The following is a 144,179-nucleotide window of genomic DNA, read 5'->3' on the forward strand; positions in this document are numbered from 1 at the left end:
ATGGGTATGGGTGTGAGCTTGTTAGTAAGCCTCATTGGGTTCGAAACAGTGCGAAAATAACGAGGACGCAGAAAGAAGCAGATGGGACCAAGCGCTGATGCTCGTTGTTCAAGAAATGAACTTTAAAATGGGTATGGGTGTGAGCTTGTTAGTAAGCCTCATTGGGTTCGAAACAGTGCGAAAATAACGAGGACGCAGAAAGAAGCAGATGGGACCAAGCGCTGATGCTCGTTGTTCAAGAAATGAACTTTAAAATGGGTATGGGTGTGAGCTTGTTAGTAAGCCTCATTGGGTTCGAAACAGTGCGAAAATAACGAGGACGCAGAAAGAAGCAGATGGGACCAAGCGCTGATGCTCGTTGTTCAAGAAATGAACTTTAAAATGGGTATGGGTGTGAGCTTGTTAGTAAGCCTCATTGGGTTCGAAACAGTGCGAAAATAACGAGGACGCAGAAAGAAGCAGATGGGACCAAGCGCTGATGCTCGTTGTTCAAGAAATGAACTTTAAAATGGGTATGGGTGTGAGCTTGTTAGTAAGCCTCATTGGGTTCGAAACAGTGCGAAAATAACGAGGACGCAGAAAGAAGCAGATGGGACCAAGCGCTGATGCTCGTTGTTCAAGAAATGAACTTTAAAATGGGTATGGGTGTGAGCTTGTTAGTAAGCCTCATTGGGTTTCGAAACAGTGCGAAAATAACGAGGACGCAGAAAGAAGCAGATGGGACCAAGCGCTGATGCTCGTTGTTCAAGAAATGAACTTTAAAATGGGTATGGGTGTGAGCTTGTTAGTAAGCCTCATTGGGTTCGAAACAGTGCGAAAATAACGAGGACGCAGAAAGAAGCAGATGGGACCAAGCGCTTGATGCTCGTTGTTCAAGAAATGAACTTTAAAATGGGTATGGGTGTGAGCTTGTTAGTAAGCCTCATTGGGTTCGAAACAGTGCGAAAATAACGAGGACGCAGAAAGAAGCAGATGGGACCAAGCGCTGATGCTCGTTGTTCAAGAAATGAACTTTAAAATGGGTATGGGTGTGAGCTTGTTAGTAAGCCTCATTGGGTTCGAAACAGTGCGAAAATAACGAGGACGCAGAAAGAAGCAGATGGGACCAAGCGCTGATGCTCGTTGTTCAAGAAATGAACTTTAAAATGGGTATGGGTGTGAGCTTGTTAGTAAGCCTCATTGGGTTCGAAACAGTGCGAAAATAACGAGGACGCAGAAAGAAGCAGACGGGACCAAGCGCTGATGCTCGTTGTTCAAGAAATGAACTTTAAAATGGGTATGGGTGTGAGCTTGTTAGTAAGCCTCATTGGGTTCGAAACAGTGCGAAAATAACGAGGACGCAGAAAGAAGCAGACGGGACCAAGCGCTGATGCTCGTTGTTCAAGAAATGAACTTTAAAATGGGTATGGGTGTGAGCTTGTTAGTAGCCTCATTGGGTTCGAAACAGTGCGAAAATAACGAGGACGCAGAAAGAAGCAGACGGGACCAAGCGCTGATGCTCGTTGTTCAAGAAATGAACTTTAAAATGGGTATGGGTGTGAGCTTGTTAGTAAGCCTCATTGGGTTCGAAACAGTGCGAAAATAACGAGGACGCAGAAAGAAGCAGATGGGACCAAGCGCTGATGCTCGTTGTTCAAGAAATGAACTTTAAAATGGGTATGGGTGTGAGCTTGTTAGTAAGCCTCATTGGGTTCGAAACAGTGCGAAAATAACGAGGACGCAGAAAGAAGCAGATGGGACCAAGCGCTGATGCTCGTTGTTCAAGAAATGAACTTTAAAATGGGTATGGGTGTGAGCTTGTTAGTAAGCCTCATTGGGTTCGAAACAGTGCGAAAATAACGAGGACGCAGAAAGAAGCAGACGGGACCAAGCGCTGATGCTCGTTGTTCAAGAAATGAACTTTAAAATGGGTATGGGTGTGAGCTTGTTAGTAGCCTCATTGGGTTCGAAACAGTGCGAAAATAACGAGGACGCAGAAAGAAGCAGACGGGACCAAGCGCTGATGCTCGTTGTTCAAGAAATGAACTTTAAAATGGGTATGGGTGTGAGCTTGTTAGTAGCCTCATTGGGTTCGAAACAGTGCGAAAATAACGAGGACGCAGAAAGAAGCAGACGGGACCAAGCGCTGATGCTCGTTGTTCAAGAAATGAACGTTAAAATGGGTATGGGTGTGAGCTTGTTAGTAAGCCTCATTGGGTTCGAAACAGTGCGAAATAACGAGGACGCAGAAAGAAGCAGATGGGACCAAGCGCTGATGCTCGTTGTTCAAGAAATGAACTTTAAAATGGGTATGGGTGTGAGCTTGTTAGTAAGCCTCATTGGGTTCGAAACAGTGCGAAAATAACGAGGACGCAGAAAGAAGCAGATGGGACCAAGCGCTGATGCTCGTTGTTCAAGAAATGAACTTTAAAATGGGTATGGGTGTGAGCTTGTTAGTAAGCCTCATTGGGTTCGAAACAGTGCGAAAATAACGAGGACGCAGAAAGAAGCAGATCGGGACCAAGCGCTGATGCTCGTTGTTCAAGAAATGAACTTTAAAATGGGTATGGGTGTGAGCTTGTTAGTAGCCTCATTGGGTTCGAAACAGTGCGAAAATAACGAGGACGCAGAAAGAAGCAGACGGGACCAAGCGCTGATGCTCGTTGTTCAAGAAATGAACTTTAAAATGGGTATGGGTGTGAGCTTGTTTGTAAGCCTCATTGGGTTCGAAACAGTGCGAAAATAACGAGGACGCAGAAAGAAGCAGACGGGACCATGCGCTGATGCTCGTTGTTCAAGAAATGAACTTTAAAATGGGTATGGGTGTGAGCTTGTTTGTAAGCCTCATTGGGTTCGAAACAGTGCGAAAATAACGAGGACGCAGAAAGAAGCAGATGGGACCAAGCGCTGATGCTCGTTGTTCAAGAAATGAACTTTAAAATGGGTATGGGTGTGAGCTTGTTAGTAAGCCTCATTGGGTTCGAAACAGTGCGAAAATAACGAGGACGCAGAAAGAAGCAGATGGGACCAAGCGCTGATGCTCGTTGTTCAAGAAATGAACTTTAAAATGGGTATGGGTGTGAGCTTGTTAGTAAGCCTCATTGGGTTCGAAACAGTGCGAAAATAACGAGGACGCAGAAAGAAGCAGATGGGACCAAGCGCTGATGCTCGTTGTTCAAGAAATGAACTTTAAAATGGGTATGGGTGTGAGCTTGTTAGTAAGCCTCATTGGGTTCGAAACAGTGCGAAAATAACGAGGACGCAGAAAGAAGCAGATGGGACCAAGCGCTGATGCTCGTTGTTCAAGAAATGAACTTTAAAATGGGTATGGGTGTGAGCTTGTTAGTAAGCCTCATTGGGTTCGAAACAGTGCGAAAATAACGAGGACGCAGAAAGAAGCAGACGGGACCAAGCGCTGATGCTCGTTGTTCAAGAAATGAACTTTAAAATGGGTATGGGTGTGAGCTTGTTAGTAAGCCTCATTGGGTTCGAAACAGTGCGAAAATAACGAGGACGCAGAAAGAAGCAGATGGGACCAAGCGCTGATGCTCGTTGTTCAAGAAATGAACTTTAAAATGGGTATGGGTGTGAGCTTGTTAGTAAGCCTCATTGGGTTCGAAACAGTGCGAAAATAACGAGGACGCAGAAAGAAGCAGACGGGACCAAGCGCTGATGCTCGTTGTTCAAGAAATGAACTTTAAAATGGGTATGGGTGTGAGCTTGTTAGTAAGCCTCATTGGGTTCGAAACAGTGCGAAAATAACGAGGACGCAGAAAGAAGCAGACGGGACCAAGCGCTGATGCTCGTTGTTCAAGAAATGAACTTTAAAATGGGTATGGGTGTGAGCTTGTTAGTAGCCTCATTGGGTTCGAAACAGTGCGAAAATAACGAGGACGCAGAAAGAAGCAGACGGGACCAAGCGCTGATGCTCGTTGTTCAAGAAATAAACTTTAAAATGGGTATGGGTGTGAGCTTGTTAGTAGCCTCATTGGGTTCGAAACAGTGCGAAAATAACGAGGACGCAGAAAGAAGCAGATGGGACCAAGCGCTGATGCTCGTTGTTCAAGAAATGAACTTTAAAATGGGTATGGGTGTGAGCTTGTTAGTAAGCCTCATTGGGTTCGAAACAGTGCGAAAATAACGAGGACGCAGAAAGAAGCAGATGGGACCAAGCGCTGATGCTCGTTGTTCAAGAAATGAACTTTAAAATGGGTATGGGTGTGAGCTTGTTAGTAAGCCTCATTGGGTTCGAAACAGTGCGAAAATAACGAGGACGCAGACAGAAGCAGACGGGACCAAGCGCTGATGCTCGTTGTTCAAGAAATGAACTTTAAATGGGTATGGGTGTGAGCTTGTTAGTAGCCTCATTGGGTTCGAAACAGTGCGAAAATAACGAGGACGCAGAAAGAAGCAGACGGGACCAAGCGCTGATGCTCGTTGTTCAAGAAATGAACTTTAAAATGGGTATGGGTGTGAGCTTGTTAGTAGCCTCATTGGGTTCGAAACAGTGCGAAAATAACGAGGACGCAGAAAGAAGCAGACGGGACCAAGCGCTGATGCTCGTTGTTCAAGAAATGAACGTTAAAATGGGTATGGGTGTGAGCTTGTTAGTAAGCCTCATTGGGTTCGAAACAGTGCGAAAATAACGAGGACGCAGAAAGAAGCAGACGGGACCAAGCGCTGATGCTCGTTGTTCAAGAAATGAACTTTAAAATGGGTATGGGTGTGAGCTTGTTAGTAAGCCTCATTGGGTTCGAAACAGTGCGAAAATAACGAGGACGCAGAAAGAAGCAGATGGGACCAAGCGCTGATGCTCGTTGTTCAAGAAATGAACTTTAAAATGGGTATGGGTGTGAGCTTGTTTGTAAGCCTCATTGGGTTCGAAACAGTGCGAAAATAACGAGGACGCAGAAAGAAGCAGACGGGACCATGCGCTGATGCTCGTTGTTCAAGAAATGAACTTTAAAATGGGTATGGGTGTGAGCTTGTTTGTAAACCTCATTGGGTTCGAAACAGTGCGAAAATAACGAGGACGCAGAAAGAAGCAGACGGGACCAAGCGCTGATGCTCGTTGTTCAAGAAATGAGCTTTAAAATGGGTATGGGTGTGAGCTTGTTAGTAGCCTCATTGGGTTCGAAACAGTGCGAAAATAACGAGGACGCAGAAAGAAGCAGACGGCACGAAGCGCTGAGGCTCGTTGTTGATGAATGAACTTTAAAAGGGTACGGGTCTGAGCTTGTTTGCAGGGCTTCATGGGTTCGAAACAGCGCGAACGTAACGAGGACACAGAAGGAAACGGACGAGACCAAGCGCTGAAGCTCGATGTAGATTAAATGAACTTTAAGATACTATGGGTTTGAGCTTGCTTGTAATCCTTTATGGGTTCGAAACTGTGCGAAAATTGCGAGGACACAGAAGGAAACGGATGGGACCAAGCGCTGAAGCTCTTTGTAGAAAAAATGAACATTAAATGGTATGGGTCTCAGCTTGTTGGTAAGGCTTCGTGGGTTCTATAAGCGCGAAAATATTGAGGGCACAGAAAGAAACAGATGGGCTCTGTGGTAGAATGCCTCACTGCCATGCAGAATGCTTGGGTTCGAATCCTGCTGATATTGTCACGTGGTCGTGACGTCGACGAAGACAGCAGTCGGCGTTTGCAGGCTGAAACTGTTTATTTGGCCGAACTTGTGGCCGGAAAATCAGAATAGAACTACAGCAATACACGCTGTATAATGATAGCGGCGAACAGGGCGTCGTTCGTCGATCAACTGACAAGCGGTCACGCGTGTCTGCTTTTATACAGGCGCTATCGAACTTTCCAGCAATATCGCTGGTGGCGGCGTAATCTCTAGACAAAGCTGGAACATTCGCGTGCGGGGCGCAATCTTAACAAACTGATCTACTACGATCGCGACGCTTCTAGAACATTACTTCGCGGACAGCGTCGAGCGTTGATAACCGTTCCTGCCGGTCAAACCTGAATACATCAAAACAAGACAAGAAGTGGGCGTGGCATTGCCCCCCTCTGAAAAAAGCATCGTCCCGATGCTTGTGAAAGAACAAAGAAGAGAGAAAAAAACAAGTGCATACATAAATACATTACAATAACAAAGGAAAAGTAGAGTCCCCAGGTTCGCTAACGCGCAAAAAACGGCTTAAGGCGCACGACATGGACGACTTCAGGTCGTGCGCGGCGTCGCTGAGAGTTCGTAATGCCGTCCGGGATGACCTCGTAGTCAAGAGCGCCGAGGCGTCGAAGAACCTTGTATGGCCCGAAATATCGCCGAAGGAGTTTTTCGCTGAGCCCACGTCGGCGTATCGGCGTCCAGACCCAAACACGGTCGCCGGGCTGGTATTCCACGAAGCGTCGTCGAAGATTGTAGCGACGGCTGTCGGTGTACTGCTGGGACTTGATGCGCAGGCGGGCGAGCTGTCGAGCTTCTTCGGCACGTTGTAAGTAGGTGGTCACGTCTATGTTTTCCTCGTCGGTCACGTTTGGTAACATGGCGTCGAGCGTCGTTGTCGGGCTCCGTCCGTAGACCAACTTGTACGGCGTCATCTGCGTCGTTTCTTGCACAGCGGTGTTATATGCGAAGGTCACGTACGGAAGGATGGCATCCCACGTCTTGTGCTCGACGTCAACGTACATGGCCAGCATGTCGGCGATGGTCTTATTTAGCCGCTCGGTGAGGCCATTGGTTTGAGGGTGGTAGGCAGTGGTCCGGCGGTGGCTTGTCTGGCTGTACCTCAAGATCGCCTGAGTTAGCTCCGCTGTAAACGCCGTACCTCTGTCAGTGATGAGGACCTCTGGGGCGCCATGACGCAGAACGATGTCTTCAACAAAGAACTTCGCTACCTCGGCAGCACTGCCTCTAGGTAGGGCCCTTGTTTCGGCGTAGCGGGTCAGGTAGTCGGTAGCTACGACGATCCACTTATTACCGCTAGTCGACGTTGGGAACGGCCCCAGGAGGTCCATCCCGATCTGCTGGAACGGTCGCCGAGGTGGCTCGATCGGCTGAAGAAAGCCCGCTGGTCTTGTTGGCGGTGTCTTGCGTCGCTGACACTCTCGGCATGTCCTTACGTAGCGAGTGACGTCGGCGGCAAGGCGCGGCCAGTAGTACTTTTCCTGTACTCTTGCCAGCGTTCGGGAAACACCGAGGTGTCCTGATGTCGGGTCGTCGTGCAGGGCCTCGAGGACTTCTGGCCGCAATTCTGGAGGCACCACGAGAAGGTATTTGGCTCGATGTGGCGAGAAGTTCTTCTTTTGGAGAACGCCGTTGCGTAAGAAAAACGACGCCAGTGCTCGCTTGAACACTTTCGGAACGACGGCGTTCTTGCCCTCGAGGTATTCCATAAGGCCTCTGAGTTCCGGGTCGGATCGCTGTTGTTCAGCGAAATCGTCGGCACTTATGGTTCCCAAGAAGTAGTCATCATCCTGGTCGTCTTGAGGCGGCGGGTCCACGGGGGCACGAGACAGGCAGTCGGCGTCAGAGTGTTTTCTTCCGGACTTGTAAACGACGTGAATGTCGAATTCTTGCAGTCGTAGGCTCCACCGTGCGAGGCGACCGGAAGGGTCCTTCAAGCTAGCTAGCCAACACAAGGCGTGGTGGTCGCTCACAACTTTGAAGGGCCGGCCGTAGAGGTAGGGGCGAAACTTCGATGTAGCCCAGATGATGGCCAAGCACTCCTTTTCCGTTGTCGAATAGTTGATTTCTGCCTTTGATAGCGACCGGCTAGCATAACTGATGACCCTCTCCAGCCCGTCAGTCTTCTGCACGAGGACGGCGCCGAGTCCTAGGCTGCTTGCGTCGGTGTGGATTTCCGTATCGGCGTCTTCGTCGAAATGTGCTAGTATTGGAGGCATCTGAAGGCGTCGTTTAAGTTCTTGAAATGCCTCGATTTGCGCCGTTTCCCACTTCAATGGCACGTCGGTATTCGTCAGGTGCGTTAGTGGCTGGGCTATTCGTGAAAATTCCTTGACGAAGCGTCTGTAGTAGGCGCACAAGCCGAGAAAACGGCGTACGGCCTTCTTATCGGTGGGTGGCGGGAAGGCAGCGATGGCAGCTGTTTTCCGCGGGTCCGGGCGAACACCATTCTTGCTGATCACGTGACCCAAAAACAAGAGCTCCTCGTACGCGAAGCGGCACTTTTCAGGCTTCAGGGTGAGTCCGGAGGTCTTGATCGCTTGAAGTACAGCTTCAAGGCGTCGAAGGTGTTCGTCGAAGTTTGAGGAAAACACAACGACGTCGTCCAAGTACACAAGGCACGTCTGCCACTTCAAGCCGGCCAGTACTGTATCCATAACGCGTTGGAAAGTCGCGGGCGCCGAGCAAAGACCAAAGGGCATGACCTTGAACTCGAACAGGCCGTCTGGTGTTATGAAGGCAGTCTTTTCTCGGTCTCTCTCGTCGACTTCGATTTGCCAGTAGCCGGTCTTGAGGTCCATCGACGAAAAGTACTTGGCGTTGTGGAGTCGATCTAGGGCGTCGTCTATTCGTTGGAGAGGGTACACGTCCTTCTTTGTGACCTTGTTCAGGCGACGATAGTCGACGCAAAAACGTAGGGTTCCATCCTTCTTCCTCACTAACACCACAGGTGACGCCCACGGACTCTTGGACGGCTGGATGATGTCGCCGCGTAGCATTTCGTCGACCTGTTTCTTGACGGCCTCGCGTTCTCGCGTCGAAACTCGGTACGGGCTCTGACGTATTGGTCGGGCACTTTCTTCTGTTATGATGCGATGTTTCGCGACTGGGGTCTGTCGAATTCGTGACGACGACGAGAAGCAGTCCTTGAATTGTAGGAGCAGGGTTTTTAGCTGGTCTTGCTCGTGCTTCGGGAGGCTCGGGTTAACGTCGAAATCTGGTTGGTTTCGTCGATTCGTCGAAGCAGGTTCGGTAGCATCGAAGAGGGCGAGAGCATTGCTGGATTCCACGAATTCGTGAATGTAGGCGACCGTCGTACCAATGTTGAGGTGCCTATATTCGTGGCTGAAATTTGTCAGCACTACCTTTGCTTTGCCATCACGCAGCTCGGCTATGCCTCTTGCGACGCAAATCTGACGGTTGAGAAGTAGGTGCTGATCGCCCTCGATGACACCTTCATGGCTCGTTCACACTGAGCATTCCGGCGACCGGAGAGCCGCAGAATCCGGTTCGGCGGCGGCGAGATTCGCCGAATCGACCCTCTCCGCGCCGATCGCTCCCGGACCGATTTTTGCGGCAACTGCTGCCGATCCGCTCGCCGCGGAACTTGAAAAAATGGCGGCCAAGTCCGACACGCTCGTGACGTCGCAGTCGAAAAACATCCACATAGCGGAATTGCTCATCGAAATGGTGCGGAACGACCTCGTCCTTTACGACAAACGCCACCCGAAGCACAATGACAGTTTACTGAAGGACGATTTGTGGAATAAAATTGACAACGAGCTTGGATTGACTGGTATGTACGAGTACTGCTGTCTATGTTGCTTTGTTTCTGATGTAGCGAGCACCAGTTTGAGCGTTGCGATGTAGCTGCCTTGCACGGCCAAGTTGAAAAAAGCGTTGAAACGAGCATGGTCGTTTTAGCAGCGCGGAAGACCCGCGAAACTGCATGGCGTAGTTGCGAGCCGCGACAACATCCGGGCAACTGCGAATCCATCCCGCGCTCACCCGTGGTTGATGGTTTACTCGACAGATGACGCAATATGGCTATCCGGCGGCGCGGTGCGCGTGCAGTGCGAACGATACTATGTTTCGGCGACAGGAGAATTCCGGTCGCTGTGGCCGGCGGATTTCCCAGTGTGAACGAGCCATCAAGCTCTGCGTGTTCTTCGATGCCGACGGAAATGATGATGCTGGAGAGAGGCGGAATGGTGACGTGCTCTTCTATCACATTCAATACGGGCTTTCCTGGCGTCGTGTGTGGCGACAGCGCTTTTTCTGAGGTTAGTGTTATTGACTCAGATCTGAGGTCTATTACGGCACCGTGTTCACTTAGGAAGTCCATCCCAAGTATCACGTCCCTGGAACAGTGCTGCAGGATAAGAAAGCTCGCAGGATAGGTTCGGTCACTGATGCTGACTCTTGCTGTGCAGACTCCAGCCGGCGTTATCAAATGACCTCCAGCGGTGCGGATTTCAGGACCTTCCCAAGCAGTCCTAACTTTCTTCAACTTCGCGGCGAATGACCCACTGACGACGGAATAGTCGGCCCCAGTGTCGACGAGAGCGGTAACGTTGTGTCCGTCGAATAGTACGTCGAGGTCGCTAGTCCGCCGTCTTGCGTTGCGTGTACGTCGCGGCGTCGGGTCACGGCTACGTCGGTTTGTACCGCTGCCTCCGCGTTGCGTCGTCAGGTCTGCTTCCACGGGTCGCAAAGTTTCATCTTCAGGACGTCGTTCGGCGTGCGGCGGGTGCTCGGAACTTCGTCGCGGCGGCGTCGTCGACGGCGGAGGATCTTCAAAGTTTCGTCGTTCAGCAACCGCACCTCCATCGGTTGCTGCCCTTAGTTTTCCGGATACGGGCTAGGTGACCGGCCTCGCGTTGGGCCAGTGTATGGTCGGCGTTGGGGGGAGACGTAGCGGCCTGGCGACGGCGAACGGGAAGGTTGTCGGGGCGTCCATTGCGTTCCCGCGAGGTAGTCGGCGATGTCGCGTGGTCTTTCCCCTCGTTGTGGACGCGGCGCGTCGATGGCGAACCCACGCAGTCCCATCTGTCGGTACTGGCAGCGGCGGTAAGTGTGGCCAGCTTCCCCGCAATGGTAGCATAGTGGACGATGGTCGGGGGTGCGCCAAACGTCGGTCTTCCTCGGCGCGTATCGCTGACCGGCTGGCGGGCGGTATGACGTCGGTGGTGGCGGCGGTGGCGCCTGGCGGCGGAACTGCTGGGGCGGCGCGGCGTCTTGACGTGGGCGAGGACGGGGGGCGTTGCGTCGGGCTGCAGCAGCATAGCTCATTGCTTGCAGCTGCGGCGGTGCCGGTTGAGGAACACCCAGTGATTGTTGGATTTCCTCGCGTACAACGTCCGCAATCGACGTCACTTCGGGCTGTTTAAAAGGTGCGAGCTTTCGCAGCTCCTCTCGCACGATGGCTCGTATCGTTTCGCGCAAGTCGTCGGAGCCGAGGGCGTGAACTGCTGCGCTGTCCTGGAATGCGCGGCGATTGTACTGCCGAGTGCGCATCTCGAGCGTCTTCTCGATTGTTGTTGCCTCCGCGAGGAATTCTTGGATGGTCTTGGGTGGGTTTCTGATTAGTCCCGCGAACAGCTCCTGCTTGATTCCTCGCATGAGAAAGCGAACTTTCTTCTCCTCGGGCATCTCAGGGTCTGCGTGGCGGAACAGTCTCGTCATTTCTTCTGTGAAGAGTGCCACGTTTTCGTTTGGCAGCTGCACGCGGGTTTCGAGCAGAGCCTCGGCCCTCTCCTTGCGGACAACGCTGGTGAATGTTGCCAGGAACCTGCTGCGAAAAACGTCCCATGTTGTCAGGGTTCGCTCTTGGTTCTCGAACCATGTTCTAGCTGCGTCCTCCAAGGCGAAGAAGACATGCTGTAGCTTGTCTTCACTGGTCCAGGAATTGAAAAGGGCGACTCGGTCGTAGGCTTCCAGCCAGCTTTCCGGGTCTTCGAACGACGATCCGCGGAAGGTGGGCGGCTCCTTGGGCTGGCGAAAAAGGATTGGCGCAGGCTGCACGTGGTCGGTCATCGTTGCTGTGGTCGATGTTGAGATCTGCGGCTGCCTGGGTTTTTCGGGAAGGAGCCCGTGCTCTGGCTGCAGTCCCTTCTGCCTGCGGCTTGCTCGACAATCCGGGATTTCTTTGCCGTCGTCCTCGTCGCGGCTTGGGCTTGGGTCAGCGCTCCGCGGTGGCGTCCGGATCATGAAGCAGCACCTCCACCAGATGTCACGTGGTCGTGACGTCGACGAAGACAGCAGTCGGCGTTTGCAGGCTGAAACTGTTTATTTGGCCGAACTTGTGGCCGGAAAATCAGAATAGAACTACAGCAATACACGCTGTATAATGATAGCGGCGAACAGGGCGTCGTCCGTCGATCAACTGACAAGCGGTCACGCGTGTCTGCTTTTATACAGGCGCTATCGAACTTTCCAGCAATATCGCTGGTGGCGGCGTAATCTCTAGACAAAGCTGGAACATTCGCGTGCGGGGCGCAATCTTAACAAACTGATCTACTACGATCGCGACGCTTCTAGAACATTACTTCGCGGACAGCGTCGAGCGTTGATAACCGTTCCTGCCGGTCAAACCTGAATACATCAAAACAAGACAAGAAGTGGGCGTGGCAATATCCTATTTTTATGCTTTGCATTCGTCGGGTCAACGTTGCAGGTGTCTGTTTTTTTCCAATGTCTGTTGTCGCCGTTCTATGGTAGATGTAAGCTTTCAATCACCTGTGGCGTATACCCATATCATAGTCCGTGGTAAACGGGTATGTGCCTCACGTGTCTGTAGGAAAGGGTTTGACGATGTACGCGACAGGAGTTTCACGTTATTCATGTCATGGCCAGACACTATTATTCGTCAAGCCCTCTTACCCTCCCAGGCTAACTTTGGTCTACACCAAGTTAATGATGCCATCACGAGAGCACCCAGACGTAGGCGGCTAGACAGACAGACAGACAGACAGACAGACAGACAGACAGACAGACAGACAGATAGATAGATAGATAGATAGATAGATAGATAGATAGATAGATAGATAGATAGATAGATAGATAGATAGATAGATAGATAGATAGATAGATAGATAGATAGATAGATAGATAGAAACGCTGATAGTGTCAAAGGTTCGCTAAGAAATGCTTCGCACTTAATCAGTCATATGTTGGAAGTTAGCGCTGTGTTCGCGTCGCTTTTCGTCCTTGTTCGTTTGTGCGCTAGAAAAGTGAAACTTGAGTTACCAAGATGTCCAAGCGTACGCCCTTTCTCATTTCAACGAGTGTTGTTGACTTTCGTTGTTTCTGCAGCATCGTTTCGTTTAGTATTTCTCTAATAAGGAATCATTGATGTGGATTTAATATAGATGTACACGCGTGTGAATGTGGAAACAAGGCTGAACAGCAGGCTCCGCAGCCCCAGCCTTAACCCTGTGACCGCGAGTGTAAGTGGTTGTTGTTTAGGGGAAATATTTACAAAAAAGGGGAAGGAAAGAGAGAAGGCAGTAAGGGTGGCCGCTGTCTCGCTCGAGCAGCGGACATCTCAACGGCGCTCATCAGAGGATGATGGAAGAGTAGAGGTTGGGGTGACTAGACTCACTGTATATGCTACCTTTAGGTAGCAGAGTAGCGCATAGGTCCGGCTAGCAACCACAGCTATGCGGTGAAGTCGCACTCCATTTTTGCAGGCGACATGCCTACCGCGTCGCCGATCAACATGTCCGGCGTGTCGAAGGCCGGCGATAAACATTGGCTGTCGATTACTAGTGTTAATTGAGTGAGCTGCAGTGGCGGCGTCGAGAAATACAAAAATTGGCCCGAGCGTCAGCTTCTCCGCCATGCATGGTTGCTAGCGGCGTTGGAAAACAGATGCGCAACTTTGCTACCTAAAGGTAGCATATACAGTAACTTTAGGGGTGACGTACGCAGAATGCCTCCTAGTAGTGAGCTTGTGAAAGTGGCCTCCTTGAAATAGTTTGTCACCAGGCCCCGCACACCAGGTAACTATTGTTGACCAGCCGAACGGCGACTAAGCTTTTGAGTCAGTATTGTTGAAACGCTGCTGTAGGGAGGACCGACGTTTTGATCATGAAGGGATTATATGTTTCGAGCCAGGAAGTACTAAACGGGGTGTTCTACTCGGAACGCCTCGTTATTTGTGCCTGCACTGGCGGCGAGGAGATGTCGTTCAAGATCGGGACGGTGTACTTCTAACCAGGCATAAACAGCTCGGCGCACTGGCTAAAAACCATGGGGAACGGCGTTTCTCATGGGAAAAGCGGCAGGTGGGCGAGCCATATGAGATAACCGGAGCGGGTGATCACTCTCGCTCCATGGGGACCACGGTAATCCGCATGCAAACTTTTCTTTATATTTTGGACTTTCCGTTTTGCTTGGCGCTGTTGAGATTACGTTTGCAGAATGTCAACGAGGTCGCGATTCGCGCGCTGTCGTAACATCTGAACTCATAATTAATTCCTCTCTACTCGCATTGTGTCGTAGCCACTGAAAAATCGTAAATACATGCGTGCTAATTGTCTTTCTTTTATCATTGTTTGTGTTAACGCGATACCTTTAAAGACCTCGTTCCGCAGAAATTACGGTGCTTCGAAAAATCGCTATACGAATGTCGTGTAATGCGAGGCGCCCCCTTAACGCATGTAATGTAGTACTGAAGAAACGCAGAATCGCTTAGGATTATATTCGTAGCGCAAAAAACAATACGCAGACACAAGTAAAGAACACACACACAGGACGGGCGTTAGACATCAACCACTTGTGTTCATTACTTGTGTCTGCGTCTTGTTTTAGGGGCGAAGCTCCGTAAGGCGGCACCCGTTCGTCCCTCGTAGTCGTCGTCGTCGTAGTAGTAGTAGTAGTCGTAGTCCGTAACAAGTCTTACGCTTTGACCTCCAAGGTGCTGCCGGTGGGAGATTTTTCCTGTGCGTTGTTGAACAATAAAAAATTCGCAGCGTGCGCGTTAACTAAAAGCCGAATTCTTCTGTCTCTCATTCCCCATTAGCAGCCATTGGCATGTTCCAGTAGGAAACGTTAGTAGAAGTAGAAGTGTAAGTGTTAGCTAAAAGCCGACTTCTTCTGTCTCTCATTCCCATTAGCAGCCATTGTTTACCTGCAAGGTAGTGCCTGGTGAGATTTCTCCTGTGCGTGAGAAAACAATAAAAATTTTGTTCAAAACGCCGTTGATTGATGAAATAAACCAAAGAAAGACGCCAGATGTTTTGTAAAAGCAAAACGAAAGAACGCCAGATGTTTCTAAAGCAAAACGAAAAGACGCCAGCTGCCTAACGAAAGACGCCAGATTTTTCTAAAGCAATGGTTTTCTAAACAATGAAAATTCACAGCGTACATGCAAAATTAAAGTGAGCGGCAAGTCGTCATAACTCATCGAACCTTTAGTATAAACGCGCCCGATCTCACGTCGGTGATGATGTACTGGGCAGAATTCACGGAAGATTCACGGTTTACCGATGAACCTCCGCAGCTTCGCCCACTCATCATCATTCACTCCGTGGATATGCTGTTGTTTTTTTTGCGCTACGAATATGATCATGAGTGATTAAAACCAACTAGCCCGCATCACCGCCTTGACGTAGAATCGCGCCAGGCATGAAGACGTGTGAATTGCACAACGAGTGAGGGGCCTACCCCATTAGGGTAAGGCGGGGCAAAATGAGACGCGGGGCAAAACGCGACATTTTGACTTTAATACACAAAGTACCTTTTCTTTGTTTCTCTATTTCAGCGATAGGTGCCGGTAGTTTTCGACATTTTATGTGTAAAAGTTGGTGATTGCTCACAGCGTTCGCGCGGGAAAAATTGCGCGGCTGATGTCAGTGTGTTCGTGACCCGCCAAAAAAGGGCGAAAGTCTGCTCGGCCAAATTTTCGGATCCGTGCGTGAAGGTACTCCGGCATCAGTACAACAATTTAAGTATTTATGTTGTTACTTTATACTACTAGCTACATGCCACCAAAAGTTCAGTTCATTTGATGCCGTGGGCCAAAGGGGAAATATTTTTGAATTCGAGCACGTGAGAGGGACAAAACGCGACAAAAAGGCATTGAATTGCCTTAGAGAGTGTCTTATTAAGGGAACCATTTATTTACGCTCATTATATATCATAAATTTTTGTTAAGGATGGTGCGGACGTACAAGAGAATATCATCTAGAGTTTCCTGGGAGGAAAACGACATGAAAAAAGCACTTAATGCTTTTCAGGAGTTTCGCAGCAGCACAGAGCCGGGTTCTGTGTGGATTCAATGCGTGGAGTGCAAAGACTGGGCGCATGAAGACTGCCTCGCGGCCCACGGAGTGAATTTGAAGTGCTTCTACTGCAAGAAATGAAAGGATAAAATTTTTTCACGCTTTCTCGTGTTGCCTCACGCAGCGTCTCGTTTTGCCCCGTAGGTTGGGGCAAAATGAGGCATGTGGTGCATTTTTTGTTTCTTTTTAAAAAAAATTCGGCAGATCCCACGTACCGTAGGAGTCGATGTTATGCGAAGCATGCGGCGGGTAGGTGACTGTGGCGTAACTTTTTTTACTTAGCGACACGTTACAAAATGTCGCTAAAGATTTGTATAAATTTTACAAGCACAGATATATACGTTGAAGAGACGCATATGTGTTATATAACCAGTTGTTTACGGTTGGGTAACGTTGGTTGGGTAACGCTGCGAATGGCAACGTGGGTATTACCAACACCAGAAGCGGTAAGCTGATATGTAGTGCTTATACGTGTCCCGAGAACGCACGCACGTTTCACAAACCAGTGTGCATGTGTGCAAGAAGTTCTTGGCAGTTCTTGAACAAGGTCATCATCACCGTGATCAGTGAGCACCAGCAGCTGGTCATGACTTGTTATAGGAACCGGTCGTGATCGTGGTGACGAGGGGTCCATGTGTAGTGAAGTATGTGGTGCAGAGCTGTTGGAATTCGTGGATGCCTCGGTCATTTCGTCGACAAATTGTCTGTCGACAGAGCTGACGACATGTCGGAACCTGAAGCCACCCTTCGCGTTGGTGAGGCATAGGCCGTGGAGGCTTGTAGGCCTGGATAGTGCTACGTAGGCCGACATCAGTGGGTGGTGTTTGTCGTATTCGTAGACTACCTAGGCGTATGTGGCCTACGTAGCGTAGTCTACAAAGCGGCTGTCAATCACTCTGGCATCATCCTCGGTCAGCATGAGGCCATCGCCCAGCCTCGTAAGAAATGAAGAGGACACTGCGTCGTTATAGTGGACGAAGTGCACTTTACGGTGCGGTGATGTGGATATCATATGTAAATTTCGTTAATGTATTCCTCCGGGGTCGAGCAATGCTTCAATATAGCTTGCTGAATCATAGGAATATAAACGTAATGTTTATTAGACTGCTATAAAAGCGGAGCCAACACTGGAACTACAGACGTTAATCTGATATGACGCCTGTATCGTAGGAGTACACATCGTAGGAGTATCATGTAGTGTTTAATGCTTTCTTGTAAAATTAGATAGCCAGCACCACAACCACAATTGACGTTGCACCGCTATTACGCCTGCGTAGGCTGCTTGTCCAAACCAATTTAGAGACCTGGCGTGGCTCAGTGGTAGAATACCTGATTGCCACGCAGAATGCTTGGGTTATTAAAAAATTCTTAAATGCTTCGCATTTAATAATTTTTTGAACCGTCACAGCATGGCCATGTTTATGTAGCACATACCTTGCACCCAAAAGAAAGTTCCTGTGTTGACATTTTATGGTAACGAGTGAATTAAAAAGAGATACTCACAATTTTCAAATTTTCGTCGCATTTTGCCCCGCCTTACCCTACAAAGCGCTCAGTAATATTTAATCAAGAACCTGGCAAGTTCCCTTCGCTTGCCCCAACTCTCTGCCCCTGAGGCGGAATCGCTTTATGATCCCCACTTTTCTCTGCTTTAAGTCGCAGACGCATTTTCTTTTTTGGTTTTCCGTAAAACACGACGCTTCTTGTCTCGGCCCAAGCATACACCCGGGCAGATATCTCCACATTCGACTAGAACATGCTCCGCTACTTCGTTGGCTACCCCACAACATGTACATTTTAACGCGAGAGCGTTAAAGGCCAACTCCGGCGATTTTTCGAGTTCGATGGATCTCAATGAAATTCGCTGGGTACGTTCCTTTGAAAGTTTCCGTCATCTATGCCAAATTACAGGCTTGAGACACGCGCAGATTGTTTGCAAATGAATTTTAAAGATTGTCTGCAAAGGCCCTCCCGGTTTCCCACAATTATTGGCAACATTGCGTCTGTGACGTCAATATTGTTAAGGCGACGGAAGTGACGCAGCCGAGGGCACCGCTAACTGTCAGTATCAGACGCGGCACTGTCAGTCGCAGACATTACAGCTGATGCGCGGCGTCCTCACCTCTCCACTGTGCGCCTGCTCGTCCCGGCTGTCACAGTTTTCACACTCCGCGCCGGCGTGACCGGCATACCTTGCACGACTTCCGGTTCGTAACAACTACTACGTCATACAGAGACAGTACACTCGGTTGGGTTTCGGTTTCGGTATTGCGCCTTTTTGCTTATTAAAAATTATTTTCGAATTTGCTGAGCATTTCTCCTATCGGGCGCGTGACTAGGGTGTCTCAGGAACATAAGAGCACCATTACCCTAACATGGTGAAAAAATCGCCGGAGTTGGTCTTAAAGAGGTCGTTTCGCAGAAATTCCGGCGTCGGCATCGGCGTTGTTGGCTGTGAGCGAAAAATCACCATCTTGTCCGTGACAGAATAATCGAGAAAGATGAAAAAAAAAAACATGGCTGATCAGTCTGTCATAGGAATCGGTAAAACACGAAAATGAAACGTGTCTTCACAGACCTAGCTGAGCGTTTGTTGGGCATCCTTTTGCCCCAGCGGCGAAGGAATGAATGCTATAGCAACAAATTGTATCTCACGAGAAGAACGGCAAGCAGCTCGAAACTTGCAACGCGCTGCTCACGCAGAAAGGACGCACGGAACGAACGTACACAGGTGTGACCAGCGCGCTCCTTTCGCCGAATCGGCCGCTGCAGTGAGCGAAGCGACCTTCGTGCACAAGACGTACAAACCGCCGCGATCAAGAGATAAGCGCGCGCACGAGCGATCACGCCCTGTAGAGGCGTGCACCCATCACGACGCGTGGGGCGTCGACCCTTAAAGCGCGCTCTTCGCGCCATCTCACTAGTGATAACGAAAACACGCTGATGTACCACCGATATCTGAGTACCGCCACCGGCAAATGGTGTATATAAATAGCTCGCCGTTAGCATGGCGAAGAACGTGCCGTCTGTGGCCTAATAGTTTCGCGCTGCGGAGGGAGGGGGAGTAAGTTCGACTCCCGGTGACGGAACTTTTTCTTTTCGTTTTTTTCTTTGCCATCTGCTAGTCTATATTTTACAACGACATATCCGTGACGGAAATACGTCAGTGGGGCCGTGGTGGACCCTGGCATAAAAGACTTTCGTGTTAATAAAATAAATAATAAAAATCTTTGTGTTCGAGTGAGAATCGAATACCAGGCCGTCTACGTGGCAAGCAGGTATTCTAAGATAGAGGCGAGCTATGCTTGCAACTGCTTCGGAAAAAAGCACTATATGAATGTCATATGTAGTGGAAGGAGTCTCCTTGACGCATGCAATATTGCGTGGCAGATTCGCGACAGGCGTCAAAACGTGTCAGTTGGGCGACAAGTGGTCGTTTTAAAGGCCCACCCATTAGGCCCACCGCCGCGGCCGGGAACGAACCTGCGACCTTCGGGTCAGCAGCCGAGCAGCGTAACCGCTACACCACCGCTGCGGACGCAAGGAAAGTGAGGAAGCTGAAGACAGACCACCCCTGGAATACACTGAACTACCATACACTCGTCCATGTGGTCCGCAACGTGGACCACGTGGATTACGCAACAACCGCCATCAATGCTTCCCACAACAAATCTGCCGACAGAACCAGGCCTCTCATCATTACTGGTGACTTCAACATTTATTCATCAAGACCGAACAACGCCTGGTCCTTATACTGCGTGAAAGACGGCTTGGATGTGGACAGGGCATCAAAATACCTCGCTGCCGCGTCCAGGGCAGGAGGCATCATAGATAATTTTATCGTAAGAGGCATTCAGGATTTCCACCAGCTGTACTATTTACCTCGCACTTCACTGCACTTAGACCCCTCGTAGCCGCGATAATGAACGGATCCGAATAACAAGTCCGGTCCAGCTGCTGTGGCTCACTGATCACGGTGACGATGACCTTGTTAAAGAACTGTCAAGAACCCCTTCCACACATGCACACGGGTTCATGAAACGCGCGTGCGTTCTCCGTCATAACGGACAAGTACAAGCATAACAACTGTAACAACTGCAACTGTGACTGTAAGTACGTGCAGTGCGCCTGCGCGTACCACTCGGCTGTGTGTGTATCTAGGGAAACTTTCCTGAATGAAGCTTAGTTGCGAGTAACGCCTGTCCTGCCCATTTGTGTTCTTTCTTGCTCTTGTTCGGAATCGCGCTATCCAGTACTGAAGAATATAAGTACTACATATCAGCTTACCGCGCCTCGTGTTGGTAACACCCATGTTGCTGTTAGCATCGTTACGCAACTGTAAACAACTGGTTATATAATACATGCAACTCTTCAACGTATGAGAGTACGTATACCACTTGAACATTTCTCTAGCGTCATTCCATAGCGTTTCGCTCAATGTGAAAAATTACGCCACAGTCACGCCCGCGCATCCTTCGCATAACACCGATTCCCATGGTACGTGAGATCTGCCGAAATTCTTTTTCATCTGAACCTCGCTTTCTAACTACGTGTTCTAAGGCAATGCGACCTCGCTTGAAACAGTAAAGCGCTTCCCCTTGAATTATCACAATATGCCTCCCTATTTATTTCGTCTTCGGGTAGCTAGAACAGCGAAGCTGCTCTAGCTCGGCGACCGAAAATTACCATCATGATGAACCTGCTCATTCCTCTCTACGTAGCGCCATCTCTCGGCAGCAGCAATGGCGTCCTACCATAACTGAATGGGAAATATGCCGGAGAAAAGCATATCTCTTGAAAAAAGCTTGTTATCAAAAACGACTCCGGGTTCTATACAGCAGAGACCTACTGGAACATTTCGGCGAAATTGAAGTATCGCACTACAAAGCTTCCAAGGACAATTGAACACCGCCCGTTAGAAACACATCGGGCCCCATTGTTAAATACTAAACATGCTGGAAAGCCACGCGGTTTGTAGTGCGATACTGTAAAGGCCGAACCATATAGACTGTTTTGGCCGGCGTTTTCTGACGTTGCGTCCCTCGGCGTCGTCGCATCAACGCCGTCAGAGAGGGCGGCAAACCATATGAGGAGCGTTAACTCAGCGTCGCACAGTGTGACCAGAGGGAATGAACCTGACACCTCGTAAAGCAGTGTACAGTTTCCGCCAATGGACCAACAAGATATATTCCTGATTATAGCTTTTATGTCTCATTTCCAGTTCTGTGGTGCAAAAAGAGTCACAGTGCCGCCGAAAAGTCAATTTTTTTTATTTGACTTGTAGCGCCAGCTATTGGCATTGAGAAGAACCACAAACTCGTAATATATGGCTTCTGAGCTTGAAGCTGCCGCACATCTTTGAGGCCACGTATTCGGCCAATACGCTCATTCCTGCTTAGCCTACCGATGAACTTGAGTACAGCTCTCGGAAAGAGTTCAAAGATATCACGAGCGCTTTGCTGTCGAAGCTTCTAGGGATAAGTCAAGTACAAGCATCAGTTGAGAACTTAAGGGCCACACAGCTCACGGCGACGACTTGTTAGATTCGAGGCGGGCGGCAGCCATTTTTTGCAGCAGCAACGACGCCGTTACGTAGCGGAAGTCGCTGCCAGCCGCACGCTGATTGGTTCTGCGTCCATCGAACTGCTTCCGGCGTCGACGCTGCCGCCCGTGATGTCTGGACCATAGAGTTTCCTAAAATGACCTAGAGGGAACTCTGGCGCTGCGATCGTTCAGCCACCATGGGAATGATGGGTAGTACACGGATTTGCCTAGTCTTCGTGCTTGTGGGCTTCGAACGCACTTGTGGCTTTGTTTATTGCTATGTTTTGGTTTTCTTTCGGATAAAAGAATAGATCGTTGTGAACTTCGTGACCAGATTTGAATCGGTGAGCCTAAAAAAGTTAAAGTGGTGAAGTGAAACTGCTGATTTTTGCTGAACTTTGTTTTGCGACAAAGCGGATGCAGGCGACGCGGAGCCAAACGGAGCCGAAAGAACGAAGTTTAACAAATCCGTGTACTACCCATGATTCCCATGCTGGCTGAAGCGCGATGCATTGCAGCTCCCATAGACACTAGCGCCAGAGTTCCCTATAGTAAGTATTGTAGGAAACTCTATGGTCTGGACCGTCCAGAGGTGGACATTTCGGCCACTGTCACCAGTAGCGTCGACGTCGAGGGACGCCGGCGTACGAAACGCCGGGAAAACGCCGGCAAAAACGCTCTATATGGTTCGGCCTTAATATTACCCGAATATTCAAATAACTCTCTGCTGTATAGAACCGAGAGTCGTTTTTGATAAGCTTCTTTCGCCAGATATGAATTTTTGCGCCTATTGCCCATTCAGTTACGGCAGGCCACCGCTGTCATCCACCAGAGATGGCGCTACGTGCATATCCTGGTCATGCTTTACGTCCTCTTCTTCATCTTCTGCTTCATTCCTAGAACACGTACACCGTATAGCAACGGAGAAGCACAAAGCGAAGGAGAGATGCGAGGATGAGGACGAAGAAAAAAAGGAAACAAAGAAAGGGAAAATCTTGGCGAAAAAAAATTTCCTCTTGAGGCGGCGGGACCCGAACCCCCGAGCCCACGACCGAACGGAAGCGCCTTGAAGGGACTGCCTACCGCTTGTAAAAGTTTTTTGATTCTGGTAAAAATGACAAGAATGTTTGTCACATCGGCGGTAACGAGCATGCTTTTGCCCAATAAAAATGGAATCATATATTCAATTAGACTGTGACAGTCGTGAAAAGTATGACCTAGGGATGGTAAAATGGATGACCGATTAATCGAAATAAAGTCTACAATTAATCGAGTAATCGTCATCGATTTCCGCCTTTCGAATAATCGAATTAATCGATTAAAACTATTCGATTAATCGATTACGGCACCCCCCACTCCCGCCCCCAACCTCGCCCCTTGGCCGAGCGCATGTCTGCGAGGCGCGCTATCCTGAGACGCAGATGCCGTGCACATCGCCTCTCTTTGACTGCTTTCACTACAGCGGATATTTCTGCGCTAGCAGAACGAGCCCGCAGCTAAAGATAAGAACTCGCCCTGATCTCCGTCGCGTACGGCGTCCAACTCCAAGCACTGCCCAATGCTTCAAGCCCCAGGCAGGTGGCGGCTCCACCCCATCGAGGCAGAAATGAACTTGCCCGCTTCTCTCCGGCCCACACTCTACTGCTACTGCTGCTACTGCCTTCACCTCCTCTCCCTTAAGCAGAGCCGCAAGGCAACGGCAGACTGTAAACCACATTCGTGGCACAGCTGATTGCCGGATTCTTGTGCTTGACACCACAACTTGTCCCATGGTTTGAAAAACGTCGCAGGTAGATATGGCGTAGAAGTGGTTTTTTTCGGTACCAAACAAATTAGGGGCTATTTGCGAACGTGTAGAGAGACAGGCAGAGGCCAAAAAAGGAAAAGAAAGAAAGTTGTGGTGTCAAGCACAAGAATCCGGCAATCAGTTGTGCCACGAATGTGGCTGACAGTCTGCCGTTGTCTTGCGGCTCTGCTTATATAGGCCAAACGGGCCGATGTGTAAACGTGCGATTAAGGGAACATGCGGTCAACCTACGTTATGATAGTTTTTCGCACATTTCTCAGCACTGTCAGAAGTGCGGCTGCGCGCCTCAGTTTAGCCTCACAAGCATTATTTCAAGGCATCGTGATACGACGACTCGGGAAATAATCGAAGCATGGAACATTCAAAATAAAAAACAGTCTTGTATCAGCTGTCCCTCAATTGCGCTACAGGATAAAGAAATCCTGTACCTGAATGGTTAACGTGCTTTGGCTTTTGGTTGCTCTTTTTGTTGTTTTTTTTGCGTTGTGTGTAGCCACGTGTGTGCATAAATCTGCTCTGTGATATGGAATAAACTTTAGTTGTGAGTCGGCGCTTGTGTTCGTGTAATCTTTCCACTTTTCGTCTTCCTTGTTGCGCCGCTCTGAAGCCATGTGTCTTATAGACCCTTTATGTAATTCTCAACTTTACGCGTCGGTTTACCGAACGTCTAGCATCCAGTGCATTACTATTGAAGAAGTGACCTTGTAGCATTTAGTAATACTGTATGGTCGCATATTTAGGGAGAAATGCAGCTCTCAGCTAGAGGCCCCCGTCTTCTGCTGTTCAGGCTTTACGCACGATTGAATAGGTGCGAGTGGCGCCGTGTTAAGGCAACGATCAGATGAAACGTACGGCGTATACTGGCGCAGCTGCTGTTTATTCTAGCCGGGAGGCAGAAACTTATGTCACTCTATTTCCCGCAGTTGCCTGCACTGATGGTCTCTTTGAGGCCAGTATGCTTCTGTGTAATGTCTGCATGGGTGACCTCAAGGAAAAGATCGCGTCAGTCCGCAATTATAGTATTATGTAGGGCTTCCACAATATCTAACCGCCAAACCGAGTAAAGATGCCGTGCTTACGAGAGCGAGCGTCTTATTTAATTCCTCTTCCTCCTCGTCTCCTATTTCACCTTTCTCGGGATTTCCTCACCCTCCGCCGCACTGCATGTTTCAGCTGCGACTTTCCAACCAGTGTGTTCCCCGAATGCGCCTCCGGTTTCGATGAGCTCGAGAGGCAGGCTTCGAGAAAATACGACCTGCTGCCGAATAGTCCGGGTATGATGGCCACAGATGCTTGAATCCGCGACATCAACGAACGACGACGAGCCCCACTTTCGCACACTGGACACAAGGGGCCCGTCGTCGACACTTTCGAAAGTGGGAATTTTCGATCGCCAGCGCATCTGATAAAAAGATTTGGGCCCATATCAAACACGAGCGACGCCTCTCAAACGAAGATATATCGGTTTCAAAGCACCCATAAGAAATGTCGATTAATCGATTAATCAATTAAAACTATCCACCGAAAGCAATTAATCGATTAAATGCTAAATCGATTAACGATGAACGATTAATCGATTAAAATTTTTAATCGACCATCCCTACCGTGCCCGCCCAAGTGCGACCTCAACGGTCGCGCTTGTTGACGTTGTGAGGCCTGACTGCTTCGCCAAGACCGTCCTCGCCTTCTTTCGGTCCTCGTCCACCTCTCATAGGATGTCTGATGCTCGAGGCAGGCATGTGTAAACACAGCACAACGACAGCAGCCCGCGTCGACATGTTAGAAAAAAAAAAGCATGGCGCTTAATGTTCTCTGTAATACAGAACGCGAAGGCACACGGAGGCACATAAGAGCCTCAAAAATTCGCGCACACAATCTCGGAGGCCGTGACGCGTCTCTGAAGGCTTATTCTGACCGCAGGAAAAGTGTTTTTCTTACACCGCTGATTCTGACGATTTGGCGGTGCGGCGCGCATGCCCACGCTTGCGTTCCCGCGATCGCACGTGCTTGGCGCGCCTCCCGCGACAGCGCGGACAGCACCTCTTCGTACCTGGGCGGTAGCGTACGTTCGTATCAAACGCCGCTGGGTGAAAACTGGTTCGCAACAACCGTAATACATTACATTGCAGGTCAATGGGCCTTGGCGGGACCAACGAAAAATTCGTATCACCCCGAAATTCGCATGAGCTGTGATCGTATCACCGAGGTTTCACTCTATAGCGCCACCATGTTCGAGCTGAAATTTCGCGGCGGTATATATCTACCAATTGCTCTGAGGTGTTGCCTTTTTCGCTGCTGTTGTGCGTTCGCGTTGTGTTGCCATTTTTATTCGGTGAATATATAAGTTCCGGAGCCGGCAGAGCGTCATGAAAGCTGCCACATTTAGGTTGTGACTGTGTTCTTCCGCTCGTAGTTGCCGCAGGAAAATAACAAGACCTTCAGCGCTGCTCCATGCATCACGGTTACTTCGCCGAAAATGGGCAGATACCAAGCATCGTGCATACATCAATGTGTATGTAGTGAATGCACGGGGTCAGAAATAATGTTAACTCCTACAGCGCTGCACGCTCTTATATACCGTGACTAGCGCGTTCTGTGCGGTTTAGAGACCACCCAATCTTGCATATAAAGCTTCCATTCGTCGATGCCAGCGTTACAGAGGCATTTCAGCATGCCTACAATAAAGCTTATGTATTTTTTTGCAAGCTCATTGACGTACAGTTTGGTCCATTCCACCGCGAGATCTACGCGTCGTGAGCGTTTTGAAGCACATTCGAAGCAGCGCAAGTCAATGCTCACGCCACATTGATGAAGATGCATACATTAATCAACAATGTATGCATGTATTGCGCGGGCACAGCTCGCGTAATTCAGGCGAAAGCTGCGCACGTCATCTGACAGCGCTTATTCTGAAAGGTTTGAAAAGCCCATTTGAAGACAGCATGTATCCCTACACGTTTCGTTGAACGAGTAGTACATAACTGGGGCTAAGTACCAGTTGTTGCCGTTTCAAACAGGGAGCCGAAGGTGTGACGGCCTTCGTTCCACTTTCTCAGGTTCGGTCGGAGGCCGTTTCAACCACAGTTTTTCCCTTGCCTACGTGTATTGTCACTGGCGCTTTGCCTTGGTCTCGAATGCGCATGATCAGCTGTATACAGCGCGCTCGTAGACTAGGCACTCTTCATGCTAATAAACGTTCAGTCATCAGCTTACATATGAAGTTTCCAGTGAATATCAGAGGCAATGTGCACCCTAAGACCACACACATTGTTTAGAAACATTTTTTTTAAAAAAGGAAGCTATAGTGAAAAGGCATTTGAGCCTTTCAGCATTTCTGATTACTCACCTTGTGCCTATATGCCTATATATACTCGTGAAATTAATTTGTTTATATGCAGGAGTGCTTGGGGAACTTTCATGGAGTTGAAAGTTTGGCTCCACCAAAATACTGAAGTGTACGTGCAGAGTACTCAAAGGAATTAGCACATCTGCAACTGTCTGCTTAATGTTCCTGGCCTTTACTTATACAATGGATTTTTTTTCGGTTACACTCCAATAGAGAACATTACTTACTCCAGCCTTCAGTGTATGTTCAACCAGTGCACTGTCTCTACTTCCCTGTCAATTTTATCATTTTCAGAGCATTGTAGCACAAGATTTCTTGAACGGATTTGATGAATATAAACGGTGTACCATTAAATGAAATGTTTGTGCTGTATGCACAGATACTGTTCTTCAGTTTGCTTGCATGACATATTGATGTACCTGAATGAACACATACAACAAACAATTTTATCGCAGTTTATGAAAACTCAAGCAGTAAGAATTATCACATAAACACAATGGTATGCACTTGTGTTCGCACGTACAGTCCCTTACAGTGTACAAACTGAACAAGATCACATGACTTGTGCGCTATTATTCACAGTAGCAGAGCTATCACAGCACTTCCCTAGAAAATGTCATGGCACTTAGTGACATTCATTTTGCAACATAAGCATAATACAAACACTTTAAGGCACAGAAAGCTTGCCATGCACCAACGCCAGAGAACTATGACTTGAACACTATTATTCACAAGAGTAGGACTATCACAGCTTGAAAATATCAGATCATTTCGTGACACACATTTTGTAATAGCCTCATATGGGTGTAATAAAAACACTTGAAGGCACAGAAAGACTGCGGTGTGCCCATACTGAAAGACCAAGGGAATTAATAAACTCTCATCGCTATCAAAACATGTGACTAAGGCAAAACTAGGTGCTGTGTTAATAAAACACTTATTGTGTTTACTCAACTTCACACCTCTTCAAACTAAGGAAGGTAGTCTTCTAGAAAAGGCACGAGATCCAGCTGGCCTCTTTTTACTATAGCAATATGCCTAGAGTGGCCTAAGGTACAAGTTATTGGTAACCTTAATTTCTAACATATCTTTTCGACCTGATAGCGCGATGAAGAATGACTAGAAAAGTTGTGCTTCCAACATAGACCCCAAAGTAGAACTGATGATTCTTTTGCCTTAAATGAACACAAGATTTCAAAACCACAGAAAAATATATATCCTTCAGAGCGTGATGACATATTTCTTATTTAACATATGTTTTACAGACAAGTTTAAGTTATGTTTCTAGAGGCAGAATTGTATCAGGCGGCATAAAAAAACATGGCTGATCCCTCCGTCATAGGAATCGGTATAACACGAAAGTGAAACGTGTCTTCACAGAAGTAGTGCTTATTGTGTAGTGATATATGAGAGCTTGTACAATGTCTATTCATGTTTGGCAGCTATAGCACCGTTTGACGTGGACGCACCCATGTTGACAGCATGTCTCTATCGCGATGACTAACGCCCATGATCATGATTAAACCGTTGTGGTAGCTGACGTTGTGAACATATATTTGGACACAGCAAATCGTGAATCCCGCGTAAGGATGATATCAACAAGCTCATAATCAACGCTGGTACCCGGTATGCAATTCTTCAAAGTGTCGTCAATTAAGGAGAGAAACGGCACGGTGTGCGCTTTCTAGTAATGGGTAGCCGACGCCTGTGCTCATGCATACATAACACACACTGCGCTTCAGCAACACGGGAGGTAGAGGTTCGAAGCCTGAGCCGCAAACGCGTGCGTCCCGCTGGCCTCTGTCTCGCAGGCGCTGCTCTCGCTCCACCAAGGCACGACACCAACATGACATCACCGACATTCGCCCGTCGAAATCGCGTCCTTTCTGCAGCGCATATTGCAGCAGTTTTGTTAGTCGGTGCTCTCGCAATCGAAGCAGTCGGCGGCGGAAAAATCCCGTTGGTGCACGTGGAAGCTGCACTACTCCGATGAGCCGACGCACGCTAACACGAAGCCAAAGGCAAAGAACGTAACTGCGTCATGGGTGCCTCGGCGATGCCAGCGCGGCCAGCCTACCTCTCTGGTATCGAGACGCTTTAAGCATGACCTCGGATATCGCGTGCAATCTCGGAGTAAGCGCTAGTAAGTGTCTACCGTGAAGCATTACTTCTGTTCACGTCTCACAGACGGCGGCACCGCCCCGCTCCACCCGCCGCGAAAGAGAATGTGTGAAAGATATAAGGCGCGTTCGCGCCGTGTCTAGCAACTCCCGAGTTAGTAATAAAGAAAAAAAAAAAGAGTTAGCTTAGTCGGTAGGGCGTCGGGCGCTTGCCGTCGCGGCTGCAACGTTGTGGGTTCGATTTCCAGCGGGGTATGTTTTCTTGGTTTTTTTTTTCTTTCTCACCCGTTGGCGTCCATTTTATCAACGTCATATCCGTGACGGATGTACTTGGTGGACCCCGGCATAAAACACTTTCGTGTTAAAAGAAAAAAAGGAAAAGGAAAAAAAGGCCACATAGGGCCACGACACAATGTTTTAGCACTCCTTTCAGCTCACTCAGTTGCCCCATAAGCTAATACTCGTTGTGAGCGAGTTATCAGGTGGGCCAGAGCGAGCATCAAAATGTATTAACACTCTGCTCCCCTATGAAATCTTTTTGTATCCTAACACGATTCGGTATAGCTTCTGTGAAACGAAAAAAAAAAGACTGGTCAAGAAAGCATGCTACATTAAAATATTTGGAGTACTCTGAAGCTTTCCAGTATCTTTATACGATTTTGAAATCCGGGACATTTATGTCAGTGGCTATCTAATTCTTAACATAAATTGTATGTGGAGCTTGTCATACAAAAATCCTTAGGCATAGCTCACATGACAGAGGGCAAAATTTAAAAGTGATGCATACATAGTGTAGCATGCGTGTGGCCTGCATCGCTCTTTTGTCCTGCGTCATTTGCACAACACCTGAAAGCTAGTTGAATGCTAGTTATGCACTCTCGTAAGAATGTTGTCCTCCAATAAAGAAATAATATTCTTAAAATCAAACACTGCCTTGTGTAACACAACACTAGAGTGTACTACAACAGAGGAGTGGTCGGTACGGCCGCATTACAGAAAGTGAAGCCCAAACTCAATAAAACCACTTGTGGCGCTGCAATCAGCGGTGCGCCTGCTTGTTTCCACGAAAGTGCATTGGTAGAATGCCCGCTTCCCACTAAAAAGATCCGGGTTCGAATCGCAGCTGTAGATGGTGTGTTTTTATTTTTAGTATCACTTGTTATAGCTGTATTGGTTTTTCTTGGGTTTCTTAAAACTAACTGAAGCTAGTTTAAGAAACAAAGGATAACCAACACAGCTATAACAAGTGACACTAAAAATAAAAGCCCACCATCTACACCTGCGATTTGAACCCGGGTCTTTTGAGTGAAAAGTGGGCATTCTACCAGTGCACCGCTTTCGTGGAGCTGCGCGCAACTCTTAAACGATGACGCATCGCAGACTACCGATCGCAATGACACAAGCGGATGGACCCTGTTTCGGCTTCACTTTTAGAAGCTTGTTCCAAGCACTCCCCTGTTCTAGTACACTTACAGCACCTTGAAAGGGAACACTCAAAATGTAACAAGGTCAGTTTTAATTTGCGCAATATCAATTGGCACTTCAGCCACATAAAAAAATCTTCTTTACCTCTTCAACAACAACGTCGACAACAACCTTGTGACATCTGTGTTGTCCTTCCAGCCGCCTACAGAGTCCTGCTAATCTAGCAACTACACTGTCACTTTGAGTGCTTTCTTCTGGTGGAGGAGGAGTGGGCCTCAACGTATCTTCAACATTGCTGTCACTGTGTAGGCTGGTCTGGGAAGCAACAACTGTTTTTTGTTTGCATGTTTTAAAATGCTGCCTGTTTGCATGTTTTAAAATGACACCAAACATGGTTTTGCACATGCTACACAAGAACAATGACTTAGAATCACTGTAATAAGTTTTCGTGTGATAGGCAAACGGGGTATATGCACCACAAAAAAGTCACAATGATAGCACACATGCTGCCCTACGAGGTTTGGCGGGATTTATCTGTTACCATCGCTGATGTTGATGCTGTGCTTAATGCGTCATCTGTTGTGGCAACTGGGGTTGACCTCGTGGAAGCCTCAAGTGTCTCAGTACCAGTACTAGACCTTGCATCAGTTGTGATGGTAGCTGCAGATTGTAGAGAGGGGAATTCTGTATGAAGTGTTTCACATGGTCCTTTCAAGCTTTGTTCTGTGCCTGTCATTTGATGAACGGCATCTCCTGCGTTGTTAGAAGATCTGTTTATTGTACCAGTAAAAAATATGAACATCAAAACCGATTCACAAACAGAGTACAGTACTCACGGATTCTAACAAGACATGAAATTTTTTAGTATAATGACTGGTATGCGCAATTTTTCAAGATCCACGTCCTGTCGCGACGAATCTGGTCTCTAAAGATAACATGGGCTCTGATCAACGCATTCGAGTAAAAATTACACCCAAATGACCTGAAATGAAGACAGTGGAAACAAAAATGTGTGCGTTACTTAGCCCTACTTGTCCTGTTTCAATCCGTGAGTACTGTACATGAGAGATCAGCTTGATTTATATCACTCACTGCAAGCCCTACACATGCCTATTGTGAACATTTTGAGAACTATAGATGATCTGCATTAACTACACATGAGAAAGAGTAGGTGAAGAGGCTCGTATAGAAGATGACGCTTTGATTGTTCAAGCAAATGCCTTAAGACGACATACAGGTTGATTATTGTAGTTCCTGCATGTTTGATCTGTTGTCATAAACAACCAGCACTTACAGTTGTCTCATGCGTGCTGTCATAAATGCACTTTCTAGATACCCTGATGGTGATCCTTAGCGCTATGACACTTCTCACGTTTTGAAAGAACTACTGCGTTCATGAAATCTAGTTACCGTGTAAAGTATCAGCAGTGCGCTGGCAATAAATTGACACCCCAGAAAAACGAAACCTTCTTTCCTTCACATATGCGGCAGTAATTTATGATATCACGCCATCTTTACAAATTTGTATCCACCGGTATACTATGAAGCAGGCATTACGAAGCTGCTGGTGCTGGTACCTCCAGTGGCAGTACATTCGTATTGTTGAGGAACACCTGCACAGTGATAAATGCATTTGCAGCTCAGTAACTCAGTGCTTCTTGAGTGTGGTAAGTTGTAAATCATACAATAGGCAGTTTTAGTCTGGCATTTTTACGCTCCGCTCAGCAGCTAAGCGGAGCGGGAACGCGAGTGCGCATGCGCCCTCCGCTACGGCGGTAAGCGGGTTAGCGGACCGAAGCCCACGTTCCGCTTACGGGCTGCCTAAGCGGAGCGCGGAGCGTCGCTGCCGATTTCGCAAGCGGAAGGGGGACGCAGCGCACGTCCTCGTGCGTGCAGCGACATGGCTCATTTCAAGATGGCTGCCTCCGGCGACGGCAGGCTTTCAACGAGCGCTGCGGCTTCCCCGTGACCTGCTCAACGGAAGGCGCGAAAACGATTCCGAATCGACGAAGGTTTGTGCCTCTTGAAGGAGGTTGCATCTGCAGACCCCTTCGGCAATCCCGCCGCATGGGAGGATGTGCTGCAATAGATCTGGAACGCAACCTTGCTGGCTTTCTGGTGGCTATTGTCAAGTCAGTGCTTGCTTCTCTGTAAAAAAATATACATCGCCAACATATTTAAAGCGCACTTCTAAATACGTCGCGATTAAATAAATTCATACGTTCTCATTTCGGTTTGTAAATGCGACTAAATGTTTTTGTCTTTTTCTTTAACGACACTGAACATCACCAGAGGGCGCCGTAACTGCTAAGGAACAGCTATGGAGAAAAAAAAAAACCGGCTTTGAGTAACTACCGAAAGGGCAAAAATGAAATAAGGAGGGCGGCATTTTACGACAATTCAATGGGAAGCGCTTTACTGTTTGAAGCGAGATCGGGTTGCCTTAGAACGGGTAGTTATAAAGCGAGATTCAGTAAAGAAGAAGAACAATGCACGTGCTGCGGGGAAGATCAGGAAACGGCGGAGCATGTTCTGATTGAATGTGGAGACATTCACCCAGGTGTACGTTTGGGCACGAGCCTACATGACGCCTTGGGTTTTAGAGACAATGGAAAGCTGAACACACACGCGATTGAAATAAGTAAGAGACGGTTAGAGTATTGGTGGCAGAAAACTAGAGAGAAAGGACAAAAATAAATATTGGGAAAAAAAAAATAAGAACATTCTGCCGTAAAGGGCACATAACGGAGCTGAAAACTTAAGTTTTTTTTTTTTCTGGAGTAAAAAGAGTAAAGATTTTTTTTTCCGAGCCTGGTGGCACACTTGTCGCCGCCCCGTTATAAAGGGGACGCTCATAGCATCCATCCATCCAACCATCCGTGACGCTAGTCCCGCTGCCGATAACGCACAACTAAAACGAGAAAATCCTCCGCCGCTCCGCTGCGGCTTAGCGGGGCAACTCAGAGCGGAGCGGGCCGTAGAAACGCCAAACTAAAACTGTCTAATAGGTAAGTTTAGACAACCTTTAAAACATGTATTTAAAGATGCATTTATGAGCTATTCAAACAGAGATTATTAATAATTGCCGAGACCTCTCTCATGCCAAGGAAAAATACTCTGTGATGAGTTAGAGCAGAGCTAGAAGATTGGAATTTTCCAATAGGCTAGTTGGCTCATAATAAGGAAATTCACACTGTAGAACTTCCGAAGTGCGGTGCTCACAAACTAACGCAGACAACAGAGAAATCAATTTTCTTTAAGGAAAACAGGCACAGCAGCAGTCAGCTGTATGTTCCTACTGTGCCAGCTCAATGGCTTGATGCCTCATATCATAAGAGGGGGTACCTAGGTGCCCCCCTCAAAATTTTGATGGAGGGGGTGTTTTAGTCAAAATAAATAATCAAAATAGCTACTTTTCCCATACAGTCAAGGCTTTCAGCATATGCACCCCTCCCCCCCCCCCCTCCCCAAGAAAAAAAATCCTACAACGTTGCTGGTTGGGCGAGTTGGAACAAGTCAGTCATAATGGGATTTAGCGCAAACACTAGACAGCAGACAAAGTAGAGGACGAGGACGCAGCGCATTCTTCCAACTAAAATTTACTCGGAAACGAACACACACTTAGACGGACCAGGTGACCAAAGAAAGAACAGAAGAAAAGGAAAAACCTGAGAGTAAAAGGAAAAGTATATACAACCAAAAATGTGCCCGCTTGGAAAAGAATAGCAAGTCAGCGCTATGCCGTGGTCCCTACGTCGCGACATAAACAAAAGTTCTTTGTCGGAAAGGTGCACTGATGGCGTGCTTACGCATGCGTCGCCGGACCGTGCGATTTCCTCAGCCTCAATAATCTCCCTCCCCCTTTGATCCTGGGAACCTGCAAGGGCCACAGTGCCTTCAAAGATAGGGCTACACTCGCAATCCCGCACATGGATGCCGAGGTACCTTGATACCGTAGTTCGGACGCTGTAGCGATGCTCACGGAGCCTGTCATTCAGACAGCGCCCCGTCTGGCCTACGTACCTCCTACCACACGTCAGAGGAATAGCGTAATCAACGCCCTTAACACAAGGCACAAACTTGAGCCTATGGTCCGTGCGGCAGCCAATTTTCTCGTTCATCCGAGAGGTCGATCTACACAGGCCAGAAAGCTTCTCAGTGACCGAAAAAACCACCCTAACACCAGCGCTTTCTCCTAATTTTTTGAGCCTGTGCGAAACGTTCTCAGGGGCGCTGTCTCAATGACAGGCTCCGTGAGCATCGCTACGGCGTCCGAACTACGGTATCAGGGCACCTCGGCATCCATGTGCGGGATTGCGAGTGTAGCCCTATCTTTGAAGGCACTGTGGTCCTTGCACGTTCCCAGGATCGAAGGGTGAGGGAGATTATTGAGGCTGAGGAAATCGTACGGTCCGGCGACGCATGCGTAAGCACGCCATCAGTGTACCTTTCCGACAAAGAACTTTTGTTTATGTCGCGACGTAGGGACCACGGCATAGCGCTGACTTGCTATTCTTTTCCAAGCGGGTTGTATATACTTTTCCTTTTGCTCTCAGGTTTTTTCCTGGTCCGTCTAAGTGTGTGTTCGTTTCCGAGTAAATTTTAGTTGGAAGAATGCGCTGCGTCCTCGTCCTCTACTTTGTCTTCTGTCTAGTGTTTGCGCTAAATCCCATTATGACCAGAAATTCCTAGCAACGGGCATGCTCATGCGGTTAACTCAACTTTGTGCCATGCAGTATACAAAACAGGAAGATCAGTCTTTCTAATTGTGCAAGCAGTCATTAGCCTTATGGTCGAACTGATATTTGCATTGCCTGTGTCAGGGAGACCAAACAAAGAAAACAATTCACACATAGTTTATGTACACGTTTTCTTCTCTTGCTGTGCAGTGTAATACTGCATGAAACTAAACTAACTGTCATGGAAATATATGTATGCTTTGCTAAGTGGTGAGGTAACAAGGTGTACCTTTTCTATTTGATGACTAGGAGCAGTACGCACAACGAGCAGAACTGAAATCCATTCATACATAAAAAAATTCATACATCATCAGTAAAGGCAAATAAACCTCCAGAAGTGACAAAGCCATATTATAACCCGGAAGAGTGCCATTCTCTATTTCAGAGCTTTGCTTCAAAGGTGATTATGTTACTTCGCAGCATCATGATATCACTATATAAGTCTCTATTTGCGGCAAAATGCGAGTTGCCAGTGCTCATATATGACGCATTAGGCGGCAATACCGTCGGAAACAGATGCTTCCCAATTCAGTTACCTAGCACACGTCAGTCGCATAATAAATCCAAGCTAACGTATTACCGCGTCCCTGATTAAATTTCGGTTAGAGTCAGCGGCCTCACAGCACTGCGTGGAATCTCAGATAAGCATGATGTACACCAACCGGTATTCTGTGTTTCAATCGCCTCCTGCGCTTGACTCGGCGGCACATGTGGCGGCATGAACACATCTTGTGTAGACCCTGAAAAACGTATGCGGTTCCAAATGTTGAGAAATTTACACAAGCTGGTACGCCAAAATTGGGTCACGAAACAAATGCGAGCCATGAGTAAAATGAAAATTCGGCAGATCCCACGTACAGTGGGTGTCGATGTTATGCGAAGCATGCAGCGGGTATACATAGGTGACTGTGGCGTAACCTTTTTTTTACTGAGCGACACGTTACAAGATGACGCTAAAGATTTGTATAAATTTTATACGCCCACTTATATATGTTGAAGACCCGCATATTTGTTATATAACCAGTTGTTTACGGTTGTGTAACGCTGCCAATGGCAACGTGGGTATTACCAACACCAGAAGCGGTCAGCTGATATGTAGTGCTTATACGTGTCCCGAGAACGCACGCACGTTTCACGAACCTGTGTGCATGTGTGCAAGAAGTTCTTGACAGTTCTTGAACAAGGGCATCATCACCGTGATCAGAGAGCACCAGCAGCTGTTCATGACTTGTTATAGGATCCGGTAGTGATCGTGGTGACGAGGGGTCCATGTGTAGTGAAGTACGTGGTATAGTAGAGCTGTTGGAATTCGTGAATGCCTCGGTCATTTCGACGACAAATTGTCTGTCGACAGAGCCGGCGACATGTCGGTACCTGAAGCCACCCTTCGCGTTGGTGAGGTATAGGCCGTCGAGGCTGGTAGGCCTGGATAGTGCTACGTAGACCAACATCAGTGAATGGTGTTTGTCGCAATTGTTGACTACCTGGGCGTATGTGGCCTACATAGCCTGGTCTACAAAGCGGCTGTCAATCAATCTGGCATCATTCTCGGTCAGCATGAGGCCATCGCCCAGCCTTGTAAGAAGTGAAGAGGACACTGCGTCGTTCTGGCGGACTAAGTGCACTTTACGGTGCGGTGATGTGAATACGATACGTAGCTTTCGTTAATGTATTCCTCCGGGGTCGAGCAATCCTTCAATATAGCTTGCTGAATCATAGGAATACAAACGTAATGTTCATTAGACTGCTATCAAAGCGGAGCCAACACTGGAACCACAGACGTTAATCTGATATGACGCCTGTATCCTAGGAGTAGACATCGTAGGAGTATCATGTAGTGTTTATTGCTTTCTTGTAAAATTAGATATCCAGCACCACAATCACAATTGACGTTGCACCGATATTACGCCTGCGTAGGATGTTTTTCCAAACCAATTTATAGACCTGGCGTGGCTCAGTGGTAGAATACCCGATTGCCACGCAGAATGCTTGGGTTCGATTCCTGCTGGGATCCTAATTTTCATTCTTTCCATTCGTTGAGTCAACGCTGCCGATGTTGGTTTTCCTTAACGCTCTAGCATTTAAATTAACAATGTCTGTTCTCGCCGTTCCTGGGTAGATATAAACTGTCAATCACCTGTGGCGCATACCCGTACATCGCGGCCCGTGGTAAACGGGAATGTGCCACACGTGTCTAGTGGAAAGTGCTTGACGACGTACGCGACAACATTTTAACGTTATTCATGTCATGAGCCGGCAGTCATATTCGTCAAATCCTCTTACCCTCCTATGCAAATTTTGGTCTACACCAAATTAAGGAGGCGATCATGAGAGCACCCAGACGTAGGCGGCTAGATAGATAGATGGATACGTAGATAGAAACACTCAAAGTGCCAGAGGTTCGCTAAGAAATGCTTCGCATTTAAAACGAACTTGTCATAATGTATGTACACATGATGACTGGCTGTTAATCATTTTATTCCTAGAAAAAGCGCATCTACGATGGGATGCAACGAAGATGACACACAAAGCATGTAAATTCGGGAGTAACTGCTGCGCTTAATGTTCTCCCGCCAGTACAACACGGTCATATGTATATGTAGAGCTGACGATGTGTGCCCTCCTCCTCCCCTTTTTCTTTTTTTTTTTCGTCCACTCTCCAAAATTGCATCCTGCACACGCTTTAGCAGGTATCACGACACCGTCAGAGAAACCAAAAAGGCTCCTTACCAATTCGAACATGTTGCACGGGAGCTGTGGCCGCAGTACGCACACCAAGCGGCCTGGTATGGCACGGCAGGCTCATTGTTCACGGCGCGCCAAGATCCGTCGCACTGACATTGCGGTGTGTTACATTGCCCTCGATACACACCTTCCACATCCATTGATGAGAACATGTTACACAGCGGCAGGCGCAAAGCGCGCAGCAGACGCAGTTGAGCGCTTTCCAAGTAGCTACGTTGACGAACAGGTGAAAGTTACCGAACTCAAAGCTCCGTCGCCTGCACATCTCGTGATGGCGCGGCCGCGCGGCTAACACGAAACTTCTCAGCTTGCGCCTCCGTTTTTTTTTTCCTTCACGCGCGCGCCCCGGGGATTATGAGCGCGGTGCGCGCATCTCAATTTTTCTTCCCTTTTTTTTTCGTTCGCGCGCATGCGTGGTGCAATTGTTTCCGACGCCTCGCCTGCTTTGCTGCGCCCTGTCGCTTGTCTCGCGCGCGCACCACCCTGCGGGGCCGTATACGGTCTTCGGTCGCTTATCAGCGATTGGCTATAGGCGGCACTTCTAAAGTTCGAGGCCGCGTAAAGAGAGTAGCGTATATTTCTCTTCGCCGGGCTGTCCGTAGCCGTGATGATAAACACGTAGAAGAATGCCGCCTATATCGAGGCTATTATCCAGGACCGTACTGAGAGTGTAGGCTTTCTTGTAATAGTACATGATCATTTCGAGCACGAATTTCTTTAAAAATAACGCAGTCATCCGCAAACAGTCGAATGCAAACGCCATTATTAATTAAGTCTGCCAAGTCATTAATGTAAATTGAAAACAATGATCCCAAAACACTGGGGCACTAGAGAAGCCACACACAACATTTCTGAGGAGTTGTATGAATTGCCGCCTGTCTCGAAGGTAGGCGCCCTCCCCCCCCCCCCCCCCAATCCACTCCCAGTGCTGGGCAGTATCAAAGATACATGTTTCTTAGATACTATCTTAGATACCCTTTGGGTATCTTGTATCTGTATCGCCATACGTCTGGAAAAACGAGTATCTGTATCTGTATTTCCGATACATTCAATAATGTATCGTGTATTTTAATATACAAGATACTCGCAACACCACCGTGCAAAACAATTATCGCTGGCTGAACTCCGCTTCTGAAGCTGGTACTGGCGCCACTAAGCTACGTGAATAAAACTAAGGGCAGCGACATAAATTTATCTTTCTGCCAGAGTCCTCTAGTGAGGGCAGGTGATGAGGTCTGCGCGTCCCTGTTGGTTGAACAGAGTCAAGTGGCAGCAGTCTCGACACAAACATGCGCGCGAGTGTCTACACCCAGCCCACGTATAGTTCTTGTTTTCTCGAATTCTTTATTTGCGTCAGTTACATACACTTTCTCTTAGCCACGGTCCTGCGCCGCGCACTCTAATGAGCGCAGCGTCTGTCACGGAAATTCTTATGCTACTTTCGTGTCGTTATTGAAGAATCTCTTGCGTGGTGCTTCGTTACGAAATCTGAAGAATGCAAGAACGGAGTTGCTTCGCGTCTCATGGCTTTCACACACCAGCGACTTGAAGGACTTCGTGGATGTAAGTTTGCCTTACATACGATGACATTGGCTTATGTGCAGATAATGTTCTAAGAAATATAGCTCCACCGATACCGATGCTCGATCTGTAAGAACAAGCCTTTACCTAGCAAAAGATATCTTCGTGTACCGTATCTTTTTCGTCCTGCTATCTTTTTTTCAAATAATTTTTGAAAACATAATTTGATTGTTAGCACAAACGCTTTCTTATCTGCGCTTCTTGTGGATATGATATATTACCTAGGTCTCTGTTGTTTTTTCCGGCGTTGTCGCTGCAATATCTCTTTTGTAAAGGGCTGCCAAAAGAATCCCTCTGCTTTGCTGCTACTTTTAAATGTCTGCGTTATATTTGCTACTGTTTACACATTGATACTTCACTTGAATTTACTGTTCTGCCAAGGAGATTTTGAAAACAAACATATAGTCATGTGGGCGTGCCTTGAGTATACGCTAATAATAATATTTGAGGTTTAACGTCCCCAAACCACGTTATGATTATGAGAGACGCCGTGGTGGAGGGCGTCCGAAATTTCGACCACCTGAGGTTTTTCAACGTGCACCTAAACCTAAGTACACTGGCCTCAAGGATTTTTGCCTCCATCGAAAATTAGTCCACCGCGGTTAGAATTCGTTCCTGTGATCTTCGGGTCAGTAGTCGAACACCATAACAACTAGGCCACCGCGGCGGGCTTTGAGAATACAGTACAAACAATTCTACTTTACCGCTTAATAAAATAATGAAATTGAGTTTGCATTTTAATAACGGAAATTATTAGGAGCTATCTTATAGATGTTAGATGGGGGTTCGAGAAACATTTATACCAAATGCACCGTTGTTCTCATGAGTGTTCCAACTAGTATTTTCAGGCAATTTTGCATAGGCAATTAATTTTCTATTGTCTCACCTTAACAGGTAAGCTGACGATACTTCATCTTTAATTGGCATAGCTAATAGTGGTCCCGCCTGCATCGGGTTTCTATACTTATTCACTATGAATGTTTGATACAGAACCCCTTGTCTATTTTACTTACAATTTCTTTTTTTCCCTTTTTCAGGCCTCCCCGATTTTAGGGGCGAAGCTCCTTTGGGTCGAGGCTTGTCCGTTGTCCGTTGTAGCCACGCTAGTACTGGAAGCGCTCGCTCTCGCGCTCGCGCCAAAGAGAAGACTTCTTCCTCTTGTTCTTTGAGCGCCTTGATGATGATCATAGCCACATACAAAACCACATATAAAAATTGAAAAAGAGGAAGCAAGCGAGAAAGAGAAAGAAATAAAAAAAAGTATGAACCCAAATAGAAATAAAGATTAATAAAGAGAAAAAAACGAAAAGAGAAAAAGAGAGGAGGAAAGAGGAATCAAGCGAGAAAGAGAAAGAAATAAAAAAGTAGGAACACAAATAGAAATAAAGATAAATAAAGAAAACACGAAAAGAGAAAAAGAGAGGAGGAAAGAGGAAGCAAGCGAGAAAGAGAAAGAAATAAAAAAGTAGGAACACAAATAGAAATAAAGATAAATAAAGAAAACACGAAAAGAGAAAAAGAGAGGAGGAAAGAGGAAACAAGCGAGAAAGAGAAAGAAATAAAAAAGTAGGAACACAAATAGAAATAAAGATAAATAAAGAAAACACGAAAAGAGAAAAAGAGAGGAGGAAAGAGGAAACAAGCGAGAAAGAGAAAGAAATAAAAAAGTAGGAACACAAATAGAAATAAAGATAAATAAAGATAAAAAAACGAAAAGAGAAAAAGAGGGGAGGAAAGAGGAAACAAGCGGAGAAGAGAAAGAAATAAAAAGTAGGAACACAAATATAAATAAAGATAAATAAATAAAAACGAAAAGAGAAAAAGAGGAGGAAAGAGGAAGCAAGCGAGAAAGAGAAAGAAATAAAAAAGTAGGAACACAAATAGAAATAAAGATAAATAAAGATAAAAAACGAAAAGAGAAAAAGAGAGGAGGAAAGAGGAAAGCAAGCGAGAAAGAGAAAGAAATAAAAAAGTAGGAACACAAATAGAAATAAAGATAAATAAAGATAAAAAACGAAAAGAGAAAAAGAGGGGAGGAAAGAGGAAACAAGCGAGAAAGAGAAAGAAATAAAAAAGTAGGAACACAAATAGAAATAAAGATAAATAAAGAAAAACGAAAAGAGAAAAAGAGAGGAGGAAAGAGGAAGCAAGCGAGAAAGAGAAAGAAATAAAAAAGTAGGAACACAAATAGAATAAAGATAAATAGATAAAAACGAAAAGAGAAAAATAAAAAGAGGAAACAAGCGAAAATAGAAAGAAAAAAAAAGTAACACAAATAGAAATAAAGATAAATAAAGATAAAAAAACGAAAAGAGAAAAAGAGAGGAGGAAAGAGGAAACAAGCGAGAAAGAGAAAGAAATAAAAAAGTAGGAACACAAATAGAAATAAAGATAATAAAGATAAAAAAACGAAAAGAGAAAAAGAGGAAAGAGGAAACAAGCGAGAAAGAGAAGAAATAAAAAGTAGGAACACAAATAGAAATAAAGATAAATAATATAAAAAACGAAAGAGAAAAAGAGGGAGGAAAGAGGAAACAAGCGAGAAAGAGAAAGAAATAAAAAAGTAGGAACACAAATAGAATAAAGATAAAGATAAAAAAAAAAACGAAAAGAGAAAAAGAGGGGAGGAAAGAGGAAACAAGCGAGAAAGAGAAAGAAATAAAAAAGTAGGAACACAAATAGAAATAAAGATAAATAAAGATAAAAAAACGAAAAGAGAAAAAGAGGGGAGGAAAGAGGAAACAAGCGAGAAAGAGAAAGAAATAAAAAAGTAGGAACACAAATAGAAATAAAGATAAATAAAGATAAAAAACGAAAGAGAAAAAGAGAGAGGAAAAGAGGAGAAGAGGAAACAAGCGAAAGAGAAAGAAATAAAACTAGAAAGAGAAATAAAGATAAATACAAAAAGTAGAACACAAATAGAAATAAATAGATAAATAAGATAAAAAAGATAAAAAAACGAAAGAGAAAAGAGAGAGAGGAAAGAGGAAACAAGCGAGAAAGAGAAAGAAATAAAAAGTAGGACAATAGAAATAAATAGAAAAAAACAAAAAACACAAAAAAACACAAAGAGTAAATAAAGGAACCAAGCGAAAAGAGAAAGAAATAAAAAAGTAGGAACACAAATAGAAATAAAGATAATAAAGATAAAAAACGAAAAGAGAAAAAGAGAGGAGGAAAGAGGAAGCAAGCGAGAAAGAGAAAGAAATAAAAAAGTAGGAACACAAATAGAAATAAAGATAAATAAAGATAAAAAAACGAAAAGAGAAAAAGAGGGGAGGAAAGAGGAAACAAGCGAGAAAGAGAAAGAAATAAAAAAGTAGGAACACAAATAGAAATAAAGATAAATAAAGATAAAAAAACGAAAAGAGAAAAAGAGAGGAGGAAAGAGGAAGCAAGCGAGAAAGAGAAAGAAATAAAAAAGTAGGAACACAAATAGAAATAAAGATAAATAAAGATAAAAAAACGAAAAGAGAAAAAGAGGGGAGGAAAGAGGAAACAAGCGAGAAAGAGAAAGAAAGAAAAAAGTAGGAACACAAATAGAAATAAAGATAAATAAAGATAAAAAAACGAAAAGAGAAAAAGAGGGGAGGAAAGAGGAAACAAGCGAGAAAGAGAAAGAAATAAAAAAGTAGGAACACAAATAGAAATAAAGATAAATAAAGAAAACACGAAAAGAGAAAAAGAGAGGAGGAAAGAGGAAGCAAGCGAGAAAAAGAAAGAAATAAAAAAGTAGGAACACAAATAGAAATAAACATAAATCAAGATAAAAAACGAAAAGAGAAAAAGAGGGGAGGAAAGAGGAAACAAGCGAGAAAGAGAAAGAAATAAAAAAGTGGGAACACAAATAGAAATAAAGATAAATAAACATAAAAAAGACGAAAAGAGCAAAAGAGAGGAGGAAAGAGGAAGCAAGCGAGAAAGAGAAGGAAATAAAAAAGTAGGAACACAAATAGAAATAAAGATAAATAAAGATAAAAAAACGAAGAGAAAAAGAGTGGAGGAAAGATGAAACATGCGAGAAAGAGAAAGCAATAAGAAGGTAGGAACACAGATAGAAATAAAGATAAATAAAGATAAAAAAACGAAAAGAGAAAAAGAGAGGAGGAAAGAGGAAGCAAGAGAGAAAGAGAAAGAAATAAAAAAGTAGGAACACAGATAGAAATAAAGATAAATAAAGATGAAAAACGAAAAGAGAAAAAGAGAGGAGGAAAGAAAGAGAAAACAGGAGACAAACAAAGAAGGCTGCCCAGCTCCGCACTTCCTTCAGGCTCGATCAGAGGGACTTGCATTGACCTCGTCTCTTCAAATTTCAGGTTGGATCCCACACAAGAATTTTTGGCATTACATTTCACCGATCATAAGGCGGTTATAATGAAAGGAAAACGCCGCCCACATCTCAGCCCCATATGCGCAGTGTGACTAATAAACAACTTTGTATATACTGTACACACGTGTTCTCACGTCTTTGCATGATCGAGAGGGAAATGCACTGAGGGATTCACTGTTAATGAGCCCCGGAGCTTCGCCCACTTGTCATCATTCACTTCGTGGATATGCTGTGATTTCTTTTTTTACTATTACTAGTCGCCAGATCATCGGAGCTGTAAGTGGCAGTAGCGCGAATAGCGGCGGTGTCCTGCGACGCTTTGTGCAACTATACTGCCATGCGCTCTTATTTATTTATTTATTTTGCTGTGATTGGGTTTAAACCGCAAAAAAAGAAAACTGTTAGCACCACTCAGCGCAAGCTGCGCCGCAATATTTCGGAAGCTTCGCAATCTTTTTCCAATTGTTCTGTTAAAATTACGCGCAGGAAGCGAGTAGTCTAGTTAAATCGGGAGCTTGCGCGAGCTCCTGTGATAACGCTGGAAGGTTTGATCCCTGATGTATGAAAGACGACGCGTTCCGCGATGATCAGATTACGGACGACGGACGAATGGGATCACCGTTATCACCGTGCAGCGTGCTTTGCCTGTACTTTCAGTTACTAAGTTTTCTTGGCGCAAGTTAGCTCAGTAAAGAGTTTCGTTTCTACAATTTGACTGCCGCCTTCATATTCGACACTATACCACGTGACAATACACTACGCCTGACACGTTTCCTGGTTGCACATGTTCTTTCGTTGAAGAAAAATTGTTCAAAAATTGCAAGTTAGTGAGTATATTGATAACGAACGCTTTACACTAGAAGATACGTAGAATAATAACAGCCATTTGTGTTTTATGTCCTCTACGTATACACTATGCGCCATGAAAAATGTCGCTACCAGCTTTGTTGGTGCTGTACACCTGTCCGGGGATCCAGTATCGCGTAGCTGTGGCTTACGGACAAGGTAAATGTCCACGCCGCTATTTGCCCCATCGTGACAAGGCTTCTTCTTGAAGTTCGTGTGATTAGATGGCAACCCGCTAGCTGGTCGGCAAGCTGAGCAGCGACTCCCACCAATTACAAAGAAAAAAACAAGCAAGAACCGCTGTCAATCAATCAATCAATCAATCAATCAATCAATCAACTTTTATTTCTCATAGAGAAATATGGGGGTGACGGAAAAAAAGCCGCAGTACTGCGGCAGTTTGCGGCGTCAGCGAAGATTATAAAAAGGTGTCCTGTTAAACAGCTTAAACAAACCCCAGTAAGTTATTTCGGAATTGAGCTAATGTACTTTGAGCAAGAAGGACAAAACTTTTCAGATACTAACAGGCATTTCATTCAAATGAAACAAGGTTGGTCACAGTTAATAAATTTCAAGCAGACATTTTTGCGCGTTGGCGTTTGCTGCTACATTATATGTATCTATAATAACAAATTTGCGAGTGTATCGAAGTATTTTAAGATACAATTGGCAAGTATCGTATCGGATACAATTATTGCGGTAGTATCTTGTATCTGTGTCTCAAATACTTTTTGCCTGAGTATCTTGGATCGTATCGCGATACAATTTCAAAGTATCTTTGCCCAGCCCTGCACTTAACAATATTTGACGGAACACCCAAATATTCCAGCTTCCGTAACAACTTCCCATGATGCACTTTATCAAACGCCTTTGAAAAATCTAAGAACAAGACATCCACCTATCCAGTCATATCAAGGATCGGTGAAAAATCATGTACTGTTGTTACAAACTTTTGTAACTGTAGCCTGTACTTTCTAAAGCCATGTTGATATGGTGATAATGCATTGCGCTTTTGAAGAAAATCGAGAAGCTACTCTGAAATGACGTGTTCCAACAACCTACAGCATGTGCGTGTAATAGACGTGTGGCGATAGTTATTCACAGATAAACGATCGCCTTTTTGTGAATGGGAGTAACGCGTGCTAAACGTCCGGAATTTCGCATGTTGCAACTGACAAACTGAATAACTGTGAGAAACTGGGATACCTGCTCTGCGTACCGACGTAAAAAAGCATTAGGAATACCATCCGGCCCTGACGGCTTCCTTTGTAAAGTTAAGGGGCATCGCCTTCATGCGTCACTGTTCAGCTAAGCATGATTCAGTGCTGTGAGGTGCATAACAATCGCTTCTCGAAAAAACACTATTGAAGTAAGGACTAAAATACTCTGTGATCTGCGGAGCATAAGTAGCTATCATGTCACCAATTAAATGCGAATGCATTTCTTAGTCGGGCCATGTCAGGCATCGGTCGGTGTCCGCGCGCCTCTCTGCTCTCACTCCCTCTCCCATAGCAACAGCTGCAGGCGCGCGCGCTTATCCTCGCCCCTAGCAACCGGAGCAGGTGGTGAGGGCGGAGTAGCGGAGAGTGAGTGGAGAGGAGGAACGCGCTCTGGCGTGTGAGGGCGCTCGCATCGCGGGAGCTCGGCGGAGCTCCCGCGCGTGTGGAGAGAGTATAGGAGAGGGTAGGTGCAGTGCTTCGCCGCTCCTTCTCTCGCCGTTCGCTCTCTCTCCTCCCTGCGCCACCGCCTCAATGCAGTGCGTTTGAAACGCGTTTGTAGCGTTTGTGCTGCCTTGGCACAGCCTGAAAACAGCGCGTTCTAAACGCGTTTGTGCTGCATTGAAGGCGGTGGCAACATCCCTGAGGTGATTACGAACGCACGTAGGAAGCGTTCGTTGAAAGAGGCGCCCAAAAGGGAGACACTTGTGCGCGTCGATGTGTCCAGCTTTACACCATTAAAATTACTACGTCGTGTACTCTCGGCGCAAGAAATGCATTCGCATTTCCTCACGATTCCCTTCGGGGAGGTGGGGCATTTTTTTACTTTAAAAACAACCTGTCTGCCTTCCTCTCAAAACCACCACAACGTTTGGCTGTCGCGTTTAATAAACTGGGAAAGATAAATGTTGAAGTGCTACGGGACCCTCTTAGTTTCGTTAATTGGTTATGTCTTAGTTCAAGGTAATTAGAAGATGACACCTTTTCCTGCTTGCGGAGCCGTTTTATTTTACATTTTGTATGAATATACCTAGTTATCCACGGGTTTAAACGTCGCTTCTTAAGCACTTTCGTAGGCGTATATTCTGTAACGCAAAAATTTTCCGCATTACGGAACCTCATCCATGAAGTCTTGATGTTGTCAACTGCAAAGTCATGATGTATGTCTAGGGTCATCAATCACTGAGGCGTCATCGGCGCTTTGAAAGTCCCGAAACACTGAAGAATCTTTCGCTAGCTCCCAAAAAAGTAGATGAGATGATGATCTGAAATTCCTGGCTCTGCATCGTTAATTCTTTCTGTTATAAAGAATGCATCGTGAATGGAACTACCACATGTGCACAGACGCACCATCTGCTCTAAATTTAGACAAAACATCACATCCAATACAAGATCATTTGCTCTGGAACATCCATATTTTAATTTATCCAAGTTAATTTCAAGAAGGTTAAAATCACCCGTCAAGATCACATTTCTATCACGTTGGCTAAGCAAATGTTCCTACAGTTTTGACAAGTACACATCATTTGAGTCGGGCGGGCGGTATGCTGCAGAAAGCGGAAACTGAATTCCACAAAAGCACACGTTTAGCAGAAAACTTTCGTGGTCAGCAATTCGATTTCCGGCAGTAATATCCACAGAATGTTTTGCAAAAACAGCCATGCCTTCTCCCTGAGGACCCCTATCCCGCCGATACAATAAGAGTCCTGGTTGCGCATTTTCGTCATCGCGAATTTTTTCATGAAGCCAAGTTTCAGTGACCATGCAGACACGCGGGTCGTATGAGAGTAACAGGGATTCTAGGGCGTCCGTTTTGTGCGCCACACTGGTAGCATATGGCGAAATGAGGCGGAACTGTTTAACCTTCGGTTCCTAGCTCTCGGACAATGGGGCGTTTTCGTCTGACACTGCTTTGCGTGTCATCCCATGCGTGCAACCCAAAGCAGCTTACGTTTACGAAGTGCGTGGGCGCAGTAATCGTTTTTTAAATATACGTTTCTACCACTCAGGTTTCGCGCGTTACGCTGCACTGCCTCTTTTTTCCGGTTGTCTTGAAAGTATACAATTATGGGTTATGAAGTTATTCGGCTACAGAGCTGCACAGTAAGGAAATCTCGCGGAGCTTCAAAAAAAAAAAAAAAACATCAGTTTACTTAGGAATGGTTCGATCGCGCGTAGTTTCGAACGACAAAATGTCAAATGAACGTTGCTGAAAACAACTAGTGTAGCGGTTAACTATATTACAATGGCTGGATGAACGAGTTCTAAACAGAAATTGCAGATTAATAGCGCAGAAACCGAAAGAAAAGTAATAGGAGCTTACAAGACTGAATTAACTGCATGGATTCAGCTTCATCAGTGAGATGAGAAATCTAGCTGTGGCGCAGGATGCCTCAGTGTGCATAGAATGTCAGTCGAGTGCAACGCTATGTATTACGTGTCTCATGAGTAAAAGTACTACTTGCTTCAGTTCGCTGTGCGTGGTGCAAGTTATCTCTCGCTTCTTTGTTGCAATGAAGAACAGCATGGCAGCTAACAAAGGCTGAATGCGTCACGGTCCATAAAAAATAAGCTCTATCAAAAAGGACACATATAGCATCTCTCTTTGCATGAATTCCAATCAAGGCACTCGTGCAGGAGAAGACCGTGGCTTCCTTGAATCGTCGCTGGGGCAGTGTTTCGGGTGGGAAGGCACGTTCTTCATCCGACGTGAGTGTGGTCGAGTGCCATTTAGTGCTCTCTATCCCGTGCCCGGTGTGCCGCCACTGGCTAGGCCACTGCGCTGGAACCAAGGCAACTTGTTTTCTTCAAGCTAAAAATTGCCTTCAAGGCGACAAGACCAAATGTCGAAGCGTTGTCTCCAGCGACACACTGTGTTGAATAATTTTGAACAGGGAAGCTGTTGAAGCTAGCCGTAAGTTTCCAACACTATCTGGAAAATGTAGCATAGAAATTGGGTTAATCCCAATACTCACCACCGGTCCACCAAAAATGAAGAAGACAACAGTTAGCCCAACACTAGCGAACGGGAAAGGCAAACGGTGGCTACGAGAAGACCCCGAAGCGATGGAAGGCCTACGCCAACGATGACGTGCCCGTAGATCTATGAGAGGTACGAACGCTTGGTTTCAGCGCGAGTTTCTGTCTCTGGAGTTGAAACATCCGTGTCGTGTCTGCGACTGTGTGGGGTTTAACTGGAGCCTATCTGCGCTGAGAATCAACGTAGAAACAACCTAGCATCAGCTAGCTAAAGCCTAGTGTGATGATTACGGACGTTCGTCACTATGTTTGTTGATGACGGACGAGAAAGGATTCACATAAACCATTTAGGCGAAAAAAAAAGAAGCTTTATGTTGTACACTAGAGAAGAGAGAAAGAATGGTCGAGACAAAAACTATACATACAACAATAGACGCCAAGCATCACGCAATATGCGCGAGAGTAGGTCCTGAATCCATTAGCGGAGAGTCCGGCTAGGCTGCGACAGTGTCCGATTCCTGAGAAACAAAAAAAAAAACGCCGTCTCACAGTTTGGGTCCCCGTCGACCCAGCATGATGCGGCCGTCGGCGAGCGCGAGGACACAGGTGGCACGGCTGGCACGCTTGACGGCACACGGATGCGCTACCGTGCGCAGCACCGTTGAGTCGGAGTCGCGGCCAACCCAGCAGTACAGGTCGCAACACCCGAGGACCTGTGTCAGGCCACGACCCGCGAAGACCGCACCAGGTAGGCCTCGCCCATGATCCTGCCCCCGGCCCCTGCACCCAGGCAGGAGTCGTTCGGCAGGCCTCGTCCTTGGACCTTAACAGGCCACCGGAACAGGACCGTGGACAGGTTACCGGCCCTGGACCCGGCAGGCACGTACTGCTCCAACTCCCGCCTCAGGAACGTCGCCCGGAGCTCGTCACCTCGCACGGCGCACCGCGTCGTCCGCCTTCGTGGCCAGAGCCCGCGAGCCCTTTTGATTGATTGACTAAAGCCTACCAATTTTGGCACATACCCACTCTGGAGGATTGGCCAAGAAAAATTATTGTAGCCACTGATGTTAATTACGTTAATTTTTTTACCTCCCTATTACTAAAGTAGAGAAAAAAAACGCGAAGATAAAGATCAATCTAATTACAAAAGGTAATATAGCCTATGAAGGATAATTATATTAATTACAATTTTGAGCCGACCAGACAGCTGAGTTTACCTGACCCGACGAAATTTGGCTCTATGACTTACTTTTGATCACATTTTATAATTATGTAGGGAGTATTTTTCTAGTATTTCTTAGACCTTACGTTGGAATACGTTTAGTTGCTGAGATGAAATTACACACAGCACCAAAAATTTCTCTATGACAATGTCCCAAAACAGAGGCACCGAAATTTAGAATATTTTCTGCAGTTAAATTTAAACCAATCGTCGAAAATGGAATAACCAGAAGTCTTTTCCTAATTATTGAATAGTTGCGGCATGATATAAAATAATGTTCAATAGATTCTGTTTATTCGCAAAATGGGCAAAGGGGTGATATCGCTAAACCAGCTCTGTGTAAATATAAGTTTAATGGGGGGACACGGCATCTAAATTTGGAAATAATAACCTCAAACTTTCTAGCTTGACTCCACTTAGGATTCCATGGAAATTTAAGGTGTTGATATTCTGTCCATTTAGCTATAGTTTCCATCATATCTGTACAAATTGCTAATTTTCTATATCGGATCGCTGCTATGTATTCTACTTCTGGGAGTACCGAAATTATTTGTCCATCGAGGGAAGCCCGGGCTAAAGAATCGGCCAATTCATTTAATTGTATCCCGCATTGACCTGGTACCCACAATAATTTCAGAAGTTTCATCTGTGGCGGAACTAATGTGCGCAAAGTCATGAGGGCTCGTGAGTGTTGTGAAGCTGTAAGTGCTGTACATACCCAAAGAGAATCTGTTATTATGATTGCACTATTTTCGGTTAAAGGCAGTTTTCGAAGCGCCAAAGTAATAGCCAAGAGCTCAGCCTCAAAAACAGGCGTAAGATCTGGCAGCCTCACTCAGAATGACCAGCCAAGCAAATCGGAAGCAATTCCTACGCCTGCCTTTTGATTATTCACAGAAGCATCTGTGGCTATTATGTTTTTTGTTTCTACATGAACCAAGTAATCTTTTAACCTGTTATTCAGAAATCGGAGAGATTGGAACTTAGATTTCTGGGGGAAAATTTCGTCATATTCTATCGTAATATTACTATGTGAGCCATTAGTTTCAGTTATCGTTCTAATGTCCACCTTAATGCTGTCCAGTTTCTTTTGAACAAAAATTATTTTGGGTGTATGAAATCGTGGCCAATGGGCGAGAAAGAAGGAGTCGGGGTCTCTGATAAAGGCGCATTCAGATCTTCTAGCTGGTAAGCTGTAAAATTTAAAAAAAAGTTTGCACCGTTAAGATGTGGAATAGACAAAGAAGGCGTGCTTCTTGATACATAACATTAATGGCCACAAACTTTGGGAGTCCCAGACACATTCGCAGCACTTCACGCTCCAATAAAACTAAAGGTTTTGTTTTATAAGCAGGGCCGCCCGAAAATAATATGCACCCAAATTCCAATATTGGGCGCATGTACATTTTGTACAACATTATCAAGGTGTCTCTATGTAACCCATATTTCCGGTTACTCAGCCTACGCAATAAGCCTAACGCTCGTTGTGCCTTTGCTGCGATATATTCTATGTGTGGACTCCAATTAACTCTTTCATTATATATCATGCCCAAATATTTGATAGAATCCATTTGTGAAATGGGTTCCTGCTTATATAATACGGAAATTGAAATTGAATCTGCTAGGGGAATCACCAAGAGCGCACTTTTACTGATGTTTAACGACAATGAAATCGACTGCAGCCAAATTTCTATGGTATTAAGATAGCTTTGCAATTTTTGATGTAATGAGTAAATATCACTGTCTGCTGCGAAAAACGCGATATCGTCTGCATAAATGTAGACATTGACGTCCTGGTCATTTGGAATAGAGCTCATCAGTACATTGAATAATACCGGCGATAGGACTGCCCCTTGAGGGAATCCGCGTTTCTGTTCGAATTTTGATGAACAACAGCCATCCCTAACACAATAAAATTCCCTTGATTTAAAAAATTCTGCTACCCACTCAATAATATATTGTGGAAAATTCAAGCTCTGTAGTGTATTCAGTAAAATGTAGCGCTGGACGCTATCATAAGCTTTAGCTATGTCAAGTGTGACAAGAGCAGCGTAACGTCTTCTTTTTCGGGCAAGCCGTATTCGGCACTCTAAATCAGCGTGAGCACACCAAATTGAGCACTCATTACGAAAACCGATTTGGTTTGGTTTTAATATGGACTTCTCTGCCATCCAGATATTTATCCTGTCATTTAGGACCCTCTCTATAAGCTTGATCATATTAGACGTTAGAGAAATGGGTCTGATATTTTCTATGTTAAAACCTATCCCTTGCTTTTTTCGTATACGAATTACCTTGGCTATTTTCCAGTCATACGGTATCCAGGCGTTTTTTAAAGAATATTTTATCAAATTGAGGACGTCACCAGGTGATAACTTGTATAAAATTTTAAGCATAGGCACTGTAATTCCATCAGGACCAGGAGCAGACGAAGGCAAATATCTAATCACGTTGGACACTTCGGACAGTGTCACTTTTTCAATGTTAGCCGCTATGGTAGATTTTTGCGATTTGTTCTGCACAGTCGAAGAGAATCTACTTTCTAGACCTTTACCAAGTGACTCTAAAGATTTTGCCATTTCTTCCGAGGATAGATTTTCATAATCAGTATTTACTGGAGACGATAGCATTTTTCGAGATCTCATGAAACGAAATAGCGCTTTTTTACTTTTACGTTTGGAAAGAAAATCGAAATGTCTTTTGTCATACTATTCTTTAGCTTGGGCCACCGTGCGTTTAAATCCAGCAGCAATGAATTTGTAGTCTGACCAATTTCTGGGGGACTGGTTATGAATTAGCTGCTTCCAAGCTGCCTTTCGTCGTCTGTGATCACGTGTGCAATCTGAATTCCACCATGGACTATCAGGTACCCTCTTGGCCGATTCAATAGTAAACTCTGCTTTTTTATATGTTCTTTTAATCACAGCGCTTAATTTCATAGCTTTAGTTTCATCACAGTCTTCACAGGGAGATGCTAAAGCTGCCTTTAGGTCATTTTTCAATTTTGAATAATTTATAAAAACTCGGACGTGAGAACAGGATGGTATTATGGGGTAATCAATCTCAAACATTATGGGCAGGTGGTCACTATTGGTGGCACAGTCCAGGGCTGTCCACGAAGTGCTAGAAATTGCCGAGCTAACAAAACTGAAATCTAAGGCAGAGCGGGATCGATCTCGGATAAATGTGGGAGTTCTAGCGTTGAGGCACGATAAATTGTTGTCTATTGACCAGTCCCACAATCGTTGGTCACATTGGTTTGTTCTAAAACCCCAACAGGTGTGGTGGGAATTAAAATCTCCAACCAGAATTTTTTCTTTACACCATGAATGGGCTGCCACATCTAAACTTCGCATGTCTTGTGCGCCCACAGGAAAGTAGACGTTTACTAGAGAGAATGGTGAGCATCCTGGCAAGGTGATGTCTAAGGCAAAAATTTCGCATTCTGGGGACATACTTTTGTACGAAATTTTGGCCTTTAAACTAATTTTATTACTGATAAAGAATGCTAAACCTCCGCCTTTGGCTGGACGGTCTAGTCGAAACGATCTGAAGTTGGTTAAGTGAAACGAATGATGTGCGGAAAGCCAAGTTTCTTGCACTGCAATGATGTCTGGATTGAATTTAGACGACAAATACAACAAAACTGTTATAGTTGAGTGAATAGATCGGCAGTTCCAATGCAGAATTTTCAGGGACCCTATGGCTTCGACAGAATTGAGTCGGCGACAGCCTTATCTAGAATACTTTCTTTTAGAAAGTCGCTTTTCGAGAGGTTCTCCTTCTGGTATTTTTTGCTTTTCGAATGTTTTGGTGATCCAGATTTTTTGGAGGTAGGGGATCTAGAACGCTTTAGAGATTTGAGGTCCATGTCCATATCATCTGAATCCTGATTATCATCCGGTATGACATCACTTTGCCTCTGGATGCCCCCTCGAGATCTAGACCCTGCAGGTTGTGCATTCGAAGCAGTGATCTCAGATTCAGCTTCACTTATTAGGGGTGTACACTCAGCATTTTGTGAAGCTGTGCCCATATCCTTTGACTTGTCGCATACGTGCGCCATCTGGTTAGTTATAATATGTGTCAAGGACTCACAAAGAATGGTAGCGAGGCGTTGCATTGCCTTTTCCATAGCCTTATCGATCATGTCCGCAATGGACAGGGAAAGAGATGCTTCCATTGCTATGTTATGGCGGGCTGCTGCACCAGCGTACCCCTGAGTTCGAGCCTGAATTTCAGCAATGGCGTCTTTTCGAGAGCATCGTCTTCGATCAACAATTTCAAGGATTTGTATTTCCCGTGCCTTGGCCGAGCAATCTGGGTTATCAGCGCAGTGCGCTTCATGGTAAAGACAGCACTTTTCTTCATTACTTTTACATTCATTTGAATTGTGCGCCTCACCGCAAATTCGGCGTCTGCGAGCTGATCTGCATCCTTTCATTGTGTGACCGTAGCGCCAGCACCTAAGACACTGTACGGGACGAGGCGACAGTGGTTCAACTCTGTATATTAGAGGCCACGCCTTGATTTCAGTTGGGCGACTCGACCCAGCAAATGTAACGATCACAGACTCAGTTGGGACCTTATTTTTATCAATAACTCGTCCACACCTATAAAGTGTGATCGCGCCTGCCTCAGAAAACATCTCTAGTACCTCAGCTGGAGTCATGTTGACATCGACTCCCCAAACATGTCCTTTCACGCATGCTAGGTGGGGTGGAATAAAGGCGCTTACCGGATTGGTCGCGAACACCGAGCATTTGAGCAAGTCTCGAACACAGAGCTGGTCAGATGAGAAACAGAGAATGCCGCCCTTGCCGAACTTTCGGACCTCTGTGATACTGTGGAAGTGAGCTGTAGCTGATCTCAACTCCGCCTGGATTACTTTTGGATTTTTCATCCGTATGACACCTTTGTTGTGTGGGACAAGGGCCACAGGCACAGATGAGATTCCATTACGTAGAAACAGGTCCACTGGTAGCTCCTGCGGAGGGAGAGAAGCAGACCAGAGGAAGGCCCGTGGTCCAGGTGAGGAAAACGGCATCCTTCTCCGCACGTTCCTTCTTTTTCTTCTTTTCCTCTTCCTGTTTTTCTGTCGCCGTCGTGCCACCTGCCCTCCGCTCGTCTTCTTCAGTTTCGCTTTGCAGTTTTCTTGGCACCTTCGAGTCCTTTAAATCACTAATCGTGCCTACCACACACCACTTTTGTGTCCTTTCCTTACACCTAGCAATGGCCTAGAGGCAACTTAGAAACAACCTAGAAGCAACCAGATTGGTCTTCACAGCAGCCTGCAAAGAGCTGCATACATTACCTTGTATCCCTTTGAGGCAAATGAAGTCATTCATGTCATGACATCTAGTTCCATGTATATTGCATGTTTGTCGTGCACTCATGCATGTACAATATTTAATATATTGAAACGTTTATTCTGGTATATGCAATGCATGACCTGTCGTTTATGTTCGTCACGCACTCACGTCATGCCATACCAATTTTGGTGTATATTCAGTTAACGAACCGACTGGCAGCGCACCAAGACAGTGTCATGTAAATCGTGCCGTACATGTCATGCATGTTATGATTTGGGATCTGTCATTTATGTTCGTCATACAGTCACGTCACGCAATACGAGTTTTGGTGTATATCAATCATAGTACAAAACAGCGCGAAAACACATGGACGAGACATATGAAACGGGACTAGCGCTGACTACCAAAAAGTGCGCTATCCGCTTCCCTCCGTCTTTTCCTTGTTCAAAAAGCGCATATATTTGCGCCGCAAAAATAAATGCATTTGTTGGTATTCAGCGCTAGCCCCGTTTCATCTGCCTCGTCCTTGTGTTTTCGCGCTGTTTTGTACTATGAATGTGTACCAACAAGCTCAAGTTCGCACGCTTCTCAGTGTATATCAAGCTTGGGAAACGGGCGCGAGCGCACCATGAGTGTGGCATGTAAATCATGCTGCACATGAAATGCATTCAGTCGCGTCGTGCAATACCAATGTTGGTGTACGTCAAATTAGCGAAACAGCCACGAGCAGCCCATGAGCGTGGTATGTAAATCATGCCCCACACGACATGCACGTCGTGATTGTCATCTTACCACCTGTCATTTATGTCCGTCGTACAGTCACGTCGTGTAATAATAATTTTGGTTTATATCGAGCTAGCAAAACGGCCACGAGCGCACCATGAGCATGACATGTAAATCATGCCCTACACGACATGCATGTCCTGATGTTCATGTTGCCACCTGTCATTTATATTCGTCATAAAGTCACGTCACGAAATACCACTTTTGCGATATACCAAGCTACAGAACCGGCCGCGAGCGCACCATGAGCGGGGCATGTAAATCATGCTGCACATGAAATGCATGTCATGATTTTCATGTTACCACCTGTCATTTATGCTCCTTTACAGCCACCTCATGCAATACCAATTTTGGTGTTATGAAGCTAGCGAAACAGCCGCGAGCGCACCATGAGCGTGGCATGTAAATCATGTTCTACATGACATGCCCGTCATTATTTTCATGTTACCACCTGTCATTTATGTTCGCCATACAGGAAGGCGTATACATTAAACGGTCGCGAGCGCCCCGAGACCATGTCATGTAAATCAGGCTGTACATGATACGCGTGTCATGATTTGCACGGTAGGACCTGTCACGTATATTTGTCAGACAACCTTGTCACGCCGTACGAATTTCGGTATATATCAAGTTAACGAAACGGCCGCACGAGCACCAAGGCCCTGACATGTAAATCATGCCGCTCATGACATGCATATCACGATTTTCATGTTATGACCTATCATTTATGTTCGTCATACAGTCCTGTTGTGCCATACCAATTTTTTTATACGTCCCATTAACGAAACGGCCAGGAGAGCACAAAGTCGTAGGCGACTAGATAGATAGATAGATAGATAGATAGATAGATAGATAGATAGATAGATAGATAGATAGATAGATAGATAGATAGATAGATAGATAGATAGATAGATAGATAGATAGATAGATAGATAGATAGATACGCTCAAACTCGCAGAAGTTCGCTAAGCAACGCTTCGCATTTGAAACGTCTTACTAGCCGAGCTTCGTCAAAGAACCTCACGGCGGGCCACGTCGATCGCAGCGACCCCTGCGCTTGGCGGCGGTGCGCGCGCTCGTGGCGTGGCAGAACGGAACGGGCCTTCACTGCCGCCGGCCGCCCCTAGTTCGATCGACCTTCGATGCCGTCGCTGGCACACTGCTCCCGGACATTCCTTCACCAAGCATTTTGTGAGCCGAATGGAAACAGTGCGCTGTCGTGAAAAGAGACATCTGAAGGCCTTCGTGCAGAGGCAAGAGAAAAGTATTGCTTCGCTGCGTGGAAGAATTGACCGCCTTTCGACACGGGTAAGTCCACCGGTCGAAAAGCAGACGACACAGAAAAGGTCAACCAGTGGACATCTTTCTTAAGAATGCCAAGGACGAGCGAAAAGTTTTCTCTGCGACACAACTAACCCGCGATCGTGGAATAAGTCTCTGCTATGGACAAGCTATCTAACTACTGCTGTCGTAGACAGGTTGGAACACGAAGCTATCTCAGGTTTATCAGCAGTGTCATCTCTCCATAAATGCTGGCCGATATGTGAAGTCCTTCCTCGATCATTTGTCAACATTGGCAAGCGTGTTCATTTTTGCAGGAAGCAGACAAACAAGCTGATTTCAACAAGAGATACAGAACCTCCCATAGTTTCGTGCCGTAAAAAGCGGCATTGAGTCATAGTTGTGCTCGCTGTGTCCGTGTGCCGTAATAAGAACTGTGAAGAAGCGTTGGCCTGTTAGCGGACCTTACTGCTTCCATATTAGGGAGGAAACCCTTTTATCCACAGTGAAGGAAGTAGATCTACTAATTTTGGCTTCAGGTGAGTGAACTTGGGCTCAATTCTGTGCTGATGCATTGTGTCGTTCTTGCATAACCTAACACGGAATGCCAGGCTGCTTCTCGTAAGTGTGAACACTGTGCACATAGCAAAATACCACATTTGCTTTTACGCAGAAAAGCAACCGTGGTACCAGATTTCCTAAGTTCTCCACTAGGCACATTGTTGCTGCTGCACTGAATGAAACAAGACCCTCTATGCTTCAAAGCCAAATCAAGTTCCCAAAAAAGAAAAAGAAATTAAGAAATTCAAGCCTTTCGTTCGAAGCAGCCCGGTAGGATCGTTGTTTCTTTTTTTCCGCCTGTGCAAAAGCTGGTTTGGCTTGTTATTTTTTCATTCCCAAGCGTCTTTTCTCTACGTCCTTGGCAGCTTTTTCGAAAAAGACAAGTTTTCTAAAAGTATGAAGACTTGTTTGGCATTGATCAGCGATATTCTTGGCACTGAATTCCAACGCAATACATATGTTAATAAGTGAGTACTTTTTGGGCACTCTCTGTATCCTGAACCAAATTTAAGACCTATTCTTTTTTGATGAGTAATACTGCCACGGCAATCAGTTCACCGAGGGCTTCGCAAGAAATGCACAAAACGCTCACATGTGATTGTACTACAGCAACAGGTATAAGCCACTTTCTTTACTCTGTTATGACCAAGTGATTACAATTATAGAGTCCGCCTCCTGCCCCATTGTCACTTCAGTACGTACAGACGAGTTACGGACGTGCCGCTCCGAAAAGGTGCATTTTTAAAGCTCGCCGGGCTAGCCTTGTAGCGCAACGTCAGTGCAATAGGCATTTTCTATGGTGTTTACTGCTCCCTGGTTGGTGGAACCGCAATGCTTCAGTTATGGCACATGGTATCGCGATGGCATACGCTTGCATGCGTAGTAACTTGTCGTCTTTCTCCAGGGTCTTAGCGAGCTTTTTCTTTGTCTTGGTGGGAGGGCGGGGAGGGAAATTAAACTCTCCTCCGCGCCCGGCTAAGCCAACGTTTCCTTCACTAACGCAGCCAACTATGCATATTATTTTTCAAATTCGTGCCGCGACTTATACGTTTAATATAGTCGAATGTTTAAATGACTGTTTTTGTGTTAGTTCTCGCGCTGCAGAGAGCTGCGTATGGTGCGACTGGAGTGCTCGTTAAAGATGGTCTGAATTTGCCTAGCTCTTCACATGGCGTGCCTCATAACCACAATATCGTGGTTTTCGACGTGAAGCCCCAGATATCCTTTTATTCTTCTTCTCCGCTGTGCCACTTTTGCTTCGCGAGTCACAAGGGCGGGCCATAATTAAACAGAAACCTTTAGTGGATGTTGAATTCAAAGACAGTTCTGTTCGTTCACGTAGTGTCTGCGTAGAGGCATCGAGAAGTTGAGCCATCGAGACCAGATCGGCTTTCGACAAGCCCAGTAGCGGAATAACAAAAATGAAGTGCTTCTTGGGAAACGAAATGTGTGCAAACGGGAAAACCGGGCTGCAGGAACTGTGTGCCACAAACATTGATATTTTTAGGGGCTGCAAGGTAGTGACGTATCGCAAATTTGCCCTCGTTGTTCGATGTAGATGTACGCTGTTATATTTTTGCCTATGTACAATATATATATATATATATATATATTTATATGTATATATAAAGTTCATTGGAAGAGTCACGTGGGTGGTCGATGCCAAGTACTGCACCATTAGGGCCGCTTCCGGTTCTGTTGAGGGAGTGCAGCAATGGCAGAACGCTGTGCAAAAAAGATGGTTGATCCCTCCGTCATAGGAATCGGAATAATACGAAAGTAAAGCATGCCCTTACAGAAGTAACTGAATGTTTACTGTACATTGATATAAGAGTGTTTGCACAGTGTATATTCATGTCTGGCAGCTATAGCACCGTTTAACGTGGATCCACCCACTTTGATGATTGGTGGTACATCTCCATCCCGACGACTAACGTCCATGTTAAATGATTACACAAAACCTTGTGGTAGCTGTAGTAGTTAACGGTGAAAGCGTAATCAGAGAACGAGGTGTGGTAGCCAGAAGAGCGTCGCATATTCGACGCAGAACTTGGTAGTCATCCTGCGGCATGTTAAAATGTTATTGAACACCACGGGAGGACTAGAGGAAAGCGCAAAGCGCGTCGTGCCGCTCTCCCGGCCACGATTTTCACGGGGCAAGTGCGTGAGCGGGGAACGCTGTGTAACAGCCAGGTGAGGCAGGCGCGCGTTGCAGAGCTATTTTTGGTTTTGATTAGCGTGATGCTATGAGCGAGACCGACGCTTTTAGACGCTTGGGGTAAGATCGCCACCTCGCGGTGTGTTAAGGCATTGACAAAATTGAACTTCTATTGAAAACGCGCCGAATGGGACGGACGTGTAACGCGTTGCAGGTGTTAATCGCGGAGGCCACAGTAATGACGAATTACAGTACCTTACCGCTCCCAGAGGGCAACACCACCCCGCCGACCGGGAGAGTGGTAGATATTAAAGGCGTGTTTGTAAAGCCTCTAGAGTCTGTGACCGTAAAGAAAGAAAAAAGTGACCGTGGCACAGTGGATACCGTGCACGGCATGTGTGTTTGCGGACCGAGCGGTCGTGGGTTCGATGCCCGTTGACGGAACTTTTTTTCTGTGCAATCTGATCGTGGAAATTTTTTCGACGTCATTTCCGTGACGGAAATACGTCACTGAAGTCTTCGTGGATCCCGGCATAAAACACTTTCGTGTTAATATTGGTGTGAACCTAGTGATGGGCGACCCTTTCCCACAATCACGCATGGGGCCTAGACGCATACCACTGACCATGATATACAGGTATGCTCCTGAGATGAATCACAGTCTCTATCTACCCAGGACAACTAAACTAGAGATTGCAAACTTTGTAAGGCACTTGTGTGTGCATTGAGAAAGAGAAAACATATTGCTTGCTATGGCTTGCGATTTTAATGTAGCACGGAAACGTTTACATATGTACTGATATGACTCATCAAGCTATAGCCTAGCGCTGCTCGTGCCTACATGAATTCGCCGGTGAATTCTGCGTACACTTCACTTGGATAAAAGTGGGGTCTTTCACTAAAAAAATGCCGGTAGTTTGCATTTAGTCGCGCAAAGCTTGGCACAGCGAAGCACGGACCCTTCGCCGCTCCCCGTCGTCTAGCTTCGAGATGCGCGGCTTCCTCCTCCGCCTCTATTTCTCACTTCCTGCTGCTTTCTGTGCTAGCTTCCCCTCCTCCTCACCGTCGCATCTCTCCGACTCACCTCCCTTTCCCACCCCCTTGCTACATTACGCTATTCAAGGCTATGCTATGCTCTGCTAGCGTGCCTGGATAGCCGAGTGGTTAGGACGCTCGCCTTTGAATCGAAGGTATGCTTGTTGGAAGCCGGCCTCGTGAATAAATTTTTTTCGGCAAGGATTTTTCTCCGTCTTCATATCTTTCTCCCCCTCTCTCTGTTTGTTTTTCTCTCTCCTTCCTTCTCGCTCTCAGGGTTATTATAGGCCACGCCATAGCGGTGAGTAGTGGCCTTTGCCCAAATTCTTTAGGACATACGCGTTCCTGATGATGATAGTTTTGCGGCACGGTCAGACAATTTACGCCGAACTAGAACAGCTTGGCTGTTGAAAGTGTAAAGCTAGTGGCGGCGTTTCGTAAGAAATTGACCTACCATTTAGAGGTCAGTGTAGTTGGTCATTTTGCACACTCAAGACGTTGGTCACTTCGTAAGACTTGGATCTAAGCGCGGCATAATTATACCACAACGAACACCGGAAAATATGACACTACAGCAGGAGACATGAGCAGTTACTCTCTCACGGCTTCGCATAAAATCGATTTCCACAATGCCTGGCATTTTCTCAAATTTTTCTGCTTGTGCGTCGAACCTGTGCGCACAAACATCTACTTCACAAGCTATCTATTGCAGTGTAGCTGGAAATCGATCACACGATGACATCCACCTAGATTGTACTAGAGTGAATGCTTTGGGGACTCCCTTCGACATGCTACAAGTTAAAACAGCGCACAATACGAAGAATCAGTGAAAGGCAGCAACAGCAGAGCTGTGTACTTCCTTTCTCTCTCTTTCGCGCTGCTCTAACCTGCAGACTCCACGATAATGCTACGTGGCCCCGCGATACAGCGAGTTCGTGATAGGCAAACGCACGCTCGTATCGGCAGAAGAGCATGCATACCAAGGCCGAATATATAACCTACGCACGTAAAGAAAATCCACCATACAGAAACGATGGTTTATTGCGCGTGCGCAGACGTTCCAAACTCATGACTTTCAGATGGCCGCTTTCACCAAAGTGGAAAGTGTACACTCGTTGCGTTTTGCTTCTTCTAACATAAGAGCAGAAACTTGTGGAATAACAAAGAAACTCGACAAGTTAAGGACCATCCAGCGTGCGATGGAGCGACATGTAAAGGGACAGACACCAGCTCAGAACACGAATTGAAACAACCTAGCGAATGGAAGGACCTCTTTATAGCATACGTTAAAACAAAGTCTGCTTTTCTTATTGAACGAAGTTGGTTGGTTAGTAAAACTGAATTGATAGTCCTGAGAGACGCGACTAGCGCGCAATGGGCTGCTTTCACCTTGGGACGGGTAGGCTAAGCCTCACCGCCGCTTCGTGGGTTCTCTGGACGGCTCAAAGGTGATCCCTGTTGTCGGGGCTTTTGATGACGGAGCACCCCTTGGCTTTGTTAGCTTGATCGCTGCCCAGTAACGAAAGGCATCGCAAGGCGTGTGCTCCAATTTAGCTACCTCTTCGCAGTGGGGGCGCGACCTGCCGGTGTAAGGGACGCGAATTTATATTTTTATTTCTCCACTGAAGTCGCGAAAAATGATTGTTGGCACCCTACGCGGGAAAAAAGGGAAAATGCATATTGTCACAAGGCGGTAGTGGCACAAGGAACCTGCTCTGTGAGGGAGACAAGCGTCGACAGCGACAAGTGGACAGTGGGACATACGCCATTGTTCCTGCTGGTAATTATCTGGAAATATACGTTTTCTGTCGTACACCTGCGTGACATGGGTTCCTGAGCGGGGGTTATGAAAAACCCGTAAACAGGGGGTGGGTGCTCGAGCCGACGTTACGACAAGTGGACTTGTCGAAACGGCGGCTCAAGCACCCACCCCATGTTTATGGATTTTTAGGGGCGAAGCTCCTTAAGGCGGCACCCGTTCGTCCCTCGTAGTCGTAGTCGTAGTGAGTAACCACTCTTACGCTTTGACCTCCAAGGTGGTGCCGGTGGGAGATTTTTCCTGTGCGTTGTTGAACAATAAAAAATTCGCAGCGTTAGCTAAAAGCCGACTTCTTCTGTCTCTCATTCCCATTAGCAGCCATTCTTTACCTCCAAGGTAGTGCCTGGTGAGATTTCTCCTGTGCGTGATTAAACAATAAAAATTTTGTTCAAAACGCCGTTGATTGATGAAATAAACCAACGAAAGGCGCCAGATGTTTTGTAAAAGAAAAACGAAAGAACGCCAGATGTTTCTAAAGCAAAACGAAAATACGCCAGCTGCTTAACGAAAGACGCCAGATGTTTTCTAAAGCATTGATTTTCTAAACAATGAAAATTCACAGCGTACATGTAAAATTAAAGTGAGCTGCAAGTCGTCATAACTCATCGAACCTTTAGTATAAACGCGCCCGATCTCACGTCGGTGATGATGTACTGGGCAGAATTCACGGAAGATTCACGGTTTACCGGTGAACCTCCGCAGCTTCGCCCACTCATCATCATTCACTCCGTGGATATGCTGTGATTTTTTTTTGTCTGTTTTCGCGGCTGTGAATGCTCGTGCGTGTCTAGCACGAGCCTGCGCCTGAGGCGTCGCGAACGGCTTATCTTCAAGCATTACTCAGCCTAAAAATGAAAAGAAATCACATTCGGCGTCGCAAAAAGTTGTTTCATCCAGCCTTCCAGCCTTCTTCAGTTCCAGCCTTGAAGAAGACAAGTCCACTTGTCGAAACGTCGGCTCAAGCACCCACCCCCTGTATATGGATTTTTTCATCCAGCCTTCCACCCTCCTTCAGTTCCAGCCTTGAAGAAGACAAGTCCACTTGTAGAAACGTCGGCTCAAGCACCCACCCCCTGTTTATGGATTTTTTCATCCAGCCCTCCAGCCTTCTTCAGTTCCAGCCTGGAAGAAGACAAGTCCACTTGTCGAAACGTCGGCTCAAGCACCCACCCCCTGTATATGGATTTTTTCATCCAGCCTTCCAGCCTCCTTCAGTTCCAGCCTTGAAGAAGACAAGTCCACTTGTTGAAACGGCGGCTCGAGCACCCACCCCCCTGTTTATGAATTTTTTTCATCCAGCCTTCCAGCCTTCTTCAGTTCCAGCCTTGAAGAAGACAAGTCCACTTGTCGAAACGTCGGCTCAAGCACCCACCCCCTGTTTATGGATTTTTTCATCCAGCCTTCCAGCCTTCTTCAGTTCCAGCCTGCAAGAAGACAAGTCCACTTGTCGAAACGGCGGCTCGAGCGCCCACCCCCTGTTTGCGGTTTTTTTCATCCAGCCTTCCAGCGTTCCTCAGTTCCAGCCTGGAAGAAGGAAAGTCCACATGTTGAAACGGCGGCTCGAGCACCCACCCCCCTGTTTACGGATTTTTTTCATCCAGCCTTCCAGCCTTCTTCAGTTCCAGCCTTGAAGAAGACAAGTCCACTTGTCGAAACGTCGGCTCAAGCACCCACCCCCTGTTTATGGATTTTTCATCCAGCCTTCCAGCCTTCTTCAGTTCCAGCCTGGAAGAAGACAGGTCCACTTGTCGAAACGGCGGCTCGAGTACCCACCCCCTGTTTATGGATTTTTTCATCCAGCCTTCCAGCCTTCTTCAGTTCCAGCCTGGAAGAAGATAAGTCCACTTGTCGAAACGTCGGCTCAAGCACCCACCCCCTGTTTATGGATTTTTTCATCCAGCCTTCCAGCCTTCTTCAATTCCAGCCTGGAAGAAGACAAGTCCACTTGTCGAAACGTCGGCTCAAGCACCCACCCCCTGTTTATGGATTTTTTCATCCAGCCTTCCAGCCTTCTTCAGTTCCAGCCTTGAAGAAGACAAGTCCACTTGTCGAAACGTCGGCTCAAGCACCCACCCCCTGTGTACGGTTTTTTTTTCATCCAGCGTTCCAGCGTTCCTCATTTCCAGCCTGGAAGAAGACAAGTCCACTTGTCGAAACGTCGGCTCACGCACCCACCCCCTGTTTATGGATATTTTCATCCAGCCTTCCAGCCTCCTTCAGTTCCAGCCTGGTAGAAGATAAGTCCACTTGTCGAAACGTCGGCTCAAGCACCCACCCCCTGTATATGGATTTTTTCATCCAGCGTTCCAGCCTCCTTCAGTTCGAGCCTTGAAGAAGACAAGTCCACTTGTCGAAACGTCGCTCAAGCACCCACCCGCTCTTTATGGATTTTTTCATCCAGCCTTCCAGCCTTCTTCAGTTCCAGCCTGGAAGAAGATAAGTCTACTTGTCGAAACGTCGGCTCAAGCACCCACCCCCTGTTTATGGATTTTTTCATCCAGCCTTCCAGCCTTCTTCAGTTCCAGCCTGGAAGAAGACAAGTCCACTTGTTGAAACGGCGGCTCGAGCACCCACCCCCCTGTTTATGGATTTTTTTCATCCAGCCTTCCAGCCTTCTTCAGTTCCAGCCTTGAAGAAGACAAGTCCACTTGTCGAAACGTCGGCTCAAGCACCCACCCCCTGTTTATGGATTTTTTCATCCAGCCTTCCAGCCTTCTTCAGTTCCAGCCTGGAAGAAGACAGGTCCACTTGTCCAAACGGCGGCTCGAGTACCCACCCCCTGTTTATGGATTTTTTCATCCAGCCTTCCAGCCTTCTTCAGTTCCAGCCTGGAAGAAGATAAGTCCACTTGTCGAAACGTCGGCTCAAGCACCCACCCCCTGTTTATGGATTTTTTCATCCAGCCTTCCAGCCTTCTTCAATTCCAGCCTGGAAGAAGACAAGTCCACTTGTCGAAACGTCGGCTCAAGCACCCACCCCCTGTTTATGGATTTTTTCATCCAGCCTTCCAGCCTTCTTCAGTTCCAGCCTTGAAGAAGACAAGTCCACTTGTCGAAACGTCGGCTCAAGCACCCACCCCCTGTGTACGGTTTTTTTTCATCCAGCGTTCCAGCGTTCCTCATTTCCAGCCTGGAAGAAGACAAGTCCACTTGTCGAAACGTCGGCTCACGCACCCACCCCCTGTTTATGGATATTTTCATCCAGCCTTCCAGCCTCCTTCAGTTCCAGCCTGGAAGAAGATAAGTCCACTTGTCGAAACGTCGGCTCAAGCACCCACCCCCTGTATATGGATTTTTTCATCCAGCGTTCCAGCCTCCTTCAGTTCGAGCCTTGAAGAAGACAAGTCCACTTGTCGAAACGTCGCTCAAGCACCCACCCGCTCTTTATGGATTTTTTCATCCAGCCTTCCAGCCTTCTTCAGTTCCAGCCTGGAAGAAGGTAAGTCTACTTGTCGAAACGTCGGCTCAAGCACCCACCCCCTGTTTATGGATTTTTTCATCCAGCCTTCCAGCCTTCTTCAGTTCCAGCCTGGAAGAAGACAAGTCCACTTGTCGAAACGTCGGCTCAAGCACCCACCCCCTGTTTACGGATTTTTAGATGCGAAGTATCTTAAGGCGGAGCTCAATCCGGTGGTGGTGGTGGTGGTGATGTGCGGCGTGACCACCCTTACTGCGCTTGCGCATACCCTCTCCACACACCTCCTCTCCACTCGCCCTCTCGCCTTCCACTCTCCACTTTCTCTCTCCCCTTCCACTCTGCGCTTTGCCTCTCCCCTCCCCCTCTCCTCTCCCCCTTTCCACTCTTCCTCTGAAATGCGGGCTAGACATGCCGAAATTGTCTCCTGCGCAACGCCGCGATGAGCTCGAGCGCATGCGCGTCCCCTCCTCTTCTCTCTCCTCTCCTACGCTGCCCCCCTCTCGCCCGCCTGTCGACCGCGTTCCCCGCTCGCCCTGTGAGAATTACCGGCCAGGCTAGATGGAAGATACGACGCGCGTAGCGTCCCTCTTCGCGTTCCACGACGCGAGATCGGTAGCATGCCCAACGAACGCCAACGGAACGCGATCGTGCAAGTGCTCCGGCTTCGCGTCGCCTCATGGTCCCCTTTAGCGGGAGATGGTGTAATTTTTATGCCAGCCTTCCAGCCGTCTTCAGTTCCAGCCTTGAAGAAGACAAGTCCACTTGTCGAAAAGTCGGCTGAGGCACCCACCCCCTGTTTATGAATTTTTTCATCCAGCCTTCTTCAGTTCCAGCCTTGAAGAAGACAAGTCCACTGTCGAAACGTCGGCTCAAGCACCCAACCCCTGTTTATGGATTTTTTCATCCAGCCTTCCAGCCTTCTTCAGTTCCAGCCTTGAAGAAGACAAGTCCACTGTCGAAACGTCGGCTCAAGCACCCAACCCCTGTATATGGATTTTTTCATCCAGCCTTCCAGCCTCCTTCAGTTCCAGCCTTGAAGAAGACAAGTCCACTGTCGAAACGTCGGCTCAAGCACCCACCCCCTGTTTATGGATTTTTTCATCCAGCCTCCCAGCCTTCTTCAGTTCCAGCCTGGAAGAAGGCAAGTCCACTTGTTAAAACGGCGGCTCGAGCACCCACCCCCTGTATATGGATTTTTTCATCCAGCCTTCCAGCCTCCTTTAGTTCCAGCCTTGAAGCAGACAAGTCCACTGCCGAAACGTCGTCTCAAGCACCCACCCCCTGTTTAGGGCTTTTTTCATCGAGTCTTCCAGCCTTCCTCAATTCCAGCCTGCAAGAAGACAAGTCCACTTGTCGAAACGGCGGCTCGAGCGCCCACCCCCTGTTTACGGTTTTTTTTTATCCAGCCTTCTTCAGTTCCAGCCTGGAAGAAGACAAGTCCACTTGTCGAAACGGCGGCTCGAGTACCCACTCCTTGTTTATGGATTTTTTCATCCAGCCTTCCAGCCTTCTTCAGTTCCAGCCTGGAAGAAGTCAAGTCCACTTGTCGAAACGTCGGCTCAAGCACCCACCCCCTGTTTATGGATTTTTTCATCCAGCCTTCCAGGCTTCTTCAGTTCCAGCCTGGAAGAAGACAAGTCCACTTGTCGAAACGTCGGCTCAAGCACCTACCCCCTGTTTACGGATTTTTAGATGCGAAGTATGTTAAGGCGGAGCTCAATCTGGTGGTAGTGGTGGTGGTGATGTGCGGCGTGACCACCCTTACTGCGCATGCGCATGCCCTCTCCACACACCTCCTCTCCACTCAACCTCTCCCATTCCCCTCTCCACTTTCTCTGTCCCCTTCCACTCTCCGCTTTCCCTCTCCCCTCCCTCTCCCCCTCTCCTCTCCCCCTTTCCACTCTTCCTCTGAAATGCGGGCTAGACATGCCGAAATTGTCTCCTGCGCAACGCCGCGATGAGCTCGAGCGCATGCGCGTCCTCTCCTCTTCTCTCTCCTCTCCTACGCTGCCCCCCTCTCGCCCGCCTGTCGACCGCGTTCCCCGCTCGCCCTGTGAGAATTAACGGCCAGGCTAGATGGAAGATACGACGCGCGTAGCGTCCCTGTTCGCGTTCCACGACGCGAGGTCGGTAGCATGCCCAACGAACGCCATCGGAACGCGATCGTGGAAGTGCTCCGGCTTCGCATCGCCTCATGGTCCCCTTTAGCGGGAGATGGTGTAATTTTTAATCCAGCCTTCCAGCCTTCTTCAGTTCCAGCCTTGAAGAAGACAAGTCCACTTGTAGAAATGTCGGCTCAAGCACCCACCCCCTGTTTATGGATTTTTTCATCCAGCCTTCCAGCCTTCTTCAGTTCCAGCCTGGAAGACGACAAGTCCACTTGTCAAAACGGCGGCTCGAGCACGCACCCCCTGTTTGGATTTTTTCATCCAGCCTTCTTCAGTTCCAGCCTGGAAGAAGACAAGTCCACTTGTCGAAACGTCGGCTCAAGCACCCACCCCCTGTTTATGGATTTTTTCATCCAGCCTTCCAGCATTCTTCAGTTTCAGCCTGGAAGAAGACAAGTCCACTTGCCGAAATGTCGGTTCGAGCACCAACCGCCTGTTTACAGATTTTTTCATCGCAAGCTTCCATCTTCCACTTCCTGCCGTTTTTTGAAGCGAGGGTTATTGCATCAGGGGTGAGAAAAAACAGCAGCAGTTCACAATCGAAATGGTGAGCTTTTTAGGGCCGTTTAAAGTTGAGCAAAATTTGTTGAAATGGGGGCGAGAAGGTCGTTCCATCCTGAAGGGAAAGGGATTTCTGGAAGGTTCGGGTGTGTAAAGGACAGACAGCATTCGCATGACAATGGTGCGATGTCCGATGGGCTGGCCAGGTGAATGCAGTGCCTGGTGGCAAGGAATGAATGAACTTATAATTAAGACACATACATCGAATATTATGGCGATAGGCAATATGAGAAAGGTAGATTCTACTTTAGACACACTTATGTTGGCCCAGTAATTTGAGATAATAAATCGGGAAGCATGGTTCTGGATGGAATTAAACATATTATCAAGGCTAGCTTGATGACGATCAAAGATGGCATTAGCATACTCGAGTTTAGACCTTTCAAGCGTTTTATAAGCTATTAATTAAGTAGAGGCTGGGGCCGAGGCAAGGTTGCCACGAAGATATACAACGACTCTATATCAGAATTAGTAATGGTAATGATGTGCAGCGACGACGTTGGAACACAAGAAATTTGAATACCTAAATATTTCTTGGTGAAACAAGCCACAAAATGTGTGGATGCTTTGGGCAAAAAGTAACATGGAATGGAGTCAAGGGGTACTTCTACATTGTATGGGGTTAGTGGCGGTTGCGCGGTAATTTTATAGGGTGTACTTGCGATGTAGTCGTTAAGTCGATGAAAAGTCATTACAAAAGTCTTGTTAATATTCAGGGACATTAAGCAGTTGTCGCAGCATTGCACCATGTCTCTGAACGGGGCAGGAACCTCTGTCAGACCTTGGCGCCTTTTGCTTAATGAAGAAGTAAAGCCTTTCGTTTCTTTTCTTTCCTGTATGATGTTAAGGCCCCTCTGCAAAAAGATAGAATGGGGAACGTGAGGTAGAGGGTGTCAGAGCAGGCAATCACCACCGAAAAGTGGCAGGTCGTTAATATAAATTGAAGAAAAGGAGGGGGCCCGGTACAGTGCCTTGCGGAACACCGGAGTGAACACGAGACTTCCAAGAGTGAGGAACAGCTAGCTTCCGGCGATCAGTGAAGAATTCGCTAATCCAGTTGAGCACCGATGGGTCAGGCACGAAAGCTTGAGCAGTAACTGACGATCGAATGCTTTGTCGGAGCCAAGGAATAGTGCGCCAGTGGGAATATCAAGGTTTGAGTGAGTTTCATGGAGGAAAAGGTCGAGTTGGGTTTCACGAGAGTGACTGGGACGAGAGCCATGCGGATTAGGACGAAAAAAAACATGGCTGATCCCTCCATCATAGGAATCGGTATAACACGAAAGTGAAACGTGTCTTCACAAAAATAGTGCTTATTGTGTAGTGATATATGATAGCTTGTACAATGTCTATTCGTGTTTGGCAGCTATAGCACCGTTTGACGTGGATGCACCCATGTTGACAGCATGTCTATCGTGACGACTAACGCCCATGATCATGATTAAACCGTTGTGGTAGCTGACGGCGTGATCATATATTTGGACACAGCGAATCGTGAATCCCGCGTAAGGATGATATCAACAAGCTCATAATCGACACTGGTACCCGGTATGCACTTCTTCAAAGCGTCGTAAATTAAGGAGAGAAACGGCACGGTGTGCGCTTTCTAGTAATGGGTAGCCGGCGCCTGTGCTCATGCATACATTACACACACTGCGCTTCAGCAACACGGGAGGTAGAGGTTTGTAGCCTGAGCCGCAAACGCGTGCGTCCCGCTGGCCTCTGTCTCGCAGGCGCTGCTCTCGCTCCACCAAGGCACGACATTCGCCTGTCCAAATCGCATCCTTTTTGCAACGCATATTGCTGCAGTTTTGTTAGTCGGTGCTCTCGCAATCGAAGCAGTCGGCGGCGGATAAATCCCGTTGGTGCACGTGGAAGGTGCACTACTCCGATGAGCCGACGCACGCTAACACGAAGCCAAAGGGAAAGAACGTAACTGCGTCAAGGGTGCCTCGGCGACGCCAGCGCGGCCAGTCTACATCTCTGGTATCGAGACGCTTTAACCATGACCTCCGAGATGACGTGCAATCTCGGAGTAAGCGCTAGTAAGTGTCGATCGTGAAGCATTAATTCTTTTCACATCCCACAGACGGCGGCACCGCCCCGCTCCGCCCGCCGCGAAAGAGAATGTGTGAAAGATATAAGGCGCGTTCCCGCCATGTCCAGCATCTCCCGTGTGAGCTTAGTCGGTAAGGCGCCGGGCGCTTGCCGTCGCGGCCGCAACGTCGTGGGTTTGATTCCCAGGAGGGGTATCTTTTTCTTGGTTTTTTTCTTTCTCACCCGTTGGCGTCCATTTTATCAACGTCATATCTGTGACAGTTGTACTTGGTGTGGACCCCGGCATGAAACACTTTCGTGTTAAAAAAATTGCTAGCAGACAAAAATATGCGCTACTTCAGAATAAACGATATGCTTCATTGTTTTCAGTATGCACTGGTGATGCATACGGGACATTAATTGTTCGGATACGACCGATCACCTTTCTTGAAAACAGGAACGACGTTGCCCATCTACCGGTCCTCTGGAACCGAACCTGTATGTAGTGATTGCTGAAATATTAGTGATAATATAAGAATGGTTACATCTTTACTGTCTTTGAGCACTTTGGCATTTGTACCGTCAGTTACAGCTGCTGAAGACTTTTTTTATTGCGATAGCAATTATATGGACAGTCTCGGCTGAATTTTGCCGTCGCCGTCGCCGCCGTCATGCACCGTATATGTATAAGTATATAAAAGCCCCAAAGCAAAATAATTCAGAAAAATGCTTCCGAAGCGCGGAATCGAACCAGGGACCTCTTGCTCCGCAGCCAGTGGCGCTAACCACTATGCCACGAAACGCAGATCCTCCACGTCGCTAACGGCGAGCGTTATATACACACCCTTTACCGCTGGACGGACTCAGAGACGCTAGGCGCTTATAAGCGTTTCTTCATTGCCAGCGAGATGGCGCTAAGAGCGCGACGGGCGGATTTAAAATTCGTCGGCGAGCTCGCTCGCTTCTTCTTATATTTGCGCAGGGAGAACCTTGTCCTTGCCCTTCCACTGTCTGCTCGCGCGGTTTTCTCGTGCTGAGGGGAAGAGGGATGTTTCACGCTTTCACCGTGATGTCCGCGCTCATGTTACGGAGCGTACGAAAGCCACTCGAGCTCAAGGGACGCCGCTAAACGAACAAACAGAAGATGAGCGCGAACTATCAAGTGTCACAGCTCGACACTTGAGGCACTCTAGTTTCCTTCGCTGCTTCGGCCGCCTTTGCAACAGGAGCGCTGTTCAAACAGAGAGTATCCATTGGCGAGCCTCACTTCGTAGAGCATTAGTTTCTTGCTATCGCATTCATTGCTTCGCCCTTGCGGCGAAGCTGTGACTTTTTTTTTAATTTGGGGATAATATTAACAATACCGCTTGAGTTTAAAGGTAATGCAATTCTTAAGCGACCGCACCTCGGAGTTCTTAAGTGAACGCGCGTCGGACTGGAACGAAGGAAGGTTCTGAGTGGTTTCCCGGGTGAAAACAGAAAAACGTATTACTTGGTACATTAGCGACATCATTGGTTATAGGACAACCATTAGGATCAATTCGCGAAATGTCTTCCGTCTCTTCAGGTTTAATAGTCTCCCAAGATCGTTTGGGGTTGTTGCGAGGCAGACAAGGTAGATTGTTATGATAAAAATAATTTTTAGCATGTGCTATTGATGTTACCTAATTCTTGGCTGCAGTGGAGTATTCCGGCCATGCAGAGTTGGAATCGAAACGCTTTGCGCATATTAATAACCTTCCGTTCTTAGTGTTATGCCTTTGAAATTACCATCAAATCATGAGGACTGTGCTCGCTATTAAACACTAATGGTGGGGATATGATTTGCTTTTAGACGTAGCATCTCAGTTTTTAATTGCGACCATTTAATCTCAATGAACTACGAGTGATGACGAATTGCGAGTTCTTCAGCCATGGAAGCGTAGTCGCCTTTGTCGTACAGTGCTAGGAGTTTTAAATGCGAAGCATTTCTTAGCGAACCTTTGGCACTTTGCGCGTTTCTGTCTACGTATCTATCTATCTATCGATCTATCTATCATCTAGCTGCTTACGTCTGGGTGCTCTCATGATCGCCTCCTTAACCTGGTGCAGAGCGAAATTGGCATGAGAGGGTAAGAAGATTTGACGAATATGACTGCCGGGTCGTGACATGAATAACATGAAAGTCCTGTCGCGTATGTCGTCAAACCCTTTCCTCTAGGCACGTGTGGCGCATACCAATTTACCACGGGCCGCGGCGTACGAGTATGCGCCACAGGTGACTCACAGGTTATATCTACCCAGGAACGGCGAGAACAGACATTGGTAATTTAAATGCGATAGCGTTAAGAAAAGCCGACATCGGCAGCGTTGACCCGACGAATGGGAAGAATGAAAATGAGGATCCCAGCAGGAATCGAACCCAAGCATTCTCCATGGCAATCAGGTATTCTACCACAGAGCCACGCCAGGTCTGTAAACTGGTTTGGAAAAACAACCTATGCAGGCGTTATATTGGTGCAACGTCAATTGTGGTTGTAGTGGTGGCTATCTAATTTTACAAGAAAGCAATAAACACTACATATGTACTCCTACGATACGGGCGTCATATCGGATTAACGTCTGCGGTTCTAGTCTTGGCTATGCTTTTATAGCAGTCTAATAAACATTACATTTGTATTCCTATGATTCAGCAAGCTATATTGAAGCATTGGTCGAACCTGGAGGAATACATTAACGAAAGTTACGTAGAGAAGCGTAGCCAGAAATGTTCTTCGGGGGGGGGGGGGGGGGGGGGGGGGGGGTTCAACCGTCCTTTTGTATGTTCGTGCGGGCGTTTGTATGTGTGCGTGTGTATATGCACATGCAAAATAAAAAAAAATTCAAGGGGGTTTCAACCCCCTCCGCCCGCCCCCCCCCCCCCTGGCTACGCCCCTGGTTACGTATCATATTCACATCATCGCACCGTAAAGTGCACTTAGTCCGCCATAACGACGCAGTGTCCTCTTCATTTCTTACAAGGCTGGGCGATGGCCTCATGCTGACCGAGAATGATGCCAGATTGATTGACAGCCCCCTTGTAGACCAGGCTACGTAGGCCACATATGCCCAGGTAGTCTACGAGTACAAGCGCCATCCACTGATGTTGTTTTACATAGCACTATCCAGGCCTACCAGCCTCGACGGCCTAAGGCTCACCAACGCGAAGGGTGACTTCAGGTTCCAACATGTCGCCGGCTCTATCGAGGGACAATTTGCCGACGAAATGACCGAGGCATCTACGATTTCTGTGAACTTCTTGTCCTTTGTCCCGTCTTTTGCGCTGCTCTAAAATATGATGCTACGATTTCCAACGCGCGTACTATACCTCATACACATGGACCCCTCGTCACCGCGATGGCGACCGGACCCGATTACAACTCATGAGCAGCTGCTTGTGTCCACTGATCACGGTGATGACGACCTTGTTCAAGAACTGTCAAAAACCTTTTCCACGCATGCACACGGGTTCGTGAAACGTGCGTGCGCTCTCCATCATAAGGGACAAGTATAAGCAATACATATCAGCTTACCGCTTCTGGTGTTGTACGCACGTTGCCGTTGGCAGCGTTATCGAACTGTAAACAACTGGCTATATAACACATATGCGGCTCTTTAACGTATATGTGTGCGTATCAAATTTATACAAATATTTCGCGTCATTTTGTAACGTTTCGCTCAGTAAAAAAAATTACGCCAAAGTCACCTTCCCGCCGAATGCTTCGCATAACATCGACTCCCACGGTACGTGTGATCTGCCGAATTTTTTAGAATTCTTTTTTTCGGTATGGACATGCGTCATCAGGCGTCGACGTCGGTGCGTCCACGTTAAATGGTGACATTGGGCGTGAGACCCACTATACTGGTAAAGGTGGCGCCACCGTCGGCGTGACTTGCTTGGCAGAGTCAGCGGCAGAGCCGTCTACTTCGGGTGCACCGGCGCCAGCTGAAAACGAAATTTTAGAATGCTACCTGCGCTGTAATACCGAATAAATGGGGACTTTTCCCGCTTCGGCTTGAGCAAACTTGAGAGCACTGCAATAGTACTCGCTGCCTTTGAAGGCGCCTTGTGTGGTATTTCTTCTGAAGTTGCCCCGTACGAACCTTACTTGTTTTCTACGGAGCCGCATGTATTCTTATCGGATAGGTGCCACGCCTTTTACATCATTGACACGACTTTGCCACCAAAACTGCTGGAAAACTCGAGAAAGAATATTGGGCATCATAACTTTCCATTGTGGTCTCTACAACTAGTTTTTACCCCGATTTGTGACAACTATCTGCAATAACTCCTCGGTTTTTCACTGCTAATTCACACGGGTCGTTGTCTGTCGTTTGGAGAACTCGTCCAACAAACGTTGTTGTATTATATATTTCGCCTTCGCGTAGCGCTATATTGTCACGTGGTCGTGACGTCGACGAAGGCAGCAGTCGGCGTGTGTAAGATGCAACTCCTTATTTGGCCGAACTTGTCGACAGGAAATAGAAAGTCAAACTACAGCAATACACACTGTACACTGATAGCGGTGAACAGAGTGTCAGCCGTCGAAAAACTGTTCTTAACAAAATCGTCTACTACAATCGCGAAGCTTTTCAAACACTGCGGCGCGGTCTGCGTCCAGCGTTGCTAACCGTCCTTGCGGGTCAAACCCGAATACATCAAAAACAGACACTCGCGGCAATGCCCCGCCTCTGCAAAAGCACCACCCCGATGCTTAAAACAGAACATGGAATTGGAAACATGCATGCAACATGAAAGAACAATAATCAAGCAACACTAGAGTCCTCAGGCTCGTTAACGCGCATATATGAGCTTAAGGCGCACGACATGAACGATTAAAATAACAGAGAGCTGAGCTAGTTGGTAAGTATTCATTCTAAAAAGACAGGGCGTGCAAACACGGACACAAGAAAGAAGTCAGGACACCACAAACGCCGACTAACAACTGAAGAGACGCACAATGGCTGAAAAGAAAGAAGGCACGAAAACTTACCTGCGCATGCCCATGCAACAAGCGAACCTATCAATCCGGCACGCGTGGCGGTCTGCGTGGAAGATAACTGTTAATGCATTTGATTTCACCTTTATGCAAGTTAATCGACGCTTGGCTCACGCATGCGCTACCACTATGCTCGATATGCCATGCTTCAATCATCAGGCGCGTTCAATCATCATCTTCATTTCTATGCCGGTACAACACTGCGCATTAATCGAATTTTGGCGTGCACTTACAATCTCGACAATGTAAAGATAGATTAGAAGGTGAGCCTCCTGTTAGCGATCTCTTACGTTTCAACAATCCTAGGCGTGCGCAGGGTTCCCCATCGGGAGGGGCGAAGGTTCACCGCAGCGCCCCCTCTCCCTACTGTGTCAATGTACGAGGCAGATTTTGCGACCCCCCCCCCCTCTTAGGTGACTAGGGGGGTCAATGGAAGGGGCAGACTTTCCGTCCCCCCCCCCCCCCCTGTTTCACGCCTATGCAAACAATCTCTGGTTAATGCATCGGCCCGTCTGTCCTACGTAGAAGCGGCCGCAGCTGAAAGGTACCTTATACACCACACTCGTACGGCAATCAGTGAACTTGTTGGTGTGTTTTACGAAACAAATATCGGTGCGCTTCTTGTCTTTTACTCGCTCATTCTTCCTCTGCACAGCGGCACAAATCTTACCTATATATCTTATTGGCAGCCGTGAAAACAACATTAACGCCGTATCTACTTCCTTTCTTTAGCCTGTGAGATACGCAATGAATGTACGGTATACCTACGACATGTTTCTTCCTATCGTTTCTGTAACCATGCTGGAATAATGGACTTCTTTAAACGTTCAGCGACAGTGGCCACTGCATCACGAGGATACCCTACATCTAAAAGAGACGTAACCTGTGCGTTAAAGCTATCACTCATTTTGTGCTCACACGACTTTGTGAGGGCTGATTTAAGGCACGACTTGGCGATGCCATTTTTACAGCGAAAGCTGTTATGAGATCATTTCAGCGGCCTTTTTTGGCGCCGTAGTAGTCCGCCGCCGCCGCCGATGTCCGTAACCACTATCGCTCGAAATAAGAAAAAAACATGGCTGATCCCCCCGTCATAGGAATCGGTATAACACGAAAGTGAAAGAGTCTTCACAGAAGTTGTGCTTATCGTGTAGTGATATATGAGAGCATCTACGATGTCTACTGGTGTTTGGCAGCTATAGCACCATTTCACGTTGATGCACCCATGTTGACGCCTATTGGCATGTCTCCATCGCGACGACTAAGGCCCATGATCATGATTAAACCGTTGTGGTAGCCGAACTTGTGAACATATATTTGGAATCAGCGAATCGTGAATCGCGCGTAAAGATGACATCAACAAGCTCATAATCAACACTGGTACTCGATATGCACTTCTTCAAAACGTCGTCAATTAAGGAGAGAAGCGGCACGGTGTGCGCTTATTAGTAATAAGTTACCGACGCCTGTGTTCATGCATACACTACCACACTGCACTTCAGCAACGCGGGAGGCAAAGGTTCGTAGCTTGAGCCGCAAACGCCTTCGTACCGCTGGCCTCTGTCTCGCTCCACCAAGGCACGACATTCGCCAGTCGAAATCGCGTCCTTTCTGCAACGCATATTGCAGCAGTTTTGTTAGTCGGTGCTCTCTCAATTGAAGCACTCGGCGGCGGAGAAATCCCGTTGGTGCACGTGGAAGCTGCACTACTCCGATGAGCCGACGCACGCTAACACGAAGCCAAAGGCAAAGAACGTAACTGCGTCAAGGGTGCCTCGGCGACGCCAGCGCGGCCAGTCTAACTCTCTGGTATCGAGACGCTTTAACCATGACCTCCGATATCGCGTATAATCTCGGAGTAAGCGCTAGTAAGTGTCGATCGTGAAGCATTACTTCTTTTCAGCTCTCACAGACGGCGGCACCGCCCCGCCCGCCGCGAAAGAGAATGTGTGAAAGATATAAGGCGCGTTCGCACCGTGTCTAGCATCTCCCGAGTTAGCTTACTCGGTAGTGCGTCGGGCGCTTGCCGTCGCGGCCGCAATGTCGTGGGTTCGATTCCCTGCGGGCTATCTTTTCCTTGTTTTTTTTCTTTCTCACCCGTTGGCGTCCATTTTATCAACGTCATATCCGTGACGGATGTACTTGGTGGACCCCGGCATAAAACACTTTCGTGTTAAAAAAACGAAATAAATTCGAGGATGGAACGAGGTTCGAACCTGGGCCCTCTGCGTGGGAGCCCAGGATTCAACCCCTGAGCCATGCCGATGCTTGAAACTGCTTTGTAAAAGGTCCTATACAGGCCTCATGCCGGGAAGGAACCACATTAATATATGCAATATAGCGTGGTAGGAGAGTAAATTAAGCACCAAGCGTCGCACAACGCGAATTCTGCAACCAGGCGTCACACAATGTGAATTGCGCAACGAGTGGGTTGTTGAATGCTTCAAATCCATTACACAGGGCTCCGCCATAATTCTTCATCGTCATTAGACAGAGCATCAACAAAGTGCGCGTAATGCCTTACGTGCCTTTATCAGGTACCACGGCGCTCCGTAGAATGAAGAAAAATGGCATAGTTTCCTGCTTCCCTGCTTCTCAAAAAGTACAATTATTTATAACGTGGTGGGTTCCTCGCAAGTGCACTTGTATTAGTTGCCAAGGAAACCCAGAAGCGCATGATCCATTTTCTCGGGGTCTCAGTAAAGTTCATCGCCCCTCCCCCCTACGTCAACGTATGTTATACAGCATGGCGGGAGAGGGAAATAGCGAACGGGCGTCACCCAATGCAAATAACATAACTGGTGGGCGTTTAAAGTTTCCAACCCATTACAAAGGGCTGAGCCATAATTCTTCATCGTCATCAGTCGTTGCGTCAACAAAGTGCACATAATGCCTTACAGGCGTGTACACTCTAAGAAAAAAGAAAGAGTAGCGTGACTCTTTTCGGAGAGTTCTGACTTGCCACGTATAGGACTCTCTTTACATAGTCACGGTGACCCCCTTGGTGGGTCAGGCTCGGCTCGCTCTAGGAGAGTCCCCTGACCCTCTAGGAAGAGTGGAAAGACTCTCATCCGAAGGATCACGTTAGCACTCATAGGAAGTCAGACGACTCTTGCCGGTAACACTCCTACGGGGCTCAAGTGACCCACACCTAAGCCTTAAGCGTCTCCACAAGTATTTTAAGCTACTCATTTGACCCTTGCTCTACTTTTGCGCGACTACTGCTGAAAATAGTGGAGTATTCATTTTAAGCAAGTTCAATAATACTTGCCGTTCTCCCCAGCGACTGCAAAAAAAGAATAGTTCAGTTTTACCATTATTTTAATAAAACTCGTCAAAACAACACATATTTTCGAGCAAAGTTATATAGAAAGCGCGAAAAGATGGTCTGTGATTTCCAATTAAGAAGTTTGGGTATTCCTCATATACATGCTTCTATGAGTATAGCCAAATAAAATGTGTGACTGATGTGCATAGTGTCATGTGGTGCAAAATAAACTGCAGAAATGGGCATCATGTTTCAATCTTTATTCCTTATGATTAAGAATAAATCAGAAAGTGGTGACGGTGGAGGCATCAGACTTGTGGCTTGATAGGTTGCCGCTCCTGTTCAGTGTGAGCACCATGAAAAACGGTATCTGAAAAGCAGAACGTTATATTATGTTGAGAAAATGAAATTGCAGTAAAGGTTTGCAAAACCTACAAAATAAGTGGTTCAGATAGACACAATGAAGGCTCACAACGAAACAACAAATGCAAACACGTAAGGTAAGGAACCAAGTTTTTTGCCGTCATGGTGTAAAATCCAACTTGCAAATAGCAGCTTTTGTAACACGTCATTTGGCGACAAACTTGCAGCACAAGATGATGTGAGCCTCTTTTAAACAACAAACGAAATTAGTTTAGGCTCCTTTGCGTGGGTGCCACTCACCTCTTTTCCTACGTCGTCTTGTCCAACCAAAAGAAATGTAGGACCGACTGCCTCGTTGACAGGGCGACCGCCGCTGTTGATTTTCCCATCACGAGCGGTGAGGCGCCAGACGAGAGCGGCGCCTTCGTTTCCCCGATTGTGGCTGTCAACTGGAGTGGAGGCGGGAGAAGTAATCCGGGATTCTGGGAATAACCAAAACACACACATTGATTATTTGCATTTAAAACCACCCTTTGTTCAACACACCGTTATTGTACGCACATCTGCCACGAGCGTTTAGTTGAAATTTCGCAACGAAAACAAATTTTCACGTAAAAGGCAGCGGGAACCCCGTCTCGCAATAGGCACTGCCAGTACACGAATGAAAGCACTTCTTTTCTGAGAAATCGCTTCAAAATTTGGTTTCAGAATAAACACGGTTTTGCGCCGGCATATCCCGACACTCAAGCACATCCTCCGGCAGTCAGGGGCACGCCGTGAGCGGCTACTGACCGCATGTTTTACAAACGTAACCCATACTCAGATAAACACGCGAGTACGCGGGCCCGAACGACACCCAGCGCGTGCGGACGCCGTCTACGTCGAGATCAGACATGTCATATGCTAGAATTAGCACACATAACTCCCACAATCACGTACACTCACTTGATTCTGTTATAGCGTCATCGCAGATGTTGGCAAACCATGAAAACAGCAAACAGAAACGAAGGAAAAAAGTGCACGGCGACAGCCGCAACAACGGGCGCCGTCGAAAGTCTCTAGCTTTTTCGCCTTACCGGCGAGGCGTGTCCAACTTGAATGACTACCGCGTACGTTCTGGAAGCCACCGTACTATATCTGCACCTCAAACTACCGTCTTTAAGCCAACAAAAACCGTTATATATGTGCTTCTGAGCGTTCTGTACACAGGCTTTTTTTTTTCACGTTCCCACGCGCGGAAGCACGCTGCACACTCAAGGTCGATGGAAATGTTATTATGAAGTAGAGTAAAGTGCACCTCAAAACGACATGTTGCACCTTCAGTAGTGGAGACACAACGTGCGATCAGCAAGAAATGACCCTTGATAATTGTTTGCATCGCTCACTTTATGGGAGCTTGTACAGCAACGCGCATAACGTTGGCAACTCGTTACCTGACAGCTTTAGTTGGGCATCCGCAACGGCCCCGCGGACACAGGCTGCTGTTGGAAATGGCTGGCAGATAACTTCCGCAGAGCTGCTGCAGACGCCCAGCTAAAGCTGTATAATTAGTACCTACGAAAGCAGTAAACTCACCGTTAACTGGCGCCCGTTGTCCGCAGCTCCATGAATATTCCGCCCTCCAAGCGTCATTCGTGCACGGAGCCGGCGTCAACACCACCGAAGACACACATCAACATGAAACTGATGAAACTTCAAGACATGCAACCCGCGCAACCAACGCAACCACGCAATGCATTCCAATAGACGAGGAGACTGAGACGACTGAGAGAGGAGGCAGAAGCGGCGCGCCACCCCGGCGCCGACCCCGTCACCGTCGGCGAGCAAGGCGCCACAACGGCGCCAAAGGGCAAGCGCGCGATATGTATCGCGTATACGGCGGCTCTTTCATCACGGAAGCCAATCGAAACGCGCTTCAGGAGCGTCCAGTGACTCCTTCCGAAATGCTAACTCTTTTTCTCTGCCTGTACCACCTGTACCTTCCAAAAGGGGTCAGATGGACACCCGGATATAGTCACGGTTCCATGACCATCTTTTGACTCTTTTTTTTTTCTTAGAGTGTAGCTGGTGCCTCGCTTCCCCGCAGAATGACGAATATTGGCTTAGGTGCTTCTAAACTTCACAAAAATTGTGATTTATGGCGTAGTGGGTACCTTGCTAGTGTACTTGTATTAGTAGCCCCAAGAGAGCTTACAACGGGCTCTATAAACGCCGCTCTTCCAGCTTTCGCTGTGATTGTACTGCGGTTTCAGAGCAGGCCCTGGCGTTTTTTTTACAACCTTCGAGTGCTTCGACGAAAAATTTAACAGCGGTTTCGAAGATGTAGGAGAATACCGCCATCGCACGTGGTTCTTCTGGAACGTTAAGAAAATATCTAGAAATTGTATTCCATTATTCTGAGGCACCTCTGTAGTAAAGCTCAGCCCTCCTCCATTCAATTCAAATTTTTCGCTAACTCAAGTTACCACCGTTTCAATGTCCTCACCACTAAAAAAATCAAGTAATCGTCCCCATAACGAAAAACCTTAATAACCGAATTACCTAAGGCGCCTTTCAAAAGTTTGCCAATCTTGCTAAGGTATAAATCACTAAGAACCGGAGCAACTTTAGAACCAATACAAATCCCTGATTTCTGCACGTAAACGCCTTCCTTCCAACCTACTAGCGTCGACTTTAAATACATGGAAAGAATTTCTAGAAATGCCGCGGTAAAAACACCACATTTATCGGTGAAAACCGTCTCGTGCCCTTGTTCGTTAATACATTCATTAGCACATTTTTACAAGTCCTCATGCGGCAAAGAGTAATACAGGTCTTCAATATTGATATTAAAAGCTTTACAACAGCCGAGGCTCTCCTCTGAGAGAAACTGAACTAGCGCCTCAGATATACGCATACGAAAAGGGTCTGAAAAACTCAAAGAGGTTAAGCAGTTCTGCAAATAATTAGATACAGCGACTTGCCAGGTGCCTTGCTCTGAAACGATTGCTCGAAACGGAATCTCGTTCTTATGTGTTTTGAAAATAGTGGTAGCGCATGCGTGAGCCAACCGTCGATTAACTTGCATAAAGATGAAATCAAATGCCTTAACAGTTATCTTCCACGTAGACCGCCACGCGTGCCGGATTGATAGGTTCGCCTGTTGCATGGGCATGCGCAGTTAAGTTTTCGTGCCTTCTTTCTTTTACGCCGTTGTGTATCTATTCAGCTGTTAGTCGGCGTTTGTGGTGTCCTGACTTCTTTCTTGTGTCCGTGTTCGCACGCCCTGTCTTTTTAGACATGAACGACTTCAGGTGGTGCGCTGCGCCGCTTAGGAAGGATGGAAGGAAGAAACAAGCGGAAAGACAGCCAGTTCTTAGACCGGCTGGCTATCCTGTGTTGGGGGAAGTGGTAAGGGAAAGTTGGTAATGCCGTCCGGGACAACTTCGTAGTCCAGAGCTCCGAGACGTGGAAGCAATTTGTACAGCCAGTAGTATCGGCGAAGTTTTTCACTGAGTCCTCGTCGGCCTATCGGCGTCCAAACCTAGACACAGTCGCCGGGCTGGTATTCTACTTGGCGTCATCGAAGGGTTGGAGATAGGTTTTGCAAGAAGCTTACCCTCCGAGGCGACCTGGAAATGACGCGACGTTCTCCACTGCCGCAGCGAACAAAGACGCTACGGCCGGGTTCGTCGACTCACCGACACGGCGCAGAAAAGGCACTGGAGGCAGGTTGTCAACAAACACGGGTTTATTAACCAAGATTCAGCACAGTCCGACAATCACGGTATTGCGGGCCGTCAGGGTAACTCCGTAAGACCGATCGAGTACTCTTGCCAGCGGCTCCACGATTATGACACAAAGGGCAGCAGACGAGCGCACGGACGAGAAGCCGCCTGCCAGAGCAGCGCGTCGACCTCTAGTGCAGGCCTGACAGCATCTGACGCGGCAAGCCCACAGAACACCTATATATTCACTTAGAGAAGGGAAACTGTACCTTTGACTGTGCAACGGAAATAAGGATAGCGGTGGCGTTGTGAACTAAAGTATCCGACGAAGAGATGGCGCTGCAAAAACTATCATCATCATTGCGCTGGGGCAATATGGCTGCCGCATTGCTGGCGGGCACGGAGAAAGGCTGGCGGGTGTGGGTGGTCGCGGTAAGCGCCCGCTGGTTCTGGACGTTTATTCACTGCTCTCCCAGGGTTGTATTCGCGCGCATGGCAGCATAAAGTTACTACAAATATTTCCGTCATGTCGCCAGGTGACCAAGCGGCCTCAACTGGCAAAAAACACGCCAAGCAAGTAAGCTTACATTGTTTATTGGCAATCGTAAATGTAGCAGTATACATGTAAACAAGCAACACTGTCAGTCAAAGAGTTGAACAATACATACAAGAAACAGAATTAGCCACCTGCTTAATAAAATTACCAGCTGAAATTGAGCAACTACATGTCTCTTGGCTCGTTCGGCATACCTTTTATAGTACGCAGAACGAAGCGTCAGACAACGATGCTATTTACGATAGGTGACCCTTGCACAGCACTTGCGTACAGTGCTGGCCATCGTCTTTCTCACTACACATACGCGTTTGACGAGTTGAGCTGTAATAAACAAACCGCATCAAAACTCGCGAGAGATGCCGTGCCAGTAAGTTTAGCCTGAGCCTCGACGTACTAAGGTGCGTATTTGGGCCGGTTGGCACATGTTCAACGATACGAGAAACAGCGCGAAACACGTACGGGACTTTCACGGACGTCTCTTTCACTGTCCCGTATGTGTTTCGCGCTGTTTCTCGTATCCTCGACGTACTATTTTGACAACAGATTATCGAAAGACACCCGGCGTTGAAAAAAAACAGTGAAACCACGCTGTTGTGCTGGCTATTCCTGTACATAACGTGTTCTAGTTATTGTGCTCAATATCCTTGTGTTGGTGCCTGCGCGCCGATCTTTTTACGATGAATTCCAACCATTTAGCTCAACTTTCAGTTCAGCTAAGCTCGTGTATTCTGGGAAAACAGCATTTACGGTATCACGTTGAAAAGGACACTTGCTTTATGTTTCAAAAGAGGTTGCAGTGACAAACACTTCAACTGGGCAACTGTTGGCGAATAAGGAAAGCCTTAGCCTGAATCCAACATTTCAGCAAGTGAACATTCCTGTGAAGGTTGTCAGGGAAGACAAGTTTCGAGAATTGAACTACCCTTGCTCGCCCACTGACGCATGTGATAGCGAATGCCTGCGCGTGTTCCTGAAAGCACTCATTTGTAAAAAAAAAAATTATGTGCCAGTTGACAGCACCGACAATACACTGCGCATGATGTGTGTGCGCACAACAGAGACATTTGGAACAGTAGTATACTAGACAGCTAGGAAGTGCTGGAAGTCATAGTAGCAATGTTGGAAAAATAGGCAGTGAGCAATCATTTCTGTCAAATTAGTATAATTAGCTTCTTGTTTAAAGACCCAACCACTGGCACGCGTATGCACGCGTATGCACGCGCCTAGGCGTCAAATGCGCCTCTCGGCGTCGGTCGCGGAGGGCTGTACGCGTCCATACGCCTCGAGGCGCGCGGGGTCAAGACGACTTTGATATTTTCGCCTACGTCACCACGCGTACGGCGCGCCAACCAATCAGAGGCCGGCATGGGCCGGCGGTGCCAACCAATCAGAGGCCACGATACCTCTGAGTGCTATGCCTAATGGCCGCCGCTTCGAAGGCACCTCCGAATGCAGGGCAAGCACGGAAACTACGGTCGCAAACGCTCCTGAGTGACCGCGTCGTCATCCAGTACGTCGACGACACGGCGAACGACCGCAAGTGCTACCAGTGGGACGCTGTTTCGTGCCGAGTTCGAGCGACACCGACAAATCCAGCGAATGCTTCCCGGCTGCCCTTGCCCCGGTTTTGAGTGCCATCGTCGACCGAGTGAAAACATCGTACCTACTACTGCGGCATGTCGCTGCTCCTGTGCTCTGATCAGTGTGTATCTGCGCTCGGAACGGGTGTAAACATGCTTCGGAAGTTTGAAGTCCTCAGCGTGAGCCCTCGCCTACCGCGAAGTCAATTCAGAGCGGTGTCGTCTGCATTCAGCGTAGGCCTCTACCGTCGAGTTCGTGTGAACCAGTTCATGTGAGGAAGTTTGGTTGAAGGAAATTGATGGTAGTTGTTTCCGTCGAAACATAGACGCTATATATGACGCTAGAGACTTCGCGTGGCGCTTACGCAGGAGTTTTTAACCGCAGTGTGTTTGTTTTCAACATCGCCATTCGCCTCATCATTGCCGAAAGCGAACATCGCACTTGCCAACGCATTTCGGTGATGTGACAACGTACATGAGGAGGATTTGCGGATTTTACGACGCTGAAACATTGGTTGACTTCGGCGCAAATCGTTTGCGTGTGTTGCCAAGCTAACAACAAGCGTGCGCTTGTTGGCAGCAGTGTGACGTGTTTTCGTGCCGGGTACCAGCGACGCCGACACATTAAGCTGTCAGCGGTCTCATTTACATTCATGCATAAGCGTGCGCAGGGTTCCCCTTCAGGGGGGGCGAAGGTTCGTCGCAGCGCCCCCCTCCCTATTATGTCAATGTATGCGGCTGCCTTTGCGCCCCTCTTCTCGCCCCCCCTACAATGTATAGGGCTGACTTTGCGCCCCCCCCTTCTCGCCCCCTTGGCCCCCCCCTGCGCACGCCTATGCATTCATGTATAAAATAGAAGCTCGAACGTGAGCGAGTGTGGTGATCGAAAAAGAAAGTTGCATGATTAAGTGCTGCTTGTGTTGCCTGCTATTTCACATCTTGACTCTTGGTCTGCGTCTCTGCCATGCAACTACACCTTAGCACATGCCCAGTTGCACATGCCTTGTTTTGCAGGTTGTCTATTCTGACACACATTCTCCCTAGTCTTTTCTGATACTCATAGACGGGAGAATGTGAACAGTGGCGCTTCTCCATCGTTTTACAGTTTACTTAAATATAACACATGCTTTGTTTACAGCTGGACAGCTAATTTGCTAAAAAGCTTGTAAGTGACAAGCACCTCCATTGAAATCTGAGGTGCACAATGACACGATAGTAAGAAGAGAAGAGCATGACATCACACGTATGTGCAGAAGGAATGAAAGTGCAATATTACTGTGCTGCTCTTTGTTTAGAAGGAATTCAAACGGTGCCTCACTGGAACCTCAGACACTTGTGAGACCATTCTAAACTGCGCACATATTTATCTCTTCCTCCAGACTGAATCCAGCTGAAATAATTATTTGATGGTTTCAAATGCCAAATCCTTGGATGTATTGCAAGGACTATTTCATTTCTGTTCAGTTCTTTGTATATGCACTAACTTAGACTATGCATGCACTTAAGCATAATTGAAATATGAAGACATTCATTCAGTTTAGCTATGTTAGACAACTTGCCAAAGACTTTTATACAGTGCTCTGGTGCAATCCTATGAGCGATATCTGTTGTATCATGAAGTTTCAGGCACAATTTATTATGTTAGAGGGTATGTTGACTACTGACGACGTCCAAAGGCCTTCTACACAGTGCTTGGTTCCAATCTTATGACCGATATCTGTCGCATCGTGAAGTTTCAGGCACGATTTATTATATTAGAGGGTATTTTGACTACTAGACGACGTCCAAAGGCCTTCTACACAGTGCTTGGTTCCAATCTTATGACCGATATCTGTCGCATCGTGAAGTTTCAGGCACGATTTATTATATTAGAGGGTATTTTGACTACTAGACGACGTCCAAAGGCCTTCTACACAGTGCTTGGTTCCAATCTTATTACCGATATCTGTCGCATCGTGAAGTTTCAGGCACGATTTATTCTATTAGAGGGTACTTTGACTACTGACGACGTCCAAAGGCCTTCTACACAGTGCTTGGTTCCAATCTTATGACCGATATCTGTCGCATCGTGAAGTTTCAGGCACGATTTATTCTATTAGAGGGTATTTTGACTACTGACGACGTCCAAAGGCCTTCTACACAGTGCTTGGTTCCAATCTTATGACCGATATCTGTCGCATCGTGAAGTACCAGGTGTGGTTTGTTGCGCTAGAGGATATTTCGACTACACACAACGTGCAAAAACCAGTGCTCGGTTCCAATCTTATGGCCGATATCTGTCGCATCATGAAATGTCAGGTGTAGTTTGTTGCGATATTTAGACTACAGACAACGTCCAAAAGCCTTCTACACAGTGCACAGCTGCAATCACAATCTTGACATAACCCATTTTTTTGTGCACACTAACATATTCAAATAAAGTTTTTTGTGATATTTACGAACACTGGAATGATGTACCTGGTTCCGTTCGTGAAATGAATGTATCTGATTTTTGGAGGCACTTGTATGATATTAGTGTTCTATTTCTCTCATTTTTTACCCAGTTGCACTCAACAGGTGGCGATATCTGCTTTTGTTGAAGCAGTTATTGCGATATTACTGTATACATTCTTTCCTTTTGTATTCATGTACACCACTCCTGCAGTAGCCCTGCATTGGGCTGCAATATTTGAAAATAAATAAATAAATAGACTGTTTAATTATGAACTCGATGCGTATTTTGTGGTGAACAGTGCATATTCATTTATTAGAAAACAAGAAAGTCAGGCCATACTTGCAGTGCTACAGTTTACCTGCATTTTGTTGCTAGACGGGACATAAGTAACTGTGAGTTTCCAGTAATGTTGGTTTCTTGTTTCCATGCTACTGAAAAAAATTTGAGTTAGTATGTATGCTTGCTCCAGGATTCGAACTTCTCAATGTTGGCCCATGTAATAAACTGTAACTCATATTAGGCAGCTAGAATATTAGTCACGGTGACACCCGTGGTACGCGGCAGGGGCGTAGCCAAGGGGGGGGGGTTGGGGGGTTCAACCCCCCCCCGAAATTTTTGAATTTTGCTTGCGTATATATACGCACACATACAAACGCACGCACGAACATACATAATGTATGGTTGAACCCCCCCCCCCCGAAAAAAATTTCTGGCTACGCCCCTGGTACGCGGGAAAGCCGTCTTTTTGTTAATGTGAAAAGTATTAGTCGTTATGCGGCGAATTTTTAGGGCACCTCGTTTGGACTTTGCAGCAAACGTCTATTTCCTTTTCTTTTTTTCGTAACTAAAGTACGTGCCAAGAAACGACGTCAAGCCCACCGACGGTGCAGGCGACGCCGCTCCCGTCCGCTTCTTGGAGCAGAACCATTTTCATGAACAGGATGATTATATTCGTGTTGGGCACTAATAGCATGGCCGTGAACAGGCGTCAACAAGGCGATCGCACAAGCGTTGGCGATCGCGCAAACATTGTTGGCTGCGTCCCGTGATGCAGACGTGAACTTAGCAGCGCACGCGCTGATGTCGATTACTTGTGCATACCGTGGTTGTTACTTTGGTCATTGCGATGTTAATTACTTCTTAAATAGTCAAAACAGTGGTGGGTGAAGCACAATCAATATTTTAACGACAGTCTAATTCGCTTCGATTGATAACGCCCCGTTCTAGGCTGTACATGGATAGTTTTAAACAAAGAGATCAGGCAACACTGTGCCTCTGCCGAAAGCGAGCGTCGGCGCGGTCGACGCTTGCCAGTGGTTGCGCGCCCTTTTCCTCCACGGGGCGCGCCGCGACGCATTTGACGCGTAGGCGCGTGGAACGCGTGCCGGCGCTTGCCAGTGGTTGGTACTTAATTGTTATGCTTTCCACTGAAAAATAAATAAATGAGTGCAGTTTTTTCTAATGCCACTGGTGCATAGCCGTGAAAGGCACCGCTTAAACGATGGACGATTGCAGAAGCTGAATTTTACATTTTCATTAAAAATGTGCTTGATTGGGCTGGTTGGTGCGCATGGTAAACGAAAAATAAGAACAACGCTGAACACGGGACTTGAAGAGGACACATAGACGGCGCTGGAAGTCATAGTAGCAATGTCTTCTTCTCGTCCCGTGTTTAGCGCTGTTTTTATTCTTGGTTTACATTTTCATCCTTCACTACCTCCTAACTTTCTGCCTCACTCTTAACACGGGTGTCGCGCAAAACTAACAAGGCAGCAATAGGGGCTAGTTGGTACGTCTTCATGCTTGTGATGCACTGCAGGTAGACACGGATCAGAAAACACGAAAACAACACAGGATGTTTTTTCTGGTTCGTTTCTACCTGCAGCGCATCACAAGCCTGACACAATACTAGCTTTTTTGGGACACATAGCTCACAGAAATATCAAGGAAATAACAGTTATTATACATTCAAATCTTTAACATACACAAACACTGGCCAACTCCAATGAACTGTGATTATATCTATTGAATGCACTCATTTATTGTTCTGTTAAAAGTGAGCATACTTTTAAAAACTCCGTGTCATGTGTCAGGTCTGTTATCTAGAACAAATAATATTTGCTACTTGTCTGTGGTTCAACTTCACATACCAAATAAACTGCTTGCACAAACGCAACGGTGCTTTACCCTCTTTTCTGGATGTGTCTGTTTACATATCATCCCATTAATGTATTGGCAAAGTTCATTGAATAAAGCTAAAAACTAATTTTCCAGATGCTTTACAAATTCAACAGCCTGTTTCGTCGAACAGTGCCCAAAATGTCCTTATGCACATGCTTTCATTCTCCTTCTTTGATCATCGAACATTATTTATTCCAAAGTAGTGACCCGGAAACTACTCTCCAGGTGACCACTACACGAAATGTCTCGTTTAATGAATGCACCAGTGTTTGCACACAGCTTCCTATTTTAGAACCTTCATAATGTCGCTCCCTACAAGCAAGCGGCACACATAACCTTTTGTTTCAGCACTACTGTAGCGTTCCTTGCCTATTCTTTGCAACAGTCTTCACAATTACAGTAATCTATACTCAGTGTGAAAAAGAAGAGCTGCTAAATGTGCACTACTACTGACCCACTTGCTACCAAGTTACATGTGATACTCTATGCAAAGTTTGACACGCAGATTAAAGTACGGTATGAGTACTCCATCACATGTATTATCCAAGAAATTTTGAGCCAGCACATTTCCTCTAAACTCGGTAATTCATAAAGCAAGAATCAATAATTTCTGCACCTAATTTTGTACTGCATCAACATAATGGCATTTAGCGCGAACAATAGACAAAGGACAAAGGATAGGACGTGGACGCAGCCTTTGTCCTTTGTCTACTGTTTGTGCTAAATACCATTATGACTGACTTGTTCCAACTCGCCCAGCAAGCAACGTTGCATCAACATACCGTACACTATCACTGCCTTTCAGTATAAGGCTTGCATTTGTCCGCCTGGTAAACTTTGGTGGTGCATCGGGTTGTCACTGTGGCGACTCTTGAGCTTCTTACGACTTGGTGTGGGTAGCTTGAAACCAATGATCTCACTTTTGTCTAGCTTTCTGGGAAGAAAAGAAATGACTCATGAGAAAAATCCAGAAAGAAATTATGAAAGAAAAATTGGTTCAATAAGTAAATTGTCCACAACCATACCTTGTAAGGATTTTGGACCATGAGTTTAGTTTCAGTAATGGCACATCCTCTGCTGACTCGAGGTAGGTTCAGAGATAAAGCATCCACCGCGTGTGCTGATATGAGCAGTTTCTTGGAGGTTGTGATTGGGTTGAAAGAGAAAAAAACAATGATTACTATGGTAGAAGCGTGAGTGGATTTGCGATTCATGTCTGAGAAGAATATATATGAGAGCACTGCATGAGCAAAATAGTGTGCACATAACATAGCTTTGTTTGCGAATTCGTTTTAGTGGTGACCTTCAATGGACAGTGTTTGACCAAGCCTCACTTAGAGGAAACCAAGTTAGTTAATTGCCGAATTCTATAAACTATATGGTATGTGGAAATGTAATATGTATTATTGTAAACTTACGAAAATATATAAATGCGTATACATACTATAAGTTCACTTGGATCGACCATTCATTGGATTTATGAGCATTTATCGCAGCAGACTCATTTGTGCAGAAATAGGTAAAACTTATTCTGTGATCTGCATGTGTTAGAAAGTTTAGCAGTAAAGATATTTTGTGCAAAAGTGAGAAAGAAGTAAATAATCTTAGAAAATATCATTGGAATCCACTACAGTGCATCTGATGAGCTGGACGAGTCGTAAAACTTTTTGAAATGACAGAAACCGTAGCACATGCAAAAGAAAAAAGAAAGCTATGTTCAAATGCAAAGCAGTGCATCTTCACTCACCGGTGCGCACGCCCACGTGGTGCATGGTTATTCCGTTTTCATATGTAGTCTCTGAGCTCTTCGCCGGCATTGAATTTTCACGCTGGAAGCTGTACAGCCCAACGTTTATAAAGTATCGATAAATTGGTGCAGCCGGTGAAGCGCCGCAGCTGACATGACTCACAGGCTTTAGACATGTTCGGTTTGTGGCATCGGCATGTAAAGTTTGGCGCACAAAACTCGGATTGCTATATCAAAACTGATTTAAAACGGACCTTTGTAACGCCGATCAAAGAAAACGAGCGCGATACAATTTGAATGGAACAAACTACCGAAGCGCAATCGATGCCAATGGGCTTTTCGAGCGTCAGTGTAATCTCAGCACTTGCCTTCAAACAATCAAGCTCTTGTAATAACTCTAGAAGTAACTCAAAAAAACGCCAGGCCTGCGCGGAAAGTGCAGTACAGTCACAGCGAAAGCTCGAAGAGCGGCATTTCTAGATCCCGTTATAGACTCTCTTGTGGCTACTAATACAACTACACTAGCAACGAACCCACTACGCCGCAAATCATAATTTTTGTGAAGTTGGGAAGCACCCACCACGACATTACTCGTCATTCTGCGGAGAAGCGAGGTACCATCTGTAAGGCATTATGTGCAGTTTCTTGATGCGATGGCTGATGACGATGAAGAAATATGACTGAGCCTTTTGTAATGGGTTGGAAGCTCTAAAGGACCCACTAGTTACGTAATTCGCGTTGTGTGACTCCCGGTCGTTATTTCACTCTTCCACCACGCTTTATAACATACGCTAACGTGAGAAAGAGAGAGAGAGGGGCAATTAACTTTATTGAAACCCTGAGCAAATGGATCATGGGAGCCTTACGGGTTGCCTTGGCAACCAATAGAAGTGCACTTGCGAGGAACCAACTACGCTATAAATAATCATAATTTTTGTGAATTAGGGAAGCAACCACTATGCATTTTTTCGTAATTCTGCGGAGAACCGTGGTAGCTGCTAAAAACCTGTAAGGCATTATGTACACTTTGTTGATGATGTGGCTGTTGTCGATGAAGAGTTATGGCAGGCCCTTTGTAATAGGTTCGAAGTATTCAACAACCCACTCGTTGCGCAATTCGCATTGTTTGACGCCTGGTTACAGAATTCGCGCTGTGTGACGCTTCGTTGCTATTTTACTCTTCTACCACGCTACATTACATATGTTAATGTGGTTCCTTCCGGACATGAAGCCTGTGTAGGGTCTTCTTGCAATGCAGTTTCAAGCACCGGCATGGCTCTTAGGTAGGAAACTGGGCTCCCACGCAGAGGGCCCAGGTTCGAACCTCGTTCCATCCTGGAAATTTTTTCTTATTTCGTTTTTTTTCCTTATTTCGAGCGATAGTGGTTACGGACACCGGCGGCGGCGGACAACTACGGCGCCAAAAACGGCCCTTGTGATCTCATAACAGCTTTCGCTGTAAAACTGGTCCCTATTAGCTTTATGAGAAATGACGCGGTAACTAAGCTTCTAAAAGTCTTCTGATAGATTCTGAAATAAAATTTTTGGCCGCGTTGAGCGCCCCTAACACAGAAAATGCGAACTAACTTATCCGACCGCTAAAAGAGAAGTCAGTAGTTCCACTATACGCGCATCTCGATGGAACTCGCCGCGGTTGATTTTTTTGCCCTCTGCGGCGATCGCTGAACTTGAGACTTTCCGGGGCCTGGTAAGCCAGCGCCAGACAGAAGCGAGCTCCTGGGAGAGGGGGTTGTCACTGGCGGCCAATGAGGACCGGCGAAGCGCAGTTACGTAGGCTAGCGTGTTGTGCGGCGAGCACAGTTCGGACATGTCCGGACGCGCGGCGCCGTGCGGGGAACACCGACGCATGGCTAGCACCAGGCTCAGAGGCCTAGTGGCTTGGCCACGGTAGCCATGTCACCGATTAACGGCGGTTCCCGGCGCTCGAGCCGCGGGTCCAGCACACGCACCAGCTGGGGAACGAGGGAGCAATTTCCCGCTGCTCGTTTTTTTTAAGCTAGTACATTATTGGTTCGGGCTTAGACAAACATGAGCATATGCCGCGCCTTCTTTGTGAACATGACTCCTACCACTCCTTTCTATTCCAGCGACCTTGCCAGTACCTAAGCGTTAAAACGCACATATGTGAAAGCCGTAGGCTTTGCGACTGCCGTTCAGGAATTCTGCAACACATATATTTTTTTTAATTCGTACTGCGTCATCTGTGCAAGAGGAGTGCCAAGCAAACATGGACGTTCACAGAGGAGAAGTACAGGTGCATTAACTTTTTCATTTTGCGGGAGACGTCACTGGTAAATTTGTGGATGTAGTGCTTAACCAACTTTACTAGATTAGCTTGACATTGGGGAACGCTTTTGGCATTCACTTCAATGCGGTGGCGTGATGCTTTACAATAAGGGTTCATTAGTAAGATAGTATTCATTTTCAGAGTATGAAAGCAACTAAATACAAGATATCAGTTTTAGAGAACCACTGTATGCCAGGCTAAAGCGCCAATTGCAAATAAGTGCTAATGGCGGAAATAGATAGCGGTCGTAGAAATTAGAATTGCGGAAATAGAAACTGAGGACGCACAACCTCATTAAAGCCACCTCATTACACCCTAAGAGAGTATGATCCAGATGCACGAAGTATTAAGGAGGATTGCGACCCTTAAAAGGCCCAATTAGGCTAGCTTGAGTTTGCAGTGTACCGCACACAACCTCTGTTTCCCATGGTCAGTGGCAGCCGCCGGTTCCTTAGTTGCAGACCTTAGTGACTCATAAGGGTCGAAACCCATTTCCCGTGACGCACGTTCAATCCCTGCTCGGATCCATCGGCGTGCTAGTCACGCCTGCTGCTGACGTACACGCACAATCGAAAACAAGCGGCACACAGCGGACGTAATCATGCGCACTTCCGAGCCAGTAGGCGTGCGACTAAGGGAAAGACAGCGGATTAGACGACAGTATCAATGCATATAGATCACGTCAGTGCCTATACCCCAGACACGATACACCGCGCCAGGCCCGTAGCCGGGGGGTGGGGGTGGGGGTCTTGGTGCCCGGGCCCCCCTCCCGAAATTTTGGTGAAGTATATGTTTTTACCAAAAATGAATAATAAAAATAGGTGTTTTTCTGAAAAAATTCAAGGTCTTCATTATGTGCCCCCCCCCCCCCCCCCGAAAAAAATTCCTGGCTACGGGCCTGCACCGCGCTAGACCGCGCAATGGGAAGCAGCCGACCGAAACTATTAGTTGCCAGCAGCAGTCGTTAGCACCGCCAAGTTACGCGGAAAGGAAAGCACACGACATTGAAGCGAAGTGGTGCAATAAAAGAAAAAAGCCGACCAAGGTAAAATACACAAAAATTAAAAAGACGACGTTTCGGCTCCCCATACGGCAGCCTTGTTCACAATGACAGCAAAGGGCGTGCGCTCTTTTTATGCACGTGTCATCACGTGTTGCAGACATCGCGCATACACGGGGGGGGGGGGGGGCAGTGTATGGCCAAAGATTCCATGTGCAATCGCGGAAACAGCTTTCTTTCCGTGGCAATGATGCAAGCGTTATCCCAGTTGATATCGTCTCCAGTAGATGCAACATGCTCTGCGAGGGCATTAGAAGCCGCTTTCTTGTTCCTGACGCCATTAAAATGTTCCCGGAGCCTTCTTTTGTAGTTTCCTGCTTCGCCAATATATACGTGTTCACAGTCTTCGCAAGGGACTTTATACACTACACCGGGGAAGTCGTCTCTGTCCAACTTATCCTTCACATTTGTGAGACGGCCTCTGAGCTTGCGTGCCGGAACGCGAGCCACTTGGACGAATCCCGTCTGGTCGGGGTTTGTCCCCGACCAGACGGGATTCCGTCGGACTCTTGACTATTGAAGCAAGGTGACGTAATGCACGGGGCGGGGCACCTCGAATGGCGCTGCCCTCTTCTTCGGAATGGAGCGAGTTGAGAGGGAATGCGTCAGGTAAATATAACGATCGCCATATGTCCACTGCTGCTTTAGCTTTTCGAAAAATTCTTTCGGCCATATATTCCTGGGAGGCGTCCGATTTATTCCAAGGTGTTTTTCACGCCGAGCGCGAGGGGTGGTTCATGACCCCTTTAAAAGAGAAGCAGCGGTGAATTCTTCGTCGAGGATACTGATAAACGTGGAATGCGACGCCACTTGAGTAATGATAAAATATAAGACGGTGGTGCAAAACGGGACAAGGACGAATACAAGAAGAAGAACAAGCGCACGCTACCAACTGATTTATTCTCGAAAAGACACTCAATATACATGTATATGACATTACACAGATGCGCAGACGGCCGAAATGAAAAGCGATCTGGCAAAAAAAAAAGTTCACTGCTGTGCAGGACGATAGAGGGAACGCTGACACACCCACTGCCGAACAGTTGAATGAAATAGGCCTCAGCCAGTTATCTTGTGACTGTGCCACGACTTCGCTTTAAGATTTTTCTGGATGAAAACAGGGGCACAGATGCACAAGATTTACAATGAAATGGCAGATGCGAGCCCCCACCATTTTTTATGGACAGCGCATGCTCCTGTGACCGAACATTAATGCATCGGCCTGTTTGGCCGATGTAAACATTGCCACAGAGCAATGGAATCAGATGCACCACACCGACACAGCACTACCCAAAAGGATGCTCATGGCTAATATCGCAGCAACGTATCGTATCACCAGGTTTCATTGCTCGCCTACAAACGCTGGACAGTTTGCATGGCGCCGAGCAGACCACAGGAACATTGAACCTTCAATAAACCTTCTTAAGATTACGAGCGACTTTATGAGTGTACGGCATGACTACAGGCCTCGTTTTTTTCTGTAATATATAATGTCATATATCTTTTCGAGAATAAATCAGTTGGTAGTGTGCGTTTGTATTCGTCCTTGTCCCGTTTTGCGCCACCGTCTTATATTTTAACCATGCACCAGCTAGCCCAGCAACAAGTTTTATTGAGTAATGATGACGATTATATATGTGAAGGTGCGAACAATTGTGTTGCCGTAGGTGCCAATTTCCTTGACTTTTCTTAACAAATTATTTTGAAAAGCTTTGATAACGCCCACGCAAGAACAGCTCTACCCAGTTAGCGTCCAGCTGGCGCTAACTGGGTAGTGCAAAGAGAGCCGTCAGCAAGCGAATGTGCATAGGCCACAATAGACTGCCCCCCTCCTCTTTCGTTGGTGTCGAGGTGCGGAAAGCTTCCGCAAATCCACGCTTCAGAAACGTAGGAAAGTCATCAAAGCGAGCTGCGGGTACAATGCAAAAGAAGTTTCAATTATTTCGGCGCGCTGCAAGCTCGCGAGTACAAGCGAGCATCGCACGACACCGAGTTCGTGGCAAGCCCTCCGACGTCCGTTGTCTAGCGCCCAAATGCGTTAAATACGGGTATACACGTAATGCCAAAGCGATGAAGTACATACGCGATCAATTTACTTAGCTATGTATCTTACGACCAGTGGTACAAGACTCGCTTTATCAGGGACGAATAGCTCCGGCAATTTTCGCCTTTTCAGCTGCATTCTCCCTTAATTCGTCTAATCTCTTCTTCTGCATTGGACTGTTTTATTGCGCATCCACAAATGGTCTCTTGATTCCTTCCGTTTGTATATACTGCAAATGGGGATACGTGCGTGTCCACTTTCGCAGGGTACAACCAAAGGCGAAACGTGGCCTCCGAGATAGCTACGGCAATCGCAGAGGCCACGGGCAAAAGAAATCTGATGGTGGTCACGACCAACATTTTGCGATTTACTTGTATTACGCACATGTTCGCTAGTTATAACCGTAGCTTTCAGCCTTCAAAACTACGAACGCGATGCTGTGCGGTGACGACGAACTCAGATTATAGCATGTCGCAGTGTGCGTAGCACGGGTCTTCAGTCTGCCTCTAGCTGCTCACTCGGAGTTACAACACGGTACGCACCACGATCAGCCTCTGCTGAGCTTCATAGCCAAGGTTACCACGGTTCTCCATCAGGGCTACGCAAAACAACAGCAGAGCCACCTTAACACACTTCATGCGACCGGCTGTGGAGAACGCGGGCACTTCGCTTACCCAACACGCTCGCAACAGCCCGTATCCAGCGCTCACGCCTTCTTCTTCGTACGACAACTATGGAAATCGGTAAAACTGAACGTTGTTATTCTGTCCTTTACGACCGTGGCAATTCACAACGCAACAGTAGCGTCGATTGTTGCGTTTCTTCGTAGCGTACGGAGCGGTCTCGTCTGCTGTTGTTTTCGCCGTCGTTCTGGCGAGTGATCAGCATGCACTTTTTCGGTGGCGCGTCCGACTAGCGGAGAGAAATTCACAGCTCTCTTTCTGAGTGTTAAATGTGCAAACACGCGTGCTTTACTACTACAATATTAATACTACAATATTAATAATACTACAATATTAGCTCAATGGTTGTGTCGTACTAGTTGCACCTGGTCCCACAGCAAAGTGTGCGAGGGAGTCGGCCTTTGTACTACCCAATACTTCGCCGACAGGTGGCGCCACGCGTCTTGGAAACTCCAGAGTCTGACGTCTATACAGTCATAAATGCTTATTTATGCTCCAGCCGCGCTATCGCTTAGTTGAGGCTTCATTCTCGCATGCCCCATTAATTTATGCAGACAGATTACTCAAAGAGTTCGCCCTGAAGGTCTTCCACGAAAGGAGTTTATTTGGGCATCGCGGCGACCGCGCGCAATGTTGTACATTTTCTGTAAACAGATCGCGAACAATTCTGTGTTTTCTTTTTGGCCAAGATTATCATTTTGTCTGCAAAACTTTCTTTCGTTTTGAAAGTATTCAGAGACATGCGCAGGAGGGCTTCCGCGTGGTGTCTTCATAGAGCGCCGGCGTTATAGCTGGCAAGAGAGGCGCGCCCGATAACTCGTCGCCCCCAGTAACAGCCACTGTGCAAGCTCTCATACGCCAATAAACAATCAGCTGCTTCTGTGAAGACACATTCCTCTTTCGTGCTGTGCCGATTCCTATGACGGAGGGATCGACTACGGGTTTCTTTTTCGACAACAGAGGCCTCAGGGTGCTTCCTTGTGGCACTCCTGGTGTTAAAGATAAGACAGATTGTTGTTGACAATCGCTTTTCGCTTGAAAATACACAGCGAAACATATAGTGCCGGAGTTGTAGCGCCAAGGTTAGTAAACGGCCGTATTCTGAAATGATCGCGGCAGGCGCGAGCGCCGCCCCACGTGACGTATGACGTTAGGCGTTCAATAACTGAGTCTACTGGTTTCTCACGACGTCATCATTGGTGTGGCCGTTGGTGACATTGAACGTCCCACAACACAAGGACTGTACTAGCGCTGAACCACCCGAGTGTCGCGTTTTCGAGTGTGCCGGCAACTACGAAGCGGCGATCGGCTTGGCTCCGACTACTTCAGATATAAGAAATGTTGAAAGTGTTTTCCACGTTTCTTGTGTGATCGTTTAAAGCGTAGTATATTACTGAAAACATGCAGCCATGCCTGAAAAGTGTTTTTGCTGACACGGCGTGCTTAAAGAATTCAGCTGTGACGTGCCCATTTGTATTTTTGTTACCACTATTTTGTTTCCATTTGTATCAGTCTTTTTAAAACCAAACTCCGAGGGTGTTTTATATCATGCTTATTAAGAAAAAAAGCCCAATTAACATGAATTAATTTTGCTATAGTTTTCAAAAATACGCTCAAGATGGATAAAGGTCTGTAGTGAGAAAGCACGTTCTTATCCCTGCTTTTGTGTAGAACTACAACTTTAGCAACTTGTGATGTCTTTCGAAAAGGAGCGCGAGTGAAGGCCGCATTGAAAACGTATCGCAGTACAGGGGCAATTATGTCAGGCGCATACTTAACGGGATGAATCCTCGACGTCCCAGCAGTTACTGATTTGCATGTAAGCTCCAAGTTACAATTAAAAAAAAAGGCAGGGGAGTATGGAAGAGATCAAAAATTTGTGGACACGGGATGTCGCTGGAGGCTTCAAGGACGCATCTCTCTAAGTTACAACATGTGTTCAAAGGTTACGACTTATCATTCTTATGCAAAGAACCAAAACGTTTTAATTGTTCGAGGAGCTCCAAAAGCAATAACTGGGTGAATTTGGCGGAAGTTTGCTAAAGCTGCCGTTATAATAAGGCAGGGAAGCCATATGAAGCTATCATTTCTCCATGACACTGCACTGCTGGCAACGAGTTTTATCTGTTCTTGAAAGGAACTCCAGGACATGTCGCTCCCTCCGAATCACTGCTACATAGGCGTCTTATGCGAGTTGTATTTTATTTGGATGAGGAAAAGGGGACACTATACAGTTGAGAAGTCTGTATGCAATCGCACAATATAACTAGCAGTTTGAAAGAAATTACCTTCCACGAGCATTTATATATATATCGCTTTTTGCCCCGCTGCACTTGTTTTTAGGCTCGACGCAGGCGTCTAGGAATGAATGTACGATCGTCAATGATCGCGCGAGGATAGAGCTCCTTCCCGCTCGTGTTTTCTGCGTAGTTTCAAGTGGGCGTGGCAAACCTTCCCCGTTGAAAGGCGTCAAACGAGGTGCATTCCTGGAGGCTACTTCTTCGCATCAACGCTTGAATCTGTTGGCAAGTGATACGAAATAGGAGCTGGGCGTTGGCCTGAGTCGCTTGCAAAATGAAACGCTACGCTGCGCAAGAAATCCTTGAGAACTGATCGCAAGAGGCACTTGCAATTACTTGGACTGTATGTACGACGGGCTTCAAGAAACGACCTCCTTGTTTTTCCAAATGCTTGGATGATTTCCAATCCGTGCTTTTCCACGACGCCACGGCGCATGCGCCTTTCCCCCGTCCTAAAAGTTTAAGAACGCCTTTTGATCTTTCGTTATGGCGAAACGGACAGCGTTGAAAAAGGCAGATTCTGCTGAACGCTCACAACTGTTTGTCGTGCAAGGGTTATTTTGCACATGACCTATCTCTCGAAATGTATAGGGAAAAATCGATATTCATCCCCAGAGCACCTGACTCCACTGTCTGCTGCTAGGCAAGCAAGCGAAAGTGAAGGGTCTTGCTTTGCCTAACTGGGCTGTTCGGTGGGAGCGAATGAAACATCACTCAGACAGAAAAATGCGCTGACCAAAGTTTATTGCGAGCCAAGTGCAACATACCCGAAGCAGAAATTTACGCAGGCGAGTGATAGCGTTCTTGTGTGGCCATTGGTTTAGCTCATAATCCGGCGCTAAATGCAGCTGTGAAACCTAAGGAAGCGCGTGGCACTAGCGATTCCCGTTCGTAGAATTGCCACTTTAACAACTCGTCAATCTTTGAGTTAAGCACGTTGTGAGTTGCGCACGTGTTGTCCCCTGCTTTTTTCTGTGCCCTTGTTCCTTACAGCGCAGTATACCTTTGAAGAGTAAGCACGTAGGGTTGGCCCGGCTCGAGTGGAATATTGTTATTCGCGGACTCGGTGTGCGACGTGCGCGCTACTGTTGCTGCGCTTTTACAGCGAAAGCTGTTACGAGATCACAACAAGGGCCGTTTTTGGCGCCGTAGTTGTCCGCCGCCGGTGTTCGTAACCACTATCGCGCGAAAAAAAAACGAAATAAGAAAAAAATATCCACGATGGAACGAGGTTCGAACCTGGGCCCGCTGCGTGGGAGCCGAACATTCTACCTCAGACCCACGCCGGTGCTTGAAACCGCTTTGCAAAAAGATCCTGTACAGGTTTCATGTCGGGAAGAAACCACATTAACATGTGTAATGTAGCGTGGTAGAAGAGTAAAATAACAGTCACGCATCACACAACGGGCATTCTGTAACCAAGCGTCACACAATGCGAATTGCGCAACGAGTGGGTTGTTGATTGCTTTCAACCCATTACAAAGGGATCTGCCATAATTTTTCATTGTCATCAGCCACAGCATCAACAAAGTCCACATAATGCATAACAAGTGTTTAGCGGGTACCACGGTTCTCCGCAGAATGACGAAAAATTGCATAGTGGCTGCTTCCCTTCTACACAAAAATTGTGATGATGTATAGCGTAGTAGGTTGCTGCCAAGTGCACTTGTATTGGTTGCCAAGGAAGCCCATAAGGCTCCCATGATCCATTTCCTCGGGGTCTCAATAAAGTTAATTCCCTCTCTCTTTCTCACGTTAACGTATGTTATGATGCGTAGTGGCTGAGTTAAGTAACGACCGGGCGTCAAATGATGCGAATTTCATAACTAGTGAGTCGTTTAAGGCTTGCAACCTATTACAAAGGACTCCGTCATAATTCTTCATCGTCGTCAGCCGGCGCATCAACAAAGTGCGCATAATGCCTTACAGATGGTATCTCGCTTCTCCGCAGATTGACGAATAATGCCGTGGTGGGCGCTTTCCAACTTCGCAAAAATATGATTTATGGCGTAGTGGGTAGGTTGCTGGTGTACTTGTATTAGTAGCCACAAGAGAGTTTATAACGGGCTCTAGAAATGCCGCTCTTCCAGCTTTCGCTGTGACTGTGCTGTGCTTCCCGCGCAGGCCTGGCGTCTTTTTCGACTTCCCGCCGGCAGTTCTGCAGGTACGCGTCGTCTGCAGCGGCGGGTTGTGCCCCTCATCATATGCAGCGCCGGAGAAGCGCCGATAGGAGGAGCAATCGTGGCAAGGAGGTGGCACCATTTCTTGCGCAGCTCGAGAGTTTCCGAGGTGTCTTTAGCGATGTTAGCAATTGCATTTACTTCTTGGTTACTTCTGTTAATTATATAACTTAGGACCCAGGGCTGGGCAAGGACACTTTGAAATTGTATCGTGATACGATACGAGATACTCAGGCCGGAAGTAATTGAGATAGAGACAGGATACCACAACACTGATTGTATCCGATACGATACATTGCAATTGTATCTTAAGATACTTCGATACATTCGCAAATTTGTTATTATATATCTAGATAATGTCGCACTAAACGCCTATGCACATAAATGTTGGCTTGAAAATTTAATGACCACTTTTCTTTAATTTGAATGAAATGTCTGTTATTATCTCAAAAGCTTTTCATTTCTTGCTCAAGGCATATTAGTCTCACTGCGAAACAACTTATTAGCGTTGCTTTATCCGATTGCGGTTTTCGCTTGTCGCTTGTGTAATTGGTGGCATTCGCTGCTCTGCTTGCCGACGCGCTAGCGGGTTGCCATTTAATCACAAGAACTTCAATAAGGAGCCTCCGCACGATGGTGCCAATAGCGCTGGGTGTTACGAGCTGCGTCGTTGGCCGACGCGGACCCAGGGGGTAGCGTGGAGCTGAGCGGCGGGAGTCGTACCGCAGGCCCAGGGATGTCCAGAACAGCAGGTAGCCGAGGCAGAGAGACCGGCGTTGAGGAAAACTTAACAGACGTTTATTTACAACATCATAGAGGACAGGATCGTCAGAACGACATCTAGTCCGACCGATCCGTCCAGAGCAGACGCTCTGCTGCTCCTTAAATACGCTTCCTTTCCAAGATAGGGAAACTCCTTAACTGCAAATGTCCAATCACAAACGTGCATATCTTTGAAGCTCCGTAACTACCAAACGTCCAATCACAAACGTGCATGCCTTGGGAGGGTCCGTCTCTTTGACGACACATAGGTCACCGCCTCCAGGATAGCAATGCCAGGGACCACTGCACTCTCACTCTCTACGTCCGACCAGTCCGGAAGAAAGGGGGGGGGGGGGCAATGTCACCTCGGGGAACTGAAAACCCTTTTACGAACACAGGCACCAGCTTTCACCAAAAGCACACTCGTTGCAAATACGCGTTCCATGGAGGCGACCCGCGCGTAGCTGCCACCTTCCAGCCGAAGCGCACAGTTCGGGGAAAAGACGGCAGGTGTAGGTGACAAATCCGTTCTCCGAAATGAGGGGGGGGGGTCCAAGAAGCGGGAAGACTCGCTTGGGGACAGCTGACCCAGGACCCTCGCATCGCTTTGTAACATGGGGAGTTCTACCTTGTCCGGAAACGTATTACGATCTTCGCAATACGGAATCAGCAGGCCGGTGTACAGCAGTAGGAACACTGGTAGCGACATTATTTGATACGCATCGTGCTTTCGTAGGGGACATAAAATTGCAATGGCTTTTAGATTCCACTTATCTGCAGGCGTAAAGCGTTCGCAAGCGACGTACTCAGTAATGCGCAATTGTTTAACAACTTTTCTTCCACAAGAGAACATGTGCAGCCCAGAAACGTCTCAGACGTTTGTATAGTTGCACAACACGCCGCAGGACACTGTACTGCCACTTATAGCTCCAACTACCGGGTGATTAGTAACAGTAAAAACATTTAGGAAGAGGAAAACAAATATATCTAACTAAGTGAAATAGAAAAGCGGTTACGAGTTAAACACAGTGAATAAGCATAGAAAGCGATACAGGCGGCAACTCCAATGGGTAATAATAATTGTGTTTTAGGTTCCAAAACCGCGGTATGTTTATGAGAGACGCCGTAGTGGGGGGGCTCCGGAAATTTCGACAAACTGGGGTCTTAAAACCTAATACGGGTCTCTAGCATTTTGCTTCCATCGAAATGCGACCGCCGCGGCCTTCGGGTCAGCAGTTAAGCACCATAACTACTAGACCACCGCGTCGGGTAACCCCTAATAGCTATGGCAATTAATCATTTAAGGTAAGACCACAGAAAATTCAGTGCCTATGGAAAAAAGCGCACAACCACTAGTTGGGACGCTCATGAGAAAAACGGATCATTTGGTAGAACAATGTCTCTCCAGTCCCTTTGCCAACGTCCGTACGATGGCTCCTAATAATTTGCGTTATTATAATGCAAACTAAATTTAGCTATTTTACTACGTAGTAAGCAGGATTTTTGTTACTGTATACTCCAGGCACGCGCAGGTTATTATATTGCCACGTGCGTTTCTTTATCACTTTTGCTGTATTCGGTTTTCGGCCACAAAGACTGTCAGCAACGCTCAGCGCGAACCGCGCCTCATTGTTCGAGAAGCTTCGCGATCATTGTAGATAGTTTTGTTAAGATTGCGCGCAAGACGCGCACACTCGAGCTTATTCTAGAATTTGCACGACAGCCAGCGATAACGCTGGAATGTTCGACGGCACATGTTTAAATGCCGACGCGCTTCACCGCTTGTCAGTTAATCGACGGTCGACGCTCTGCTCGCCGCTATCAGTGTATTGCTGTAGCTTTGACTTTCAGTTTCCCGGCCACAAGTTCGGTCAAATAAACAGTTTCATCTCGGACGTGCTGACTGCTGTCTTCGTCGAGGTCACGACCACGTGACATCTGATGGAGGTGCTGCTCGTTCATGTTCCGGATGGCCCCGTCAAGCCGTGAACCGAGCCCACGTCGCGAAGACACCGACACCACCAGCGACAGTCGAGCCAGCCGCAGACTGGAAGGACTACCCCCCCTAATACGGACCCCTACCGGACAAGACCAGGATCACAACGAAGAAGACAACAGCCACAACGACAGCCGCTGTGGTGCCTGCAACGGTTGTCATGCATCAACCAAGGGAGCCGCCGACATTCCGCGGATCACCATGCGAGGATCCAGAAAGCTGGCTGGAGGCATACGACCGGGTCTCCACGTTCAACAGCTGGGACTGCGACGGGAAGCTACGCCATGTCTACTTCGCCCTTGAAGATGGCGCAAGAACCTGGTTCGAGAATCGAGAGTCCACGCTAACATCATGGGACCTCTTCCGCACCGGATTTCTGAACACCTTCACGAGCGTCATCCGGAAAGAAAGGGCTGAAACCCTTCTCGAGACTCGTGTACAGCTCCCCAATGACAACGTCGGACTGTATACCGAAGAAATGACTCGCCTATTCCGCCATGCCGATCCAGCCATGTTCGAAGAAAAGAAAGTTCGCTTCCTGATGCGGGGAGTGAAGGAAGAACCCTTCGCCCGACTTGTGCGCAACCCGGCGAAGACTGTCTCGGAAATCGTTTCGGAGGCCACCACAATCTAAAAAGGCACTAGAAATCCGCACTAGGCAGTACAACCGCCGCATTCCTAGGACGACCTCGGGGGAGGTTCAGGCGCTGCAGTCTGATGACCTGCGTGACACCATCAGAGCGATTGTGCGGGAGGAGCTGCGCAAACTGTTACCTTCGCCGCAGCATTAAGTGGATTCAATCGCGGACGTTGACCGCGAGGAAGTCCGGCAATCGCTTGGAATTCCCGAACCACCGCAGGCTCAGCCAGAAGCCATGAGCTATGCTGCTCCAGCCCGACGCAACGCCCCAACTCCTCGCCCACGTCAAGACGCCGCGCTGCCGCAGCAGTTCCGCCGCCAGGCACCGCTGCCACCACCACCGACGCCATACCGCCCGCCGACAGGACAACGCTGCGCTCCCCGAAAGACCGACGTTTGGCGTGCCCCTGACAACCGACCGCTCTGCTATCACTGCGGGGAAGCCGGCCACACATACCGCCGCTCCCAGTACCGCCAGATGGGCCTACGAGGATTCGTCGTCAACGCGCAGCACCCGCAGCCAGACGAACGGCCTCGCGACGTCGACGACTACCTCACCGGAACACAGTGGCAAGAACGACGACCTTGCCGCTCGCCGTCGCCGGGCCGCTACATGTCACCGCACCGCCGGCAGTACACTGGCCCAAACCGGGGCCGGTCGCCTAGCCCGTATTCGGGAAACTAAGGGCAGCAACCGATGGAGGTGCGGTTGCTGTACGACGGAATGCCGAAGATCCACCGCCGTCGACGACGACGCCGCGACGAAGTCCCGAGCCCCCGCCGCACGCCGAACGACGTCCTGAAGACGAAACTTTGCAACCGGAAGCAGACCTGACGACGCAACGCGGAAGCAGCGGTGCAAACTGACGTAGCCGTGACCCGACGCCGCGATCCAAGCGCAACGCAAGACGACGAACTAGCGACCTCGACGTTCTCATCGACGGCCACAACGTCACCGCTCTCGTTGACAGTGGGGCCGACTATTCCGTCGTCAGTGGGCCATTCGCCACCAAGCTGAAGAAAGTAAAGGCCGCTTGGAGTGGACCCGAAATCCGGACAGCTGGAGGCCACCTGATAACGCCGATTGGTGCCTGCACGGACTTATGCTGCGAGCTTTATAATCCTACAAAACTGCTCCAGGGATGTAATACTTGGAATGGACTTCCTAAGTGAACACGGCGCCGTCATCGACCTGAGGTCTGAGTCGATAACACTAACCTCAGATAAAGCGCTCCCGCCCCGCGCGACGCCAGGGAACCATGCATTGAATGTGATAGAAGAGCAGGTGACCATTCCGCCGCGTTCCAGCGTCATTATTTCCGTCGGCACCGAAAAACCTGCGTACCTTGAAGGCGTCATCGAGGGCGATCAGCACCTACTCCTGAACCGTCAAATTTGCGTCGCACGAGGTATAGCCGAGCTGCGTGACGGTAAAGCAAATGTAGTGCTGACAAACTTCAGCCACGAACATAGGCACCTCAACATTGGTACGACGGTCGCCTACATCGAAGAATGTGTAGCCGCCAGCGATGCTTTCGCCCTCTTCGATGCTGCCGAACCTGCTTCGACGAGTCGAGGTCTCGAACCAGATTTCGACGTCACCCCGAGCCTTCCGAAGGTCAAGCAAGACCAGCTCAAAACCCTGCTCCTGCAATACAAGACTGCCTTTTCATCGTCGTCCAGACTTCGGCAGACACGGATCGCAAGACATCGCATCATAACACAAGAAAGTACCAGGCCACTTCGTCAGAGCCCGTACAGAGTTTCGACGCGAGAACGTGAGGCCATAAAGAAACAAGTCGACTACATGGTACGCGACGACATCATCCAGCCTTCAAAGAGTCCGTGGGCGTCACCGGTGGTGTTATTTAAGAAGAAGGATGGGACCCTAAGTTTCTGCGTCGATTATCGTCGCCTGAACAAAATCACGAAAAAGGACGTGTACCCTCTCCCACGTATAGACGAAGCCCTAGATCGACTCCACAACGCGAAGTACTTTTCTTCGATGGACCTCAAGACCGGCTACTGGCAAATCGAAGTCGACGAGAGAGAACGAGAAAAGACTGCCTTCATAACACCGGACGGCCTGTTCGAGTTCAAGGTCATGCCCTTTGGTCTTTGCTCGGCACCTGCGACTTTCCAACGAGTCATGGATACTGTATTAGCTGGCTTGAAGTGGCAGACTTGCCTTGTTTACTTGGACGACGTCGTTGTGTTTTCCTCGAACTTCGACAAACACCTCCAGAGACTTCAATCCGTACTTCAAGCAATCAAGAACTCCGGGCTTACCCTGAAGCCAGAAAAGTGCCGCTTCGTGTACCAGGAGCTCTTATTTTTGGGTCACGTGATCAGCAAGACTGGAATGCTCCCAGACCCGCAGAAGACAGCTGACATCGCCGCTTTCCCACCACCCACCGACAAGAAGGCCGTGCGCCGATTTGTCGGCTTGTGCGCCTATTACAGACGCTTTGTCAAAGACTTTTCACGCATAGCCGAGCCACTAAAGCAGCTCACGAAGACCGACGTCGAATTCAGGTGGCAAACAGCGCAAGTCGAAGCATTTCATGAACTCAAACGACGCCTGCAGACACCTCCGATACTTGCGCATTTCGACGAATACGCCGATAGGGAGATTCACACTGATGCAAGCAGCGTAGGACTCGGCGCCGTCCTTGTGCAGCGGACGGGTGGACTGGATAGGGTTATCAGTTATGCTAGCCGGTCGCTGTCTAAGGCGGAGGCCAGCTATGCCACAACAGAAAAGGAGTGCCTCGCCATCATCTGGGCTACGTCAAAGTTTCGCCCCTACCTCTACGGCAGGCCCTTCAAAGTTGTGAGCGACCATCACGCCTTGTGTTGGCTAGCTAACATGAAGGGCCCTTGAGGACGCCTCGCATGGTGGAGCCTAAAGCTTCAAGAGTTTGACATTACCGTCGTGTACAAGTCCGGAAGGAAACACTCCGACGCCGACTGCCTGTCTCGTGCCCCCGTCGACCCACCACAACCCGACGACCCGGATGATGACAGCTTCTTGGGAGCCATAAGTGCCGACGACTTCGCCGAACGACAGCGAGCCGACCCGGAGCTGAAGGGCCTTGTGGATTACCTCGAGGGCAGGACCACCGTTGTTCCGAAGGTATTCACGCAGGGACTGACGTCGTTTTTCTTGCGCAACGATGTTCTCCTAAAGAAGAACTTCTCACCGCTTCGAGCCGATTGCCTTCCCGTGGTACCCTCGACATTGCGGCCAGAGGTCCTCCAGGCTCCCCACGACGACCCGACGTCTGGACACCTGGGTGTTTCTCGCACGCTAGCAAGAATACAGGAGAAGTACTACTGGCCGCGCCTTTCCGCCGACGTCACCCGTTACGTAAAGACCTGCCGGGACTGTCAGCGACGCAAGACACCGCCCACTAGGCCAGCCGGATTTCCGCAGCCTATCGAGCCACTTCGACGGCCGTTCCAGAAAATCGGGATGGACTTACTGGGGCCGTTCCCGACGTCCAATACGGGAAACAAGTGGATCGTCGTGGCAACTGACTACCTCACCCGCTACGCCGAGACAAAGGCCTTACCCAAAGGCAGTGCCGCCGAGGTAGCCAAGTTCTTCGTGGAGCACATCGTCTTGCGTCATAGCGCCCCAGAGGTCCTCATCACAGACAGAAGTACCGCCTTTACTGCGGACCTAACTCAGGCGATCTTCAAATACAGCGAGACGAGCCACCGCCGCACCACCGCCTACCACCCGCAGACCAATGGCCTCACCGAGCGTCTAAATAAGACCATCGCCGACATGCTGGCCATGTACGTCGACGTCGAACACAAGACACGGGACGCCATCCTTCCGTACGTGACCTTCGCGTACAACACGGCCGTACAAGAAACGACACAGATGACGCCATACAAGTTGGTCTACGGACGGAGCCCGGCAACGACGCTCGACGCCATGTTACCAAACCTGACCGACGAGGAAAACATCGACGTGACCATCTACCTACAGCGCGCCGAAGAAGCACGACAGCTCGCCCGCCCAGGGATCAAGAACCAGCAGACGACTGACAGCCGCCGCTACAACCTTCGACGACGCCACATGGAATACCAACCCGGTGACCGTGACCGTGTATGGGTATGGACACCAATACGCCGACGGGGACTTAGTGAGAAGCTTGTTCGCCGATACTTCGGACCGTACAGGGTACTTCGACGCCTCGGCGCACTCGACATCGAGGTTGTCCCTGACGGCATTACGAACTCTCAGCGGCGCCGTGCACGACCTGAAGTCGTCCATATCGTGCGCCTCAAACCATATTACGCGCGTTAGCGAATCTGAGGACTGCCATTTTGCTTTATTATTGTACTTTCTTGCTTGTGCTTATTGTTTATTGTACTTTTTTGCTTTATTCTTGTTATTTATTGTTGCATGTATTGGCCAACACCCCCCCCCCCCCTCCCCGTGTTGTGTTTTAAGCATCGGGACGATGCTTTTTCAGAGGGGGCATTGCCACGTGCGTTTCTTTATCACTTTTGCTGTATTCGGTTTTCGGCCACAAAGACTGTCAGCAACGCTCTGCGCGAACCGCGCCTCATTGTTCGAGAAGCTTCGCGATCATTGTAGATCGTTTTGTTAAGATTGCGCGCAAGAAGCACACACTCGAGCTTATTCTAGAATTTGCACGACAGCCAGCGATAATGCTGGAATGTTCGACGGCACATGTTTAAATGCCGACGCGCTTCAGCGCTTGTCAGTTGATCGACGGTCGACGCTCTGCTCGCCGCTATCAATGTATTGCTGTAGTTTTAACTTTCAGTTTCCCGGCCACAAGTTCGGTCAAATAAACAGTTTCATCTCGGACGTGCTGACTGCTGTCTTCGTCGACGTCACGACCACGTGGCAATATATTTGTCCTCAACATCGCCTTGACATGACAGTGAACTCAAGTGGAATATATGTACACAAACCGTAGCACAAATGACGCAGACAGCTACAAGAGTACTTGTAACTGTCTTCCTATAACTGTCTATTCTTATAAAAATAAAGCAAAGAGCTTACCTTGGCAGTACGTTGAAGACGTATTGCAGTAAGCAGACGAAAAAAAATAATACAGGCACGTACGTAATGTATAGGATGGAGAAGGACAGCCTCGAAACAGCTTGTGCTAACAATCAAATTATGATTTTGGTACCTCATTGAATAAAAGGAAAAGAGAGGTACGCCCACATAACTTCTGTTAGCTGAATGTTTGTTTTGTTAGATGCAGCATCTGTACCGGTGGTTCTATAGAGGTTAGAATCTTATTTGCATATAAGTCAGTCTCATTGCATATAAGTCAAAATTACATCCACGAGGTCCTTCTAGTGGCGGATGTGTGAAATCTACGAGACTCAAAGCAACCCCATTCTTGCATTCTTCAGACTTTGTAACGAAGCACAACGCAAGAGAAACTTCGAGAACGACACTACAGAGGCATCAGAATTTGTGCGCAAGACGCCGCACGCATTGGAGTGCGTCGCACAGGACAGTGGCTGAGAGCCAAGTGTCATGGCACTGAACCAAATAAAAAGATGCCTTGCTTTTCAATAGCGTTCTTTGAGACGAAACAACCGAAACATATGTTTTTTTTACCATGTCATTAATAAGCCTCATCCTTTTTAACAATGTACTCATGATCGATCAATTGATTGATTGATTGATTGATGTTTCTTACTTTCAAACGAATAAACAATGACGCGAGAGTATAATGCGTACAAGACCTGAAAGAACAACTTAATGAAAGAAAGAACGTAGCAAAAAAAATCACAAACGTAGTGAATGATGATGATTGGGGCGAAGCTCCAGAGGATATCATCGGTAAGCCGTGAATCTTCTGTGTAACGCTCCATCAATCGTCATATAAAGAGTGAGAAACACTGTTTGTATATTACAAACATCAAGCTTTTATTAAATGCGAAGCATTTCTTAGCGAACTTCTGGGACATGAGCGTATCTATCTATCTATCTATCTATCTATCTATCTATCTATCTATCTATCTATCTATCTATCTATCTATCTATCTATCTATCTATCTATCTATCTATCTATCTATCTATCTATCTATCTATCTGTCTGTCTGTCTGTCTGTCTGTCTGTCTGTCTGTCTGTCTGTCTGTCTGTCTGTCTGTCTGTCTGTCTATCTATCTATCTATCTATCTATCTATCTATCTATCTATCTATCTATCTATCTATCTATCTATCTATCTAGCCGCCTACGACTTTGTGCTCTCCTCGCCGTTTCGTTAAACGGATGTATACCAAAATTGGTATGGCATAACATGACCGTATTACGAACATAAATGACAAGTTCCAGCCTTGAAGAAGACAAGTCCACTTGTCGAAACGTTGGCTCGAGCACCCGCCCCCTGTTTACGGATTTTTTCATCGCAGCTTCCATCTTCCACTTCCTGCCGTTTTTTGGAAGCCATATCACGCATGTCATGAACAGCGTGATTTACATTCCACGGCCTTGGGGCTTTTGCGGCCGTTCCGTCAATTTCATATATACCAAAATTGGCATGGCGTGACAAGAGTTCATGACGAACATAATGATAGGTCCTAACGTGCAAATCATGAAAAGCATGTCATGTTCAGCATGATTTACATGACATGTTCTCGGGGCGCTAGCTGCCGTTTAAATGAATGGATATATACTAAAACTGCTATGACGAGACATTTGTGTATGAAGAACATAACTGACACGTGGTAAATTGAAAATCATGACATTCATGTCATGTACGACATGATTTACATGCTGCAGAAATGGCACACTCACGGCCGTTTCGCTAGATTGATATTCACCAAAATTGACATCGCGGTGTGACTGTATGAAGAACATGAATAACAGGTGGTAACATGAAAACCATGACATGCATGTCATGTATGTCATAATTTACATGCCACGCTCATGGTGCATTCGCGCCCGTTTCGCTCGCTTAATATACACCAAAATTGGTGTTGCGCGACGTCACTCTATGACAAATATAAGTGACAGGTGGTAACTTGAAAATCTACGGCATGATTTACATGCCATGCTGACGGTGCGCTCGCGGTCGTTTCGCTAGATTGATATACACCAAAATTGGTATTGCGCGATGCAACTGTATGAAGAACATGAATAACGGTTGTTAACATGAAAACAATGACATGCATGTCATGTATGTCATGGTTTACATGCCGCGCTCATGGTGCATTCGCGCCCGTCTCGCTAGTTTTATATACACCAAAATTGGTGTTGCGCGATGTGACGGCATGAAGAACATGAACAGTTGGTAACATGAAAGCCATGACATGCATGTCATGATTTACATGCCACGCTCATGGGACATTCACGGCCGTTTCGCTAGCTTGATATACACCGAAACTGGTATTGCGCGACGCGACTGTACGACGAACGTAAATGAGAAGTGGTAACATGAAAATCATGACATGTATGACATGATTTACATGCCACGCTCATGGCGCCTTGTGGCCGTTTCGCTAGATTGATGTACACCAAAATTGGTCTTGTGCGCTTTGACTATGTGAAGAACATGAATTACAGGTGGTAACATGAAAACCATGACATGCATGTCACGTATGTCATGAGTTACATGCCACGCTCATGGTGCATTCGAGGCCGTTTCGCTAGCTTGATATACACCAAAATTGGTATTGTGGGACCCGACTCTATGACGAACATAAGTTACAGGTCGTAACATGAAAATCATGACATGCATGTCATGTATGCCATGATTTACATGCCACACTCATGGTGCACTCGCGGCCATTTCGCTCGTTTGATACACACCAAAACTGGTGTTGCTCGATGTGACTATATGACGAACATAAGTGACCAGTCCTAACATGCGAATCATGTTATATGCATGTCATGTACGGTATGGTTTACATGACACGGTCATGATGCGCTTGCGGCCGTTTTGTTAACTGGATATATACCAAAAGGTGTATGGCATGGCACGAGTGCTTGATGAACATAAATGACAGGTCATGCATTGTGTATACCAGAAGATACGTTTCATAAGCATGGTATATACCAGATTGTGCATACATACGTGCATGGCAAACATGCCGTATATGGTGAACTAGATGCCATGATAATAATGATTTCATTTGGCTCAAAGATAAACAAGGCGATGTATGCAGCTCTTTGCTGGCTGCTTCGCATTACATCGATTCCCACAGTGCGTGGGATCTGCCGGATTTTTCTTAATTAGATGATGCTTGGCTTGCGTTGTCCCTTCATTATCACGGCTTTATGGTCCGTGAAATGAAGGGATAGCGGTTCCTGTACGGGTTGCAATTGGAAATTTGAAAATACCAGGTCTATACGCGTCCCTCGGATGGTCGTTGGTTTCATATGATCAAAGGACGTGCACGTGAGAGCATATTTGGCTGCCATACGTTGTATTAACCACTCATTGTTCTTTTCGGTAATATCGACATTCAGGTCACCAACTAACACAAATGGTCTATTCTTGTACTTGTCATAATTACACGATGCAATGTCAATGAAAGTCTTGATATTCCCACTCGAGAAATTGGGTGCAAGGTACATGGTCATGATGATGCATCCATCAAAATCGGTGGCAGCATATTCACCGTTGTGGCTCTGTGTCGTTGGTAGTAGTTTCAGATCTTGTGCCTTTTCTGTTTGTTTGACGTATACGGCCACACAACCTGCAGGACGCTCTGCATCATCGATGCACACGACTGGAACTTATCGTTTGATATACAGTCTTTTGGCGTTCCACGTCTCGGTAAGATAGAGAACGTCCACCGCAGTAAGTATGGGGTCCCGTTCCACATCGTCTACAAGCTTGACATAAAACAAGCTAGGCGTACATGGTAGGCGGGAAACTACAGAAAGCAACAACAAGTAAAGAAAACATAAGAGAACGGCAATCGTTTGCCAAGACGTTCGATCACTGCAAAGTTAACGGCTATCTCGTGGGTGGGTCTCTGTAGCCTTGTCTTCCAGTGAAAGAAAACGCGCGCCAAGAGGGAGCCTCATGGCGCGTTACTTCTGAAATGTTGTCTTCGGGCGTCGTTGAAAACACGAGACGTAGTGAAGAAGAAAGAACGCTACACAGGCGAACACGCACGAGAGTCTCGCTCGTCAACGTCGTCTTCTTCTTCTACTGCATACCAGAACGCGCGCTTCTCACGAACTAGAGGTGGCTACTACAAACAAACGAACAAACGGAGGATGGACAGACCCACGGCATAAGGAGCTTCGCCCCTAACAGAAAGAAAAGAACTACAAAACGAAAGGTCTGTTGGGCGTAGACGTTCGCGCGCTGCTCTGTCGAGACGACGCCAGCGCTACCACGTGACTGCTCCATCAATAGAGACGCTCAAAGCTCATCGCCTGCCCTCGCTTGAAAGCTTTGTCGGAAAGATAAAATGATGTCACTGCCTTTAGTTTAATTGTAGCGGCTTAGTGGCAACAGTATCAGATTGGGAAGCGGAGTTCAGTCAGAGTTTATTGTTTCGCACGGTGGTGCTGCGATCGCAGTATTTGTATCTTAAGATACGCGATACATTCTTCAATGTATCGGAAATACAGATACTGATACACGTCTTGCGAGACGTATCGCGCTACAGATACGATACACAAAGACTATCTAAGATAGTATCTAAGATACATGTATCTTCGATACTGGCCAGCACTGTTTAGACCTCATTCGTTTATTTTAACCCGGTTTTGAGCATTGCTAACCTTGTTTTAGGCCGGTATTGACCACCTCGTCGTGAGCGCGATCATGCCACATGAGATATATGGACGGACAAAAAAGCCGCGCCCCTAAAGCGCTGCACACTTAAAAGCAGAAATTAGGCCACAATCTCAAGAAAGCCAAAGGACAGTACAGCAGTGGTGTGGAAACAGACAGACGAACGCCTATGTTAGAAAGGGAATGGGAAAAAAATCACGCCATATACACGAAGTGAGTGATGCTTGAGGAACTGGCTCGGAGATAATCAGGTAAACCGTGCACGCTCCGTACAATTCCTCTACTGTCATATAAAGACGTCACACTTTGTCATAGTAGCGATTCTGGTCAGGTTATTTTCGGACCTAAAGCGGTCACAGACCTTGTAGCTGTGGCCGAGCGTGTGGTCGATAAAATCGCGCTTGAAGCGCTCGTCGGCGCCGCCAACTTCAGGTAGCGACCGCCTTGGGCGCTTGGCCACTGCATCCCGCGCCCGTACCTCTTCGAGGTTGTCTTGCCGCCGCTTCCGCGCTGCTTCGGCTTCGCGGGCTTTTATCTCGGGATCCGCATGACGCTGACGTCTCTCTGCGGCCTCGCGAGCTCTCACCGGTCGGTCTTGGCAGCGGGCCCGCGCTGCTGCTGCCTTGCGAGCCCTCTGCTCCGCCGCCTTGTCTTCTTCGTTCATGTTATTAGTATCGAGGTGCACTGCCGGAGTGGAGCGATCGCCGCATGCTAAAGTTGGCTATGCTATTTGTGGTTTTGCCGGGATTATTATCATCATCAAGGCTCTCGAAGAACAAGAGGAAGAAGACTTCTCTTTCGCGCGAGCGTGCGCATGCTACAGTTGGCTATGCTATACGTGGTTTTGCCTGCGGTAATGTCATCATCAAGGCGCTCGAAGAACAAGAGGAAGTAGACTTCTTTCGCGGGAGCGTACGCATGCTACAGTTGGCTATGCTATACGTGGTTTTGCCTGCGTTAACATCATCATCAAGGCGCTCGAAGGACAAGAGGAAGAAGACTTCTCTTTCGCGCGAGCTGCGCCTGTAGCGGTCGCCTCTGGAACTAAGGTTTCACTTACGGCGCGGGACTTTGCCCCAGCTTAAGAACCTGGCGAGCCAGCTCCTAAAACTTTATTCGGGTCCGTCGAGGCGTGAAATAGGACGTAGCGGGCCGCTCCCACGTCGGGAGAGACTTGCCTAGCCTGTCCGCTACGTCGGGCCCACTGGACTGCCCATAGTTGTGCTTTCAAGTCCGGACTTGGTAACGCAGCATCCCACTTGGACAACGTAACGTCTTCGACAACCCGTAACGTGGGACACCGCCAGAGCATGTGGTCTAACGAGTGCATATATTTTCGGACGTTTCATGGCCCCTCTTCTAGCGAGGATGTCTCGAGTATGAGGTAAGCAGCGGACTGTTGAGCTGCGAAATACACGCGGCGACTCCGGAGGCATTGTAAGAGTTGTTGACGCGTCGGAGGTTTGAAGTGGTCGACGGAAACCGTATCTTGCCGGACAAGCAAGAGGAAGCACTTAGGTGCGCGGCCCTTAGACGGGCCGTCATACGGGAGCTGTAAGAAAGGGTGCGCGGCATCGCGTCGCCCAAAAACGTGCGGGGAGTTTTGTGGGTTAAGACTGACATACACACGGGCGGATGTTCGTCGTTGTCGGAAAGGAACTACTTGTAGGTTGGGGCGAGCCGGTTCATCTTGCGAACTTGAGCAGCACGAAAAAACGAGGACAACGATGGAACAAACACATCACTAGTCCTGTTGTGTGCGTTCCCTCGCTTTTCCACGCTGCTTCAAGTTATAGGAAAGACCCGCACAAGTTTCTCCGCCGATGCCAGCACTCGCCATTCCCCTACCGGAGAGAGCGAACTAATGCCGCTCCTCCACTCCCCGAGGTTTTGCCAAGCTCGCACTGCACGTGAAACGTCTCTCGTTCTGCGATGTCGCGTTGACGCGGGACTGCTGCTCTGTTAACTGCCTTAACAGCATTGTAAGCACCAAGGGGTTGATTCCACCCGTAAAATTCTACTGATTCCAAAACAGATTACACCGAGAAAGCGGACGAATGCCACGGCTAACTGAAGTGCGCTGAACAAGGTAAACAAATTTTGTTGCATGCGTGGTCGGAGTTGACGCGTGCAAAGAACATGATTGCCTGCATGAAGCATTCACCACAACCAGAGTCCACTTTCACAACTGCACTGATCAATCGAGTTACTTGGTGATGCACGTCCGCGTCTTGGCTGCGCCGATATTGAAGCAGTAATTACTACAGTGCGTTCAACTTGCTTGTTTTGACGAATGATAAAAACTTACGAAGCTGTATACAGTGTGGCCCGGAGCAAATTAACACATTTCGAATTGTTGACGAAGCCGCTGATGTAATCGCAAGCTATTGATGAAGAACTTGCAGCGACTTATGAGGACACACGGAGGCGCGTGTGCGACTTCGAGAACCGTTTGCAACAACGCATTCATGTAGAAGGAGGCCATCTGCCAGATGCAGTTTTCGAGAAGTGACCTTGCAAGTGGAGGTAAATGAATGACATAATTCGTCCTATGTATAGACACCCAATTTTTCCCCTGCGTCCGTATATATTATATTGTGAGCGCAGCAAATCAGTGACTCTTCTTTGTCATCTCGACATATAATCATCATTTGTGCAACTTCCTCATCTATCATCATCATTGTACAACAGCTTGAGCTAGACTCGAACAAAGCGGTTCCTCATAAGTGGTGGATGGTGCTTTTCGATCCCCAAGTCCTCTCGCACGTTCTCACTGGAACTCCGCTCGGGTCGTCGCGTCATATCACCTGCCATGCCCGCTCAAGAAGATCCTGCCTCGTCCAACGCCGCCGGTCCAAACCAGCCTCCGCCATCCGCTCCAGCCATCAACAGCCGGCAGCGTGATCCGCCTGTGTTTTCTGGCTTACGCGGGGATGACGTCGAAGAATGGCTACGAGACGACGACCTCGTCAGCGACTTGAACAGGTGGGACAACTCACAGAAGTTGCGGAACGTCCCCTTCTACCTTTCTGATGTCGCGAAAACCTGGTTTTGGAACCATCAGCCAGATCTTCCCGACTGGGACACGTTCACTCAGCAGCTTCGTCATATTTTCGGCGCCTCCACACTTCGCGCTGAGGCAGCGAAGAAGAAGCTGGCTGAACGCATTCAACTGCCCCGTGAATTATACCCCTCGTGCATTGAGGATATTCTTGTGTATTGTGCAAGCGCGTAATCTCCGCCATGTCCCAGACCGACGAAATACGCCATATTATCAAAGGCATAAACACCTTCGCCTTTAAAGCCCTTGCTACGCAAAGTCCTGCCACCACCCAAGATGTCATCACCATTTGCCAGTGACTTGAGGAACTCCAGTCTCTTCGCCTTTGCTACGACACCTCGGACATTCGTCTTCCTGCGGCCCTCGACTTATGTGCGCTGATCCTCGACATCGTTCGTGAAAAGCTGCACGGGCGTTACTCTTCCTCCGCCTCCGGAATGTGGTCTACCTTCTGCTCCAAGCAACTTGCGGGACATCATTAGGCAAGAGGTAGCGTCCGCGTCACGTGTAACGCGTTCCGACGGTCCGTGCACTCGTCAGGTGCTAACGTACACCGACGTTGCGGCACTTCCTGCAGCCACCACCGTCTCTGTGCCTACACCAGGGGACCACGCATCTGTGGCTTCGTTGACACCGCCGATGCGTGTGCAGCAGTACTACACCACTCCGCGTCCTCCTCGACCCATCTGTTACTACAGTGGCTATCGAGGACACATCTCCCGGTTTTGCCGAAGGCGACAACAGGACGAGCAATGCGGCTACGCTCGCGAGGAGCGCCCAGGCATCCGTCCAACCACGGGCTACCAACGGACGCCCTACTGCCCTTCCCTTCGCCGTTCACCCTCTCCTCCTTACTATGTTGATATGCCTGTGAATTCCCGTGAGTCTCGCCGCAGGTCACCTTCTCCACGTCGCCGTTCAGTGTCGCCTCTGCGACCCGCCTCCCATGTCACGAACGCCCACTCGGAAAACTCCCCGATGCAGTTTTAGGAGGGGAAACTGCATCCACCGGACAGCCACCAATTCCTCCAGAGCAACTGTCGAACTTGTTAGTCGTGTTAGTTGAAGGTGTAGGCGTCAAAGCTCTCGTGGACACTGGCGCTGCCATTTCCGTTGTTCGCGCTGACTTTTGTTCTCGCCACCGAAAAGTGACCACGCCTTACTGCGGCCCATCTCTCCGTGCACCGACGAACGCCGTCAGTCGTCCACTTGCGCAGTGTGCGATTCGTATTTTTATAGATGGTATTCGTCACTACATTGTCATTGCGGTATTTCGCGAGGTGGGATTTTTGGGGGCGTAGCTCCTCTTAGTCTAACCTTGTCACGCCTCCGTTGTCCGGCGTATCTCCCGGCAGCCGGCAGTAAACGGCAGTATCTGTCCAGTGGTGGTGGTGGTGGTGTGCGGCGTGACCACCCTTACTGCGCATGCGGATACCCTCTCCACACACATCCTCTCCACGCCCCCTCACCATTCCCCATGTCCTCTACCCCTCTCGCCTTTCCCTCTCCACTCACCTTCCCCTTCCCCTCTCCCATACCCCTCTGCACTTACCCTCTCGCATACCCCTCTCCCCTCCCCCTTTCCACTCTTCCTCTGAAACGCGGGCTAGACATGCCGAAATTCACTCCTGCGCAACGCCGCGATGAGCTCGAGCGCATGCGCGTCCCCTCCCCTTCTCTCTCCTCTCCTACGCTGCCCCCTCTCGCCCGCCTGTCGACCGCGTTCCCCGCTCGCCCTGTGAGAATTAACGGCCAGGCTAGATGGAAGATACGACGCGCGTAGCGTCCCTCTTCGCGTTCCACGACGCGAGGTCGGTAGCATGCCCAACGAACGCCAACGGAACGCGATCGTGGAAGTGCTCCGGCTTCGCATCGCCTCATGGCTACGGTTCCCCCCCCCCCCCTATCTTGCCTCGCGGCGCTGCGGCGCCGACGCAGGCAGCGTCGCGAGGCAGCGTCGCGGCAGCGTCTTGATTGAAAAAAAAAAACAGTTGATCCCTCCGTCATAGGAATCGGAATAACACGAAAGTAAAGCGTGCCCTTACAGAAGTAACTGAATGCTTATTGTACATTGATATAAGAGAGTTTGCACAATGTATATTGATGTCTAGCAGCTATAGCACCATCGTGGATGCACTCACTTTGACGATTGGTGGTACATCTCCATCCCGACGACTAACGTCCATGTTAAACTATTAAACAAACCCTTGTGGTAGCTGTAGTAGTTAACGGTGAAAGCGTAATCAGAGAACGAGGTGTGATAGCCAGAAGAGCGTCGCATATTGGACGCAGAACTTGGTCGCCATCCCGCGGCATGGCAAAATGTGATTGAAAACCACGGCCGGACTAGAGGGAAACGCAAAGCGCGTCCTGCCGCCCCGGTAGCCCGGCCGCGATTTTTCTCGGGGCGAGCGCGTGAGCATGGAACGCGGTGTTACAGCTAGGTGAGGCAGGCGCGCGTCGCAGAGCAATTTTGGTTTGTATTAACGTGATGCTGAGCGAGGCCGACGCTTTTACGACGCTTGGGCAAAGGTCGCCACCTCGCGGTATGTTAAGGCATTGACAAAATTCAACTATTGAAAACGCGCCGAATGGGACGGACGCGTAACGCGTTGCAAGTGCTAGTCGTGGAGGCCACAGCAATGACGAATTACTTTACCTTACCGCCCCCAGAAGTCACCACCACCCAGCCGACCGGGAGAGTGGTAGATATAAAAGGCGCGTTCGTAAGGCATCCAGAGTCTGTGACCATGGCGCAGTGGATAGCGTGCCCGGCATCTGCTGTTGCGGACCGAGCGGTCGTGGGTTCGATGCCTGTTGCCGGTATACCTTTTTTCCTTTGCCATCTGATTGTGTATATTTTTTCGATGTCATTTCCGTGACGGAAATACGTCACTGAAATCTTGGTGGACCCCGGCATAAAACACTTTCGTGTTAAAAACCGACTGCTCGCGCTGCACAACCGTTCACTCACCACCCCGTATATATAGGCACTGGATTTTGACCTCCAAGGTAGTGCGTGTGTGCGATTTCTCCTGTGCGTGATTAAACAATGAAAATTCAAAGCGTACATGTAAAATTAAAATGAGCTGCAAGTCGTCATAACTCTCATCGAACCTTTAGGATAAACGCGCCCGATCTCACGTCGGTGAGGATGTACTGGGCAGAATTCATGGAAGATTCACGGTTTACCGATGAACCTCCGCAGCTTCGCCCACTCATCATAATTCACTCCGTGGATATGCTGTGATTTTTTTGGCGTCAGCGTCTGCTTCCATATTTTGTCGTCACCGCCTAATACATCTGAACGCCACGGATGACTCTCTCCTTCAGCACCATGAGCGCATTCGCCTTGTCACCACTTCAGACTACGTTCCTTGACCATCCAAGGAAGAAATTGTAAGTGTCAATTCCAGCAACATTGCGGATGACGACGCGCTTATTTTACCTTACGACCACAACCTATGTCGAGGCATTGTGATTATTCCTGGCCTTATTCGCTTCGCTGACGGGTCAGCCTTCGTTACTGGGTTAAATCACACACCCGATCCGCAGGTGTTGCCCCGCGGATCAACAGTCACTTGTGTCGTTGACACTCATCCGGTTGCGATTGTTGCCCTTCCGACTGTTCTACCATAGTCAAGCTCGCCGCCACTTCATGCCTCTTCCACACCTCTGTCGGCAACCATAAGCCCTGACCTAACACCAGCCCAGAGTCAAGATTTGCTTGCCCTGTTGGATCGACACCGTTCTTTGTTCGACGTGAAATCGCCCGTCCTCAGGATGAGAAACGCCGCTACTCATCGCATCCAGACTGACGGCTACCGTATTAGATGCGAAGTATCTTAAGGTCGAGCTCAATCCGGTGGTGGTGTGCGGCGTGACCACCCTTACTGCGCATGCGCATGCCCTCTCCACTCCACCTCACCATTCCCCCTGTCATCTACCCCTCTCCCCTTTCCCCCCTCTCCACTTACCCTCTCCCCTCCCCCTTTCCATTCTTCCTCTGAAACGCCGGCTAGACATGCCGAAATTCTCTCCTGCACAACGCCGCGATGAGCTCGAGCGCATGCGCGTCCCCTCCCCTTCTCTCTCCTCTCCTACGCTTCCCCCCTCTCGCCTGCCTGTCGACCGCGTTCCCCGCTCGCCCTGTGAGAATTAACGGCCAGGCTAGATGGAAGATACGACGCGCGTAGCGTCCCTCTTCGCGTTCCACGACGCGAGGTCGGTAGCATGCCCAACGAACGCCAACGGAACGCGATCGTGCAAGTGCTCCGGCTTCGCATCGCCTCATGGTCCCTTTTAGCGGGAGATGGTGTAATTTTAGGGGCGAAGCTCCTTAAGGCGGCACCCGTTCGTCCCTCGTAGTCGTCGTGGCCGTAGTAGTGAGTAACAAGTCTTACGCTTTGACCTCCAAGGTGGTGCCGGTGGGAGATTTCTCCTGTGCGTTGTTGAACAATAAAAAATTCGCAGCGTACGCGTTAACTAAAAGCCGAATTCTTCTGTTTCTCATTCCCCATTAGCAGCCATTGGCATGTTCCAGTAGGAAACGTTAGTAGAAGTAGAAGTGTAAGTGTTAGCTAAAAGCCGACTTCTTCTGTCTCTCATTGCCATTAGCAGCCATTGTTTACCTCCAAGGTAGTGCCTGGTGAGATTTCTCCTGTGCGTGATTAAACAATAAAAATTTTGTTCAAAACGCCGTTGATTGATGAAATAAACCAACGAAAGACGCCAGATGTTTTGTAAAAGCAGAACGAAAGAACGCCAGATGTTTTTCTTAAAGTGTAGTAGTAGTAGTTATATGTAGCCACCTCGCCCGATCGTCAACGGGCGAGGTGGACCGGCAACGGCGCGAGGACCCTGCCGTACGAGAGTTAAATCACACTAAAAGACATACTTTGCGGGCGATACACTCTAGTGAGCTTTCAACTTTTCGTCTTAATGTACATGATAAAGAAATTATTTCTACGAAAAACGCAAGGCACACCTTGAGCAATATGTTTGGTTTTGGGACGCTAAATGGAACCATGAGGCGATGCGAAGCCGGAGCACTTGCACGATCGCGTTCCGTTGGCTTTCGTTGGGCATGCTACCGACCTCGCGTCGTGGAACGCGCGTCCTGTCTTCCCTCTAGCCTTGCCTTTAATTCGCACAGGGCGAGCGGGGAATGCGGTCGCTCTTGGCGCTCTTTCGCTCGGGAGCGGACTTCTTCCTTGCATTTCACCGATCACAAGTGATAATGAAGGCACCACGTAAACCAACAGTACAATAAAAGTTTGATGTTTAATATATACACGATGTTTCACACTCTTTATATTATGTACTGGGCGCATTTCACGGAAGAGTTTCACGGTTTACAGATGATTCCCTCCGTAGCTTCGCCCCACTCATCATCATTCACCCCGTGGATATGCTGTGATTTTTTATTCACTGGCGCCCATGACGCGTGTCTCTGGCAGAGCGCAAAACCATCGAGGAAAACGTCTCGGACATGCTTCGACGAAACATCATACGTCCTTCCTCGAGCCCCTGGTCCTCCCCAGTTGTTCTGATACAGAAACAATTTTGGTGCATATCAATCTAGCGAAACGGCCGCGAGCGCACCATGAGCGTGCCATGTAAATCATGTTGTACATGACACGCATGTCATGATTTTCATGTTACGACCTCTAATTTACGTTCGTCATACAGTCGCGTCGTGCAATACCAGTTTTGGTGCATATCAGCCCGCGAAACGGCCGGGAATGCACCATGAGCGTGGCATGTAATACCCATGTTACACAGGCAAAGCAAGCGCGGTTACGACCAACCACGGTTGACCGCGTTGAACCGCGGTTAGCGCCAACCACGGTTCGCCGATGTTACACAGCGCGAAAGCATCCTCGGTTAAGGTGGCTAACGCCATCTGGCGTAGAACAAACTAACTGACGCACTAATCAACAGAGCGACGTTCTGTTAACAAATATGTCACTTATTTCTTGCATAATGTTCTTCATTTGCATAATGTTCTTCATAATGTTCTTCAACGTATAATTATGCGAATATATGCATCTTTTACGCTAAAGCCTCATCGCTTGAGATAGTTTAGTTTTTGTGTGCCTATTACAACTTTGGAACAATGCGTCAGGCGGAAGTTCGGCGTTTAACTCGGCTTTAATTGCCGCGTACACCTTTGCATTGCGTGACGTGCTCCGCAGATCACGCAAATGATTTTCCCACAACCTTATCAGGCTTTCCGTGGTCCGTGTCGTCCAGTTCGATCGTTTTTCACGCGCGCTCGCCGGCATGCACTGTAACTCATCGGTGGTGGGCGCCGCCATTTTCTCGGTTATCCGCCTAACCGAGGTTGCCAAGCTCGGTTTCTTAAAACCGCGGTTAGCGGCATAACCGCGGTTTCGTGTGCCGTGTAACATCAGCGAACCGCGGTTAACGTAACCGCGGTTTAGGCTGCCTGTGTAACAAGGGTATAAATCATGACACACATGACATGTATGTCATGGTTTTCATGTTACCACCTGTTATTCATGTTCTCCATACAGTCACATCGCGCAATACCAATTTTGGTGTATATGAACCTAGCGAAACGGCCGCGAGTGCGTCATGAGCGTGGCATGTAAATTATGTCGTGCATGCCACACGTGTCGTGATTTTCATGTTACCTTGCAAAAATATAACAGCACAAGGGACGGGACTGAAGACACAAAAACCACAGGACGAGTGCTGGTCCTGTGGTTTAGAGGTGGTTCATGTTACCACCTCTAATTTACGTTTGTCATACAGTCGCGTCGCGCAATACCAATTTTGGTGTATATCAAGCCTGCGAAACGGCCGCGAATGCACCATGAGCGTGGCATGTAAATCATGACATACATGATATGCATTTCATGGTTTTCATGTTACCACCTCAAATTTACATTCGTCATGCAGTCGCGTCGTGCAATACCCTTTTTGGTGTATATCAAGCCCGTGAAACGGCCGCGAATGCACCATGAGCGTGGCATGTAAATCATGACATACTCGACAAGCATGTCATGGTTTTCATGTTACCACCTGTTATTCATGTTCTTCAGTGCTGGGCAGTATCGAAGATACATGTATCTTAGATACTATCTTAGATACTCTATGGGTATCTTGTACCTGTATCGCGATACGTCTCGATACGTATCTCGATACATCGCGATACGTATCTGTATTTCCGATACATTCGATAACGTATAGTGTATGTTAAGATACAAGATACTTCTCTCGCAACACAACCGCGTGAAACAATAATCGCTGGCCAAGCTCCGATTCTCACGCTGGTACTGGTGGCACTGAGCCATCTGAATAAGTCTAAGGGCAGCGACGTTATATTAAATGCGAAGCATTTCTTAGCGAACCTCTGGCACTTTGAGCGTTTCTATCTATCTATCTATCTATCTATCTATCTATCTATCTATCTATCTATCTATCTATCTATCTATCTATCTATCTATCTATCTATCTATCTATCTATCTATCTATCTATCTATCTATCTATCTATCTATCTATCTATCTATCTAGCCGCCTACATCTGGGAGCTCTCATGATCGCCTCCTTAACTTGGTGTAGACCAAAATTTGCATCGGAGGGTAAGAGCATTTGGCCAATATGAGTGCCAGGTCAGGACATGAATAACGTTAAAATCCTGTCGCGTACGTCGTCAAACCCTTTCCACTAGACACGTGTGGCACATACCCGTTTACCACAGGCCGCGGTGTGCGGGTATGCGCCACAGGTGATTGACAGTTTATGTCTACCCAGGAACGGCGAGAACAGACATTGGTAACCTAAATGCTAGAGGGTTAAGGAAAACCAACATCGGCACGCTTCACTCAACGAATGGAAAAAATGAAAATTAGGATCCCAGGAGGAATCCAACCCAAGTATTCTGCGTGGCAATCAGGTATTCTACCACTGCGCCACGCCAGGTCTATAAACTGGTTTGCAAAAACAGCCTACGCAGGCGCGACGTCGGTGCAACGTCAATTGGGGTTGTGGTGCTGGCTATCTAATTTTACAAGAAAGCAATAAACACTACATGATACTCCTACGATATGTACACTGCTACGATACAGGCGTCATATCAGGTTGACGTCTGTAGCTCCAGTGACGGCTGCGCTTTTATAGCAGTCTAATAAACGTTACGTTTGTATTTCTATCGTTCAGCAAGCTAAATTGAAGCATTGCTCGACCCCGGAAAAATACATTAACGAAAGTTACATATGAAATCCACATCACCGCACCGTAAAGTGCACTTCGTCCGCCAGAACGACGCAGTGTCCTCTTCATTTCTTACGAGGCTGGGCGATGGCCTCATGCTGACCGAGGATGATGCCAGATTAATTGACAGCCGCTTTCTACACTAGGCTACGTAGGCCACGTACGCCCAGGTAGTCTACGATTACGACAAACATCATCCACTGATGTTGGTCTACGTAGCACTATCCAGGGCTACCAGCCTCGACGGCCTATACCTCACCAACGCGAAGTTTGGCTTCAGGTTCCGGCATTTCGCCTGCTCTGTCGACAGATAATTTGTCGACGAAATGACCGAGGCATCCACGAATTCCAACAGCTCTACTATACCACGTACTTCACTACACATGGACCCCTCGTCACCACGATCACGACCGGATCATATAATAAGTCACGACCAGCTGCTGGTACTCACTGATCACGGTGATGATGCCCTTGTTCAAGAACTGTCAAGAACTTCTTGCACACATGCACGCGGGTTCGTGAAACGTGCGTGCGTTCTCGGGACATGTATAAGCACTATAGATCAGCTTACCGCTTCTGGTGTTGGTAATACCCACGTTGCCATTGGCAGCGTTACCCATCCGTAAACAACTGGTTATATAACACATATGCGTACCTTCAACATGTATATCTGTGCGTGTAAAATTTATACAAATCTTTAGCGTCATTTTGTAACGTGTCGCTTAGTAAACAAAGTTACGACACAGTCACCTACCCGCCGCATGCTTCGCATAACGTCGACTACCACGGTACGTGGGATCTGCCGAATTTTTATTTTCACGCCAGAGTCATTCAGTGAGGGTCGAAGATCAGGAAGACAAGCACGCGGACGTCTACGCCCAGCCCACGTACCTTTTGTTCTCTCAATTTCTTTTCTTGTTAGTTGCGCCAATACCGCGACACTTGCTCTTAGCCACTGTCTTGCACCGCGTACTCCAGTGTGTGCGGCGTCTATCGCGCAAATTCTGTATGTTGTTACAGTGTCGTTATTAGGGATGTTTTAGTGCCGCCGCCCCAAAGCGGCTTGGGTACGTAAGCCCTTGCGTTCCTTTGTATTCTCCGTGGATGCGGCTGGGAGTACAAAGGAATGCAAGAGTGTGCGTAGGCGGGCCGCTTGGCGGCCCCGGCACTAAAACTCTCTATTGAAGATTCTCTTGCGTCTTGTTCCGTAACGAAATGTGATGCGTGCAAGAATGGGGTTGCTTTGCGTCGCGTGGATTTTACATATCAGCGATTTGAAGGATCTCGTGGATGTAAGTTTGACTTGCATGCAATGAATTACCTTTTATGCAAATAAGATTCTAACAACTTTAGCACCATTGGTACTGATGCTAGGTCTAATAGAGCAAGCGTTTACCTAAGAGAAAATATCTTAGCGTACCGTATTTTTCAGTTTCATCTACATTTATTCAAAGAATTTATCAAATCATAATTTGATTATTAGCACAAGTGCTTTCTTAGCTGTCATTTTGCATCACATACATTACCTAGGTCGCTGCACTGTTTTTCCGGTCTGGTCACTGCAGTATGTCTTTTGTAACGCGCTCCCAAAATAAGATTTCTGCTTTATTCTTTTAACTGTCTGCTTTATTTCTACTACTGTTTACAGATTTACACGTTGCCAAGATGATTTTGAAAACAAATATATTATTATGTGGGCGTGCTTTGAGTATACAGTACAAAATATTCTGCTTACCACTTAAGAAAATAGCGAATAATGCTATCACTTATGAGAAGACCCACCGCTTTCTGGGGGTCATAATCGATCGCGACCTGTCCTGGAGCCCTCACATCGCCTACATGAAGAAGAAACTGACCATGATCACCCACGTCTTAAGGTTTCTTGCTGGAAAATCGTGGGGTGCATCTGTGCGAGCGATGCTTCAACTTTACACCGTTCTGTTCCTCGGTTTCATGCGCTACAGCCTACCTGTGCTTTGTAAAACCCGAAGAACGAACGTACGTGTCCTCCAGTCGCTTCAAGCTCAAGCACTGAAAATATGCCTTGGCCTTCCGAGATGCACATCTACAGCAGCGACTGTCGTCATCGCGCGTGACCATCCAATCACTACATACATACGCGTCGATGCTTTGAGAATGCACATCAGACATTTTGCTCGGATTCCGTCGCACCACCTCGCCTCACTTCCTACATCTAGGCCGCACTCCGCGTTCAGCGGTACTGTAGCATCACATCGAACAGTGATTCCCTCGACCTTCAAGCATGCAGAAAGACCGCCGTTACCATTGTGGTGTCTACACCCACTCGAAGCCCTACTCACCATTCCCGGAATCCAAAAGAAGAAACAGTCGTCATATTTAGCCCTACAACAAGCCACACTACTGTACCTGCACGAGAAACACAGCGGACGCCTTCACATTTACACGGACGGTTCTGTCTCTACTGAAAGCTCAGCAGGGGCAGTATTTATTCCCGCGAAGTCAATCACCATAAAATTCAAAACAACGCATTTGACATCATCAACGACCGCAGAACTCGCCGCCATCCGTGCAGCACTAGAATTTGTAATCGAAGAACCTTCGCAAGCTTGGTCCATCTTCTCTGACTCCAAGGCAGCTTTTCAATGTCTTATGTCGCCATTTCGTTATGGACCTAATGAGCAGTTAGTCGCTGCTATAAGGCTTCTCCACCACCATGCAGTCGAGAAACAACACAACATAGCGTATCAGTGGATACCGGGTCATTGTGGTATATACGGTAACGACCGTGCGGATGAGGCCGCCCGATCTGCACATGACAGTGACCACTACGCAGATATACCGTTCTCCAGAACCGACGCAGCTACAAGACTTCGTTCGCTGGCACGTGAACTCACACTTGCCCAGTGGAACTCGGCTGAATTCACCAACGCTCGTCTACACAGCTTGGATCCCAATCTCCAGCTCCGTCTTCCGTCAGGAATATCGCGAGCTGAGGAGACGCTTCTGTGCCGCCTGTGGCTTGGCGTGGCCTTCACGAATGCCTACTCCTGTCTGATTGGAATGGCCAACAACTCCACATGCAATTACTGCAGCTGCGAAGAAACGATCTCCCATCTTCTGTGTGAGTGTCCCCGTTTCAGTGCGCCAAGACAAGAACTTTCCAATGCGCTAGATAAACTTGATAATCGCCCTTTGTCGGAACAAAGGGTTTTGGGACCCTGGCCGAGTCCATCGTCAGCACAGAAGGCTTTAAAAGCATTATTGCGCTTCTTGCGGACAACTGGTCTTAGAGACAGACTCTAAGAAGTGACATATTCTCGTTTCCTTTTTTTTCCCATCTCTTTTTCTTTTTCCTTTTCTGGCTCTCCTTTTTTCTAACATCTCTCTTCTATCATCTTTTATCCCCCTTACCCCTTCCCCCAGCACAGGGTAGCCAGCCGGTCTAAGAACTGGCTAACCTCCCTGTCTTTCCGCTTGTTTCTTCCTTCCTTCCTTCCTTCCGAAATTGAGTTTTCATTATAATTACGGAAATCATTAGGAGCCATCTTAAAGATGTTAGGAAGGGGATTCGAGAAACGTTGTTTTACTGAGTGCTTCGTTTTACTCATCAGCGTACCAACGAGTCGTTCCAGGCAATTCTCCATAGGCACTGCATTTTCTATTGTCTCAACAGATAAGTTGATGATACTTCATGTTGATAGCTAATTAGGGCGCCGTCTGTACTGTGTTTCTGTACATATTAAATGTGAATGTTTGATACACAACCACCTCTCTATTTTACTTATATTTGTTTTGTTGTCTTAGGCCTCCTTAAATATTTTTCGTATTACTAATCACCATGTAATGGAAGCTATAAGCACCAATAGCGCGAATAGCGGCGGTGTCCTGCGACGCTTTCTGCAACTATACAATATGTCTGAGACATTTCTGTGTTGCACATGTTCTCTCGTTGAAGAAAAATTGCTAAAATATTCTACGTTAGTGAGTATATCAACAAAGAATCCCTTACGCCAGCAGCTAAGTAGAACATGCAAATTCATTGCAGTTTTACGTCATCTACGTATACACTAGGGGTCTCAAACTCAGCTTATAGTCGGCGGGCCGCAGTCGCGAAATTTGGCTCCAAGGGCGGGACAGTGATGATGGTGGGGTCGGAGAGAGTTTGGACAAAGTGACGTTGCCATTTGACGAAAGCCTTTTCAATATCTCATATATAGGTTATTTCTGAAGGGAATTTGGAGTCAAGATTCGAGAAACATCGATACCGATGTACACAACGAGTGAAATCAGGACGCGGATTGAAATGTAGTCTTAGTTCCACGATTATGTCTCAGCACATGGTGACCACATGTTCCTCACGAAAGAAATGCTTGAGACCAGTCATATGTCTGTGTAGCTTACGAACATACTTATTTAGAAAATAAAAACAAATGGGACGGAGACGGTCATGTGTGCCGGCCGGGCCGCTAGCGAATGCTCTCAAACCCCGCATACACCACGCGTCCCTCCTACCCCCCCCCCCCCCCAAAAAAAAAAAAAAAAAGTCGCTACCAGCGTTGGTGCTGCTGTACACCTGTCCGGATATATGGTATTGTGCAAACTGTCTTTTACGGACAAGGTAAAAGTCCACACCGGCTGGTATTTGCGCCGCCGTGCGAAGGTTTCTTATTGACGTTATTGTGATTATATGGCAACCCGCTAGCTGGTCGGCAAGTTGAGCAGCGACTCCCATCAATTGCAAAAATGACAAGCAAGAACCGCTAACAGCGAAGTGTATAAAGAGTTGTCCTGTGAAGAAGCTAAAACAAGCCCCAATAAGTTGTTTTGGAAGGAAACTAATGTACTTTGAGCAAGAAGGGCGAAACTTTTAAGATACTAACAGACATTTCAGTGAAGTGAAACAAAATAGGTCAGCATGGTTAGGAAATTTTCAAGCATACATTCTCGTGTATAGGCATTTGATGCTACATTATATGGATGTATAATAACAAATTTGAGAATGTATCGACGTATCTTAAGATACCATTGCCACGTATCGTATCGGATACAATTATTGCGGCAGTATCTTGTATCTGTATCTCCAATACTTTTTGCCTCAGTATCTTGTATCGTATCGCGATACAATTTCAAAGTATCTTTGCCCAGCCCTGATGTTCTTCATACAGTCCCATCGCGCAATATCAATTTTGGTGTATATCAACCTAGCGAAACGGCTGCGAGTGCGCCATGAGCGTGGCATGTAAATCATGACGTGCATGACACGCATGTCATGATTTTCATGTTACCACGTGTCAGTTATGTTCGTCATGTCGAAATGTCTCGTCATACCAGTTTTCGTATATATTCATTCATTTAAACGGCCACGAGCGCCCCGAGACCATGTCATTAAATAATGCCTCACATGACATGCGTGTCATGATTTGTGCGTTAGGACCTGTCATTATGTTCGCCATGAATTCTTGTCACGTCATACCAGTTTTGGTATGTATGAAAGTAACGGAATGGCCACAAGAGCACCAAGGCCGTGGAATGTAAATCATGCTGTTCATGACATGCATTACATGATTTTCATGTTATGACCTGTCATTTATCTTCATAATACGGTCATGTTATTACATACCACTTTCGATATACATCCGATTAACGAAACGGCCAGGAGAGAACGAAGTCGTAGGCGGCTAGATAGATAGATAGATAGATAGATAGATAGATAGATAGATAGATAGATAGATAGATAGATAGATAGATAGATAGATAGATAGATAGATAGATAGATAGATAGATAGATACGCTCAAACTCACAGAAGTTCGCTAAGAAATGCTTCGCATTTAAAAATCGTGCAGATCCCACGCACTGTGGGAATCGATGTAATGCGAAGCAGCCAGCAAAGAGCTGTATACTTCGCCTTGTTGGTCTTTGAGGCAGTTCACCATATATCGCCATATATCTAGTTCACCATATATTGGTTGTTTGCCATGCACGCATGCATGCGCAATCTGGTATATACCATGCCAATGAAACGTATATTCTGGTATATACAATGCATGACCTGTCATATATACGCACTCGTGTCATGCCATACCAATTTTAGTATATATCCAGTTAACGAAACGGCCGGAAGCGCACCATGTCAGTGTCATATAAATCATATCCTACTGATATGCATAACATGATTCGCATGCTAAGACCTGTCATTTAGGTTCGTCATACAGTCACATCGCGCAGTACCAATTTTGGTGTATATCAAGCAAGTGAAACGGCCGCGAATGGACCATAAGCGTGGCACGTAAATCATGACATACATGACATGTATGTCATGGCTTTCATGTTACCGCCTGTTATGTTCTTCATACAGTCACATCTCACAATACCAATTTTGGTGTATATCAGTCTAGCGAAACGGCTGCGATTGTGCCATGAGCGTGGCATGTAAATCATGTCGTACATGACCTGCATGTCATGGTTTTCATGCTACCACGTGTCAGTTATGTTCGTCATAGAGAAACGTCTCGTCATACCAGTTTTCAGATATATCTATTCATTTAAACGGCCGCGAGTGCCCCGTGACCATGTCATGTAAGTCATGCTGCACATGACATGCGTGTCATGATTTGCACGTTAGGACTTTTCATTATGTTCGTCATGATTTCTTGCCACGCCATACCAATTTTGGTATATATGAATTTAGCGGAACGGCCGCAAGAGCGCCAAGGTCATGTTATGCCACACCAATTTTGGTATACATCCGATTAACGAAACGGCCAGGAGAGCTCAAAGTCGTAGGCGGCTAGATAGATAGATAGATAGATAGATAGATAGATAGATAGATAGATAGATAGATAGATAGATAGATAGATAGATAGATAGATAGATAGATAGATAGATAGATAGATAGATAGATAGATAGATAGATAGATAGATAGATAGATAGATAGATAGATACGCTCAAAGTCGCAGAAGTTCGCTAAGACATGCTTCGCGTTTAAAAAGACATAACAGTACGTGTTTGCGTCGATTACCGTGCGCTGAACAAACTAACGCGCAAAGATGTTTACCCCCTGCCACGGATCGACGACGCACTGGATTCGTTACATGGCGCCAGTGCTGGGCAGTATCGAAGATACATGTGTCTTAATACTATCTTAGATACTCTATGCGTATCTTGTATCTGTATCGCGGTACGTCTCGAAAGTCGAGTATCTGTATCTGCATTTCCGATGCATTCGATAATGCATCGTGTATCTTAGGATACAAGATACAGTGAAACCTCGGTGACACGAATCTCACGGGACCACCAAAATTATTCGTATCATCCGAAAATCGTATCACCAGATATCATGGAAAATCAGCATGCGACAAAAGAAAGCTGGGGTACATTTTCATTTATTTTTTGTCAGGGCCGCAGCAACATCAGGAAGAACCCTGAATGATTGTCAGTTAAGTTTTCAGATGTCGGCAATCATACCAGCACTCGTAAATATACTGCCCGTACGCGCGTATTTAATTAATCACCAGGTGCGTTGTGACCCGCGACAGCTGTAGCCCCTTCCAAATTTTGGTATGCTTTTTTGCATGATACCGGAGTACTGCAGCGAAAGTAACGAAAGCAGCGCTTTGACGCGATGGATCAAGGCCACAAAATTACAGAACCACGGTCCTGTGCTATGATTTTATTATCGCGGAGGTGTTGGAGATGTTTTTGGGAGATTTACGGCCGTGCCCGCACAAGTGCGACCTGAACGGTCGCACATGTTGACGTTGTGAGGCCTGACTCCTTCGCCATGACCGTCCTCGCCATCTTTCCGTCCTCGTCCATCTTTCATAGGATGTCTGATGCACGAGGCAGGCACGTGTAAACACAGTGCGATAGCAGCCCGCGTCGACGCGTTAAAAAAAAAAAGCCATGGCGCTAATGTCATGTGTAATCTAAACACATAAGAGCCTCAAAGATTTGCGCACACAATCTCGGAGGCCGTGACGCGTCTCTGAAGGTTTATTCTGACCATAAGAAAAGTGTTTTTCTAGGCAGTGAAAGCACTATTGTGCTTTTTGAGAATGACGGGCTTGTGGGAATGCCTCTGACTTGTGGTGCACTCCCGCACGCTGCATCTCTTCTCTCTCTTTTTCTCTTCCCTCCTGTCTATTTCCCGTCTTTTCTATTCCCCTTCCCCGATTCCCTAGTGAATGTAGCCAACCGGAAGTGTTTCTGGTTAACCTCCCTGCCTTCTTCATTCCTGTTTTCCTTCTTTCCTACACCGTGATTCTGACGAATTGGTGGTGCGGCGCGCATGACCACGTTTGCGTTCCCGCGCTAGCACGTGCTTAGCGCGTCTTCCGCGATAGCACCTCTTCCTACCTTCGTATCAAACGTCGCTGGGTTAAAATCGGTTCGTAACAACCGTACTCCATTACACTGCAGGCCAATGGGCCTTGGCCGGGACCGACGAAAAATTCGTATCACCCCGAAATTCGTATGAGCTGTGATCGTATCACCGAGGTTTCACTGTACTTCTATCGCAACGCAACCATGCGAAACAATAATCGCTGGCCAAGCTCCGTTTCTCAAGCTGGTACTGTTGCCACTAGGCCATCTCAATAAGTTTTTTTCCGCCAGAGTCCTCCAGAGAGGGCAGAAGATGAGGAAGACAAGCGTGCAGACGTCTACGCCCAGCCCACGTACCTGTTGTTTTGTCGATCTCTATTCTTTTGTTGCAATTATATGGACAGTCTCCACGGGTTTTTGCCGTCGCCGTTGCCGTCGCCGTCATGTCCTTCCGGTATGAAGTTCAAATTGATAAGATCCCCCCGTGAATTGTATGTTCTACCGCGGGTAAAAGCGCGCGAGCGGCGGCGACGAACGCGGCCGCAGCAGAGTTCAAACGAGCCGGCCAGGGTACATGTGATAACATCACCCCGCTCGAGAGGCCTGCCATCGAAGCAGACAGGAAAGGCCCCGCCCGTTTTTAACGAGCCTTAAAAGACGCGAAGACGCGAGGGGGGGGGGGGCAGTGTCGCGCGAGGAGCAACTTTGAATCTAAGGGCGTGGTCGCGATCGCTGGCGCGCGCGATATCTCGAAAGCCATTACAGCGGGGTGGGCGGCTCGTATACCCTTCTACGTGCTGCGCTCTCAACGCGAAGTGACTGTGCGAAGAGTATCGCTCCCTGGAGCGGCCGTATTTTTTTCCACCATCGTTTTGTAGTTACGCGAGATCGGATACAAAACAGTTAGCTGCCAGAGTAACTTCGTGTAACACTACAATTTGTTGCTATCCCATTCATTGCTTCGCCCTTGCGGTGAAACTGTGATTTTTTTTAGTTGCGCTAGTGCCGCGACACTTGCTCTTAGCCATTGTCCTGCGTCGCGCACTCCACTACGTGCGGCGTCTATCGCGCAAATTCTGATGTTGCTATAGTGTCGTTATTGAAGGTTCTATTGCGTCTTGCGTCTTGCTCCGTAACGAAATGTGATGCGTGCAAGAATCGGGTTGCTTTGCGTCGCGTGGATTTTACATATAAGCGATTGGAAGGATCTCGTGGATGCAAGTTTGACTTGCACGCAATGAATTAACTTATATGCGAATCAGATCTAACAACTTTAACACCACTGATACTGATGCTACATCTAAAAGAACAAGCGTTTACCTAATGGTGAATACCATTGGCGGATTCGGAGTGGCTGAGGAACTCTACGCCGGAGCACTCCACTCCGTGGAGAGCATCCGAAGGAAATCTGCGAATGGAACACAGGCGCCCTCACCATAGCAATCGGTAGGGGGCGCCAGCGCACATCTTTTTCGCAAGCGCGCAGTATTCCTCGCGGTTCGCACAGCTTTAGCCTTCACGGGCGCGAGTGGAGAGAAACGGGCGCGGTCGGACAGCGCATTTCATCGCACACGCGGTACGCCACGCTCTGCACACGCGCGGGGAGCTTGCGACTTCCGGTCGAATCCGCCGCTTTTCGCGGAGTAGAGAGAGTTGCTCCGTGGAGTGAATCTGGCGCTGGAGCTGCTCCAGATCTGCCAATGAAACATTCAGGGAACACTCTCAACCCGCAAGTGGTATAGACTTGTTCCGAATGGAGCAGAAATACTGCTACTGGAAGTGCTCCGAATCCGCCAATGGAATTCAGCATAACAGAAAATATCTTGGCGCACCGTATTTTTCACTTCCTGCTATATTTGAAGACAATTAAAACAAGACTCTGACCACGATTAAAAGCAAATAAAGGCACGACGTTTCTCCTGCTATATTTATTCAAAGAATTTATGAAATACTAACTTGAGCATTAGCACAACTGCTTTATTAGCTGTCGTTTTGCATCCCATACGTTACCTAGGTCTCTGCACTGTTTTTCGGGTCTGGTCACTGCAGCATGTCTTTTGTAACGCGCTCCCAAAATAAGGTGTTTGCTTTATTCTTGTGTCTGTCTTATTTCTACTACTGTTTACATTTTTACACGTCGCCAAGGCAATTTTGAAATGACATATATAATTATGTGGGCGTGCCTTGAGTATACAGTACAAAACATTCCGCTTACCACTTAGGAAAATAGCGAAATTGAGTTTGCATTACAATTAACGGAAATCATTAGGGGCCATCTTAGAGATGTTAGGAAGGGGATTCGAGAAACGTTGTTTTACTGAATGCTCCGATTTACTCATGAGCGTCCCAGCGAGCATTTCAGGAATTTTCCACAGGCACTGAATTTTCTATTGTCTCGACAGGTAGGCTGACGATACTTCATGCACATAGCTATTAAAGGCGCCCTTTGTATTGTGTTTCTGTACTCATTCAATGTGAATGTTTCATACAGAACCACCTCTCTATTTTACTCATATTCGTTTTTCTGTTTTAGGCCCTAAATATTTTTCGTATTACTAATCGCCACGTAATGGGAGCTATAAGCGGCAATAGCGCGAATAGCGGTGGTGTCCTGCGACGCTTTGTCCAACTATACAATACGTGTGAGACGTTTCTGTGTTGCACATGTACTCTCGTTGAAGAAAAATTACTAAAAGATTACACGTTAGTTAGTCTATCAACAAAGAATCTTTTACGCCAGCAGATAAGTATAATATGAAAATTCATTGAAGTTTTACGTCATCCACGTATACACCAAGGGTCTCAAAGTCAGCCATAGAGTTTCAAAGCCAGCTTATAGCCAGCTGGCCACCGTCGCCAAATTTAGTTCCAAGGGCCGGGACAGTGAATATGGTGGGAAAGAGTTTGAACAAAATGCGTTGCCATTTTAAAGGAAGCCTTTTCTATATCACATATATAGGTCATTTCTGAAGGGGATTTGGAGTCAGGATTCGAGAAACATCGATACCGATGTACACAACGAGTGAAATCTGGACGAGGATTCTGAAATATAGTTTTGTTCCACGGTTACATTTCAGCATATGGTGACCACATGTTCCTCACGAAAGGAATGCTGTGCAGGACACGAACGTACTTATTTAGAAAATAAAAACAAATAGGACGAAGATGGTCATGTGTGCGGGCCGGGCCGCTAACGAAAGGTCTCATACTCCTAGTATACACCATGCGTTCCACCCCCCCAAAAAAAAAAGAAAAAGAAAGAAAATCTCCTACCAGCGTTGTTGCTGCTGTACACCTGTCCGGATATACGGTATTGTGCAAACTGTCTTTTACTAACAAGGTAAAAGTCGACACCGGTATTTGCGCTGTCGTGCAAGGGCGTCTTTTGAAGTTACTGTGATTATATGGCAACCCGCTAGCTGCTCGGCAAGCTGAGCAGCGACTCCCATCAATTCCAAAAATAACAAGCAAGAACCGCTGTCAGCGAAGTGTATAAAGTGTTGTCCTGTGAAGAAGCTAAAACAAACCCCGATAAGTTGTTTTGGAAGGAAACTAATTTACTTTGAGCAAGAAGGCCAAAACTTTCGAGATACTAACAGACATTTCATTCAAGTGAAACAAAATGGGTCACAGTTAAGAAATTTTGAAGCAGGCATTTTCGTGCATAGGTGTTTGCTGCTACATTATATGGATCTATAATAACAAATTTGAGAATGTATCGAAGTATCTTAAGATACAATTGCCATGCATCGTATCGGATACAATTATTGCGGCAGTATCTTGAATCTGTATCTACAATACTTCTTGCCTGAGTAGCTTGTATCGTATCGCGATACAATTTCAAAGTATCTTTGCCCAGCCCTGCATCTCCTATCCGGCTTCTGGCAAATACCGATGTCCGAAACTGACAAAAAGAAGACCGCTTTTAAATGCGAAGCATTTCTTAGCGAACTTCTGCGACTTTGAGCGTATCTATCTATCTATCTATCTATCTATCTATCTATCTATCTATCTATCTATCTATCTATCTATCTATCTATCTATCTATCTATCTATCTATCTATCTATCTATCTATCTATCTATCTATCTATCTATCTAGCCGCCTACGTTTGGGCGCTCTCTAGGTCGTGTCCATAACTTGTAATATACCAAAATTGGCACAGCAGGGGATCAGTGTATAACGAACACGATCCACTGGTCTTGACATGAATAACGAAAAATACATGTCGTGTGCGTCATGAAACCCTTTCTCTCAGTCACTTGTGGCACATACCCGCATACCAGCGTTCATGTTGTGCGGGTATGTGCCACAGGTGATACAGTCTCGACTAACACCGTAACCGCGAACACACACATATTCACACGCAAGGAAAGTGATAATAATAATAATTGTTGGGTTTTATGCCTCAAAACCAGGACATGATTATGAGAGATGTCGTAGCGAAGGGCTCCGGAAATTTTGACCACCTGGTATTCTTTAACGAGTACCGAGATCACACAGTACACGGGCATCTAGCATTCTGCCTCCATCGAAATTCGACCGCCGCGGCCGGGATCGAGCCCGCGACCTTCGGGTCAGCAGCCGAGCACCGTAACCGCTACACCGCCGCGGCGGACGTAAGCAAAGTGAGGAAAGTGAAGACAGAACAGCTCTGGAGGACGCTCAACTACCATCCACTCGTCCACGTGGTACGCAACGTGGACCACGTGGATTACGCAAGAACCGGGATCAATACTTCCTAAGATAAATCTGCCGAGAGAAACAGGCCTCTCATCATTACCGGTGACTTCAACATTGATTTATCAAGACCGAACAACGCCTGGTCCTTATACTGCATGAAAGACGGCTTATATGTGGGCAGGGCATCAAAAGACATCGCTGCCACGTCCAGGACAGGAGGCATCATAGATCATTTCATCGTAAGAGGCATCCAGGATTTCCACCAGCTGTACTCGCACTTAACTGCACTTAGACCCCTCGCAGCCGCGATAACGAACGGATCCGAATAACAAGTCCGGTCCATCTGCTGGGGCTCGATCACGGTGATGACGACCTTGTTAAAGAACTGTCAAGAACCCCTTCCACACATGCACACCGGTTCGTGCGTGTGTGCGTTCGTTCTTTGTGCGTGCGTGCTTTCTCCGTCATAACGGACAAGTACAAGCATAACAACTGTAACAACTGCAACTGTAAATGTCGGGTAAGTGCTGCGCGTGCCACTTGGGTGTGTATATATCTAGGGAAATTTTCCTGAATTAAGCTTAGTTGCGACTAACGCCTGTCCTGCGCATCTGTGTTCCTTCTTTGTCTTGTTCGGATTCGCGCTATCCAGTGTCTAGGAATATAAGCACTACATATCAGCTTACCCTGTCTGGTGTTGGTAACACCCATCTTGCTTTTGGCATCGTTACGCAACTGTAAACAACTGGTTATATAATGCATATGAAACTCTTCGACATATGAATGTGCGTATACCACTTCCACATTTCCCTAGCGCCATTCCGTAACGTTTTGCTCAATGTGCAAAATTACGCCACAGTCACCATCCCGCGCATGCTTCGCATAACACCGATTCCCACGGTACGTGGGATCTGCCGAATTTTTTCCACCTCAGATGGGCTGTACGAATTTAATGTGATGCCTTTCAGACTTTGTAATGCACCCCCTACCTTCCAACGCATGATTGACAGTCTACTGCGGGGTCTGAAATGGAAAAGCAGTTCGTGCTATATCGACGGCATAGTTGTTTTTTTGTCCACTTTCTCGCAGCATCTACACCGTCTTGAAGAAGTCCTAGCTTGCCTTGCAATAGCTGGCCCCCAGCTAAATAAAAAAATGCACCTTCGCAAGCAAGACGATCAATGTTCTAGGGCACTTAGTCAGCAAAGAAAGGATTCGACCGGACCCTGAGAAGCTTGCAGCCGTTCTCGACTTTCCCCGTCCTCTGCGCCAAAAAGACCTCCGCAGTTTTCTCGGCTTGGCATCTTACTTCCGGTGCTTCATACGTGACTTCGCAGAGCTTGCGTTTTCACTCCATTAACTACTCGCAAGTAACGCGCCCTTCGTTTGGTCCGAAGACTGTGAAAGTGCGTTCCTGGCGTTGAAGCAGGCCCTTACATGCAACCCGGTACTGTGCCACTTCGATCTAGGCGCGCCCACCATCCTTCACACTGACGCTAGCAGTCATGGTCTTGGTGCCATTCTCCTGCAACGTGACGACACCTCGCGAGAACGAGTCATTGCTTGTGCCAGTCGTGCTCTCACCGCTACAGAGAAGAATTACACCATAACCGAGCAGGAGTGCTTAGCTGTTGTTTGGGCAGTACAAAAATTTCGCCCATATCTCGTTAAAAAACTTATCGGGCCGCCTTGGTCGCTAGGCGCTTCGCTTGCAGGAATACGATTTCGACGTCGCCTATAGATCTGGAAAGAAGCATCAAGACGCTGATGCTCTATCTCGCTATCATCTGCCCAGCTATGATATCTCTACATCGCCTCTTGCTACTGAAAGTGCTTTACCCATTGCAGCACTGAGTTGGCTAAGATCTGGTAGCCCATCCGTACTTGTGTCGCACCAACGCACCGACCCATACTGCCGCATTATTTTGGAGCGCATCGAAGGTTCTTCTGCTTCTCCGAACGCCCGACTTCGTCGACAGCTTAACCAGTTCAAGCTTCGCGGTGTTGTTTTACATCGCTATGTTTAGCACGTCGATGGCAACAAATGGGTACCAATCATACCACGTTCCCTACGACGTCAGGTTCTTCAAGCACTTCATGATGATCCCACAGCCGGTCATCTAGGCTGTCATACAACCTATGACAGAATACGAAGTCGCTGCACCTCGCCTGGCCTCTCTTCAGCCGTTTCCAAATATGTTGCTTCCTGCAGTCCATTGTCAAAGCCGCAAACGACCCACTACTGCTCCTCCTGGCCTCCTGCAACCTCTTCTTTGTCCCGCTTGGCCTTTCGAAGTCCTCGGATAGACTTGTACGGCCCCCTACCCGTGACATAGAATGGGAATCGTTGGATTGTGACGGCTGTTGACGATCTAACCCGCTACACGGAAACAGCCTCGCTACAATCTGGGACTGCCACTGAAGTCGCCGATTTTTTTCTGCACAGCATATTTTTACGCCACGGAGCTCCACGCGTTCTGCTCAGTGACCGCGGCAAAGTCTTCCTTTCTTCTATTCTTTACGATGTTCTGCGCGCCGCCAAAACCATTCACAAGAGAACTTCTGCTTACCATCCGCAGACCAACGGCTTGACAGAACGCTTTCATCGCACCCTCTCTGATATGATTGCAATGTACATCGACCCCGACCACTCGAACTGGGGCGCAATCCTGCCGTTCGTCACGTTAGCTCATAACACGGCTACGCAACGCACCACCGGCTTTTCTCCTTTTTTCCTAGTCCACGGCCGCTCGCCGAATTTTGCTCTGGACGTCTTGTTCCTTTCGGCTCCCGCACCCTCCGCAGGTCCTTTATCCGAAGTCTTTTTGTGTTGCCTCTCACACTGCCGTCATCTGGCCCGAATTAACAACGGCATCTCCCAGGAAGCTCGCAAGTCTCGCTACGACTCGACTCACCGTGCTGTGACTTTTTCCCCTGGAGACGAAGTTCTTTGATGGACTCCGCAGCGCGTTCCTGGCTTGTGCGAAAAATTCATGAGGCGCTTTCTTGGACCTTACACGGTCGTTGAGTAAACCTCCCCAGTTAATTACCGTATCTCAGCTCTTACGACTCCTTCCGATCACCTTTGCCGGGGGACAGAAATAGTGCATGTTTTTCGTTTAAAGCCGTATACCCGATGCCTTCCGTAATACTGTCACGCGGCCAGGCAGCCGCTTCCAGCGCGCGGGGGAATTAGTGTGAGCGCAGCAAATCAGTGACTCTCCTTTGTCATCTCGACATATCATCATCATCATTTCTGCAACTTCCTCATCTGTATATATCATCATCATCACTGTAGAACAGCTCGAGCTAGACTCGAATGAAGCGGTTCCTCATAATATGACTACTGCCAGTACGTAAAAAGATCACGTGCTACGTGACGCCAGCCGACAGAAAAAGAGTTCCACACTCGCCGTCATGGCTGCGATCGGCGCTGACTAACACTCCTAGGGTATAAATCAATATATATACCCCACAAAGTGGACGGGAGGATGACCGCCGCCGTAGCTCAGTGGTAGAGCATCGGACGCGTTATTCGAAGGTCGCAGGTTCGGTCCCTACCGGCGGCATGTTATCTTTTCGTCCTTCTTACTTTCTTCACGTTTATATTCTAGTTACTACAAATAACACCCCGTATACTTTCCTTGGCATCATTGTCTGTTAGTTCTCATTAATATTGTGTCTAACAAAGAAAAACGAGCCCTTAAAATTCACCTTCTTTCCTTACTTCAAATATAACGTCATTGAAAATCAACAGATGATGAGGCCGGTGAAGGTACAGGCGACGTTAATTGTTCCGTTTTAACTGTATTGTAGGAATTGTGATGTGAAGAAAGTAAGCTGGACGAATGAATTAATAAACTTTATTTAAAGTTAGTCCGGCAATTTTTGACGAAAAGACAACTTTTTCAACTTTTTCGTCCACTTTACATTTCTTCACATATGTGTCACAATTACTGCAATGAAGTTACAACAGCACAATTAACGCCCCATTTACCTGCCGTAGCTTCAAGCTGGTCGAGGTAAACAGCGCAAAAGACGAAGACAGAGTAAAGGAGGGACACAACACGAGCGCTGACTTTCAACTGAAAATTTAATGAAGAAACCCCAAACATATACATTTTTTTGCGCATGCTCTCACAAGGCAAGGAAAAAAGGAAAAAAGAAAACACTTCTGTGTGGCACGAGGCAACTTATCTTAACAACGTTAGCGGTTAATATAATCTAAAAAAGATATTTCATTGTCATGGAGGGCAATTGACTGCTGGCTGACGTAATTTTTCCCTGCCTTTTGAATTCTATGGGCCTCGAATATTAGGGGCGAAGCTCCTCTTAGTCTAACCTTGTCACGT

This window comes from Rhipicephalus sanguineus, chromosome 3 (genome assembly GCF_013339695.2).
Source record: "Rhipicephalus sanguineus isolate Rsan-2018 chromosome 3, BIME_Rsan_1.4, whole genome shotgun sequence".
NCBI lineage: Eukaryota > Metazoa > Arthropoda > Arachnida > Ixodida > Ixodidae > Rhipicephalus > Rhipicephalus sanguineus.